Source organism: Anomaloglossus baeobatrachus, chromosome 6 (genome assembly GCF_048569485.1).
Source record: "Anomaloglossus baeobatrachus isolate aAnoBae1 chromosome 6, aAnoBae1.hap1, whole genome shotgun sequence".
Taxonomy (NCBI): Eukaryota; Metazoa; Chordata; class Amphibia; order Anura; family Aromobatidae; genus Anomaloglossus; species Anomaloglossus baeobatrachus.
In genome coordinates this window covers 258,860,297-259,004,475 of record NC_134358.1, presented here as the reverse complement: position 1 = coordinate 259,004,475, position 144,179 = coordinate 258,860,297, and the positions used below count along the sequence as shown (strand labels likewise).

General features: G+C 47.2%; 1 protein-coding gene across 1 annotated transcript; it reads left to right on the top strand.

Moving 5' to 3' along the window:
* The first annotated feature begins 25,666 nt into the window (after positions 1-25,666).
* Positions 25,667-140,942, top strand: SERPINB5 (serpin family B member 5). Its single transcript, XM_075316496.1, has 7 exons — positions 25,667-25,774; positions 32,903-33,073; positions 70,813-70,950; positions 95,476-95,593; positions 114,247-114,389; positions 126,177-126,344; positions 140,387-140,942. Exons 2-7 carry the CDS (start codon positions 32,906-32,908, stop codon positions 140,789-140,791), a joined length of 1,140 nt encoding a protein of 379 aa, XP_075172611.1. The 5' UTR covers positions 25,667-25,774; positions 32,903-32,905; the 3' UTR covers positions 140,792-140,942.
* The last annotated feature ends 3,237 nt before the right edge of the window (positions 140,943-144,179 follow it).

The window sequence follows — 144,179 nt, the reverse complement described above, 5'->3', positions numbered from 1 at the left end:
TTCCATTAACTGCGTTGTTGAGGGCACTGGTAATGTTATGAGAAATGTACTGGTGTAGGGCGAATACCGTGGCAGCTGGGCAGCAAATACCAAACAACGACCACCGCCAGGAGGCTGTGGCAAGCCTCTGTGTCCACAAACATAAAAGCACACTTTCTCGAGAAAGCAGTCTGAAAATATGCCTGTTTAGTGTTTGGGCCTTTGGGAGGGTGGGTGGCTGCGTACTTCAAGGCTTGGGCCTAGTGACAGCTGAATGCTGGGTTGAGACAAAAGATTGGAGAACGTTGCTGATGGTGCTGGCAAATGTGCAGTGACAGGTGCAGGGCAGGAGGCATCTGTGCCTGCATCATGTGCACAGGATTGGCAAGCATAGAGTACCCTATGTACTTTCTTCCTCCATCTCCATCTGGTCCACATGCAAAGCTTCCTTTTTAATTGTTAGCAGGGAGGGTTTGAGTAGGCACAGAAGCAGTATGGTTATACTGATTAAGACATTATCAGCCTCTTCATTGATTCCTCAAACTTTTGTAGAACCTCACAGACGTAAGACATCCATGCTCACTTGTCAGAGGCTTACCAGAATACTGATGGGCATGTTGTAGCTGGAATTGTAAAGTGCTATGGAATATGTTTGGTGCTATATAAATAAGAAATAAATTATGAGGGAGGGAATGGCCCTCCCAAATTTCTGGTAGAGGGCCACCTGAGGGCCCTCCAAAATGTAGGAGAGAGGGCCCTCCCAAATGTATGAGAGAGGGCCCTGCCAAATGTAAACCCACGCAAACACGGTGAGAATATTTACGGTAAACTCCTTGCAGATCTTGATCTTAATGGGATTTAAAGCCAAACCCCAGCACTGCAAGCCAGCACTGTTAATCACTGTGCTTTCCTACCAAGTCTATGAGAGAGAGCCATCCTAAATGTATAAGCGAGGGCCGCCTGATGGCCCTCCAAAAATTATGGTTGAGAGCTGTGTCGCGGGCGGAGGAGGGGACACTGCGCTCATCCACTGCTCGGGCCCGGCTGCTGCTGCTCGGTGGTGGCTCGAGCGGTGGGCCGGATCCCGGGGACTCGAGCGGCGTTCCTCGACCGTGAGTGAAAGGGGGGTTGGTGTGTGGTTTGGGGAGATATTGTCCGTGACGCCACCCACGGTTGTGGTGAAGTTGTGACACCACCGCTGCTCTGGACGGGGATCCCGGGAGCGATGACAGGGAGCAGCTTGGATGTTGGTTCTCCCCTCCGTGGGTAGGGGGTTGATTGTCCCGGGGCCCCGATGAGGGTTTTAGGGATGGCAGGCGGGTTACGGGGCCTGGTGAGGTGCACGGTCGCGGGGGCAGCGCTGTGCCGCACGGCACGGTGGTACTCACTCAGCCATTAATTCACACAGAGTCTCTGGTCAAACAAACGGCTGGATGGACGGGTCCCACAGGCGGCTGTGGTTGTTCTCCTCCCGGCAGGTTGATGGTGACTGCCTTTCCCTGCACCTGTGTTGTGTTTACGGTTCCAATGGCTTCCCACCGGTAACCCGCTGCCCAGCTTGGATGGCTGCTGAGGGAGCCCCTTTTGCCCGCAGGCTCTGGCCCTGGGAACTGTAGCCTTGGCGGTGACTGTGTTTCCCTCTACGGTGTGAGCTGTTGCCTTCAATCGGGTCTTGGCTGCTGGGAAACCCTGGAGGTTCCCTTCGCTAATGGATTTGACCGGTTTTACGGCGACTCCTAGCCTGGTCGGGGTCCGTAGGCCCTGCCGAATGGTGCTGGCTTCTCTTCGCTCCCCGATCCGGTACCATCGGGCCACCGCCCGTCTCTGGTCCTTACGGTTCGCTCCAATCAGCCTCTCCTGCAGACGGTCACCACCGTCTGCCAACCTTGCTGGGTGCCCGGGCCACACACCCGGACACGGTCAGTCTCCTCTCCTACCACTTCACTCTCCAAACTTCATCTGAAACTAACTGCTTCCTTTTCCCACCTCCAGGACTGTGAACTCCTCGGTGGGCGGGACCAACCATCTGGCCCACCCCCTGGTGTGGACATCAGCCCCTGGAGGAAGGCAACAAGGATTTGTGTTTGACTTCGGTGTGCCTAGCTGGGGTGTGGGGTGTGTTGGTGTAGTACCTGTGATGACCTGGCATGTCCAGGGCGCCACATTCCCCCTTAGTAAAATGCAGACCATCTGCGGGCTGCCCGTCCATCACCGGTTTTATTTTCACAACTGAAAAAGAGTAAAAACGGTAAAACATGTAAAAACATTATAAACAGTTTCAACAGTATGGCTTCCGCTCTTCTTCCACCCAAACAACCTGGCCCTGATGCTGCCCCTAAGAAGCGGGCAGCACCCCTTGACCCCAGTCCAGCACCAAGTTGCCAGAGCGGGTTCTGTCTCTTTCAGGGGACCCGCGTCCAAGGGGACCCCTGAACCCTTGGAGGATTGCCACCGGTTATGGTAGTGGCGGGCCTGGGCCATCCCTTTCCTCCAGGCCCATCCTCCGAAATCAGCCTCTCCGGAGGCGGTAACGGTGTCAAGCCAAAACACATTTTTATTTACAGTCCACTAAGTTTGTGGTTGCCCTGCAAGTTCTCGGGCTTGTCCGTAAGCAGTTCCTTACGCGACGGGTTGCAGACAGTCCCTACGGGGACAACAGTTGCCGGCTACGGCCGGTTTAATCACGGTTCAATCAGGTAAACTTCTTCGGTTGATTAATCTTCACTTATCATTTAAAACTTTCAACTTGTTAACAACAACGGTGCTGATGGTCCCAACGGGGACAACTTTTTGGCGGGGGAACTGCCGACTTCACTTCAGATCCAGCTCACCGACCGGGGTAGAGGGCTGAGCGGGCGCTTGAAGCTCCTGGCCTACTCTCAGCCGGACACCCAGGGCGTACCATCCTCTCTCCCCACAATGTCGGGTGTAATTGACGAGGTCACCGGGGAGCAGATTGCGGCTGGGATGGTCTTCCGGTAGGTGATCATTCACATCTCTCCGGGCCACGAAAACTTCGGCCTCCAGGCCCGGTTCATAAATGAAGCCATACCCCCTTTGGGTATCAAATCGCCGGACCTGTCCCTCGTATCTCGGGCCCCGCACCCGGAAGGTGGCTCTTCGGAGGCGCTCCTTTTCTTCAATGGTGTGGACCACTAGCTCCACCTTCCTTCTTTCCCTCTCGGCAATCTCCAGGCCCAGTGGTGTCGGCTCCCTGTCCCAATACGGGGCTGCTGCGAGCCCCTGCGCACGGTCGGTCCCCGCGAGACCTCCTGGACGCTGCCCACCACTGGCAATCTGGGTGGAAGGTCCCGCGGTGACTTGGCCTGAGGTGCTGCCTTGCAGCGGCGACCCGGCGCAACCTCAGCCGAGGTGTGGGGAACGGGCACAGGGATCCTCTCCCGCTGAACCTCCACCTCTTCCTGTACAAGACGGGTTGCCGGTGCCGATGCGGGGTCAGGCACGTTCAGCAGTGCCTCCGGTACAACTTCACCAACGGGCTCGGCCTTCGGCGTCTTCCACGGGAGAGGTGCTGCATGGTCACGGGCCTCGGCTGCAGATCGGTCCACTTGGGCAGACAGGCGGGGTACCGCTACCTGTTGGGCGGGTAGCGGGCCTAGTGGTGGGGGCGGGTAACGACTAACGCGGATAGCGGGGGAGGCGGCAGGGTGAGCGGGCGCGGGCCAGACCCCTCAACCGCAGTGGCTGATCCTTACGGAATACAGGGACGTGGGTCTCTTACCCGCTCCTCCAAATCCTCCTCCTCGCTTCTCCTTACAGCCGCCACCACCTCCGCCATGTCGGCCTCCCACTCCTCCAGGAGGAGCTGCATGCGGATCTGCAGCCTTTGTTGTAGTTGGGCGGTCCAGACCTCCACCCATGCCATGGTCCCGGGCGCGGGGGCTACGGTGCTGCGGGACGGTTGATGCATCGCTGCAGCGGCCTTTTCCAGGAACAAAAAGATGGCCGCAGGGTGCTGGCGTCCCTGCTTTTATAGCCTCGGACTACATGCGGCCAGACGCCATCCATCCCCCCTAGTCTTTTTCCGGCTCCTCCTCTACAGGGGCGGGGTTTTGGTTTTCGCGCCTCCACTACTCGGGAAGACGCTCGAGCGGGGACTTTTCGCTCCCAAAATGGCGGCTCCTCCAAATTTTCAGCCGGACACCTCCGGCGGTCACAAGGCACACCTCTACCAGATGGCAGAGCGGTAAGATCCTGTTCAAGATGCCAAGTTGTCGCAGGCGGAGGAGGGGACGCTGCACTCACCCACTGCTCGGGTCCGGCTGCTGCTGCTGCTCGGTGGTGGCTCGAGCGGTGGGCCGGATCCCGGGGACTCGAGCGGCGTTCCTTGACCGTGAGTGAAAGGGGGGTTGGTGTGTGGTTTGGGGAGATATTGTCCGTGACGCCACCCACGGTTGTGGTGAAGTTGTGACACCACCGCTGCTCTGGACGGGGATCCCGGGAGCGATGACAGGGAGCAGCTTGGATGTTGGTTCTCCCCTCCATGGGTAGGGGGTTGGTTTTCCCGGGGCCCCGGTGAGGGTTTTAGGGATGGCAGGTGAAGTGCAGGGTCGCGGGGGCAGCACTGTGCCGCACGGCACGGTGGTACTCACTCAGCCAGTAATTCACACAGAGTCTCTGGTCAAACAAACGGCTGGAACGACGGGTCCCACAGGCGGCTGCGGTTGTTCTCCTCCTGGCAGGTTGATGGTGACTGCCTTTCCCTGCACCTGTGTTGTGTTTACGGTTCTAATGGCTTCCCACCGGTAACCCGCTCCCCAGCTTGGATGTATGCTGAGGGAGCCCCTTTTGTCCGCAGGCTCTGGTCCTGGGAACTGTAGCCTTGGCGGTGACTGTGTTTCCCTCTACGGTGTGAGCTGTTGCCTTCAATCGGGTCTTGGCTGCTGGGAAACCCCGGAGGTTCCCTTCACTAACGGATTTGACCGGTTTTACGGCGACTCCTAGCCTGGTCGGGGTCCTAGGGCCCTGCCGAATGGTGCTGGCTTCTCTTCGCTCTTTGATCCGGTACCGTCGGGCCACCACCCATCCCCGATCCTTACGGTTCGCTCCAATCAGCCTCTCCTGCAGACGGTCACCACCGTCTGCCAACCTTGCTGGGTGCCCGGGCCACACACCCGGACACGGTCAGTCTCCTCTCCTACCACTTCACTCTCCAAACTTCATCTGAAACTAACTGCTTCCTTTTCCCGCCTCCAGGACTGTGAACTCCTCGGTGGGCGGGACCAACCGCCTAGCCCACCCCCTGGTGTGGACATCAGCCCCTGGAGGAAGGCAACAAGGATTTGTGTTCGACTTCGATGTGCCTAGCCGGGGTGTGGGGTGTGTTGGTGTAGTACCTGTGACGACCTGGCTTGTCCTGGGCGCCACAGCTGCATGATGAGTCTGTGGATATAGTGGAGAAGGAGGAGGAGGAGGCACCCCCCAAAAAAATAAGATCCATAGATGCCATCTTGTGCATTGTGTGGCAGGGACCGCAGTGTTAACAATTGAACCACTGTGCGGCCTTACCAAATGTATTAGAGAGCCCTCCCAAATGTATGAGTGAGGGCGGCCTGATGGCCCTCCAAAAATTATGGTTGAGGGCTGTGTGACGCCCCTGGACTATCAGGTCGTCACAGGGTACTGCACAAGCTGCCCTTCCGTGCAGTATTCCACCTTCCTCTTTGTTCTGGGTCCCTATCTAAATGGTGTTGCCTCCAACAGCAAATGAAATCCTAGATACACTCTGCACCACTCCCACCAGACACACCAGTGGACGGCTTGAGTGGAATAGTCGCCCACCTGGGGGTCAGGGAGGGAAGGTGAGGAGTGTAGTGAGTGGTGAGTTGGGAAGTAGCCCTGGAGCTGTTAGGAGCGCAGAGGAAGTCGGGAGCAGTGGCTCCTGAAGGAACTGTCTAGGTTGCAGACGGTGGTCTGGGCCTAGAGGAGTCAGACCCCCGTTCGCAGGGGATTATGGCGAGGTGTCTGAACCTGTCGAGGAGGACAGCCGGCAGCCTAGCACTGTCACCGGTCCGGGACCGAAGGCACGACGGGGTACACGGACCTTAGGACGGGGAGTAGCTTCAGGCAATCCGATAATTCACCTGAGGAGAACGGAGCTTTTATGATCTGTTCCCACCCGCTCCAGAATCGGGGCATTAGCGCAACGAGGGAGATAGGACTTTCCAATCCAAAATGGTCCAGAAAATCCCAAGCGTGAGCCCTGAGAGCAAGCTCCCATACTTAGCCATAGTAGGGAGCGGGGCCCGGCTAGTTCCAAGCTACCGGGCTACCAAGTTGAAGTTAAACTAAGTGCCAGGAGGCAGGTCACGGATCACCAGGCAGCACTATTGGGGACGGGACCCGGACGAGCTCCCCTCAGCGGCAGTGGTACCCAGAGAATTGGTTTAACCGGTTGTCAGTGTCTGCTTACGAACTGAGTTAGTATGAGAGTGACCCCTGCACCCCACGGCACCCCACACCGAGTCCTGGGGCATCCCCCTACCCGTGGAGGGCTACGACACCTTGCTGCCCCACTTCATCACCCCGGGTACTCCCACCGGCAGCGGCGGTACTCCCCAAATTACCGTACACCACGGGTGGTGTCACAAACTACATATCAACTCCCCTGTAAATATCACCTTTCATTTGAGTGACCGCACGACCCCCGGGTCCGGAGACCCTCGAGCCACAGCGAACCCCTGATCCGAGCAGCTCGGCTGCTTCCACGGGGGCGGCACAGCTGCATGATTGGATTTGGTGGAGGAGGAAGCAAAACTAAAAGATCCACAGACACCATTTTGTGTGCAGTGTGTTCAGAGTTAGGGGTACTTTGCACGTTGCGACAACCCTACTGCGATATCGTCAGGGTCAAATCGAAAGTGACGCACATCCGGTGCCGGTAACAACATCGCAACGTGTAAAGCCTAGATGCGCCGATAAACGATCGCAAAAGCGTCGAAAATCGGTGATCTGTGTAGCGTCGGTCATTTTCATAATGTCGCACCAATAGGAGATACGATGTTGTTCCTCGTTCCTGTGACAGCACAAATCGCTGTGTGTGAAGCCGCAGGAGCGAGGAACATCTTACCTGCCTCCACCGGCTATGTGTAAGGAAGGAGGTGGGCGGGATGTTTACGTCCCGATCATCTCCCCCCCCGCTTCTATGTGACGTCGCTGTGACGCTGCATGATCCACCCCCTTAGGAAGGAGGCGGGTCGCCGGCCAGAGCGACGTCGCAGGGCAGGAAAGTGCGTGTGAAGCTGCCGTAGCGATAATGTTCGCTACGGCAGCTATCATAAGATATCTCATGTGTGATGGGGGCGGGTACTATCGTGCTCGGCATCGCTAGCATTGGCTAGCGATGTCGCAGCGTGCAAAGTACCCCTTAGTGTAGGGGGAGCATGTCTCATTGAAGGGAGAGATTTTTGGGCTGTATTTTTAGACCTGCTGGTACAATAATCAACCAAACAGTACTAATTACAATCTAGTCTAGCATGAATTAATACAGCTATTCATAAATTAAACAGGAGATGAGGAACCATGTCACACACACCACATGCCCAGATAAAATTGTAAAATATTACTATTCCATTTTGAGGTGAACTTTTTTAGGAATAAAAACAATGAGAAAAACAAAAGCAAAAACACTATGTGTTAACATATGCTAAAGGGAAGGATTTTTTTCTTTATATTTTGCCATGTATACAGGACATTATACATAAAAGAATGTTTCGAATTTTTTTAATGTAAAATACAATTTATATTTGGTTTTGCAGCTTTTATTGTCACGCTGTAAGAGTGGCATAATAGTGACAACATTATTACAAGAAACCAACTGTGAGTCAGGAATGCATTCAGGAATCTTCCTCATGCTGTTTTGTGAGAGGGTGAGAGTGTATTAATTACTTTTATCCACTGTGAAATGCTGCAAAATGCTTATTTACTGTTCATTGTTCGCATTGCTATTGACAAGCCACAAGAGGCCGCTGTTTTACATCTGCATTTCACTGTTTGGTTACTATAGCAGCAACTTAACGGATGACTGCACAAGACTTGGAGACCTGAGGAGGCGGTGTGTGTGAGCTGAAGGGAAAGCAAGAGGTGTGCGTAATGAAAAGGAGCCACTGCAAAAACACTTAAGTGAATTGGAAGAAGACTCGTGTAAAGGCCACTTTACACACAGCGACATCGCTAACGAGATGTCGTTGGGGTCACGGAATTCGTGACGCACATCCGGCCTCGTTAGCGATGTCGTTGCGTGTGAAACGTACGAACGACCGCTAACGATCAAAAATACTCACCTTATCGTTGATCATTGTCTGGTTGTTCTAATCCCGATTATCGTTGCTGCTTTTGCAAGCAGGTTGTTCATCGTTCCTCAGGCAGCACACATCGCTATGTGTGACACCCCGGGAACGACGAACAACAGCTTACCTGCGTCCTCCAGCAATGAGGTAGGCGTGTCTTTCCTTCGGCTGCTCTCCGCCCCTCCGCTTCTAATGGCCGCCTGCCATGTGACGTCCCTGTGACATTGCACGAACCGCCCCTTTAGAAAGGAGGCGGTTCGCTGGCCAGAGCGACATTGCATGGAACGTAAGTATGTATGATGGGGCCTAACGATATTATGCGCCACGGGCAGCGATTTGCCCGTGACACACAAACGACGGGCGGGTATGCTCGCTTGCGATCTCACTAGCGAGATCGTGGCATGTAAAGTGGCCTTTAGAGTTTAGCGAGGAGGACCGTGACACATGTGAGCAGCATACTGTGCCGGAGATCACTATTCTGCAGTTGCTGGCTATACTGGTTTACCGTGAGAGGATTTCCATGTCTCTTATTAGGGAAGCTGGACACCATATTACCCGGGTACGGTAGGCTGGGCCCAGGAACGCGTGCACGCTCCACTTTATGTTTTGGTACCAAAACACCTATCTGTTCTAGTTAGGTCGACTATATATACACAGTTAGATTTGCCGGCTCTGCTGTGTCAGTTTACAGTTACATTTAAAATTTTAAAGGGACAGCGCCACATGTTTGCAAAGACTGTTGTTCTAGAAGATTTCCAGGATTGTTTTATATGATCTGTGTGGTTTGCCTTCCGACTTTTACCATCTGCCTTCTCTATGAGGCTTCAGCAATTAAGGGTATTCAGGGGGTTTATGGGATTTATTTTTGTTTAGGTGGATAAATTGTAAACTCATGTGCTATACCACTTGTAGGGCGTGTTCGCACACACGCAATTACTCCTGCTTCCCAGAGGGATTACCAGGTTTAGACAGTCCCTTAGTTAGGCAAAGCTTGGTGAGAAGGTGGCATAAATCACCATTATGGATGGCGCAGCACAGGGGTGTCAACCTTTGGCCTTGTAATTATATTGTTCAATTCTTTCTGGGGTTTATTTGTAAAGTAAATCAAATCATAAAACCAATTATTTATCAATTCATCTTTCTAGAGTCCCTTTTCTGGTGCGTGGTTTTGGTGTATACTGGGGAGCCCACCCTGCACGCGACTTACAGTTCCCATTCAGTTTCAACACTTTTCTATCCATTGCAGCATTTTTATAGCCCTCCCAGACCTACTTCCAAGGTCCTCTGGAAAAACATTTGAGTATCCCACTTAATGCATTAGGTTCATTATTCGGTACAAATACACAAATATTACAAATCATAATAATGTGAACCTGAATATTTTATTTTTCACTCATGACTATTAATTATATCAAAGTTCAGTCATAGGGTACATTTAGATAGTCAAACAATGGCCATGCAATGAATGCAGATTGACTACATATAGGCCGATTGGTGTCCATTTAAAGGAGTTTTACTTTTTTGATTAACCTTTGCATCCTGCTGCAGTTTAAACCCTCCTTAGGTCCAGTGCCAAGTCTCTGCTGCTGCCTCCAGGGTCTTGTATTGTCTGCAGAGCTGACATCACGTTGTCAACGCTGCAGCCAAACAATTAGCTCAATGTCTCTGAGCTGCTCATGCTGTTAAATCAGGCAGAGCCACCAAGCACAATGCTATTAGCGTGATGTCAACCCTGTAGACGACAATAGACAGAGAGCACCAGCAGAGATTAAAGGGGGCTTTACACGGTAGCGATATCGCTAGCAATTTGTAGCGATAGCGAGCGTGTAAGTACCCGCCCCCGTTGCGCATGCGATTGTTTGTGATCGCTGCCGTAGCGAACATTATCGCTACGGCAGCGTCACACATACTTACCTCGTTGTCGTCATCGCTGTGACTGCCGAACAATCCCTCCTTCAAGGGTGAGGGACGTTCGGCATCACAACAACGTCACCGCAACGTCACTAAGCGGCCAGCCAATCAAAGCGGAGGGGCAGAGATGAGCAGGACGTAACATCCCGCCCACCTCCTTCCTTCCGCATTGTGGCCGGCGGCAGGTAAGGGGACGTTCCTCGCTCCTGCGGTGTCACACATAGCGATGTGTGCTGCCGCATGAGCGATGAACCACAACGCTAAACAACCCTTACCGATTTTTGAGTTTGGGACGACCTCTCCATGGTGAACGATTTTCACCATTTTTGAGGTCGCTTAAGGTCGCTGGTCAGTGTCACACGCTGCGATATCGTTAATGACGCCGGATGTGCGTCACTAACAACTTGACCCCGACAACAAAACATTAACAATATCGTAGCGTGTAAAGCCCCCTTTAGAATTGGACCTGGAGGGGGCGAGGATAGAACAATTTTGTTTATTTTTAAAACAAACTGCAGTTGGGAGAGAGGGGTTTCCAAATAAGAAAATCCCTTTAAGGGGGTGTTTAGACAGGCTGACTATACTTCTATCCTCAAAGAACAATTGTTAATCCTATCGTTGTTTGCAAATTATAAGCAGGATGATTTTGTACTAAGACTGATGATTTTTAGGGAGTCTGTCACTCCCAACCCTAGTTTAATCTAATTAGACATAATATATACCTCTTAGCCCATATAAAAATCATGTTTCGTTTTCTCGGCTATGATTATCCCGAAAATGAACTTTAATTATGCAAATGCAAGGTCAATCTCTCAGTGCCCCATTTCACCCCTTCCCCCTTGTTGATTGACACTTATGTTGATAAGTGCAAAGAGCGGCCACAGCATAGACAAGAGGGGAGGGGTGCAAACTGTGGCCTGCGCTCTACTTGTGTCCCTTCAATCAAAAGAGGAGGGGTTGGAATGGTGAACTGAGAGCTTGGCTACGTATAGTGTGCACCAAGAAACCTAAATTCTAAAACGAATAGACAGCTAAGAAATCATGCATAATTTTTGTATAGGGGCCAAGTAGTCTATTTGAATATCTGATCAGTTTAAATTGAGTTTGGGAGGGTGACAGACTCCCATTAAGCTGACTAAGAAATGTTTAGCTTGTTCGCCTAGTGATTGCCAGCGTGTTTTGACAGGCCGATCGGGAATTAGCACTCCTATAAAAGTTGAATCCTGATGATCTGCCTGTCTTAATATGCCATATTTTTGCGCATATTTAATGATACACAGTAGAGATGAGTGAATTTTCCGAAATTCCATTTCACCAGCCTGAATTAATTTAACCCCTTCGCCCCAAAGCTTGTTTTCCCTTCCCTGGCCAGGTCAATTTTTTAAATTCTGATGAGTATCAACTTATGAAGTTATAACTCTGAAACTTTTGAACAGCTTTATGTGGACTTTTGATCATCACATCTATATAAGAACTATAGGTATAAAAATGAAGTTGGACCATACTTTTGTGGCTATAGTAGCCTCTGCTCTTTTGAGTATATTGAAATGTGTATAGAAATTTCTGCACCATTTCTGCATCTCTTGGTTGGAAAAACGCAGCAGCAAAAATGCATGTTTTGCTGCATTTTTGACATGTGTCTGGTACAAATTTTTCTCGCACATTAGTATTGGTTAAATCTGCAGCAAAAATGCTGAAATAATTGACCTGCTGTAGATTTAAATGCGTACCAAATCCGCAAGGAGAAAATACTCAATATGTACATTAGACTTCAGGATTCTTATTCAATTTGCAGGTATTACTTACAGCAAGATGGAATTGCAGCTGTATATTGCTCAGGCCAAAAGACTACTACTACTCCAGCAGGATACAGCTAAACCCCCACTAGGTGGAGGCAACACAGGTGCAGGTGGAGCCATTCACACTCACTTCCAAATATGGAGGAGGTGATGGCTGGATGGTAAAACTGCACACTGGTGACTTGCATAGAGCACTGTTCACACTAGCAGACGCACAGTCACAAACCCGCAGCCTATTAGGTGACGCCCATACTATTAGATCAGGCGGGCTGCCAAGCCGTACCCCCACTGCGCGCTACGTAGGGACAGAAACTCTGATAGCAAGGCCTAACAACAAGGGGCCTGGCTGTATCCTGTACAAATGTTTTTGAGGTTTTTGTTAGCGTTATGGCCATAAGACGTAAGCCTACAACCCTCGTCACGGGAACCTCATGCTTGTAGGTCCCTACACTATATATAATATAAAAAAGCAAAAAGGAAAATATCATTACTTACAGCCAGGCCCCTTGTTGTTAGGCCTTGCTATCAGAGTTTCTGTCCCTACGTAGCGCGCAGTGGGGGTACGGCTTGGCAGCCCGCCTGATCTAATAGTATGGGCGTCACCTAATAGGCTGCGGGTTTGTGACTGTGCGTCTGCTAGTGTGAACAGTGCTCTATGCAAGTCACCAGTGTGCAGTTTTACCATCCAGCCATCACCTCCTCCATATTTGGAAGTGAGTGTGAATGGCTCCACCTGCACCTGTGTTGCCTCCACCTAGTGGGGGTTTAGCTGTATCCTGCTGGAGTAGTAGTAGTCTTTTGGCCTGAGCAATATACAGCTGCAATTCCATCTTGCTGTAAGTAATGATTTTTTCCTTTTTGCTTTTTTAAATTTGCAGGTATCATTAAACCCTTCAGGCCAGGTTTTGTGACAAACGTGCACTGAAAAACACATAAAAAATGCGACAAATATCCAATGTGTGTACACAACCTTATACACTTTTCTGAGTTAACATCTTGCAGTTTTTCAAAGTGCAATGTTCATAGGATTTCACAAGAACGTATTCAGATGTATGGCACACTGAGAAAAAGCATAAAGTACGGTAATCGTATAGGTCCCTGGAGTTCTTTGAATCCAACAATATCACAGTTATTACCTGCCATCTATTCAGAACTTTGCTAATATAGTACATAATTAATCAAAGGATGACACTAGTGATGAGCGAGCATGCTTGTCACTACTCGGTACTCGCACGAGTATCACTGTACTCGGGCTGCTCGGCGGGGACCGAGTAATCTCGCGATACTCGTGCTTTACTCGTGGTCTTCATTTCTGCATGTTGGCGCTCTTTTGAGAGCCAGCCCTCATGCAGGGATTGGCTGGCAGACCACTGCAATGCCACAGCCCTGTTAGTTGTGGAATTGCAGTGATTGGCCGGCCTGCACAGCGTCACCGAGCCTTTATATCGGCCGGCGCGCTGTGCTCTGCTCACAGCTATTCTGACAGTGAGTGTAGGGAGAGTGTCGCTGATTCAGGGAAAGCTTTGCGGCCCTTTATAGCTTTTTCAGTTGCAGGGCTGCAAACAGTGTGACCAAAAGTCCTTCTCAGGACTATTCTAGTTGTATACAGGCAGGCAGGGTATAGCCAGGTCGGAGTACAGTAGCAGAGTCCTTCTCAGGACTATTGTTGCTATATACAGGCAGGGTATAGCCAGGTCTGAATACAGGCTAGTGACCAAAAGAGTCCTTGTCAGGACTATTGTAGCAGTATACAGGCAGGCAGGCAGGCAGGGTAGTGGTGACCGTATACCAGCCTTCATATCTGGGGCTGGTGTACACAGTGTAAAACAGTCCAGATAGTGTCTGACTTGTCTGTACTGTAATTGTCGCTCCCCAAAAAAACCTGTTAGTAGGTTATTATTGCGTCCGTGCTTGGTTTTTAAAACCGCACGTGTGTGCCTGTTGGTGGCAGCGTACAGGTGCACTGGTGTGCGTTTACCAAACTATTATATAACGCACAAGTGTAGTGTATAATACACGTCAGTCAGCAGTGGCTGATAGTGTCAGAGTTCTTAATTTTTGCTCCTAAAACCTGTGTTAGGTTATTATTGCGTCCGTGCTTGGTTTTTAAAACCGCACGTGTGTGCCTGTTGGTGGCAGCGTACAGGTGCACTGGTGTGCGTTTACCAAACTATTATATAACGCACAAGTGTAGTGTATAATACACGTCAGTCAGCAGTGGCTGATAGTGTCAGAGTTCTTAATTTTTGCTCCTAAAACCTGTGTTAGGTTATTATTGCGTCCGTGCTTGGTTTTTAAAACCGCACGTGTGTGCCTGTTGGTGGCAGCGTACAGGTGCACTGGTGTGCGTTTACCAAACTATTATATAACGCACAAGTGTAGTGTATAATACACGTCAGTCAGCAGTGGCTGATAGTGTCAGAGTTCTTAATTTTTGCTCCTAAAACCTGTGTTAGGTTATTATTGCGTCCGTGCTTGGTTTTTAAAACCGCACGTGTGTGCCTGTTGGTGGCAGCGTACAGGTGCACTGGTGTGCGTTTACCAAACTATTATATAACGCACAAGTGTAGTGTATAATACACGTCAGTCAGCAGTGGCTGATAGTGTCAGAGTTCTTAATTTTTGCTCCTAAAACCTGTGTTAGGTTATTATTGCGTCCGTGCTTGGTTTTTAAAACCGCACGTGTGTGCCTGTTGGTGGCAGCGTACAGGTGCACTGGTGTGCGTTTACCAAACTATTATATAACGCACAAGTGTAGTGTATAATACACGTCAGTCAGCAGTGGCTGATAGTGTCAGAGTTCTTAATTTTTGCTCCTAAAACCTGTGTTAGGTTATTATTGCGTCCGTGCTTGGTTTTTAAAACCGCACGTGTGTGCCTGTTGGTGGCAGCGTACAGGTGCACTGGTGTGCGTTTACCAAACTATTATATAACGCACAAGTGTAGTGTATAATACACGTCAGTCAGCAGTGGCTGATAGTGTCAGAGTTCTTAATTTTTGCTCCTAAAACCTGTGTTAGGTTATTATTGCGTCCGTGCTTGGTTTTTAAAACCGCACGTGTGTGCCTGTTGGTGGCAGCGTACAGGTGCACTGGTGTGCGTTTACCAAACTATTATATAACGCACAAGTGTAGTGTATAATACACGTCAGTCAGCAGTGGCTGATAGTGTCAGAGTTCTTAATTTTTGCTCCTAAAACCTGTGTTAGGTTATTATTGCGTCCGTGCTTGGTTTTTAAAACCGCACGTGTGTGCCTGTTGGTGGCAGCGTACAGGTGCACTGGTGTGCAATTTCCAGAAACTTTGATATAACGCACAAGTAGTGAATATACACGTCAGCAGTGCACAGCATTGCAAAATGCGCAAGGGCATTGGCAAGGAACAAGGAAGTGGACGTGATGGTGGTGCAGGCAGAGGCCGAGGTCGTGGGCAAGCTCTAATTTCGCCACAACAAAGGGCCACATCTAGTCGCTCGCACGTCCTGTCCCAAATTCTTGGGGACCGCAGCAGTACACCGCTCTTGAACCAAGACCAGTGTCAACAGGTTGTTAGTTGGATAGCGGATAATGCTTCCAGTCAGATTGGCACCACCACAAACACTCTGTCTTCCACACGGTCAAGTGTCAGTAGCCGTGATACTGCACCGCACATTTCTGAACCTGATCCTCCTTCCTACCACCAGGCTGAGTACACGTCCTCCTCGGACATTAATGATCCCACACTTGGACACTCGGAAGAGCTGTTCACGTTTCCATTCACACATTCTGGCCTCTCGCCAGCTCATATTGAAGTGGGTCATGAGGAGATCGTCTGTACAGATAGCCAAATATTTGAGCAGCCACGTTCTCACGAAGTTGGCAACGTGTCTCAACAAGTGGTGGACGATGATGAGACACAATTGTCAGCAAGTCAGGAGGAGGAGCAGGGTGCGGAAGAGGAAGACGACGTGGTGGATGATCCAGTAACTGACCCAACCTGGCAGGAGGATATGCAGAGCGAGGACAGCAGTGCACAGGGGGAGGGAGGCGTAGCATCACAACAGGCAGTAAGAAGCAGGGTGGTGGTCCCAGGCAGAAGTCAGGCAACCGTTCCCCGTAACAACACGACGACACAAGGTGCCTGTACAAATGTTAGGTCTTCACGAGTCTGGCAGTTTTTTAAGTTGGATCCAGATGATTCAAAAAAGGCCATTTGCAACACCTGCCGTGCCAGCATCAGCAGGGGTACCAAAACTAGCAGCCTGACCACCACCAGCATGATCAGGCACATGTCAGCCAAGCACCCGACTTTGTGGGAAGTACAACAGAGTCGAGGAGCAGTGCTTGCTGATGTCACTGCTACGTCTTCGCTGGTTGTGCATGCGAGCCAATCCTCTGTCCATGCTGCCTGCGAACAAGCCTCCTCCACTCCTGCACCTGCAGTTGCCTACGCAGAAAGAACACCATCATCAAGCACGTCCTTGTCCCAGCGCAGCGTTCAGTTATCCATTCAGCAAACCTTTGAACGCAGGCGCAAATACACTGCCAACACCCCACATGCCACAGTTCTAAATGCTAACATTTCGCGACTGCTTGCGCTGGAAATGTTGCCTTTTAGGCTGGTGGAGACAGAAGCATTCCGTGACCTGATGGCGGCAGCTGTCCCACGTTACTCGGTCCCCAGCCGCCACTATTTCTCCCGGTGTGCCGTCCCCGCGTTGCATAACCACGTGTCACAAAACATCACACGTGCCCTGAACAACGCTGTTTCACCCAAAGTCCACCTAACCACAGACACGTGGACAAGTGCTTGTGGGCAAGGCCGCTACATCTCGTTGACGGCACACTGGGTTAATATTGTGGAAGCTGGGACCCAGTCTGAGCGAGGGACGGAACACGTCCTTCCCACACCAAGGTTTGCAGGCCCTACCTCAGTCAGTGTTTCACCCACACTCTACAGCTCCGGAATGTCATGCTCTTCAGCCTCCTCCTCCTCCTGCGCATCCTCATCCACTGTGCCCTCCACACCAGTCACAAGCTGGAAGCACTGCAGCACTGCCTCGGCGAAGCGGCAACAGGCTGTGCTGAAGCTAATCTGCATAGGTGACAAACCCCACAATGCAGAAGAGCTGTGGACAGCTCTGAAACAGCAGGCAGATCACTGGCTCACACCTCTGAACCTAAAGCCAGGAAAGGTCGTTTGTGACAATGGCCGGAACCTGGTGGCGGCTTTGAGGCGAGGCCAGCTGACACATGTTCCATGCGTGGCCCATGTGCTCAACCTCGTGGTTCAGCGGTTTATAAAGTCATACCCAGAGCTGTCTGATCTGCTGGTAAAAGTTCGCCGCCTGTCTGCACATTTTCGAAAGTCACCTACTGCTTCAGCCGGCCTTGCCGGCTTTCAGCGCCGTTTGCATCTTCCGGCTCACAGACTGGTGTGTGATGTCCCCACGCGTTGGAATTCAACTCTGCACATGTTGGTCAGGATATGTGAGCAGAAGAGGGCAGTTGTTGAGTACCTGCATCACCTAAGCCGTCGGGAAATGGGTCAAACTCCACACATAACACCTGAGGAGTGGAGATGGATGTCAGACCTATGTACCATCCTCCAAAACTTTGAGGACTCCACCAAGATGGTGAGTGGTGATGACGCCATTATTAGCGTCACCATACCGCTACTCTGCCTTCTAAAACGGTCCCTTTTGAAAAACAAACATGATGCATTGCAGGCGGAGCGCGATGAGTTGCAGCAAGAAACAGTAGTGGGTGTGGGTGATAACACACAGCCCAGCCTCGTCTCATCACAACGTGCAGTGGAGGACTATGACGAGGAGGAGGATGAAGACATGGAGCAACTCTCCGGCCAAATTGAGGATATGACATGCACACCAGTCATATCCTCGATTCAGCGTGGCTGGCCAGAGGACAGGGTAGATGAGGAGGAGGAGGAGGAGGAGGAGGAGGAGGACAGCATGTTCAGTCATCTTGTTGGTCAGGCTACTGAAGTCCTGGCTGTTAAGAGTCTGGCGCACATGGCTGACTTTATGGTAAGCTGCCTGTCTCGTGACCCTCGCGTTAAGAACATCTTGGCCGACAATCATTACTGGTTGGTAACACTGTTAGACCCACGCTACAAGGAGAACTTTTTGTCTCTTATTCCCGTGGATGAGAGGTCAACCAAAATGCAGCAGTTTCGGAAGGCCATACTCACGGAAGTAGGCAAAGCATTCCCCTCACAAAACGCTAGCGGCATAGGTCAGGAATCAGTGGACAACCGAGGCGTACAGCCGAGAGAGGCACAAGTCCAATCCGCCAGAGGTAGGGGAACAGTCTTTAAGATGTGGGACAGTTTTCTCAGCCCCTCACGTACCACAGCCCCTGAGGTGCGGGGTAGTGCCACAAGAAATCCTAAGTTTGCCCAGATGCTGAAGGAGTACCTTGCAGATCGAACAACTGTACTCCGACATTCCTCTGTGCCTTACAATTATTGGGTATCCAAGCTGGACACGTGGCATGAATTGGCTCTCTACGCCTTGGAAGTCCTGGCCTGCCCTGCTGCTAGCGTTTTGTCAGAGCGTGTTTTTAGTGCCGCAGGTGGAATCATTACAGATAAACGCACCCGCCTGTCAACTGAAAATGCTGACAGGCTGACTCTGATAAAGATGAACAAGGGTTGGATTGGGCCAGACTTCACCACACCACCAGCAAATGAGAGCGGAATTTAAAGTTTGCCATGTACCTCCACTCACCCATGGGTACACTTCTCGACTTTGGATAATCGCTGGACTGCTCCTCCTTCTCCTCATGCGCCATCATGATGACCGTTACAATAGTTAGGTCTTTGTTTCAGGTATACCCCCAGTGGTAAATTTTTTCGCCCATTCTTTGCAGAATGGACATTACAACGACAGGAGACCCGCTCCTTTGCAATGGGAACAATGTTTTGAGGCCCTCATGCACGTCTCTACCCAGGGACAACGTGGAGCCTCCCAATTTTTGGCTGCCCTGCCTAAGGGCTATACTGAAATACACCCACTTCCTTAAAATGGACACTTAATGTTTTGAGGCCCTCATGCACGTCTCTACCCAGGGACAATGTGGAGCCTCCCAATTTTTGGCTGCCCTGCCTAAGGGCTATACTATAATACACCCACTTCCTGACAATGGACACTTAATGTTTTGAGGCCCTCATGCACGTCTCTACCCAGGGACAATGTGGAGCCTCCCAATTTTTGGCTGCCCTGGCAAAGGGCTATACTGAAATAGACCCACTTCCTTACAATGGGCACTTCAGGTTTAAAGGCCATCATGCACGTCTCTACCCAGGGACAATGTGGAGCCTCCCAATTTTTGGCTGCCCTGCCTAAGGGCTATACTATAATACACCCACTTCCTGACAATGGACACTTAATGTTTTGAGGCCCTCATGCACGTCTCTACCCAGGGACAATGTGGAGCCTCCCAATTTTTGGCTGCCCTGGCAAAGGGCTATACTGAAATAGACCCACTTCCTTACAATGGGCACTTCAGGTTTAAAGGCCATCATGCACGTCTCTACCCAGGGACAATGTGGAGCCTCCCAATTTTTGGCTGCCCTGCCTAAGGGCTATACTATAATACACCCACTTCCTGACAATGGACACTTAATGTTTTGAGGCCCTCATGCACGTCTCTACCCAGGGACAATGTGGAGCCTCCCAATTTTTGGCTGCCCTGGCAAAGGGCTATACTGAAATAGACCCACTTCCTTACAATGGGCACTTCAGGTTTAAAGGCCATCATGCACGTCTCTACCCAGGGACAATGTGGAGCCTCCCAATTTTTGGCTGCCCTGCCTAAGGGCTATACTATAATACACCCACTTCCTGACAATGGACACTTAATGTTTTGAGGCCCTCATGCACGTCTCTACCCAGGGACAATGTGGAGCCTCCCAATTTTTGGCTGCCCTGGCAAAGGGCTATACTGAAATAGACCCACTTCCTTACAATGGGCACTTCAGGTTTAAAGGCCATCATGCACGTCTCTACCCAGGGACAATGTGGAGCCTCCCAATTTTTGGCTGCCCTGCCTAAGGGCTATACTATAATACACCCACTTCCTGACAATGGACACTTAATGTTTTGAGGCCCTCATGCACGTCTCTACCCAGGGACAATGTGGAGCCTCCCAATTTTTGGCTGCCCTGGCAAAGGGCTATACTGAAATAGACCCACTTCCTTACAATGGGCACTTCAGGTTTAAAGGCCATCATGCACGTCTCTACCCAGGGACAATGTGGAGCCTCCCAATTTTTGGCTGCCCTGCCTAAGGGCTATACTATAATACACCCACTTCCTGACAATGGACACTTAATGTTTTGAGGCCCTCATGCACGTCTCTACCCAGGGACAATGTGGAGCCTCCCAATTTTTGGCTGCCCTGGCAAAGGGCTATACTGAAATAGACCCACTTCCTTACAATGGGCACTTCAGGTTTAAAGGCCATCATGCACGTCTCTACCCAGGGACAATGTGGAGCCTCCCAATTTTTGGCTGCCCTGCCTAAGGGCTATACTATAATACACCCACTTCCTGACAATGGACACTTAATGTTTTGAGGCCCTCATGCACGTCTCTACCCAGGGACAATGTGGAGCCTCCCAATTTTTGGCTGCCCTGGCAAAGGGCTATACTGAAATAGACCCACTTCCTTACAATGGGCACTTCAGGTTTAAAGGCCATCATGCACGTCTCTACCCAGGGACAATGTGGAGCCTCCCAATTTTTGGCTGCCCTGCCTAAGGGCTATACTATAATACACCCACTTCCTGACAATGGACACTTAATGTTTTGAGGCCCTCATGCACGTCTGTATGCAGGGGCATTGGTGAACCTCACAATTTAGGACTGCCCTGGCAAAGGAAAATACTACAAAGACTCACTTCCTCAAAATGGGCACATTAGACTCAAGAGGCCTTCATGTACGTCTCTTCTCAGGGACATCGGAGTGCCACACAATGTTTTCACGTAAAATCTTTCATGTATTGATCTCAAAAAGTAACATACACCAGATCTATCTCACTATTGGGTATGTGCCCTTAACATTTCCGCCATGAAAAATCATTTTGGGGTCATTTTGGAAGGTTTTCTGGTGAGTCCGTAAAAATGGCGTAAAACGCGGACAAAATTGTTCACAGCTGTGACTTTTGAGTGATAAATGCTTCAAGGGGTCTTCCCCATGCTGTTGCCATGTCATTTGAGCACTCTTCTGAGACTTTTGTGACATTTTTAGGGTTTCTCCATGCTGCCGGGAGGTCATTTCACAAAAATACTCGGGTCTCCCATAGGATAACATTGGGCTCGTTGCTCGGGCCGAGTACACGAGTATCTTGGGAGGCTCGGCCCGAGCTTCGAGCACCCGAGCTTTTTAGTACTCGCTCATCACTAGTTGACACCCAATTTATGTAGACATGGGAAGTAGATAACACAATTTTCTTAATGTTTTTACTGTAATTCCCAACCTTATTACAGCGGTTAACCCCTGAGCAATATTTGTAAACCGAGAGCCCCTCACGTCAAAGCAGCCCATGTAATGTAAGTTAAGAATTCCCCACAAAAATAACAAAGCCTATACTTACCTTTGGTGCCTATGCGGTTCCAGTGATTTCTGAAGCCGCGGTCGCTGGACACATGTGACATTCATTCTTATGACATGCGAGCCCCAGAACCAATCAGCGCCGACTTCCTTCTTCACACCTTCATATGATTAAGTAATTAACAGGAAGTGAGTAGCAGCTGCAGTTCTCATATCCTGTTAATTAATGAAATGTCTGAAGGCGGGAAGAAGGAAGCCGGGCGCTGATTGGCCGTGGGGCTCTGGCATATCATAACAATGTCACATGGGCCCCAAAAATGTGAGTTCTGACATTGCTGGAACCGCGCTGTCACTGGAGGTGAGTATAGGTTTTATTATTTTTATGAGGGCAAACATGAAGAATTAGAAGGAGCTGTCCAAGTAGTGGACAACTGCTTTAATCCCTCTCTACTTTTCTATCCCTAACTGGATAATTATTTTATCAAAGAATTTGAAACAGGGATCATAATTTTGTAGTAATTGTACACGATTATATTTTTCTAACCTAATAGTTGAGATTGTTACATTATATTGAACCATATATGTGCATTAGACAGAATAGACAAAGCTATCTAAGGTTATATAATAGCATGACTGCCATTCACCAAGACCATCAGACGTAATTAATCTGGCGGATGTGAATTCATCCTTACAGTGCCAGTCTCAGAGTTAGTCATTTCATAGGCACTCCCGCTTTCTACATCAGCTCATGACCAGTCATGATTGAATTGTTCACTTCTTTGTCGAGATAGTGTCTTTCTCTAGTAAGTAAATTGCACTGCATCTTGTTCTTGAGATGCTGACAGAGACCTGATGAATAAATCCCAGTGCCATTGTTGAGTTGAGTTTACCAATATACTGCTGCAACAGCATTTACAGTATTTGAAGGACTGATTCATTTATTTCCTAAGGGTATTTTCCCACCTGGCATATAAACAGAAAAGACTGGGATTATTAAACATTTAAAGGGAATTTGAAAGCTGACATTCATGTTGTCTGATGCATATTTCAGACACTGTCTGTAAATTTTCAGCCGTATATATTTAAACTCTGAAATGCTGAGGCATTTCAGAGGAATATGTAGTTTAATAGCCCTCAGACCAAGCTGCACTGGAGAATAGTTGGTCCGGCATGTCCGTAGTGATTTATACCTGCCCCCTCCACTTGAGTGACCGGTATCTCTCTATACACGCACACAGGGAGAGAGACCTGTCACTCCAAGTCAGTAGGCGGGTTGTTCATGTTGACCTTCATGAGGACCGGGGCTGGATTCAGAGGCGGCTGGTTCATTAAGAGGTGCATGTCTTTTAATGAATCAAGCTGGTCTGTTAGGTACATGCACCTCCGTATGACGCTCCACAAATCTTACTCTAGTCTAGAATAAGATTTCTGGAGTGAAGTTCACAACACAACTCATCATGAATTAGGCGAACCTTGGCGTCTTGTCCCCTCTCCGCCCCACCTATTTTGACAGAGCTAGGCAAAACTGGTGATTTCTGTCAGAATTCTTTTGTAATTGTTTGAATCCGGACATTCAGGATTCTTTCTGATATTCCACAGCATTTTAGAGTTAAACTTGTATGGCTGAAATCATGCAGCCAGCATATCATACATCTGCTTGTCTCTTAATAAATCATGTGCGTCTGAAAGGGGCATACACCTCCGCGTGCCTTGCCACAAATGTTACTCCAGACTGGAGTTAGGTTTCTGGTATAAATTACACCACAGCTTGTCATGAATTAGATGACCTGGGGCGTCATGACCCTTGCTCCACTTCTGAACATTTTAAGGGAGCTAGGCAATACTGGCTTGAAAGCACCAAAAGTCACAACATTTTTGTGCCACTCCAATTAACACAAACATTTTTTGACTTTTTAAAGCGATTTATGCCAGAATTCTGGCATTATAATTGTGATGATTCGGGCCTATGTTTTTCTTTGAAGCAATCCAGGATTCCTGAGTCACACATATATGGCTGAAATCATCCAGCCAGTGTCTCATAAATGCTGCTCCTAGATTGTGCCTGTATCAGCTGTCAGATTTACTCTAAACTTTCCTTTATATGAGAAGCTTTGATTGTAATAATCAGGACAATGTTGTCCCTGAGAGAATGTCATAAAGACAGTCCATAATGCCACCATTTCTCCAGTGAGACATCAGGGACAAAATTGTAGACCTGCACAAGGCTGGTGACAATAGGCAAGCAGCTTGGTAAGAAGGCAACAACTGTTGGCATGATTATTAAAAAATGGAAGAAACACAAGATGACGACTCAATCTTACTCAGTCTATGGCACCATTCAAGATGTCGCCTCAAGGGGAAAAGATAATGCTGAGAAAGGTAATAAATCAGCCCAGAACTATAAGGGAGGACCTGGTCAATGACCTGAAGAAAGCTAGGACCACAGTCTCAAAGATTACTGTTATTAACACACTACACAGTCATGAATAAAGATGCTGCAGGGCACACAAGGTCCCCCAGCTCATTCCAGCACATGTCCAGGCCCATTTAAAGTTTTCCAATGATAATCTGAATGATCCAGAGGAGGCATGGGAAGAGGTCATGTGGAAGGTGAAACTAAAATAGGTAAAATTTTGGTATCAACTGCACTTGATGTATTTGGAGGAAGACGAAGGATAAGTAAAACTCCAAGAACACCCTCCCAACCATGAAGTATGGTGGTGGAAACATCATATGTTGAGGGTGCTTTTCTGAAAAGGGCACAGGATGACTGCACCATATTGAAGGGAGGATGGTTGGGGTCATGTACCATGAGATTTTGTCCAACAATCTCCTTCTCTCAGTAAGAGCATTGAAGATGGGTCATAATTGGGTCTTCCAGCATGGCAATGACCCAAAAAACATAGCATGGGCCACTAAGGATAGGCTTCGTAAGAAGCATTTCAAGGTCCTGGAGTGATCTAGCCAGGTTCCAGAGGTGAATCAATTGAAAATCTTTGGAGGGAGCTGAAACTCAATGTTGCCAGTGATGGCTTTAAACTTGTAAGATTTGGAGAATATCTGTATGGAGGAATGGGCCAAAATCCCTGCTGTAGTGTGTGCAAACTTGGTCAAGAACTTCAAGAAATGTCTGAGCTCTAAAATTGTAAACAAAGGTTTCTGTATCAAATATTAAGTTCTGTTTTCTATTGTATCAAATATTTATTTCATGCAATAAAATGCAAATTAATTACCATATTTTCCGGTTTATAAGACACACTTTTTTCCCCCTAAACTGATGGTAAAATGGGGATGTGTCTTATAATCCAGATATGGCTTACCGGGGCGGTCGTGCGGTTGGCGATACTGAGGGCTTAGATGAGGGGTGTCATTGCAATGGAGCAGCTCAAGAGGGTCACAGGACAGAGTGACGGTGATACTATGGGCTTGGAGGTGTCTCAGGGGTGTGGCGACGGTGGCAGGCATCAATGATCTGCCAGTGGGCTGCGGGCTCCTTTGAATTGCCAGCGGTTGACGTGATGGACTTCAAAAAAATACTCGCAGAAGCCAATTTGCGCATTTTCTCGAAGTCCATCATGTCAACTGTCGGTGATTCAATAGAGCCTGCTGCCCATCGGCAGATCAAAGGTGCCTCCGTCGTGACAACCTTGAGCCCGCAGTATCGCTAACCCTCTTGAGCCACCAATACCCACTCTCTGAGCCCGCAGCATCGACGACCTTCTTGAGCCACAATACCCCCTCCTCTGAGCCTGCATATTTTTAAATTTATTATGGTTTTACAAAGTTACTTAAATTTTCTTTTACTATATAGCCTTCCCAGTGCAAGCCCTCTTCTACACCTAGTGTTATTTTGGTGCCCCTCCAAGAAACCTTACATGATTGGCCTGTTTATTATGTAATGATGACATTTTTCTACTAATTGAACGAATGCTTGCAGAATGTTGGATTTCACAAGAGAACTGACAGCAATATTCTTGCAGAAGCATGTTTCTCATTGTAGCACTGTAGCCTCAATGAGTAACTGCTGGAGTTCATTTAGTTAATGCTGCCAATACTTATCATTTTTTCTGTGAAGGAAGAGAACTGACTCATACATGCCTTCTTATGTTAGTGGGTGTGTTCCCTGTGTTCAGGTACAAGTGCAGATTATCCAGCTCTCCAGGGCAGCCGCAGCTCAACTACAAAGCTCTTTTTGGGAAACATTCTCAAGTGGATAAAATCAGGTAGGCTATCTCCAATATACATATATGTCTATTCATATCTACTATATATATGTATATATAGAGATGTATAGATAGATATACATATATAGTATAAATGCTACACTAAAAGCAAATACGGTGACAAACTCTCAAGTTGATGAAGGTGCATAAAAGTTCATTTCATAAGTCCCTCATATTAGAGATGTATATGATTTTACTACTTAACACATCCAATTAAGCACTAACCCTAATGATGTGATAATGTAGCAATAGACTTATATTTCATCCATCTTTACACAATTTGTAAATATGGATTATACAGACTGCAGACAACTAACATGAATTAATCATTAACTAAACTCTACAGGGAGGATCCCTGATGTATCCTGCTACCGTACTAAGTTTTACAGATGTTCATAAAGCATACTGAGCCCTAAGTGTAATAAAATCATGATTACTTGATATGGTAAACATGGAATATATGCCAGTGTCACGTAGATGTGTTGCTTACAAACCAGAATATTTTTGCTAAAACGTTTTCAACAATATGCTGCAATCTAAATACAAATACAAAAGGCTTTGACTGTATTGTTCTTGTGTCAATGAAAATGAAATAGAGATGAGTGAACCCAAACTATAAAGTTTGGTGTTTGCACCGATCACACACTTTACAGAAAAATCAGTGTAAATTCAGATGCTGTTCATATGCAACCACTCGAGCGAGCATTGCTGTGATTGGGTATGCTTGGTGCTCAGCCCAGTGTGAGCTGCTTACAGTGTTTAAATAGCTCACACTGGGGATAAAAACAGTGTTATCGGTTGTAGCGTGCACAAAAAATGTATGAATGAATGAATGAATGAATGAATAAGCACTATGACACCCCCCCGATTGGCACCTCACCTCACTATCAACATACAATATATATAGAGGGCCTGATGTGGGCGAGACAAGTCTGTGGACTACATGACTAAAGCTAAAAATGCAGATTGTGTCAGGTCAGCGATACATCATTGGATTCAGAATCTCTTTGCCTACATCAAGCTGCTCTCAGATGAGATAGCAAAAACCTGCTGACAGATTCCCTTTAAATGTTATAGTCCACTCATATAAAATTGCAACAATATATACTCACCTCCCAGACCAGCACCATTTTAGCAATTCCAGCACCGTGTCTCTCAGCACTTTAGTCAAGTCATGTAAGTGCTGCAGCATATCAGCAGAGGCTAAAAGGTAGCAGCTTTCCGTCAGATGGACCTCTGAAGGCCACAGAACATCAGCAGCTGCTAAAGGCTGCAATGTTCACATGACATAACAATGACACATGAGAGCACAGAGACAGAGCACTGGAAAGGCCACTAGTAATGTATATTTTATTTATATTGCAAACTATAGCATTTAAATCGAGAGGATGCCCACAATGAAGTGCCCAAAGCTGAAAAGGGTGTTGGTCATTGGATTTGCTGGGGTTGTGTTTTTAAACTGCTGTAAATTTTTGCTCTGTAAGAAATGACCTCTTGTAAAGACCAAGAAAATTCGGACTAAAGAAGAGAAACTGATGGCGGATTAAAAAAATACCCCAAAAAATACAATACTCAGGGAAGCATTTGGTTAAGATAAGATCAATAACTGGACACTTTTGAAATGGTAAGAGATCTACTTCCTGTACTGGATCTCCAGTAGAGGATAACCTTTTTACAGTTTTCTAACTATATGAGACATGACCTCAAAACTGTTACCAAGGGGGCAAAATACTGGTTTGGCTTTAGGAACCCACAGCGAACAGGTGATATTGTCAGGGAAAGCTGTGAGAAGCCATACATTGCTTTTGCAATGATTACTGTATGGAAAATGTTATTTTATATGACAGCAACACAAATAGATGGTCCACTAATACGTAGATAGGTCTGATCCCTAAGCTTTAAAGGTGCTTTTTTTTTTTTGGCGCCCTTCCTTTACTAATTGAGGAGGGTACCAAGCAGGGTACCTTCCTCTATATATTGATATGACAACACTTTAAGAAGGCAAGTGCCAAAACAGCCATATACTAATAGCAAATGCATCATAAGGTTGATGGGAATCAACATGCGAGCCGACCAGTTAACAGTTACTTAATCATTTTATTGCACACTTAAACAAAATGAAAAACTAAAACTTGGCTGACATTTTTGAACAACAGGTTAGTGAGGAAAAATTGGGTCAATAACTGTAGAGTCAGCAGTATAATGTGAGAATCATTACTGGTAGCTAAACTACCATATTAACAAATGAAGAGATGATTATTGGAGAACAGGCCAATCAGAAAAAGAGACTCAAGTTGAGACGGTTTCTCTAAAGTTTGCTGCTTCAGTGTTTTTAGCTCTTTTAGTCAAATGTTTATTATATTCAATTATTGTTTATTTATAAACAATTATAAACATTTCATAACTTTTCTCAAACACATCAAGTTTATGCAGCCTCAATATTTAAAATGTTGATGTTGACCCTTCTTTTTCAAGACTTCTGCAATTTCCGTTGGCATGCCATGACTGATGGCCACCCATTCTTGTCTAATCAGTGCTTGGAGCTTATCAATATTTCTGTGTTTTGTTTGTCCACCTACATTTTGAGGATTTACCACAGGTTCTCAAAACAATGGCTCTCAAATAAAGGTCCAGTCACACTAAGCAACTTACCAGCGATCCCAACAACGATAGGGATCGCTGGTAAGTTGCTAGGAGGTTGCTAGTGAGATGTCACACTGCGACACTCCAGCGATCCCACCAGCAACCTGACCTGGCAGGGATCGCTGGAGCGTCGCTACACGAGTTGTTGGTGAGCTCACCAGCAACCAGTGACCAGCCCCCAGCGCCGCATGGAAGATGCTGCGCTTGGTAACTAAGGTAAATATCGGGTAACCAACCCAATATTTACCTTGGTTACCAGTGCACGGAGCTACACGTGCAGAGAGCAGGGAGCAGCGCACACTGAGCGCTGGCTCCCTGCTCTCCTAGTTACAGCACACATCGGGTTAATTACCCGATGTGTGCTGCAGCTAAATGTGCACAGAGCAGGGAGCAGCGCACAATGCTTAGCGCTGGCTCCCTGCTCTCCTAGCTACAGCACACATCGGGTTAATTAACCCGATGTGTCCTGCAGCTACATGTGCACAGAGCAGGAGCCGGCACTGACAGTGAGAGCGGCGGAGGCTGGTAACAAAGGTAAATATCGGGTAACCAAGGACAGGGCTTCTTGGTTACCCGATGTTTACATTGGTTACCAGCCTCCGCAGAAGCCGGCTCCTGCTGCCTGCACATTTAGTTGTTGCTGTCTCGCTGTCACACACAGCGATCTGTGCTTCACAGCGGGACAGCAACAACTAAAAAATGGCCCAGGACATTCAGCAACAACCAACGACCTCACAGCAGGGGCCAGGTTGTTGCTGGATGTCACACACAGCAACATCGCTAGCAACGTCACAAAAGTTGTTCGTTAGCAGTGATGTTGCTAGCGATGTTGCTTAGTGTGACGGGGCCTTTACTCCTGGATTGTTGGTAGAGGTTGCTCTTGGAAAAAGTGTAGATACCATTCTTTATTCATGGCAGTGTTATAAGGAAAAATTATGAGTGAGCCCAATGCCTTGGATGAAAAACAACCCCACACATGAATGTTCCAAGTTGCTTTATTGTTGACATGACACAGAACTCATGGTAGCACTCACCTTTTCTTCTCCAGTCCAGACAATATTCTTCCAGATGTTCCAAAAAGACATGAAGAATAGGGATAAGCGAACCCATGGTTGTTCGGGTTCACCTAAACTTTAGTTAAAAGTTTGGTTCGATTACCAGACTTGACCCTGGACCCCAAACCCCATAGACGTCAATGGGGACCCAAACTTAAGTGCTGTAAAATGGGCTATGGGGCTGCAAAAGGAAGCAAAATGGTGGTAAGTGCAGGACAATTGTCCTGTATACAAATGTGGATAGGGAATAAATAATTTAAAAAAATGGCCTGGGTTCCCCCCTATTTTTGATCTCCAGCCAAGGTAATGCAGACAGTTGTGGACTGCAGCCCTCAGCTGTGTGCTTTACCTTGTCTAATTATCAAAAATAGACATGACCCCACGCTGTTATTTTATTATTTTTTTATGAAAATAAGAAATCCTTTTAAAAAAACACCATGAGGTCCCCCCTATTTTTGATAACCAGCCAACCTAAACCACACAGCTGGGGGCTGGTATTATGAGTCTGGGAAGGCCCATGGTTATTTGGCTCTTCCCAGCCTAAAAATAGTAGCCCACAGCTACCCGACAAAAGGTGCATCCATTAGATGCTTTTATTCTGGTGCTTCGCTGTTCCCGATTGCCCTGGTGCAGTGGCAATCGGGGTAATGGTTTATAGGGTTGATGTCAGGTGCCATCAATCTCAGGGGTTAGTAATGGAGAGGCTTCTATCAGACACACCCATTATAAACCTGGTAAGTGTAAAGTAAAAAAAAACCCATACACACAGAGGAAAAAATAGTTTATTTGAATAAAGACTCCCCCACAGTTCCTCATTCCCCAATTTATTCATTTAAAAAAATCCTCAACATTCTGATGTAATCCAATGGTGTAATGTCACTTGACGTCCATCAAGCCTGAGAAATTCAGAAATTCCGTGCCTGCCGCTGACAGCGAGCAAACTATGGAGTGTCACTCTAAGCACAATGCTTTATACTGTAGGTTGAAGTAACTCTCAGTTAGCGTCAGGCAAGGAATTTTCCACAAGTGTGGGAAACTCCATGCCTGACGCTGACAGAGAGTAACCTATGAAGCCTCATTCTGAGAATGAGGTTCCAAAGGTTGGAGTAACTCCAACTCTCTGTCAGTGCCAAGCACAGAAGTGCTCACAAGCATGAGAAATTCCATGCCTGCAGCTGACCATAAGTGACCCATGGAGCCTTGTTCTGAGCATGCATGAGGCTCCATAAGATTCGATGGACATTGTGGGACATTACATTGGATTACATCGGAACTTTGAGGATTTTATTTAATTAATAATTTGTTGAACGATGGAGTGTGGGGAGTCTTTATTCAATTAAACTATTTTTCCCTGTGTGTGTTTTTTTTTTTTTTTTTTTTACCAAATAACCATGGGCCTTCCCAGCTTGATAATACTAGCCTGCAGCTGTCTGCTTTACCTTGGCTAGTAAACAAAAATGGGGAGACTCCAAGTTTTTAAAATTTATTTATATAAGGCTAAAACATCCGTTAGTGTCCCATAAAAGGCACTAAAGGGTGCAAGTGTACAATATGTAGGGGGGACTTACTTTGCTTTTGTCAATTTCCAGAGGACAGAGTGTGCCGAGCATCACATCACCAGGTGATATAGACCCGATGATTAGATGCGGCCGGCCAATCACAGCCATGCCAGTACCTCGCATGGCTATGGAAGTGCCCAAAGCTGGAAAACTTGTTGAATGGCCTTGCTGCAGGATTTTTAACAAACTTTATTTAGCATACGAACAGCATCGGAATTTGACCACTTCCGTGAGAAGTCCGTGCTCAAGTTTGAGTACCAGACACTAGGTGTTTGGTGCAGTCCCCGAACTTTACAGTTCGGAATTGCTCATCTCTAGTAAAGACGACTTCATCAGAGGAAATAAGCTTAATCTTTGCCCTTTCACAAAGAAAGCTCTGATGCATAGATCTGAATAATAAAACAACTATTGCAAATAATTTTGATTTCTATACAGCATTGGTTGTAGCTAAACAGAACATCTATTTGCAATTTTGGATGTTCTCCCTTTGTTTGTCTAGGTTTTTTATAATTTTAAGTTCCTTCCACAATAATCACACTTCATGACTACGTTTACACAAATTTTGACCACATAATGGTATAAGACCTTTTCATTTTTTTATGTTGACCTGGACACAAGATGTAATAGGGACTGCAGAGCAAAATAAAACATTTTTTATTATTGCCTCTCCATTGCTGGGATATTAGCAATCAAATTATTTGCCTTACAATGAATTCACTTTTGTAAGTGCAATTGAGTGTTATCAGATAGATTAGTTTTCAATGGGGGCATGAACTTCTCCCTGTATACCAATAACCAACAATGACAAAACAATCACTGATCTTAGGGAGACCAGCTAGAGAAAACACTGCCGGCAGCCAGTGAAGGCGCTCAACACAGTGAAATCCTAGGTGCATTGCCCCCTGGGAAGTATGCAAATTAAAAAGATCCGTGTCGAGACTTCTAAAAGGCTCCACTGACCTTTTTGATTTGTATAAGATTTTGAATCATGTAAGAGCCCTGATATCGTGGTCTAACCTCCTGTATGATTAGAAAGTGCTGTTAGTACACACTCCAAGTGAAATTCCTCTGATAACATACACTTGGAGTTAACAAAAGTCAACTCATTAGGTACCAAATAGTTTGATTGCCAATATCTTCGCATTGGAGAAGCAAAATAACAAAAAATAAAAATGTTTTATTCCACTCTGTAGCCACTATTACATAGTGTGTCTAATTCAACTTGAAAATTTGGGGAAAGGTCCTCTTTAAGCAGCACGAAAACAGTAGTGCCGAGAGACACGTTACTTGAATTATGTTCAATATCTTCAGGGAAGCTTAGATTACTCATATGGGTGTGCCACATTTTTGAGAAAGGAAACCTAAACAATCTGTCCTAGATTTTTGTACTTTATCAAAAGATAGTGACTATGGCTTGCAGACACGACAAAAGCAGATATAACAAAATGCTGTTTTATATCAGTTTGGAAATATTGTAAATGTTAAGGCATTCATTAAAACTTCTGTGTTGCAATAGATCCCAGTTTTTCAGTACACCACTATTATACTGTATATTAAAGGGGAATATCATCAGAGATAGTTAATTCCAGATCTACAGGATATCAATGCTTCGGGGTGACTACTTTTTCATCACGCAAGGGGATTATAATCGGTTACATCTAGATTTGACCATGCTTTTGTCATTTAAGCCTATTGTAGTTACAGAAAGCAAATTGCCCTTCTTGCTCGCGCACTGCCCTCTCACCTTTGCATTCTGTTAAACCAGACCATTTTGTTTTGATCTGTTTGGTAATGGTCCCAAAGATATTCCATATAATGCTCTACTGTATATGTTATGATGCACTATTTTCATGGACTATTTTACTTTTCAGATAATGGATAATTTTCGTCTAGCAAATGCAGCCTTGGCCATAGACATTTACCAAAAGTTAAATGAAAAGAGTAAGACTGAAAATTTTATCTTCTCGCCATTGTGTATTTCATCTACTTTGGCTTTAGCTTTTAAAGGAGCAAAAGGAAATACTGCAACAGAAATAGAAAAGGTAGGTAAAACGAATTATTGTACATATTTCATTGGTATGGAGTCTTTCTAATGAGCTTTATAATTCAGGATATTGGTGAGCTTTTGAAACTGACAAAAGCTCAAAACCAGTGTTCTTTCCTATAATATACATGTATCACCGTTAAACCTGAAGATATGCAGTACTCAGCATAAATCAGTAAGATTTTAATCAATAGCACACTGAACACAAGAACAATTCCCAAACTTTTGACAAGACTTAGCTTCATAGCATAAAATGAAAGTAAATGATATACAGAAGGTGAAATAAGTATGGCACATGTCATCAATTTTCCAAGTATTGTATTTTCGTTTTATAAGACGCACCATATTATAAGGAAAAAAGGTAAAAAAAAATATGGGACCCGTTTTATAATCCAGTGGTGTGTTACCGGGGAGGGAAGGCGGCAGCACTGGTGGAGTGGGGGTCACAGGTGGCAGGGGCAGTGCTGGAGTTCGGCAATGCTGCAAGCGGTGCAGAAGGGGGCCCAGATGCTTACTGCGGGTGGCATGGCTGTGCTGGTACTGCGGGTGCTGCTGTGTGATGGGACTGTGGGCACTGCTCTGTACTGGGGCTGCGGGTGCTGCTCTGTGCTGGAGCTGTGGGCGTTGGTCTGTGTTTGGGCTGTAGGCGCTGCTCTGACCTGGGGCTGTGGGCACTGCTCTGTGCTGGTGCTTGCTGTAGGCGATGAGGCACGGGCCATTCCGAAGATGTTGGAGGTGCCCGGAGTCATCAGTTAAATGACAAGTCGAGGTCTCATCTGCACACGCACCACCTCCGGATGCCATTTTCCTTAAGCCCGCTGCTGGGAGATGAATGGACCGGAGGCGGCATGTGCGCAGATGAGATCTTGAGCCGAGAGCTCAATCTGTGCACACTCCGACTCTGGGCACCATTATTTGAAGCCCTCACTGCTGACATCTTCAGAATGGACATGCCTAACTGCCCGCAACCCCGGCATAGAGCAGTGCTGCACAGAGCAGCGCCGCCCACCGCACAGAGCAGCGCCAGACAGAACAGCATTGCACAGAGCAGTGCCTGCAGCCCCGAAACAAAGCAGCGCTCACAGCACAGTGCACAGCATTGCCCCTGCCTCCTGTGACCCCTCTCCACCACCTCAGATAAGCTACATTCCGATTTTAAGATGCACCCCTCATTTTCCTCCCAATATTTTGGGAGGAAAAGTGTGTCTTATAACCTAAAAAATACAGTAAATATATTTCTAATAATGTTATTTAGATGAATTTATCACCAGATGTCAGTAACAACCCATCCAATCCACACAGGCAACGAAATCAAACCATATATGTCCATAAATTTAGTGATGTAGAATAATGAGAAATTACATTGTAAAAAGTATTGAACACACTTATTGGAATGTAATAATTACTTAATTCAAAAGCCTTTGTTGGTGGTAACAGCTTCTAGATGCCTTTTATATGAAGAAAATAGTTGCATGCATTGCTGAGGTGTGATTTTGGGCCATTCTTCCACACTAACACTCTTTAAATCCTGAATTGTTTCATGGGCTCCTTCTATCAACCATGAGCTAATAGTTCCTTCTACACATTTCTTATTGGATTCAGGTCAGGTGATTGGCTGGGCCATTCGAGCAGCTTTATTTTCTGTCTCTGAAACCAATTGAGAGTTTTCTTGGCTGTGTGTTTGAGATCATTGTTGTGCTCAAATGTCCACCCTCAATTTATCTTCATCATCCTGGTAGATGGCAACAGATTTTTAGCAAAAATGTCTCATTGATATCAAGTTTGTCAGTGCCATATGCTGAAAAACAGCCCCACACCATGATGTTCCCACCCCCAAAGTTCACTGTTGGTTTGGTGGTTTTGGAATGATATGCAGTGCCTTTTCACCTCCAAAAATGGTGTATATTATGGCATACAAATAGTTCAGTTTTGGTTTTATCTTACCAGACTATTGTCGCGGGCGGGGAGGAGGGTGTCGGCACACCACGCTCACCCCTTCTGCTCGGGTCCGGCGGCTGCTGCTCAGTGGTGGCTCGAGCTGTGGGCCGGATCCCGGGGGTTTCTCGAGCGGCACTCCTCGCCCGTGAGTGAAAAGGGGAATTTGGTTGGGGAGATTGTTTATTGTCCGTGACGCCACCCACGGTTGTGGTGATTGAGTGTACACCACCGCTGCTCTATATGGGGATCCCGGGGATGGTGAGGCGGAGCAGCCAGTTGTTGTGTTGTCCCTCCGTGGGTAGGGGTTGGTGATCCCGGGGCCCAGTGGGGTGCAGGGGCAGCGCTGTGCCTTGCGGCACTGAGGTACTCACTCAGCCAGTAAACACGACACAGTTCTCGGTAAACAAACGGCTGGTTGGACGGGTCCCTCGGACGGTTCACGATGCTGCGGTTCCCTGCAGTTAGCGGTGACGGTCTCTTCCCTGCACCTTTGAAATGTCTGTTTGGTAGCGATGGCTTCCCACCGGTTACCCGCTCCCCGACTGCAATCTGAGCCGGAGGAGCTCCACACTTTGCCCGCAGGCGCCGGCCCTGGGAAACTGGTGCCTTGGCGGTGGCGGTGTTTCCCCGTTGTGGTTGGACCTTTGCCATCAATCAGGACTTGCTTGCTGGGGGATCTACGTCCCCTTCACTAACGGATTTGGCAATTTACGGCGACTCCAAGCCTTGCCGGGATCCGAAAGGCCCCTGCCTTGGTGCTGACTGCCCTTTGTATACTGCTCCAGACCCCCGGGCACACAGCCTCCGTGGTCCTTCCAGCAACTTCCAGACAGTCCCACTGCAGACCTTCACCACCGTCTGCTGACCTTGCTGACTCCGTCTGGGCACACAGCCACAGACCACCTTCAGGCTTTTCTGTCACTTCCACTGTTGTTTCACTTCACTCTAGCTCCCTCCTGAGCTACACTCTGTTCCACAAGCTCGTCTTTCTGCTCACAAGCCCTGCCTGGGCTAAACTCGCTGTTTACTCCTTCATGTCCCTCACTGGACTCTCTGGTTTCTCCCGCATCCAGAGCTGTGACCTCCTCGGTGGGCGGAGCCAACCGCCTGGCCCACCCCCTGGTGTGAATCATCAGCCTCTGGAGGAAGGCAACAAGGATTTTTGGTTAGCTGGTGTACCTGCAGGGAATGTGGGGTGTGTGTGTGTTGTTACCTGTGTCCCCTGGCTTGCCCAGGGCGACACACTATATTCTCCCAGTATTTCGCAGGCTTGTTTAAATGTTATTGAGCAAACTTTAAACGTGCTTGAACATGCATTTTTTTCCCAGCAATTGAGTCTTGCAAGGTGAGTGTGCATACAGGCCATGGAGGTTGAGTGCATTACTTCTTATTTTCTTTGAAACAATTGTACTTGCTGATTCTACAGTTTGCCATGGCCCACTGCCACTCTACATGCACCACCATCAGTGGGACATACACTTCCAAATCCCTTACCACAAGCCTTGCACATTTTAAATTAGGTATGCAGCTAAGAGTGGAATTAATAGGCACTAGGGTTCACCGGCGGTCACAGTTGGTGCTGTAGGAACCCGGCTATGAACTCTGGTGACTTGACTGATGTCACCTATTCTCACAGCCGATTCCCCTACTGCCCTCAGTGTGTTTCAGAAGCTGCAGTGATCGATTGTGTGCCGCCCTCGCGTCAGAAGCCGGGCTGCTTGGATCCAGATCCGCGGTGGCTTGAGGGGCGTCCGGACCCAGTGGTTGTGCGGCTACTCGAATTAAGGGAATATTTACAGGGGATGGTGTATTTACAGTTTGTGATGCCACCCGTGGTGTGTGGTAAGGTGGAGTACCACCACTGCAGCTGGGGAGTACCTGGTGGAAATGGAGTGGGCAGCCAGGTGTTTAACCCCTCCATGGGTAGGGACTGAGTGATGGGAACAGGGATGTGCAGTTGGGGAGGTAAGGGTCACTTGCATACTCACTCAGTCCAATAATGCTGACACCGACAACTTAGTAAACCAAAGTTATGGACACCGCTGCCGCTGAGGGGGAGCATGTTTGGGTCCCGTTTCTGCTGGTGTTGCCTGATGATCTGTGACCTTTCCCTTGGCACCTTGTTCTCTTCTTAGTTGGCCCCTATAGCTTGAAACTAGTCGGGTCCCGCTTCCCAGTGAGGCTAACTGAGGGAGCTTGCTCTCAGGGTTCACGCTTGGGATTTCCTAGACCGTTTTAGTGGAAAGTCCTATCCCCCTCGTTGCGCTAGTACCCCGATTTTGGAGCGGGTGGTGAGCGGATCTTGAAGGCTCCGTTCTCGTCGGGTTGAATTGTCAGGTTGCCTGAAACTACTCCCCGATCTGGGGTCCACGTACCCGTCGTGCACTGGTCCCAGCCCGGTGATGGTACAAGCCACCGGCTGACCTCCATGACAATACCGTGCCCCTTGTCATGATCCCTTGCGACTGGGGGTCCAGCTCCTACTAGGCCCAGACCGTCTGCTACCTAGTACTTCCAAGGAGCCCAGCTCGTGACCTCCTCTATCCTTCACTTCCAACACTGCACTGGCCTACTCCTGACACTCCTGACCTCCCCTTAACCAACCCCCCAAGTGGGCGACCTTATTCCACTCAGGCCATCCACTGGTGTGTCTGGTGGGTGTGGTGCAGAGTGTTCCTAGGATTTTGATTAGCTGGTTTTGGCAACACCATTGGTTAGGGACTCGTAACCAAGAAGGAGGTGGATATTGCACAGAAGGGAAGATTGCACAATACCCTGTGACGACCTGATAGGCCAGTGCGTCACAATCCCCCTTGTTTAAAGGACATCAGAGGTTTATTTATTTATTTTTTTCAAACTGTGAAATAGAAAAAGAAACCTTTTTATTCACACAATACGTCCCTCATCAGGGAGGCTGCTAACTTAAACGTTACTAACACTTTATGAGTCAATCGTTCCAACGGTGTAACGCTGCCGTTTCAGTAGTAGCGGAGACTCAACCTGCTCCATTGCAGCCTCTTCCTACAACAGTCCAGTCCCATGCCCGAGATCCCATTAACCCGCCACCCAAACAACCTGACCCCCTGCAAATCTGTTGTGGGTCCGTGACCGGGTTAAGGTCCCGGGTATTCTATTAGACGACTCTGGTGGGCATGTTTTTCATCACTGCAGCTTCTGGATGTAGCAGAGCCGGGATTGTCATGGGACATCATGTGGATTACGTCTGACCTTTTTTTATTGTTTAAAATAAAGAATTTTTGTGTTTGTTTTTTTTATTACAGGGTTAGTAATGGGGGACCTCATAGATACCTCTCCATTACCAACCCAGGGCCTGAAGGCAGGTGTGATTTTTGACAAATCACAGCTGACATCAATCCCATATATTACCCTGATTGCCGCCACTCCAGGACGATCGGTATGAGCTGCGTAAAGTGTCATAATTGGCGCATTTAATGGATGAGCTAATTGTGAAGCGGCTGAGAACTGCTATTTTTAGACTGGGGAGAGCCTAACAACCATGGACCTTCATAGCCTGAGAATACCAGTCCCCAGCTGTCTGCTTTATCTGCGCTGGTTATCAAAAATGGGACAAGCCCACGTTGTTTTTTTTAAATTAATTATATAATTAAATAATTTAAAAAAAAAATCAGAGTTGGGGAGCCTCTATTTCTGATAACCAGTCAAGATAAATCAAAGCAATCTATTTTATCTGCGCTGGTTATCACAAATAGGTGGGGGACCACATGTCAAAGTGGCGTATTACTTTGACAACATTGTACCCAGATGCAACCTGCATTTCACAGATGCATCCAGGCATCTTTTCCATGCTGCTCCATTCAACTTCAGCACTTTTCCATCCATTTCAGCATTTTTACAGCCCTGCCAGACATCTTGGGAGGGTCCGCCAGAAAATTATTTCCCACTGACTAGCATTAGATTTGTTATTCGTGACGAATACACAAGTAGCACAAAATATTCGAGATGAATAATCTGAACCCTTATATTTTAGTTTCAATAATAAATATAAATATATATATATATATATATATATATATATATTTTAGTGTCAATAATAAAACACAGAAGAATTACTCAGTGTACTGTGCACTGTGCAATATAATTAATATAATTTGACATCTATTGCATTGTAAATTTATTCTGAGGATTTTCATAGTTTATTTCATCCTTTACAATTCAAAGTAAAGTAGGGGAGCAGTGTTTACCCTGTGTGGCTTCCAAACCTTTCCACTCCAAAGCCTGATCCCCTTTATCCACACAGTGCAGTCTAAGCAGCTTTCACTTAATCCACACGACCCAAACACTGCTTCTCTATGTGCACAACAAAGAAGAAGCTCTGTACTATAAACACCTACTACTTCATCTGCCCATTGATCCACACTCAGGGGTGGAATTCTGTGGGTTCTCTCTGGCAAGGGGAAACTGACTGTTAAAACTGCAGCTGGTACCTTGAACCAGCATGAAGCAGCGACCCGACCCAGTTGTTAGGGGCCTGCTGGTTTCAACTGAGTGTGCGTCTTCAGACTCACATTCATTTGAAACATATTGCCGTACAGGAAAACTTTCTTGCACCGCAATAATTAAAATATCCAGCAGCCTATCAGAGGCTGGTAGATGATGTTAGCATGCTCATCTCCAGCGTCAGCCACCGGCCTATCAGAGACCAACATCTGACATCAAGGCACACATTGCCAGCGTATGATATCACTGCTGTGCGATGGCTCTTCCACACCCAGAATGAAGCAAAAAGAGGACACTGCTGGACCGCGAACAGTTAAGAAGAATCTTTTATTATTTTATTTCATTTCAATATTTTATTTTATTTCATTATTTTAGTCATATGAGGATTATATGGGGACCTGCATGGTTAACATATGGGAACCAAAAAGGGGGACTATATGGGGAACAGGATGGATGACATATGGGGACAAGGATGGGAGATTATAATGGGGACCAAGATGTATCACATATGGGGACCAAGAGGGAAGATTATATCGGTACCAGGATGAATGACATATGCTGACTAGGATGAGAGATTATATGGGGACAAGGATGGAGGACATTTGTGGACCAGGATGGGAGATTATATGGAGACCAAATGGGGGACATAGGAGGACCACATATATGGAGAACATATTGGGCCCAGCATGGGGGATTATAAACAAAGTAAAAAAATGCTGTTGCATTTTTAAACTCAGAATTAAAGCTTTTTTTGTAATATTTAAAAATCATTTAAAACTTGGATTCACATCTGCAACAAAAACACATCAAATGAGGAGGGAATATGCATAAAAGAAATGCAACAAACAGGCAATAGTGAGAGATAATGGTTGTGTTGTGTGTTACAGACACTTTCAGAAAAACGCAGTAGAAAAAAAATGGAGAATTTATGCTTTGTTTTTCATTATTTTTAGCCCTTTTATAAGAACGAAAAAACTGACTTTTTCTTCATCTCTACATTAAAGGTACATAGAGATACACTGTTATGTAAAGATGTAACTCTATGTACCTGAATAATATGTTTCTGGGTTCACAGCATGCAATAGACTCTGACACAGGAGTAAACCAAGTCTCTGGGTGCCGCTGCCACTCTGGGGAGCTTGTCCGGGAATCCGTCGCCGTTGGTATTGCTGACGATCTGGAGCCTGCCTCCATGCACTAGTGTTTAGACGTTTCTGAGTGACTTCTCAGCCTGAAGCTGTCAGGGTCCTGCTCCCTATAATTAAATAGAGTAGCTGTGCTCTCGATGGCTGACACTTGGGATCTCAGTGGGCCGCATAAGCTGGAAAGCCCTATCCCACTCGTTGTGTTGGTGCCTTCAATCTCTGAGTTCTTGGGGAAAGTTCATAAAGAGACTATCTTCCACAGGTTAATTATCAGGTTGCGTGAAGCTACTCCCTGATCTAGGGTCCAGTACCCTGCCGTTCTCGGTACGGGTCCATTTGCTAGATTTTCCGGTGCCGACCGTTCTCCAAAACTAAGTCTGGGCACCCTTCTCCAATACCCTGCGACCGGGTTTCCGACTCCTCCGGTCCCAGACCACCATCTGCAATCTAACCAAAGTCTCCCAGAGAGCTACAACTCCCTTAGCTCCTCACTCTCTGAGGGCTACTCTGTTCTGACTATGTGCCTCCCACCAGTCTGCCTGACCCTAGGCGGGTGGCCCTTTTCCAGCTAGACCACCCACTGGTGTGCATGACAGTGTGTGGTGTGAGGTGTGGCTAGGATTTGAATGCTGATGGAAGCAATACCAATAGTTAGAATCCCAGAACCATGGAGGGTGAGTTCTATACTATCAGAGAATGGAGTGCAGTTCCCTGTGACACCCTGATAAGGTCAGGGGCATCACACATCGTTTTCTCACTACTGATGACATGCCACGTGTACATTGTATATACAGTTAGGTCCAGAAATATTTGGACAGTTACACAAGTTTTGTTATTTTAGCTGTTTACAAAAACATGTTCAGAAATGCAATTATATATATAATATGGGCTGAAAGTGCACACTCCCAGCTGCAATATGAGAGTTTTCACATCCAAATCGGAGAAAGGGTTTAGGAATCATAGCTCTGTAATGCATAGCCTCCTCTTTTTCAAGGGACCAAAAGTAATTGGACAAGGGACTCTAAGGGCTGCAATTAACTCTGAAGGCGTCTCCCTCGTTAACCTGTAATCAATGAAGTAGTTAAAAGGTCTGGGGTTTATTACAGGTGTGTGGTTTTGCATTTGGAAGCTGTTGCTGTGACCAGACAACATGCGGTCTAAGGAACTCTCAATTGAGGTGAAACAGAACATCCTGAGGCTGAAAAAAAAGAAAAAATCCATTAGAGAGATAGCAGACATGCTTGGAGTAGCAAAATCAACAGTCGGGTACATTCTGAGAAAAAAGGAATTGACTGGTGAGCTTGGGAACTCAAAAAGGCCTGGGCGTCCACGGATGACAACAGTGGTGGATGATCGCCGCATACTTTCTTTGGTGAAGAAGAACCCGTTCACAACATCAGCTGAAGTCCAGAACACTCTCAGTGAAGTAGGTGTATCTGTCTCTAAGTCAACAGTAAAGAGAAGACTCCATGAAAGTAAATACAAAGGGTTCACATCTAGATGCAAACCATTCATCAATTCCAAAAATAGACAGGCCAGAGTTAAATTTGCTGAAAAACACCTCATGAAGCCAGCTCAGTTCTGGAAAAGTATTCTATGGACAGATGAGACAAAGATCAACCTGTACCAGAATGATGGGAAGAAAAAAGTTTGGAGAAGAAAGGGAACGGCACATGATCCAAGGCACACCACATCCTCTGTAAAACATGGTGGAGGCAACGTGATGGCATGGGCATGCATGGCTTTCAATGGCACTGGGTCACTTGTGTTTATTGATGACATAACAGCAGACAAGAGTAGCCGGATGAATTCTGAAGTGTACCGGGATATACTTTCAGCCCAGATTCAGCCAATTGCCGCAAAGTTGATCGGACGGCGCTTCATAGTACAGATGGACAATGACCCCAAGCATACAGCCAAAGCTACCCAGGAGTTCATGAGTGCAAAAAAGTGGAACATTCTGCAATGGCCAAGTCAATCACCAGATCTTAACCCAATTGAGCATGCATTTCACTTGCTCAAATCCAGACTTAAGACGGAAAGACCCACAAACAAGCAAGACCTGAAGGCTGCGGCTGTAAAGGCCTGGCAAAGCATTAAGAAGGAGGAAACCCAGCGTTTGGTGATGTCCATGGGTTCCAGACTTAAGGCAGTGATTGCCTCCAAAGGATTCGCAACAAAATATTGAAAGTAAAAATATTTTGTTTGGGTTTGGTTTATTTGTCCAATTACTTTTGACCTCCTAAAATGTGGAGTGTTTGTAAAGAAATGTGTACAATTCCTACAATTTCTATCAGATATTTTTGTTCAAACCTTCAAATTAAACGTTACAATCTGCACTTGAATTCTGTTGTAGAGGTTTCATTTCAAATCCAATGTGGTGGCATGCAGAGCCCAACTCGCGAAAATTGTGTCACTGTCCAAATATTTCTGGACCTAACTGTATGAGGAAATACCGGTACTCAGGTGTCCTCATCAATTATCAGAATAATGTACGATTTTTCAACAATTTCCTCACCATACACGTAATAGCTGACACACAACTGCCATATGACTCTAACATCTGACTTTTATAAATATTAGTATGAAGTCACAGTGTCATATTAGGAGTCGGACATCCCTAAAATGTCAATTAGGTATTACACGTCAGTCATGTGTCAGAGTGAAGAATTTATATCAAATTTATTTGATGTTGACATTTCAATGTTAGAATTTTCTCAAATGTCAAATATCAGAATAATATAAATTTACTACAAGTTTATACCTGATGCTGACACCTGGTATTTGATACATTGAGTATTCAGCAACATTTCCTTGAGTTTTAGGATGGTTTCTCATTATGTTTTACCACTCGTCAGTGCATTGGAGGCCTATGTCCGAAGCCCTGAAAAAAAGGATTTGGGCATATGCACTTGTACCGCCCCGCGCTCGGCCGCAGCCGAGCCGCTCAGATCCGGGCTCGTTGGTAGGTGGCTCGAGTGCCTCCGGACCCTGGGTCACTTTGCTCTGAAAGGGGATGCTGGCGCTTTCGGTGGGGGTTAGGTAGGTGCATGGCCGGAGCCGCGCTTGAGTTCGTAACGCCACCCACGGGATGTGGTGAAGGTAGACATCACCACTGCAGTTACGGGGCACCCAAGGGAGATGGTAGTGCAGCCAGATGTTAACCCCTCCGTGGGCAGGGATGATGGCACATTGGGGATAGCTGGGCAATGCAGGGCGATATGCGCGGCCAGAGGGCACTGTTGTACTCACTGTTATTGACACACACAAGTCTCTGGTATACCAAGTTGATGGTGGTCGGTGCCCGAAGCCGACTGCGGTCGGGTGGTGGTGGTGATGGTGGTCTCTGCCTTTCTCCTGCACCGTGTTGTGTAGCTGTAGACTGCCTGCGCTTCAGCGATGGGAGTCCGCTCTTCGGCTTTGTGTATGTCGGGAGAGCCCTTTTGCCCACAGACGCTGGCCCGTGGGATCTCTCTGCCTGTGCGGTGGCTTTCTACCCCCCTCGGTGGGCTGTTGTCTTCACTCGGGACTTGGGTGGGAAATGACCTATAGTCCAGACCGCAATCAGTTAATGATCGTTTCAGGGTCTGAGTACCCCCCTGTGTGCTTCGGCTTCCGAGTCGGTTCCCCGGGTCGGTACCGGCGGGCCACTACCCTGTTTCGGTCCACCACGGTTCCACCGAGCCGTCTTCCCGGCTCCTGCAGGCTGAGGCCACCGCTTGCCTCCTAGCCAAGGTGTTCAGGCTACGACCCTCACAGCTGTCAGACTGTCACTGGCCTGTCTCACAGGCCTCACCTCCTACATTCCTCACTCTGACTAGACTCAGACTAGACTGTTTACTTTTTTCTGCCTCAGGCCCTCTGAACTCCTCGGTGGGCGTGCCAACCGCATGGCTCTGCCCCCTGGTGTGTTCATTAAGCACTGAGGGAGGTGACTAGGGTTTTTATGGTTGGCTGATGACTCCTTTTTAGGGGACCGGTGTTGTGTGGGGCACTAACTGTGACTACCTGGCTAGTCCAGGGCGTCACACACTGACAGGGCAATTGATTTTAATGATACAAATTGAGTCACTATATGCTCCGTTGGCCATTATTTTTTGCAGGATCTGCCTATTTCAGGCGGGCTCCAAGATGTGATAAACTGCTTTTTTGGTGCCCACTTGAAATAGTCGGACACACTTATAGGGTGCCATGCGGAGGTACTCGTGGACAAGGGATTGACTCCAGGTGCCCTGTCACGCTACTTGAATGACATGGTCTTGGCTTGGTGTGTGGATTTGTGTCTTGTGGGCTCTGAACCCATGCAAACTGCATACTATCGTTGACGTCGGCTGGCCAGGACAGAAAGATGACTCGTACTCACAAGGAGACCAAAAAGTTTTTATTAAACAACACTTTTCTCAACGACTCATTATTGGCAGCAATATTACACTCCATATAGTGGGCACATATCTTCCAGGGCATTAGGCTATGTTCACACTAGAAAAATGATTTTTCTTAAGAAATTTCTTAAGAAATTTCTTAAGAGTGCACCTGTGTTAAAAAACGCACCAAAAACGCACCTGCGTTTTTGCCGCGTTTTCGGTGCGTTTTTGGTGCGTTTTCGGTCTGTTTTTGGTGCGTTTTTACCGCTGGTTGCTCCCTGCGTTATTGTGCCAATTATCTATGGCAAAAAACGCAGTTAGCTGCAGAAAAGAAGTGACATGCTCATTCTTTTTCTTAAGAAAATCTACTGAAAGAATTTTCTTAAGAAAAAAACGCAGTGTGTGCACAGCTAATTTTTTTTGCCATAGGTTTTGCTGGGGAATGTCTGCAGAAAGGTCACAAGAATTTCTCAAGAAATTTCTGCAGCAAAAACGGACCCAAAACGCAGGTAAAAAACGCAGTGTGTGAACATAGCCTTACAGTTTTGTACAGCATTATCAGACATAGTTCACGTTTTCACTGAGTTGCTTTAGATCTAACTGGTTCTGTGACTTCCAGCGCAACCCAGTCCAGTGTTGCAGCCCACACTATGACAGGTTAACCCGGTACTTGATGGTAAAAGAGCCTGGCCATTAAAGTCCTGTACTCTGGCTCCTATTGGCGGGGGCCACTCTGTTCAAGGATCAATCTCTCGTTTCAAAGCTGTTCACACTCCAATACCTGTTAACTGTTTTAGCTATATTCACAATTTCTATATTCCCTATATAATATAATACCAAATATCTTTTGCTATGTCAGCTTTCCTAAATGAGAACATATGGATTAAGAGAGGGTGGCAATCACAATCAAAAATAATTGGGTTTGGCATTCTATATAAACATATACATCTAGAGTCATTAAAAGGGTTGCGCAGGATTTGAGTGTTTGATAAGCGTCCTGGGAATATAGCCATAAAAAATCCCTTTCTCATGTGCTTATTGTTCCAATTCTTTCTTTGTTCTTCAGCGCAAGAGCCCCATGGCTAAAAGGCTGTGACTAGACTACAAAGAAGGCTAATAAATAGTTAAGCAAAGTCACATGACTACAATTTCCAATATTTCCCATGGCTCTTTGGTTGATGCAGTCAATGTTATACATAAACTTTGTGCCCATGTAATCCAAATTGCAATATTTTGTACAACATGCATGAAAAGATGGGGAAGACAGTTTAATTACAAGACCACCATGAAAAGGAACTTTTTTCAGTCGTAAGGCCCTGTGCGCACTTACCGTTTTTTCCCGCGGATTTCCTACGGTTTTGCTGCATGTTTCGCTACAGAAAATGTTCATAACATCTCTGCAGTGAATCACCAGCAAAACCTATGGAAAAAAAAAATGCTGTGCGCACTATTTGGATTTTGACAGCTGCATGTTTTGCTGCGGGATTCCCGCAGCAAAAACAATTGCATGTCACTTCTTTTCCGCACGTCGCTGCGGGATTTCACTCCATTGACTGCATTGTAATCGTGAAATCCCGCAGGGAATAACGCAGGCAGCAAATTCTGTGCGGTTCATTGCGTTTTCCTGCGTTATCCCCTGCGGTATTTTGCGGTTTACCTGCGGTAATGTACATCGCTGCCTGCGGTTTGCAGGGAAGTGATGTCATTATGACAGGAAGAGGAAGCGGAGCAGAGAGTAAACACACACATCACAGACACACACACAGACATCACAGACACAGACATAGAACACAGACACAGACATATAGAATACACTTAGAAAGCAAACGGAAATATAGAAAAAAAAACACGTGGGCTCCGCTGTATTTTTACCTTCCAGCCGAGGTAAACACACAGCGGCGGCCCGGTATTCTCAGGCTGGGGAGGGCAAGGGGCAAGGTTAATGTCCCCCGCCTCCCTCCCACCTCCCGCAGCTGAGAATATCAGCTGCAGCTGCCACATGGAGTGTCCCCAGCTCTTCTAGATGCCGTGATGCGGTGGCGATCAAGGTAATAAGGAGTTAATGGCGGCGGATCGCCGCCACTAAGTCCAGGCTTGATCATGGCAGCATCAATGAGACAGCTGACATGATCAACCCATAAGTAAAGTGAAAAAACACACACACCGAAAAATCCTTTATTTTAAATAAAACACAAAAAAGCTCCTGGTTCACCCGTTTATTAACCCCCACGAAACACACCGCTCCGGCGTAATCCACGTCCTGCGATGCTTGCATCCAGCCGCGACTGACACAGACACAGCGCTGAATGCAGCCTCGCAGCGAGACAGCAGAGGTAACCACAGGGTATTTCCCACGGCCGGTAATTTGAACTCACATTACCGCTCGGGAGAAATGCAGCGTGTGCTCACAGGGACTCTATCTATCTATCTATCTATCTATCTATCTACCGTATTTTTCGGACTATAAGACGCACCTGACCATAAGACGTACCCTGGTTTTAGAGGAGGAAAATATGAAAATAAAATTTTAACCAAAAAATATGGTCATGACACACTGTTATGGGGCGAGGATCTGCTGCTGACACTGTTATGGGGGTAATGTCCCCAAATTCTCTACTAAGGTACCCCATTCTGATAAGGATCCTCCTGCCTTGTATATGATCCTGCTCATATACCCCCCATCCTGCTAATAATATACCTCCCATCCATCCTGCTAATAATATACCTTCCATCCATCCTGCTCATGATATACCCCCATCCATCCTGCTCATGATATGCCCCCATCCATCCTGCTCATGATATGCCCCCATCCATCCTGCTCATGATATGCCCCCATCCATCCTGCTCATGAAATGCCCCCATCCATCCTGCTCATGAAATGCCCCCATCCATCCTGCTCATGATATGCCCCCATCCATCCTGCTCATGAAATGCCCCCATCCATCCTGCTCATGAAATGCCCCCATCCATCCTGCTCATGAAATGCCCCATCCATCCTGCTCATGATATGCCCCCATCCATCCTGCTCATGAAATGCCCCCATCCATCCTGCTCATGATATACCCCATCCATCCTGCTCATGAAATGCCCCCATCCATCCTGCTCATGATATGCCCCCATCCATCCTGCTCATGAAATGCCCCCATCCATCCTGCTCATGATATGCCCCCATCCATCCTGCTCATGATATGCCCCCATCCATCCTGCTCATGAAATGCCCCCATCCATCCTGCTCATGAAATGCCCCATCCATCCTGCTCATGATATGCCCCCATCCATCCTGCTCATGATATGCCCCCATCCATCCTGCTCATGAAATGCCCCCATCCATCCTGCTCATGAAATGCCCCATCCATCCTGCTCATGATATGCCCCCATCCATCCTGCTCATGAAATGGCCCCATCCATCCTGCTCATGAAATGCCCCCATCCATCCTGCTCATGAAATGCCCCCATCCATCCTGCTCATGATATGCCCCCATCCATCCTGCTCATGATATGCCCCCATCCATCCTGCTCATGATATGCCCCCATCCATCCTGCTCATGAAATGCCCCCATCCATCCTGCTCATGAAATGCCCCCATCCATCCTGCTCATGATATGCCCCCATCCTGGTATATGGCGTGTATCCTGTGGCACAGGAAAAAAAAAAATAAACGTTTATGACTCGCCCACCCCAGGGCTATGGGACACCCGGTGCCGGGCCGGACTAGTCCGGTGGTAGTCAGTGGTGGCTGGGCCCGGCTCCGTGGCCCTGGTGGGTGTCAGTAGAATATGTGGCTGATGACTTTAAGTTTGTGTTCGTGACGCCACCTGTGGTATGCGGCTATTAAGCCGCCGCTGCTGTGTGAGGCCTCCGGGGTGATGAAGTGGCAGCGATGGTGGTACTGCTCCCCACAGGTGGAGCGGTGCCCCGGGACACAGTTGGTGCTTGTGGAAGTCTATGGTGTTGTGTGACTAGCACGGTGCAGGGCCGACAAGCAATGAAAGAAACAGGCACAAACAGTAGTCTCTTTACCTTCTCCTCTTTTACTCGGCAGAAGTTTAGTCCAGGGAGACCGTCACAGATGGTAAAGATGACCAGGCCGGCCTGGAAGTGCCTGGGGTGATCTTTGGCCAGTTGAGTATGAGGCCTACTCCTTAATCTTTCTTTGCTGTTTAGGACACTGCACTTTGGGTTAGCAATTGCCCTCTTGCTGCTGGGACCGGTGGTTCGCCCCTTTTTCTGTGGGGTAGACTGCGCAGGCCCTCTCTGGGGCTTCTCTGCTGGAGTCCACACCGGGCCCTTGGATTGCAGCTGTTCCTTCAGGTTGCTTCTGGGCCAGGTGCTTGCAGCTCTCCTGCCCTCCGGATTCGGCTACCAGGGACGGATTTTATACCCTGGCAACCACAGACTCCGATGTCCGAGTCTCTCTGCTGCCTCTCAGCTACTCCTGCTTCCCTGGGCCAAGCTACTCTAGCTCTAGGCCCCAGTTCTGCAGGACAGCTCACTCTGCGTCTGCTTCCTTCCACTTATCCCTACAGACTGCCTACACTTCCTCCCTCCAGCTAGACTTAAGGAATGCTCCCTGAAGTTCCAGGTTCAGAGCTCCCCCTGCTGGCCGGAGGGAGAACTGCGTTGGGTGTTAAACGTACTGGCCAATAGATCTCCCAATTACCTCCAGGCTCAGCATTAACCCTTTGGGAGGGCAATGCTGTTGTGGCGACCAGGTCCTGGGGCGCCACACTCCCCCTTAGTTAAATTCAGTACTCCCGGACTGTAGAAACAAACATGACATGTTAGAACATTTCATCCCATTATGGGAGGCGCAAATACTTTAACGTTACAAACTTAAACATTACTATGAGAGTCCAGTGTGGCTCCCTGCCAGGTGTCCATTACACTGCTCCATGGGGGACCCGCCGCGATCAAACCCCCAACGTAGGCTCTGGGCGTGCGTCAGAGCATTGATGACCCCATTCTATGCACGCCGGACGGGTTTTTCTTCAGGGGTGTTGAGCACACTGGTGCTAACTATGAACAATTTAGGTGTTGGCCACCCATAGTCCAGTGGCCCAATTGTCCATTTTCGCAATCAAAGAAAAAGAAAAACATTTTGTACACAACCTTACAGACATTTTGCATAACTATGTACATTCTAATAAATACTCCTTCTTTTTCCCTTATACAGTTGACTCTCTATACCTTGGAGGGGGTTGTCCCCGAGTGCTGCGTTGGGACCTGCGTAGCTCTGGTGTTTGCCCCTGACTACGTGGTGCGTCTTCTACCTCAGCACTACAGGTGGGCCTAACCCCGATAGGTAAGCGTGATGGTTGCCTATGTGGTCTAAGAGTCGCCAAGGGTATGACAGGTTCACCACTGACAGGGGGTTGATCCTCCTGTTCCACTGCTGGCGTGTCATCTCGTGTTGGAGCGGACGGTTCTTTAGGTGGATCCAGAACCTTTTCTGTTTCTGGCTCGACCAACTGCGGAAACGTCAAAACTGGTACCACTATGGCATTGTTTATTCGGGTCCAAGTTTTGGGGAATTTTCCAAGGATGGTTTGAATCATCTCCCCTTCTTTCTCTTGACTTTGGGGACTTCCTTGTACTCCTTCCATTTCTCTTTGGATTCTGCACCGTTCAGGGCACGCTTTCAGGCGGTCTCGAGAAATTGCTTGATAGGTCTTGCCTTCATCCTTGCTTATGAGGCATACCTTACTATTGTCAAAGTTGGAGGGGATAATGGTGTAGGGCTCGTTTTCCCACTGATCATCCAATTTATGCGTCCTCCGCTTCTTCTTGAGGACTTGTTCTCCAGGTGCTAAGGGAGTTGCTGGGGCTGTTTGATTGTAATGCTGCTCTTGTCTCGTTCTTGCTTGAGACAGGCTCCTCTCTACGCACTCCTGGACCTTACGGTACCGCTGCTGCCGTTCTGTATCCCAATCCTCTATTTCTTGAACCGCCTCAGGCGACACAGTCCCCATCTCAAAGTCTACAGGCAACTTGCCAGGTCTGGCTCGCATCAGGTAAGCGGGGCTGCAGTTGGTCGAATTTACTGGGATATGGTTGTACAGGTCTACCAGATCTGGCAACTTCTCTGGCCATTGGTTCCTTTCTTCCAGCGGTAGGGTCTTCAGCATATCAATAACCACATGGTTCATTTTCTCGCACAGTCCATTGGTTTGGGGGTGGTACGGTGTGGTTCGGATTTTCTTACAGCCGTACATGTTACAGAACTCTTGGAACACTTCGGCCTCGAATGCAGGACCTTGATCAGTCAGTACCCTTTCCGGATAACCGTGAGGTCGACAAAAGGATGCCTGGAACGCTCTAGCTGCTGTTCTGGCTGTCTGGTCCTTCACAGGCACTACTACCAGGAAACGAGAGTAATGGTCCACAATGGTGAGGGCGTACACATAGCCTGACCGGCTTGGTGTTAACTTCACGTGGTCCAGGGCCACCAACTCCAGGGGCTGCTTCGTGACAATTGGCTGTAGGGGAGACCTTTGGCTGGCATCATCCTTCCGCCTCAGGTTACACGGGCCACAGTCTCGGCACCACTTCTCGATCATCTTTCTCATGTGCACCCAATAGAACCGATCACGGAGTAGGGCCTCCAACTTCTTCCACCCGAAGTGTCCTGCGTTATCATGATATGCTGCTAGGACCATTGGAGCATCCCTCTGCGGAACCACTATCTGCCAGACAAGTTCATTTGTTCGCCAGTTGACATATCTCTTGCAGAGCTTGCCTTGGTAGGTGAACAGTCGTCCCCTCTCCTTCCACAGCTGCTGGGCTTCCTCTGGAGCGTCTGGGCCAAGATGGGTCTCAGCTTGCGCTAGCTTCTCTTTGACCAATCGCACGGCCGGGTCACCGTTCTGTGTCTCTTCCCAATTATGGTGGAGTAATGGGTTGACCGAGACCTCGTGCTGGCTTGAGCGCTTCACTCCCACAGCATGCTCACACTGGGAAACACCTTGGTGATGGAAAGCCGGTAACTCTATCTCTTCGAGTTCATCCAGGTCTTCTCCAGACTCGGGTAAGTGAGGCATTCTGGACAGCGCATCAGCATTGTTATTCTTCTTGCCAGCCCGATACTTGATGGTAAAGTCAAAGTTAGACAGCCGGGCCACCCATCGCTGTTCCATCGCACCTAACTTGGCTGTTGCCAGGTGTGTCAACGGATTGTTGTCCGTGAAGATGGTGAACTTGGCCGATGCCAGATAGTGCTTGAAGCGTTCAGTCACTGCCCAAACAATAGCGAGGAACTCCAGCTTGAAGGAACTGTAGTTTTCTGGATTCCTTTCTGTGGGCCGAAGCTTCCTACTGGCGTACGCTATCACCCTCTCTCTGCCTCCCTGTACCTGGGACAGAACTGCTCCCAGTCCCACGTTGCTGGCGTCTGTATACAGTACAAACGGTTGGCTGTAGTCAGGGTAGGCCAGAATTTCTTCTCCCGTGAGAGCCCCTTTCAGCCGGACAAAGGATGTTTCTAGTTGGCTGCTCCATTCAAATGGAGGGCTCTGCTTCTTAGCCTGCTTTGGCTGGCCCACCAGGAGATCTTGAAGGGGCGCTGCTATCTTGGTGAAACCATCAATGAACCTTCGGTAGTAGCCCACCAGTCCAAGGAACTGCCGCACCTCCTTCACTGTGGTGGGTCTTGGCCAGTCCTTGATTACAGTGACTTTCTCCGGATCAGGTGCCACACCTTCTGCGCTGACCACATGACCCAGGTACTGTACCTTTGGCTTCAAGAGGTGACATTTGGACGGCTTGATCTTCAGGCCATATTTCGACAAGGACTCAAACACTTCTGCTAAGTGCTTCAGGTGGTCCTCATAAGTCTTGGAGTAGACTATGACGTCATCCAGGTACAACAGCACGGTTTCAAAGTTGTGGTGGCCCAAGCAGCACTCCATCAACCTTTGGAATGTCCCTGGGGCGTTGCAGAGCCCGAATGGCATACAGTTGAACTCACAGAGGCCCATTGGTGTCGTGAATGCAGTCTTCTCCTTGTCCGCCTCTGCCACGGGAACCTGCCAATACCCACTGGTGAGATCCAAGGTGGAGAAATAGTTAGCTGACTTTAAGGCTGTTAGTGACTCCTCTATTCTGGGCAGTGGATAAGCATCTTTATGTGTAATGCGGTTAATTTGCCTGTAATCTACACACATTCTCATTGTACCATCTTTTTTCTTTACGAGCACTAGTGGAGCTGCCCAGGGGCTACAACTATCTCTGATAACCCCAGCCTCCTTCATTTCTCGTAACATTTCCTTGGCACACTGATACTGTGCGGGGGGTACAGGGCGGTATCTCTCTTTAATGGGATGATGATCACCCGTGGGGATTTGATGTTTAACCCCTTTCACCTGCCCAAAATCTAGGGGGTGTTTGCTGAAGACCCGCTCGTACTCCTGTACCACCCGGTAAACCCCATGCTTTTGGTGCGAGGGGGTGGAGTCGGTGCCTACATGTAATTTTTGGCACCAGTCTTCCAGCTGCCCCTTGGAGCCATTGTCTTCCGCCTGGTCGGACGGGATCAAGGGTTCCACTGCTTTAATGGTGTTGTTGCTGACAGTGTACAGTTTTGCTACAGTGGCGTACCGGGGCAATTTGGCCTCCTCCTCCCCACAATTCAAGACACGGACGGGCACTCTCCCCTTGCGGACGTCCGCTACCCCTCTGGCTACCAGGACTCCAGGCCTACTGTCTGAATACACCGGTTCTACCAAGGCATGGTAATCCTGACCCTTGAGGCCTATTGCTGCCCGACACCATATCAACATTTCACTTCTTGGGGGTATTGCAATGGGGAGGGGGTCACTTACCCTCACACTGCCAATTTCTCCTCCGGCCAGCTCTACCTGCTGCCTCCTCATCAGGGCTCTGATCTCCCTCTGTAGGGCACGCTGCTGCCCGGAGCTGGCAGTTTCAGACGCCTGTTGAAACAAAATTATCACTTCGGCAATACAATTTTCTATCACATTTGTACCAATGGTTAGCAGTGGGTCAGATTCTTTGCGATCAATATTTACAATTATCATCCCCTGACATGGCAATTCCACCCGCCCCACTTTAATGGTTACTTCTTTGTACCCAATTTGAGGTAAGGGCTGACCATTACTGGCCACAATTGTTAAATCATCATCTGGGCCATGGTCAATGTCTGAATCAGCCCAATATCTTTTGTACAGTTTGTGGGGGATGGTTGTTACCTGGGACCCCGTATCCAGGAGGGCATTCAAAGGGATCCCATCCAGCACAATGGGAAGGACCGGTCGTCCTCCCACATACTTGCTGCGGCTGGGGTTTGAGCCGGGCTTCCTTACACCTGGGGGTTGGCTCCTGGCCCCAGGCTCAGCCCATTTAAAGGACAGCGTCGTGCAATGTGGCCCGCCTGGCTGCAGCGGCGGCAGATCGGTTGTCCTGTTGAATCATACCGGTCTGTGTCTCTGCCTCGGGTCGGCGGAATCCTCCTCTGTCGCATCCATGGGACGTCATCTGGGCTGGAGGCCAACTCGATTTTTGCAGGCGAGGGGGTCATTTGTAGAGACTGCACGGTCTTGGCAAGGGCAGCCACAGTCTTGGTCAGCTCCTGGAACTGCTGTCTGAGCTCTGCAGTGGGATCCTTATCCAGGGACTGCGCCTCAGCCCCTGCAGTGGCTCGTGTTGCAGGCACCACCCCGGGGTACGTGATAGCAAGAGGCCGGAGGGGTACTGGGTCATTCGGTGTAGATTCTCTCAGTACCCTGATGGCCTGGTCCTTAAACTTTGCAAAGTCCAGAGCAGGGTTCTGCAGGACCAGGATACGCAGCTGGGTCCTGTGGGCATCTGACAGGAGCCCCTCTATGAACTGCTCAGTTAGGAGTTTGTCTTCTTCACGTACACTCTCTGGGTCCACCTGTTTAACTGCTTTCAGGGCCTCCTGCAAGTTTAAGGCATAGTCCCTTATGCTGTCTGTGGCCCGCTGCTTGCACCCAAAGAATCTCATCTTTATCTCTGCTGCGGTGCGGGTGTCAAAAGTACTCTTTAGCTTGGCCAGTATCTGGGCTGCTGTCCCTTTATCTGTATCAGGCCAGGACTTCGCTTCACGCTGGGCTGCGCCGGCTAGCTGTCCCTTTACTATGCCCACCTTCTGGCTCTCAGTCAGCGGATACACCCGGAATAAGCTGTGCAGGCTTTCTCTGAAGTCACTCAAGGTATGGGACTCCCCGGAGTACTGCGGCAGCCATTCTGCTCCCGGTATGTATGGCATGGTGATCGGCATTACCGGCGCTACAGTGGGGGCTGGGGCGACGGTGACTGGGACTGCTTCGGCCGGTGCTGCGGCGCCTTGGGCGATGGCAGCCACCTGCTCTCCCTCTGAGTCGGACATCTTCTTCCCCCTTAGTGAACCTTACCAGGCTCTGTTCACTTTTCAAATTTTCTTCTGGGTCGCACGGGGTTAACAGCGCTCTGCTCTGATGGCGCGCTCCCTTCGCGCTCTTTGTCAGGCACGCCCCCCTTCTTCCTGCGCTCGGCGCGGCTAATGGCGGCGGCAATTTACAACCAGTACACAGTCTTTTAAGCACAATTCCTGCAGGCGCACAGTACCCGGTGGGACCGGGCACGAAATCCTGTTCGTGACGCCAAAATTTGACTCGCCCACCCCAGGGCTATGGGACACCCGGTGCCGGGCCGGACTAGTCCGGTGGTAGTCAGTGGTGGCTGGGCCCGGCTCCGTGGCCCTGGTGGGTGTCAGTAGAATATGTGGCTGATGACTTTAAGTTTGTGTTCGTGACGCCACCTGTGGTATGCGGCTATTAAGCCGCCGCTGCTGTGTGAGGCCTCCGGGGTGATGAAGTGGCAGCGATGGTGGTACTGCTCCCCACAGGTGGAGCGGTGCCCCGGGACACAGTTGGTGCTTGTGGAAGTCTATGGTGTTGTGTGACTAGCACGGTGCAGGGCCGACAAGCAATGAAAGAAACAGGCACAAACAGTAGTCTCTTTACCTTCTCCTCTTTTACTCGGCAGAAGTTTAGTCCAGGGAGACCGTCACAGATGGTAAAGATGACCAGGCCGGCCTGGAAGTGCCTGGGGTGATCTTTGGCCAGTTGAGTATGAGGCCTACTCCTTAATCTTTCTTTGCTGTTTAGGACACTGCACTTTGGGTTAGCAATTGCCCTCTTGCTGCTGGTACCGGTGGTTCGCCCCTTTTTCTGTGGGGTAGACTGCGCAGGCCCTCTCTGGGGCTTCTCTGCTGGAGTCCACACCGGGCCCTTGGATTGCAGCTGTTCCTTCAGGTTGCTTCTGGGCCAGGTGCTTGCAGCTCTCCTGCCCTCCGGATTCGGCTACCAGGGACGGATTTTATACCCTGGCAACCACAGACTCCGATGTCCGAGTCTCTCTGCTGCCTCTCAGCTACTCCTGCTTCCCTGGGCCAAGCTACTCTAGCTCTAGGCCCCAGTTCTGCAGGACAGCTCACTCTGCGTCTGCTTCCTTCCACTTATCCCTACAGACTGCCTACACTTCCTCCCTCCAGCTAGACTTAAGGAATGCTCCCTGAAGTTCCAGGTTCAGAGCTCCCCCTGCTGGCCGGAGGGAGAACTGCGTTGGGTGTTAAACGTACTGGCCAATAGATCTCCCAATTACCTCCAGGCTCAGCATTAACCCTTTGGGAGGGCAATGCTGTTGTGGCGACCAGGTCCTGGGGCGCCACATTTATACTTACCCTTCCTCACTCTCTGAAGCACCGATCTCTGTCTCAGCTGCAGCGCCGCTGTATGGAGCCGTCACCATTGTCTGCAGCATCGCGTCTTCTTGTCTGTGCCGGCGGTAAGCTGATCGATTCTGGTGGATACTAGCGGCGCGCACAGCGATGACGTCATCGCGGTGCGCGCCGCTAGTGTCCAGATCAGCTGACCGCCGGCACAGACAGGAAGACGCGATGCTGCAGGGGGGCGGCTCCACACATGGTGACGGGTGAGTACACTGATTCACTGCACCCCGCGCTGGTAATGACGCGCGGAGAGCAGTGAATACAGCCGCACATGATCACTCCAGGCTGTAGTTGCCAGGGGTGATCACGGCCGGCTGCTAATTATGCACGCACACCCGCCCACCTGTCAGCGCCGGTTTCGCTGAGAGATGATGGGCAGGAGGATGGGCGTGCATATGTAATGAGCGGGCCCACATGGTCACGGCAGGCTTTTACAGCCTGCTCGTGCCGCCGATGACCCGCTGCACCGCGGCACCCTCATTCCCCGCACCCGCAACCTTATAGTCAGACCATAAGACGCACTCCCCACTTTCCCCCAACATTTGGGGGGAAAAAAGTGCGTCTTATGGTCCGAAAAATACGGTATCTATCTATCTGTCTATCTATCTATCTATCTATCCCTCTATCTAACTATCTAGCTATCTCTCTATCTATTCTTCTATCTATTTATCTATTTATCTGTCTGCTATCTAATGATTTTTTTTTTTTTCTTCAATGTGCTTTATTGCATTGAATGTATTAAAGCACATGTACCAACTCGCACGCGGCAAAACCGCGGCAATACCGCGAACAATACCGCGGTAAAGCCACAGCAAACCGCGGCAAACCGCATGCGGTTTACAGGGGGCTGTTTGCCGCGTTTTTTTACCGCGGGTGCGGTAATCTTTCAGTGCTTGCGGAATTTTCTTGAGAAAATTCCATTTTTCAGTGCGCACAAAGCCTTAGACATACTTTTTAGATAAAACCTTGTAAACAGCAATATTTTCTTTATTTTATGCCTATTTTTCTCTCTTTAACGTACATAATGCCTACTAAATGTCAGGTTGAACACAGATGAGGGTTAGGGCTACACAGCAACATGTCAATCCGAAGATCACTGGGTCGCATTGTAATAAAGCAAGTCATAGTATTTAATGGGGTCATACTATGACTTGTGATCAAATGTGATCTGTTGGATTTTTGGAAAAAGATTATGAAGTCCAGCGCAATCCTGTGATAATCCTTTAAAAATTCATTTTTAAACATAGTTTCGACAGTGTGTCTTAGTCATTGTCCATGGTCCGTATTTTTACAGCAAACTGTCAAGTATGTTAGTCAAGCATGTCAGAGACAAATGGTTTTTAGTTGTGAAACTTGTATCAAATGTTGATGTTTTCATAGTGGATTCTTCTTTGGAAAAGGTATGGATTTATCAGAGTTCACTTTTCTGTTGCATATTACCATAGTGTCGGTCATTTTACGCTGTGGATTTTCTGTATTGTGAAACGAAGAGAAATTCTCACCCACAATGCTGCTACCGAAATGAACAGCAGATTTTGCATTTGGACTAGAGATGGGTGAGCACAAATGTGCTCTGGTGCTCGGTCCTTGAATTGAACAGGTCAGACGCCCTGAAAGTGCTCAACTTGAGTAACGAGTGTAATGGAAGTCAATGAATGGGCAGTTTGGCTCTCCGCCAACAAACAGCCAGCCATAAAAAGGGCATTTCTGGGGGAGGAGGGCAATTTATTTCTTTCATTTTATACACTATATCCGAAAATGTTGATTTAAATCCAGTGAGAGACATTCAGAGACTGAGAATGGCTCTCTTGGGGTGCCTGCACACAACATGCAGTGAAGCAAGCCTGTGCTAAATTACTGAAACCTACAAAAAGTATAAATTACCCATGATGAGGCTGAGTTCACATGTTCAGTAATCATCCGTTAGAACAGATCCTGCAGAGATCTATGATCTATGGAAAATGGATCTGTTAACAGGCTGGTATTTAGCCATCCTTTTTTGATGCATCTGTAAGAAATCCATTTTTTTTCTTACAGGATCAGTTTCAAATGGAAAATAAATAGCAATCCGTTAATGGATCCATTGTCCATAGACTCCAATGTTAAAAAAAACCTAATCAGGCAGAAATCAGTTAATTATAGCAGTACACGAGTACTCAGTTCCCAATGCGCAGTTCACATATATTTTGTTTCTTTAGGGTGCGTGGCTAAGTATATCAAATGAATATCTTGTTGATCCGATCATGTGATTGGATGCCTGGCAATCACAGTGCTCCATCGCACGCATGCGCATCCAAGTCTCAGAGCCAAGCCCTTCCCATTTGTTCATCACATCACATCGTGCAAGTCCGGAGCGGCAGGCGCTTATTGCATACCGAACATACACGATCAACAGTGAGACAATGAACAAGGGAATACAGGAAGTCGGGTGTGCACACCCATGGGTCACTAAAGGCATATTGATTGCCGAAGAGGATGGGAGGACATTCTAAAACTATTGTGAAATAGTGCTAACTAAGTATATTGTATATAAGACTTGATGGTGAATCACCCATGATAAATCATTACATACATACAGTTATAATTTTAAGTCTATTACATAATGACTTTTTTTTAATATATAATACATAATTTATTGATATGGTGAAACAGTGACAATGAAATTAATTCATAATAAGTTACAATTGGTGATGGGTGAATAACGAAATATTTGGGACCGGACTATTTGTCTCAAATATTTTGTACTATTTGTGTATTCGTTCGTCATGAATAACGAATCTAATGTAAGTCATGGGAAACAAGAACTATTTTGTGGCGGACCATCCCAGGATGTCAGGGCGATAAAAATGCTGAAATGGATGGAAAAGTGCTAAAATTGAGTCGGATCAGCATGGGAAATATGCCTGTTTTCATCTCGGAAACACAGGTCGCTTTTAGGAACATTGTTATCAAGAGTATTATGTGACTTTCATATGTCCACCCCTAGCCTATTTGGGATTTATGTTGGCTGGTTAGCAAAAATAGAGGCTCCCAAATGCCATTTTTTTTAATTTATTTAAATAAACAATAAAAATGACATGGGTTCCTGCTCATTTTTGATGTCGCGCGCAAATATAGCACACAGCTGGCGGACTGGTATTCTCAGGCTGGGAAGGTCCCTGGTTATTGAGCCCTCCCCAGCCTAAAAATAGCAGCCAGCAGCCGCCCCAGAATTGGTGCATTCATTAGATGCACCAGTTGTGGCACTTGACATGCTCATCCCGATTGCCCTGGTGCAGTGGCAATCAGGTTAATATATGGGGTTGATTTCAGCTGTGATTTGTCAAAAGGAGATATAAAATTCTGGCACACGTATGCCAGAATTTTATATCTCCTATTAAATTATTTTGCTGAGCACCGATCTGCCTATGGTTGAAGCAGAGCTCTATTCATTTACTATTGTGATTTGTCAAAAGTCACAGCTGCCATCAATCCCTGGGTTGGTAATGGAGAAGTGTTTATGAGCCACCCCCATTACCAACCCTGTAAGTAAAAAGAAAAAAAAACAAACAAACACCTAAGGTGGTGCACAAAACATAATAATCTGACCATGGGCCCCTCTGGAATTGTGGGCCCTGGGCGGTAACCCAAATTGCCCTCATTATAATCCACCTATGATAATAGGAAAGTAAGTAATACAATGCTAATCATAAAACAAAGGAAATATTAGGAAGATAAAAAAAAGAAGCAAAAACTCTTACTATAAACTTACAATCGTTGGCTATCTCTTTCTTCATTATGTGGTCAGGATCTCCGTAAAAGGTTTCTCCAGTTAAAGAGGTGACTGCACTGGCATTTAGGGGTCATTTTTCTTAAGCAAACTCACACCTTAAGTTTCATTTTTACTCATTCCCTCTATAACAATCTAATCCCCCATTCTTCAGTGTGCATAAAGACACACATGCATTTATATGATTGATTAACTGTAGAACTCCAAAAGACTATGTTCACACACAGCATTTCTGCAGCATTTTTTCTGCAGCATTTTTTCTGCAGCTAAAATCTTCTCTTCTGTCAGTAAAAATGATGTGTTGAAAATGCCTGTTTTTCCTGCATTTTGACAGTGCTTTTTTGCAGGCTTTTTCGGGGCGGATTATGGTACATGTGTGTTTTGTCTACAGTACATGTGTAAAACTAGTTGTATTCGCCAAAAATGCTTCATAAACATTATTGCAGTGTTTTTACACTTTCTCATTGCTTTCTTTGGATGAAAAAGGCTAAAAAAAATTGACATGCTGCAGATTTAAAAAACACATCAGGGAAAATGGAAAAAAAAAACAAGCGAGAGCATGAGATTTTTGAAATGTCATAGCTTTTTCTCGTACTGAAAAGAGCAGCTTTTAATTTGAAAAAAAAAAATAGCAGGAAAAAAAACTTCAACAACGCTGCATGTGAACATAGGCTAACATGCAGTGTTTATGCATTAATTACAAGGAGTTGCCATAAAATGTATCTTTAAGAGAAATAATAAATAAAATAAATAATAACTATATAATATAATAATAAAATAAATGACTCTCAGGTAGCCTCATATATTCGTTACCTACCGGCTAGCCTTAAGCGCAATGCCAAACTACAATTTATATTGCCTTCCACCATTTCATTTCAAGGAATAGGGTTACAATGAGAGCAAAGACATAAGTCACATTGATAGTTACATTGGGGTGCAGCTATACCAATAGGACATGGTTTGAGAAAAATATTTGCACAGAATAAGTTAACTAATATTAAGGAAGGAAGTTAGAGTAGAAAGTTTAACACAAAATGTATCAAACCGCATAAACCACTATGATAAATTTGACACATTTTAAGACTGCCTTGCCTAAAGGCCCCTGTACACCTTAGACTAATGTTGGCCGACCATCCAATGTCTGTGGTAGGCAATGGACAACTGATGTTGGGAAAGACATTGATTGTGAATGTCAGAGTCACGATTCCGATGTGTAGAACATTCTGTAACGCTCTGGTATGCTCTCCTGCAGAGTCGTTATATGTTGCTTGTGGTACAGAGCGTTTTGCAGGATGAATGCTCTGCTGGTTGTTTCATAAGCACTGGATTTCATGGTGGTCCTGGGAGGTGCTCTCACAGATGCTTCTCATTCCTGGTGATTGCTCTACTTCAGGATGCCACCAGTTGTACTTCCTGTTTACAATTGCGCTGTTGTCTCCCGTGGTGCTCAGTGTTCAAATCTTGGTCTCTCAACTCCAGACTGTTGGGTACCCATCTCTGCCTGTTCTCTCGTTTCTGTTGTGACATCCCGTTTTTTGACCTTGGACTTCCTCCTGACCACTTCCCCACCTGCTCCCTGTATTCTGTACGTACTCTTCTGGAACGCTGACATTCGACTTGTATCTTAACCTCGTCTCTGTCTGCTCCCCATGTAGTGACGTGCAGACCTGGTTTATGATCTCGTCCTGTCTGACTACGTCTACATTTACTGCATACAAGTAGTGTCTAGCACCACCTTGTAACAGATATCTCAGTCAGGTTTTGGGCTGCCAAATGTCTTGTTCTCCTAGATATAAGTTAACACCAGACATGTCGCGGGCGGGGAGGACGCCACTGCGCTGCGCTCGCTAACGCTCGGGTCCGGCGCTGCTGTGATGGCTGCTCGGTGGCTCGAGTGGTGGGCCGGATCCGGGGACTCGAGCAGCGCCCGTGAATGAAAGAGGTGGTTGGTTTGGGGGATTTTCATCCATGACGCCACCCACGGGTTGTGGTGAGGTTGGGCACCACCGCTGCTGGTGACGGGGATCCCGGGAGGGATGGTAGGGAGCAGCTGGGATGTTGTTTTCCCCCTCCGTGGGTAGGGGTTGGTGGTCCCGGGGCCCGGTGAGGTGACGGGGAGGCAGGGCTGGCAAGGTACAGGGTCGCCTGGACTGCGCAGCGCGGTGCCGGATGGCACGATTGTACTCACTCAGCCACAAATGTACGCAAAGTCTCTGGTAAACCAAACGGCTGGATGGACGGGTCCCGCAGCCGGCTGCTGTGGTTTCTCCTGGACGGTTGGTGGTGGCTGCCTTAACCCGCTCCCCAGCGTGTATATGTGCCGGAGGAGCCCTTTTGCCCGCAGGCTTTGGCCCTTGGAACTCTAGCTGTGGCGGTAGCTGTATTTCCTTCTACTGGTCGGACGGTTGCCTTCTATCAGGTCTTGGATGTTAGGAAACCCCTGGGGTTCCGGTCACTAACGAATTTGACCTCTTAACGGCGACTCCAAGCCTAGTCGGGGTCTGCAGGCCCTGCTAGTGTGTGCTGGCTTCACTTCGCTCCCCGGTTCGGTACCGGTGGGCCACCACCCGACCCCGGTCCTACGGTTCCGCGTTGATCTGCCTCTCCTGCAGACGGCCACCACCGTCTGCCAACCTTGCGCTTATTGCCCGGGCCACACACCCGGACACAGTCAGTTTACTCCTACACTCTTCTTCACTCCTCACACTTGCACTTCCCTAACTGAACTCTTTTCCTTTTCCCGCCTCCAGGACTGTGAACTCCTCAGTGGGTGGGGCCAACTGCCTGGCTCCACCCCACCTGGTGTGGACATCAGCCCCTGGAGGGAGGCAACAAGGATTTTGTGTCTGGCTGATGTACCTGTCTCGGGGTGGGGGTGTGTGTTGTAGTACCTGTGACGACCTGGCTAGTCCAAGACGCCACATTCCCCCTTGGTTAAATGCAGACCGTCCGCGGGCTGCCCGTCCATAACCAGTTTTATTTTTCTTTTCAACTGTAAAAATATAAAAACAACACAGTATGGATTTCAAATCTTCCCTTACGGGAGGCATGTCACTTAAACGTTGCAAAATACATATATATATACATTTTTAATAATAATGGACGGACGGCTTCTGCTCTCCCACCCAAGCAACCTAGCCCTGATGCTGCCCCTAAGAAGTCGTCAGCATGCCTTGACCCCAGTCCAAATCCAGGCTGCCCGAGCGGGAACGGGTACGGTGCCTCGCACCCGGCTGTCACTTCAGGGGACCCCACGTCCATGGGGGACCCCTGACCCCCGGAGGATCGCCACCGGTTGCGGTAGTGGCGGGCCTGGGCCATCAGTTCCCTCCAGGCCCATCCTCCAAATCTGCCTCTCCTGAGGCGGCAACGGAAAACATGCCCCCAACTTATTTACAATCCCACCAGTTTGTGGGTGCCCTGCAAGTTCTCAGGCATGTCCATGAAGAGTTCCTCATGCCAACGGTAACAAAGGGTCCCTGCGGGGACAACTTGCCGGGTCAATCACGGTGTCAATCAGGTTATTTAATCGGTCTGATTCATTCATTCATTTACTTATTTAACGGTGCTGGGGGTCCCAACGGGGGACAACTGGGTGCAACGGTGGACCGCTGCCTTACTCAACAGTCCATTCCCAACCGTGGGGCTCCAGTGCCACCTTCACATAGTGCAAAGCTCTGGACCCCGATGGTAGCTCGCTGCAGGTGATCTTTCTCCACATACATGCGGGCATGCACATCCGCTTTACACCTTTTTCGGGCAGCGATCTCCTGGCCCAGCTGGCGCTGCTGCCGCTCCCAGTATGGAGCGTCTGCCCGCTCCGTCTCGCTCTGTGCGAGGGTAGGGCCCAGCTGGAGCTCCCCCGTGCCGGCTACGACCGGCACCTTCTGCACTGGGGAACCCCGCTGTGTCGGGGCCTGCTCGGCTGCCTTTCAGCGGCAACCCCGCGACGCCTCAGCCGAGGCCTGGATTCTGGGAGCGGCCAGCTTTACCTGCTGGGCTGGCTTCCGGTCGACGGTCACCTCCATCTTGGCCGGGCGGACTGCCGGAGCCGTTGTCATCTGGAGCGCGGCTTCCTCGAGGATCGCTGGTGCGTCCAAGTCGAGATGAGGTACTTTCTGGACGCAGGCGTGACGTGGGGCTGGTACGGGTGTCGGTGCGATGACGGGCTGACTGCTCGCGCTTTTGCAGGCGGGTCTTTGCAGGCTGGTAGAACAGACTCCGCTGCCGGTGTTGGTGGCAGCGGACCGAGCAGGGGAGCAGCGGCAACCGGTACGGGCGGCGGGGGAGGTGATATAGAGGGCAGGGGCAGACCGGGTCCCTCAGCCGCAGCGGCCGGTCCCTGGGGGACATAGGGGCATGGGTCGCTTACCCGCTCTTCCACGGTTGCTTCCACTTCGCGTGCTCGCACAGCCGCAGCCGGTTCCTCCACTTCGACTATCCACCGCTACATCAGGAAATCAGCCTGGGCCTGGATCTTCCGACATATCCTTCCACGTTGACGTCCAGGAACGTGTTTCGGCAGAGTCCTGGCGTCCCTGCACTCCGCGGCGCTAGTTACATGCCGCTGCGGCTGCGACCGCCACTCCTCCAGCGACTCTGTCGGGCGTAGACATCTTGTTGCCACCCCCCTTGGTCTTTTCTCAGCACCTCCTCTTCAGGGGCGGGGCTTCGGCTTTCGCGCCTCCACTGCTCGAGAAGACGCTCAAGCGGGAAAAGCCTCGCGCCCAAGATGGCGGATTTTGAAATTTTTCGGCCGGACACCGCCAGCGGGGCACAAGGCGCACTTCTATCAGCCGGCAGAACAGTAAGATTCTGTTCGTGACGCCAAGTTGTCACGGGCAGGGAGGACACCACTGCGCTGCGCTCGCTAACGCTCGGGTCCTGCGCTGCTGCGATGGCTACTCGGTGGCTCGAGCGGTGGGCCGGATCCGGGGACTCGAGCGGCGCTCCTCGCCCGTGAGTGAAAGGGGTGGTTGGTTTGGGGGATTTTAGTCCATGATTCCACCCACGGGTTGTGGTGAGGTTGGGTGTGACGCCCTGGGCAAGCCAGGGGTCACAGGTCATGACACCACCACACCCTACACCCCAGATAGGTACACCAAAGCTACACAAAAATCCTTGTTGCCTTCCTCCAGGGGCTGATGTCCACACCAGGGGGTGGGCCAGACGGTTGGCTCTGCCCACCGAGGAGTTCACAGCCCTGAAGCCGGGAAAACCAGGCAGTTAGCTCAGGCAGAGCTTGAGTGAGGAGTAAACAGTGAAGTGGTAGAGGAGGAAGAGAGAGGAGGTCTGCAGAGTGGCAGACGCAGACTGGGGCCTAGGTTGGAGCCTAGGGCCCTCGTGCAGTAGAGAGTGAGGCAGACGGTAGTGGCCGTCTGCAGGGAGCCGGGCAGACAGTTGGTGGAACCGCAGGTAGCCGGGGCTGGGCGGTGGCCCACCGGTACTGAATCGGGGAGCCAGCTGGAAACCGGAGCGCAGGAGGAGCGTACGGAAGGTGCAGAAAAGGACTTACCAACCTGGGGTCAGGGGAAAACACCGCAGCCGCCTGTGGGACCCGTCCATCCAGCCGTTTGTTTCAGCAGAGACTCTGTGTGCATCATTGGGCTGAGTGAGTACCACCGTGCCGTGTGGCACAGCGCTGCCCCTGCGACCCTGCAACTCGCCAGGCCCTGTAGCCCGCCTGCCATCCATCCCTACCCCATCACCAGGCCCCCGGGACAACCAACCCCCTACCCACGGAGGGGAGAACTAACAACTCAGCTGCTCCCTGTCACTGCTCCCGGGATCCCCATCCAGAGCAGCGGTGGTGTCACCAAAATCACCACAACCGTGGGTGGTGTCACTGACAATCTCCCTTACCCAATCCCCTTTTTACTGTGGAGCCTGGGATCACAGACCGGGTCACGCCACCGTGATACCCACAGAAGTGACCTCGTGGCCCGGATCTGAGTACCCCTTATCCACGGGCGACACATTTGGCGTCACGAACAGGATCTTACCGCTCTGCCGTTTGGTAGAGGTGCGCCTTGTTACCGCCGGAGGTGTCCGGCCAGAAAATTTCAGAAGCCGCCATCTTTGGCGCAAAAAGTCCCCGCTCGAGCGTCTTCTCGAGTAGTGGAAGCGCGAAGGCCAAAACCCCGCCCCGATAGAGGAGGAGCCGGAAAAAGGCTAAGGGGGACGAAATGGCGACTGGTCGCATGTAGCCGCGGCTATAAAAGCAGGGACGCCAGGACCCTGCAACCATCTTGTTCCTGGGAGAGACCGCCAGCGACATGTGGATGCCGTCCAGAAGCACCGTAGCCCCCGCGCCAGGGATCACGGCGTGGGTGGAGATCCGGACCGCGCAGCTCTACCAGAGGCTGCAGGTCAAGATGCAGCTCCTCATGGAGGAGTGGGAGACCGACATGGCGGATGTCATAGCGGCTGTGTGGAGACGTGATGAGGAAGCTGAGGAAGGGAGGGTGAGTGACGAACGCCCCGATGCCCTTGAAGGGCCGGTCATCGCGGCTGCGGGACCCGGTCCAGACCCTCTCCCCCTGTTGCCTCCCTTGCCACCCGTCCCGGAAGCTGTGACCCCGCCACTAGGCCCACTGCCACCGCAATCGGTAGCGATACCCAGCATGCCCGCCCCAGCGGGCCGACCTGCAGCCGGAGCCGGTAGCCGCCCGGAGGTGTTGCAGTGGAAGGTCCCGAAGCCCGAACTGGAGGCATCCCCCGAGAAGTCCCCCGAGCCGGAGCCGATAGCCCGCTCCGTGCCGAAGGCCCAGCAGCGGAAAGCCCCTGTGCCCATCCCCCACACCTCGGCTGAGGTTGCGCCGGGTTGCCGCTGCAAGGCGGCGTCCAAGGCCAAGACGCCGCGGGACCTGCCGCCCAGATCCCTAACAGTGGGCAGCGTCCAAAGTGTCCCGCGGGGCCCGACCCGTGCGCCGGAGCTCGCAGCAGCGCCGTACTGGGACAGGGAGCCGATACCGTTGGGCCTGGAGATCGAGGAGAGGGAAAGAAAGAAGGCGGAGTTGGTGGCCCGTGCAATCCGGGAAAAAGAGAACCTCCGTCAGGCGACTTTCCGTGTCCGGGGCCCGCTGTATGAGGGGCAGGTGAGGCGGTTTGATGTCCGCCGGGGCTATGGATTCATATATGAACCGGGCCTGGAGGCCGAAGTGTTTATAGCCCGGCGGGATGTGAATGCTCACCTGCCAGAGGAGCATCCCGGTCGGAACCTGATGCCGGGCGACTTGGTCCAGTATACCCGGCACTGTGGAGAGAGGGGGTGGTTTGCCCTAGATGCGAAATTGAGGGGCAGCCAGGAGGCCCGTGTGAGCGCTGCACCCCCTCCCTCAGGGGAAGCCGAGGACTCTGAGTAGGGCAGCGGAACCCCGTTGTCCAGTCCCCGTTGGGACCACCAGTCTGTGTTTGTGTTTGAAAGTTTTGAAAAGTTTGAATGATGAAAATGAACAATTGTTGGAAAGTAACCTGATTGTCTACCGTGATTTGGAAAACCGGCCGTTGCCGGCACCGTTGTCCCCGTGGGGACCGTTTAAAATGGCATAGGAACTCCTATGGACAAGCCCGTGAACTTGCAGGGCAACCACAAACGTTAAGTGGCTTGTAAATAAAAATGTTTTGTTGCAGCACCGTTACTGCCTCCGGAGAGGCAGGTTGGAGGGAGGGCCCGCAGTAGAGCAGGCTGGGGCCCAGCCACCACCGGAACCGGTGGCTACCCTCTGGAGGGGAAGGACAGATCCCTCTCGGGTAACTTGGTTCAGGACTGGGGTCAAGGGGTGCTGCCTGTTTCTTAGAGGCAGCATCAGGGCCAGGTTACTTGGGTGGGAGAGAGCGGCAGCAACAACCGTTAAAACCGTTAGTAACGTTTAAGCAAAGTGCCTCCCGATGTGGGATGATGTTTTTCTGTTTGTATGTGTTACCGTTTCTTATCTTTTTCAGAAAATAAAACCGGTGTTGGACGGGCAGCCCGCGGACGGTCTGCATTTTGCTAAGGGGGAATGTGACGCCCTGGGCAAGCCAGGGATCACAGGTCATGACACCACCACACCCTACACCCCAGATAGGTACACCAAAGCTACACAAAAATCCTTGTTGCCTTCCTCCAGGGGCTGATGTCCACACCAGGGGGTGGGCCAGGCGGTTGGCTCCGCCCACCGAGGAGTTCACAGCCCTGGAGGCGGGAAAACCAGGCAGTTAGCTCAGGCAGAGCTTGAGTGAGGAGTAAACAGTGAAGTGGTAGAGGAGGAAGAGAGAGGAGATCTGCAAAGAGGCAGATGCAGACTGGGGCCTAGGTTGGAGCCTAGGGCCCTCGTGCAGTAGAGAGTGAGGCAGACAGTAGTGGCCGTCTGCAGGGAGCCGGGCAGACAGTTGGTGGAACCGCAGGTAGCCGGGGCTGGGCGGTGGCCCACCGGTACTGAATCGGGGAGCGAGCTGGAAACCGGAGCGCAGGAGGAGCGTACGGAAGGTGCAGAAAAGGACTTACATTACCAACCTGGGGTCAGGGGAAAACACTGCAGCCGCTTGTGGGACCCGTCCATCCAGCCGTTTGTTTCAGCAGAGACTCTGTGTGCATCATTGGGCTGAGTGAGTACCACCGTGCCGTGCGGCACAGCGCTTGCTCTGCGACCCTGCACCTCGCCAGGCCCTGTAGCCCGCCTGCCATCCATCCCTACCCCATCACCGGGCCCCGGGACAACCAACCCCCTACCCACGGAGGGGAGAACTAACAACTCAGCTGCTCCCTGTCACCGCTCCCGGGATCCCCGTCCAGAGCAGCGGTGGTGTCACCAAAATCACCACAACCATGGGTGGCGTCACTGACAATCTCCCTTACCCAATCCCCTTTTTACTGTGGAGCCTGGGATCACAGACCGGGTCACGCCACCGTGATACCCACAGAAGTGACCTCGTGGCCCGGATCTGAGTACCCCTTATCCACGGGCGACACATTGGGCACCACCGCTGCTGGTGACTGGGATCCCGGGAGCGATGGTAGGGAGCAGCTGGGATGTTGTTTTCCCCCTCCGTGGGTAGGGGTTGGTGGTCCCGGGGCCTGGTGAGGTGACGGAGAGGCAGGGCTGGCAAGGTGCAGGGTCGCCTGGACTGTGCAGCGCGGTGCCGGATGGCATGATTGTACTCACTCAGCCACAAATGTACGCAAAGTCTCTGGTAAACCAAACGGCTGGATAGACGGGTCCCGCAGCTGGCTGCTGTGGTTTCTCCCGGATGGTTGGTGGTGGCTGCCTTTCTCTGCACCTTTGTGTATGTTCGGTCCCGATGGCTTCCCAACGGTAACCCGCTCCCCAGCGTGTATATGTGCTGGAGGAGCCCTTTTGCCCGCAGGCTCTGGCCCTTGGAACTCTAGCTGTGGCGGTAGCTGTATTTCCTTCTACTGGTTGGATGTTTGCCTTCTATCGGGTCTTGAATGTTAGGAAACCCCTGGGATTCCGGTCACTAAAGGATTTCACCTCTTAACGGTGACTCCAAGCCTAGTCGGGGTCCGCAGGCCCTGCCGGTGTGTGCTGGCTTCACTTCGCTCCCCGGTTCGGTACCGGCGGGCCACCACCCGACCCCGGTCCTGCAGTTCCGTGTTGATCTGCCTCTCCTGCAGACGGCCACCACCGTCTGCCAACCTTGCTCTTATTGCCCGGGCCACACACCCGGACACAGTCAGTTTACTCCTACACTCCTCTTCACTCCTCACACATGCACTTCCCTAACTGACCTCTTTCCCTTTTCCCGCCTCCAGGACTGTGAACTCCTCAGTGGGTGGAGCCAACCGCCTGGCTCCATCCCACCTGGTGTGTACATCAGCCCCTGGAGGGAGGCAACAAGGATTTTGTGTCTGGCTGATGTACCTGTCTCGGGGTGGGGGTGTGTGTTGTAGTACCTGTGACGACCTGGCTAGTCCAGGGCGCCACAGACACATATGGGAAAGTTGGCTGAGATGGCTGCATGGCAGAATGATCAGCCATCCAATGTTATGGTGGCTTTAAAAATGACGCAGTATTGACAGATATGTTTGTAATGCTGGCCACTTTGAAAAGTTTATGACAGAATCTGCTTGATGCCAGAACTTATACCATAGTTTCGGCGTGCAGCTTTGCTTAACAGGATACAGGACCATGACCATTGCTTGTGTCTAAAAAGCAGTTAGAAATAAAAATAAACAATATTAATTTAAAGTTAAATTCTTGAGCATAAGAATCAATTATGCGGATCCCTTTAGAAACATATTAATGTGTGTACCAATTAATTTCAAAAGCTTATTTTATTTTTTTTTCTTTCCAGGTTCTTCACTTTGAATGCGTCAAAGATTATGACTTTGGATTTCAAACGCTGACATCAGACATTAATAGAATTAGCACTTCGCATTCCTTAAAAATAGTCAAACGTCTTTATGTTGACAGTTCCTACAACACCACTAAAGTGAGTACACGGGTTTACATGAATGTTTATTTTCCTAATGTAAAGGGTAGTGTCTTCTTCTGATAGCCACTAACCATTCATCTTTAGAAGGTTCTCCACGCTATTAGCCGAAACCCCGACTTGTTATGTAAGATGGACGATGTGAGATACCTGATTCCAGTGGATGTTGTGTAAATAATTTCAGCAGTTGGATGCCCTTGGTGTAACTACAGTCCGATAAGCCCCGGTGAAACATTTTCATTGGGCATCCACCTGTATGTTCACTAGATGTATGAATCATTGTAGTATTTCAGATCCTGTGAAGACATAAGTGTTTGTCCTCTAATGTAACAATGAATCCCAGGCTAAAATAATGTCCCTGATCCTGTGCCCATTTCTTATAATAATGTCCTCCATCCTGGCCCCTTCCAGTAATAATGTCTCCCATCCTGGTATAATGTTTACATCCTGGAACCTACATGGTATAATGTTACCCTTTCCTGTTATTATGTCCTCAATGCTAGGCACCTTCCAAAAATACAGTATTTGTCCCCTCTCCTTGTATAATGTCACCTATCCTGGACCCTTCTAGTAATATATGCTTAGCATCCTGGTATATTGTCCTCCATCCTGGGCCCCTTACAGGTATATATGTCCCCTACCTTGGATCCCTTACAGTAATATATGTGCCACAGTAATGAACAATGTTTTGAACGTTTGACTTTCAGGCATTATACTTCATCATCCCCTAGCTTTGAATGTTACAATACCTTCATTTTATAGACAATCATCTTGGCTATCTTATGCATAAATGTAACTTGGAACTATTTAGCACATGATTAGTTATGCAGATTCTTGTCATGTCCCTCATTGTTACTGTTTTGCTCCTGTGGTGGAATTTGTTTTTCTTCCTGTATACTACAAATTACAACCTGTTCTCACATTTACTAATAGCTCAGTGTGTTATTAGGTTGATTCCCATGAAAATGGTCACTCAAATCAAAGAGCAGGCAGGAAGATTTCCCAAGAAAAAGAAACCCCATCTTCCAGCTCATCAATAGTGGTCTCTCGGTCAAGAAAATTGCCAAACTGCATCATGTGAGTGCCATGATAGTTGGAAGAATACTAAATTAAGTCCATCCATTCAAAGCAAAAAGATATCCAGGCAAAATATTAGAGACAAAAAGTCAGCTTATCACAAGGTCTATCAGTTCTGGCGTGACAAACATGGCAGCGGAGGTGGCTTATATGCTTCATAATAGTGAGATGTCTCAGATGTCCATGCAAGCACCTTATGATTAATGTTACACAAGTCTAGAATGGTGGTGGCCTTTAAAAAAAAGGTGAAGAAATCTCGACTTCAATATTATCATAAGAAGGGGAAATTGGGTGCAAATGGGTCAGGAAGAAACAATGGAAAAAAGGCCAACAGATCGAGAAATTGAAGGAACTGTTAAGTTTGGTGGAGGAAGCCTGATATTAAGATGTTGTTTCACAGCCAAAGGTGTTGGATACTTGACCAGGAGCGACGGTGGTCTCATTGCAGAGCTATGACAGTATCCTACAATACGAGTTACTTTGTATACTCGAATGCTATGGGTATGAAAAGGATGACATAGTGTTCCAGCAGGACAACAACCCAAAACATTCGTCGAGATTGGTGAAGAAATGGTTCAATGACAATGAAGTAGAGATGCTGGATTGGCCCCCACAGTCCCCAGACCTCAATCCAATCGAACACTTGTGGATAGAGTTGAAGAAAAAGCTGTATACATACCCAAGTGAGTGTACCACTATGCACCAACATTGTGAACATGTAGAAGAAACCTGGGATCAGATTTCAGTCAAGACATGCTTGAATCTAATCGAGACCATGCCTCAGACGAATTCAGGCAGTGTTGAAAGCCAAAGGAGATTTACAAAATACTATTAATGTGTCGCCCTGGGCAAGCCAGGGGACACAGGTCACACACCACCACACCCTACATCCCAGGTAGGAACATCTAAGCTAACCAAAAATCCTTGTTGCCTTCCTCCAGAGGCTGATGATTCACACCAGGGGGTGGGCCAGGCGGTAGGCTCCGCCCACCGAGGAGGACACAGCTCTGGAGGCGGGAGAAACCAGTGAGTCAGCTCAGGGACGAGCTTGAGTAAACAGCTAAGTGGAGGAGTAAACAAGTAGTGAAAGTAGAAAAGTGGTAAAGGAGGAAAGCAAGTGAGGTGACAGGAAAGAAAGAAAGAAAGCCTGAAGGGTCCAGCTGTGTGTAGGACCAGGTCAGCAAGGTCAGCAATGGCGGTGACTGTCTGGAGGGGGACCGTTTGGAAGTTCCTGGAAGGACCCCGTAGGCTGTGTGCCCGGCGGTCTGGAGCAGTGTTCCGAAGGACAGTCAGCACCAGGGCAGGGGCCTCTCGGACCCCGGCAAGGCTTGGAGTCGCCATAATTTGCCGAATCCGTCAGTGAAGGGGACGTAGATCCCCCAACAACCAAGTCCCGATTGAAGGCAACAGCCCAGCCAGTGTAGAAGAGACACTGCCACCGCCAAGGCACCAGTTTTCTTAGGGCCAGCGCCTGCGGGCAAAGAGTAGAGCTCCCCCGGTCCAGCTTGAAGCCGGGGAGCGGGTTACCGGTGGGGACCCATCGCAACCAACAAGTACACCAAGGTGCAAGGAAAAGGGACATCACGGTCACCTACTGGGAGAGCAAGTGCAGCCGTCCGTGGGACCGTCTATCCAGCCGTTTGGTTTACCGTAAAAACTGTGTTAACGTCTCAGGCTGAGTGAGTACCACAGTGCCGCAAGGCACAGCGCTGCCCCCCGCGTCCCTGCGCCCACCAGGCCCTGCACCTCCCTCACCATCACCGGGCCCTGGGATCACCAACCCCTACCCACGGAGGGGCAACACATCACCTGGCTGCTCCGCATCACCATCCCCGGGATCCCGGTATAGAGCAGCGGTGGTGAAATCACCACAACCGTGGGTGGCGTCACGGACAATAATCATCCCCACACCCAACAAATCCCCTTTCACTCACGGGTGAGGAGTGCCGCTCGAGAAACCCCCGGGATCCGGCCCACCGCTCGAGCCACCACTGAGCAGCAGCCGCCGGACCCGAGCAGAAGGGGTGAGCGTAGTGTGCTGACACCCTCCTCCCCGCCCGCGACAACTTGGCGTCATGAACAGGATCTTACCGCTCTGCCGTTTGGTAGAGGTGCGCCTTGTTACCGCCGGAGGTATCCGGCAGAAAAATTTCAGAAGCCGCCATCTTTGGCGCGAAAAGTTCCCGCTCGAGCGTCTTCTCGAGTAGTGGAGGCGCGAAGGCCAAAACCCCGCCCTGAGAGAGGAGGGGCCGGAAAGAGCTAAGGGGGACGCGATGGCGGCTGGACGCATGTAGCTGCAGCTATGAAAGCAGGGACGCCAGGACTCTGCAAATATACCGTTCCTGGAAGTAAAGAAGAAGCCATCATGTGGATGCCGTCCCGCGACACCGTAGCCCCCGCGCCTGGAACCGCGGCGTGGGTGGAAATCCGAACCGCGCAGCTCTACCAAAGGCTGCAGGTCAGGATGCAGCTCCTCATGGAGGAGTGGGAGGCCGACATGGCGGACGTTATAGCCACCGTGCGGAGACGCGAGGAGGAAGCGGAGAAAGGGAGGGTGAGTGACCCACGTCCCGATGCCCTTGAAGGGCCGGTCATCGTGGCTGTGGGGCCCGGTCCAAGCCCTCTCCCCCCGCTGCCTCCCTTGCCACCCGTCCCGGAGGCCGTGACCCCGCCACTAGGCCTGCTACCACCGCAACCGGTAGCAGTACCCAGCGTCCCCGCCCAGGCGGGCCGACCTGTAGCCGGAGCCCGCGGCACACCGGAGGTGTTACCGTGGAAGACTCCGAAAGTGGAAACAGAGGCATCCCCCGAAAAATCCCCCGAGCCGGAGCCGATGACCCGCTCCGAGCCGAAGGCCCAGCAGCGGAAAGCCCCTATGCCCATCCCCCACACCTCGGCTGAGGTAGCGCCGGGTTGTTGCTGCAAGGCAGCGCCCAAGGCCAAGACACCGCGGGACATGCTGCCCAGAGTCCTGACAGTGGGCAACGTCCAGGATGTCCCGCGGGGCCCGACCCGTGCGCCGGCGCTGGCGGCAGCGCCGTATTGGGATAGGGAGCCGGTACCGCTGGGCCTGGAGATCGTCGAGAGGGAGCGGAAGAAAGCTGAGCTGGTGGCCCGAGCTATCCGGGAAAAGGAAAATCTCCGTCAGGCCACGTTCCGTGTCCGGGGCCCGTTGTACGTGGGGCAGGTGAGGCGGTTTGATGTCCGCCGGGGCTATGGGTTCATCTACGAACCGGGCCTGGAGGCCGAAGTGTTTATAGCCCGGCGGGATGTGAATGCCCACCTGCCTGAAGAGCATCCCGGCCGCAATCTGATGCCGGGTGACATCGTGCAATACACCCGGTTCTTTGGGGAGCGGGGGTGGTTCGCGCTGGACGCTAAACTAAAGGGCAGCCCAGAGGCCCGAGCGAGCGCCGCGCCCCCTCCCTTGGAAGGAGCACTAGAGCCTGAAGGCCTGGAGTAGGGCAGCGGATGCCCGTTGCACCGTCCCTGTTGGGACCACCATTATGTTGTGTTTGTTTAAAAGTTTTTGAAAGAATTATAAGAAAATGATACCGAAGTTTCACCTGATTACCTTGATTTGCAACCGGCTGGAGCCGGCACCGTTGTCCCCGTAGGGACCGTTTAAAAGTTCTGCATGGAGGACTATCCATGGACAAGCCCGTGAACTTGCAGGGCAACCACAAACGTTAAGTGGCTTGTAAATATGTTGTTTACCGTTACCGTTTTCCGCAATGCCGCCTCCGGAGAGGCAGGTTGGAGGGAGGGCCCTGAGCAGAGCAGGCTAGGGCCCAGCCACCAAAGGAACCGGTGGCTACCATCTGGAGGGGAAGGACAGATCCCGCTCGGGTACCGTGTGCTGGACTGTGGGTCAAGGGGTGCTGCCTGGGCTTTAGGGGCAGCATCAGGGCCAGGTTGCTTGGGTGGGAGAGAGCGGAAACCGTAACCGTAAACCGTTATGCAATGTTAAAAGAAATGTGCCTCCCGTCTTGGGAAGAGTTATTATTAAAAATGTAAATATGTTATATTACTATGTTATCTTTTTCAGAAAAATAAAACCGGTGTTGGACGGCAGCCCGCGGACGGTCTGCATTTTGCTAAGGGGGAATGTGTCGCCCTGGGCAAGCCAGGGGACACAGGTCACACACCACCACACCCTACATCCCAGGTAGGAACATCTAAGCTAACCAAAAATCCTTGTTACCTTCCTCCAGAGGCTGATGATTCACACCAGGGGGTGGGCCAGGCAGTTGGCTCCGCCCACCGAGGAGGACACAGCTCTGGAGGCGGGAGAAACCAGTGAGTCAGCTCAGGGATGAGCTTGAGTAAACAGCTAAGTGGAGGAGTAAACAAGTAGTGAAAGTAGAAAAGTGGTAAAGGAGGAAAGCAAGTGAGGTGACAGGAAAGAAAGAAAGAAAGCCTGAAGGGTCCAGCTGTGTGTAGGACCAGGTCAGCAAGGTCAGCAACGGCGGTGACTGTCTGGAGGGGGACCGTTTGGAAGTTCCTGGAAGGACCCCGTAGGCTGTGTGCCCGGCGGTCTGGAGCAGTGTTCCGAAGGACAGTCAGCACCAGGGCAGGGGCCTCTCGGACCCCGGCAAGGCTTGGAGTCGCCATAATTTGCCGAATCCGTCAGTGAAGGGGACGTAGATCCCCCAACAACCAAGTCCCGATTGAAGGCAACAGCCCAGCCAGTGTAGAAGAGACACCACCACCGCCAAGGCACCAGTTTTCTTAGGGCCAGCGCCTGCGGGCAAAGAGTAAAGCTCCCCCGGTCCAGCTTGAAGCCGGGGAGCGGGTTACCGGTGGGGACCCATCGCAACCAACAAGTACACCAAGGTGCAAGGAAAAGGGACATCACGGTCACCTACTGGGAGAGCAAGTGCAGCCGTCCGTGGGACCGTCTATCCAGCCGTTTGGTTTACCGTAAAAACTGTGTCAACGTCTCAGGCTGAGTGAGTACCACAGTGCCGCAAGGCACAGCGCTGCCCCCCGCGTCCCTGTGCCCACCAGGCCCTGCACCTCCCTCACCATCACCGGGCCCCGGGATCACCAACCCCTACCCACGGAGGGGCAACACAACACCTGGCTGCTCCGCATCACCATCCCCGGGATCCCCGTATAGAGCAGCGGTGGTGAAATCACCACAACCGTGGGTGGCGTCACGGACAATAATCATCCCCACACCCAACAAATCCCCTTTCACTCACGGGCGATGAGTGCCGCTCGAGAAACCCCCGGGATCCGGCCCACCGCTCGAGCCACCACTGAGCAGCAGCCGCCGGACCCGAGCAAAAGGGGTGAGCGTAGTGTGCTGACACCCTCCTCCCCGCCCGCGACATTAACATAATTAAAACATTAAAATTTGGATTTTTAGGAGCAAAACAGTAAGAATGAAGTGACATGAAAATAATCTGCATAACTATTCCTATGCCAAATAGTTTAAATAAATTATGTATGAGATAATCAAGATGATTGTCTATAAAATGATGATGAAGAAGCCTGAAGGTCAAACATTCAAAGCATCGTTATCTTTATCCTTGTCAGTGTATATGTGCCCAATGTGCCTGTTCTGTGGTTCTTCTTCAATAAATATAAAAAAATAAGCAATTTTGCTCACCTTCCTCGATTCACAAAATCTGCAGCTTCATCTTCCATAGCCAGTGCAGAAGCTGGCAGTTAACTTCAGCGTGGAAGCAAAGGGCAGCACATGGCACCACTACCATGTGCCACTAGTTACTTGCATGCCGGTGTCAGCTGCCGGTCTCTGATTGACCGGCAGTGTGTGTTGCTGTGCAGGTCTCTACGTCGCAATGCATTGCAGCTGTGCGTCCTCGGATGTACATCCATATGAAATAGTTGCTGGCATCAGTGGACTTCCTCCCATATAAGCCATGTTGCGGTCACAATCATTCCTACCATGATCGTTACGCCCCTGCCCTTCAATCAGAAAATCCTTTCAGGCCCTTTTACAAAAAAAGAGTTATACAAAATGAAGAGGTTCTTTATATATAAATTAAAGTGTTCTCAAAAGCTTCTCTTAAAAGGGTTATTCGAGGGCTGAAAACTGGCTGTCTATGCCTTGAATCAGCCAATGATTTCGAAGCCATGTGGTCCAAATCTAGGTACAGTGCTGGTCAGCTATACAAGTTTAATTTCCCCTTCATTGTTTACAGCTGAGTGTATCTGGCAGTGCATATACCTGGTAGTTCAACTCAATCCATGCCCCCAGCTAGTGATCTGAGTGACAGTCAGATTAAAGCTGGGGTCACACTAAACGACAGCGACAACGACGTCGCTGTTACTTCACTATTTTCTGTGACATAGCAGTGACCTTGTAAGTCACTGTTATGATTGCTGCTTAGCTGTGAAACACAGCAGCCGAAGCAGCGATCATAACGACACGCGTCGCTGTGCTGCAACATGTGCAGAGAGCAGGGAGCCGCACACACTGAGCGCTGGCTCCCTGCTCTGCTAGCTACAGTACACATCGGGTTAATTACACGATGTGTACTGCAGCTACATGTGCAGAGAGCAGGAGCTGGCGCTGGCAGCGTGAGAGTGGCGGAGGCTGGTAACGAAGGTAAATATCGGGTAACCACCTTTGTTACCCGATGTTTACCTTGGTTACAGCTTACCGCAGCTGCCAGATGCCGGCTCCTGCTCTCTGCTCGGTTCATTTCGTCGCTCTCTTGCTGTCACACACAGCGATCTGTGCGTCACAGCGGGAGAGCGACGACCAAAAAATGAAGCTGGACATTCAGCAACGAGCGGAGACCTCACAGCAGGGGCCAGCTCGTTGCTGGATGTCACACACAGCGACGGGACGTCGCTGCAACGTCACAGAAAATGGTGACGCAGCAGCGACGTCGTTGTCGTTGTCGCTGTGTGTGACACCACCTTAAGAGACTAGTCTGGAGGTACTTATCAGATCAGAAGTGCTTTTTCCTATTCACATGTGCTTCTTGCCAGTTGTTTACTTTCTTTGTTGAGTAACTTGCTCTTTCTATGACTTTTGATTGCCATCTGCTGCAATATCCATGTGCTGTAGCTTTACATCTGTGGCGCTCCTGAGGCTTTCCAGAGGGTTCCAGAGTGTCATGGATGTGCGAGAGGCCTCCGTGGACTTGTTCCACCAAGAACACCGGGGTGGAGGAATTTGGTCGCAACAACGAGGACGGTCCCCAGGCTAAAGAAAGATGGACATTTCCTTTAGCAATCCGATGGGTCGGGTGATTGCTGTAGGCACCCGAGGCCACAACCTGCCACCCATCACCTGCAAGGGGGGGCAATAAAAGGACTGAGGTTAGCCACCCTTTGGACAGGACTAGGTAGCGGAGGCGCAGGACAGTCCAGTGAAGGTTAGCGCTAGTGAGACGGCCAGGGAAGGCACATTGAGGGGTGCACCGGTACTGACCTTTGACCTGCTCGGGATCGGCGGACGCCCGGAACAGTGAATCCCGGCATACCATGGGTAACCGGTCATCGCAACTGTGAGACTAACAGTAAGTAAAATATCTTGACTGCAAGCCCCGTGTCGTCTGCTTTGTCCTGCACCCTATCAACATCCAACATAGACTTTACAAAAGGTTGCCCCGGGGTACCTGCTCTACCTGTGGGGAGCAGAAACACCTAAGCCGCCACAACACCAGCCCCGGAGGTCCCGTCCAGCAGCCGCGGCTGCAAAGCTGCAATCCACAGGTGGCGTCACGAATCTTATACAAACTTTATTACCATCTCCCCCATAGCGCCATATTAGTTGACTCCACCAGGGTCACGGAGTCGGGCCCTGCCACCGCTGACTACCCCGGACTAGTCTTGCCCGACACCGAGTCACCTAAGGCCCTGGGGCGGCTGAGTCACATCCAATCTTATACCATCACATTTGCCTGTAATATTAGTATTTGACCACTAGATGTCAGCCTATATCTCTTGCTGGACAGCATTGACACCTTATAGGATTTTAGCCATGGCTACACAATGACTTTTTCTAACGGTACTGATTAATTTTTACTATTAAACCGAATCTTTCAGTACGTTTTTGCTATCTAATCTGAAGACATCAGAAGATAGAGGCTGACATGCAGAGTTCAAAAATGTGTCATTTATTAACCTGTATCCTGTTGTTTACTTATAGTGAATGTTTTAACCCCTGGGGTTATCATTGCCAGTACCAGGGCTGCCACCAGGCATTTCAGGGGCCCTTACAGGCAAAAGTTTTGGGACCCTCTCATTCCTCCTCAGCACTCATCCTCCCTCAGCTTTCATACTGTATCCGCACCCTTCGTACCCTCATGCTCCCTATACTGTCTTTAAATTTAACCCATAGCTTCCCATACTCCCCTCCATTCAGTCCCCATACCATACTGTGTGTGCACTTATCACCCCCTTGCTCCACATTCTGGGTTCTCAAATAACCCCCATTTGCTCCACATACACACCCCCTCCCCCGTCCCCTAATTACAATCAATCTTCGGTGTCTTCTGCTCCATTGGAGCACTTTACTCCAGCTCTGTTCACGCCTTTGCGGCACCAAGGAGTGACATCAGCAGCGTGATCAGCTGACCGGATCACACTGCTGACATCGCCAGGTCATGCCTTGTACTGGCGTCTAATAGACGCTAATACTGATAACTGGGAGCCGCTGCTGCAGATTCTGTGGGCCACAGTCAGCTTGACAGTGGCTCAGATAATGTCCAACTCCCAGGTAGCCGCTGAGGAGACACTGCAGACCAACAGCGCCCCACTGCCTGATGCACCCACCTGCCTCCTCTACATACTGCTTTGGTCCCCGCTGCCTGCCCCTGGGGCCTGGTAAGTAGAAGGATGAAAGAGGAGGGACCTGGGCTGCCAACCTGTCCGTGCCCTTCTGTGTGCTTCTGCTTTCAGGGTGCGCCCTCTAACGCTCATCCAGCTAAAGGAAGGCAGGAGCTGAGGTTGGCAACCCCCCACCCTGCTCTGCCCCACTGACCTGGTGTCCAGTCCAGCATGTGGCTAATTTGCATATTCCACTCTTCGCATGCAAATTAGCCATATATAGTAGCTGAAGTAACACTGCCGGTCCCCTCTGCTGCGGGTCTGACTCAATGCGTGGTGAAGAGGGGTGCCCGGCCGCCCTGGAGCTTAATGAAGCTAAGTAATTACCCCAGCCTGGCCGGACCCCACGGGGCCCTATACCCAAGTCATGGTTGTAATGCCCTGACGGCGGCCCTTGCCAGGATTACACTAGTCTGACCACTCTGATTAGTACCTCACTATTTATAGATTTTAAAGGAACTATAGAGAAAATTCTGTACCACAGCAAAGATTTACAAAAAAATAAAATAGCATTATATTCATACATTTTAAAGAACACATAATCTAAAATTCATGGATGGCCAGAAGGTGGCGCCAGAACTCCAAAGAATGAGTAGCAGGTTCCAACAGGTTGGCAAGTGGATTGATACTCTGACGTGGCAAATCTATGCCTAAGGGTTGACCTTGCTGGGATGTGCTCTGTAGCTTTAGGGTCTTTAGAGTTATACCTACTATACCTGGCAGAATGCTGATTGTTACTCGCCATTGTCCAGTCCTGTCTAGATTCTGTATATAGAAACCCTGAAGAAGGCAGGAATTTATAATGTGAGCCCTCATTGGCAGGGTTCACTCTCCTTCTGTACCTGTCTGTGCCTTGTTTTGTCTATGATTATTGTACTTGTCCCTATTATGTACACCCCTTTTCACATGTAAAGCACCACGGAATAAATGGTGCTATAATAATAAATAATAAAATAATTTACCCTTATATTTCTTATATTATTGGCTCTTTGTGATAAGGGCTCTGGAAAGACTGTCTGGCAAGGTAGTCAATCCTAGCTCCTCTTGTACCCTATTCCTCCTCTTCAGTCGGGGCTGCCTCTAACCCCCAACTGCTAACCGAGGCCGCCATCCTGAGCATGACATCTTGATTATGTTGCACACTGTGGATAAAGGAACATCAAGATCTGTGGAGCTGGACTTGTAATCTTGAGATTGTTGATATTTTTCAACAATTTAGGTTTTCAAGTCCTCAGACAGTTCTTTTCTTCTTCTCTTCTCCTTTTTCTGTTCTCTATGCACACACAAACACACAATGCAAAGATTGAGTCAACAGCTCCCCTTTTTTATCTGGTTTCAGGTGTGATTTTCATATTGCCCACAACTGTTACTTGCCACAAGTAAGATGGAATGAGCAGCACATGTTTGGAACAATGTTGTTTTCCATTAATTTTGGAAAGGTGCAAACAGATTTTGACCAGCCCATTTTTGAGGTTTTGTTTGAAATTAGGTCCAATTTGCTTTTTTTTCCATTTTTTTTGTATTGTTCCAATACACACAAAAGAAATAAACATGTGTATAACAAAACATGTGTAATTGCAATAATTTTCTGGGAGAAATACTTCATTTTCTGTAACAATTTCAATGGTAAGCACCTATAAATAACTACCAACGGAAAATAAAAATATTGGGTAACAACCAAGTGTACAATAAATATAATTTTATTAATGAATTTATTTATACAGTACTGAAGAACTGTGAAAACAATTAACGAAGCAATATGTTCAATTGGCAAATAACATGATACTGAAAAAAGTAAACAGGAAAAACACCATGCAACAATGAACACCGATAGTTGTAATATACAGTTAGGTCCAGAAATATTTGGACAGTGACACAAGTTTTGTATTTTAGCTGTTTACAAAAACATGTTCAGAAATACAATTATATATATAATATGGGCTGAAAGTGCACACTCCCAGCTGCAATATGAGAGTTTTCACATCCAAATCGGAGAAAGGGTTTAGGAATCATAGCTCTGTAATGCATAGCCTCCTCTTTTTCAAGGGACCAAAAGTAATTGGACAAGGGACTCTAAGGGCTACAATTAACTCTGAAGGTGTCTCCCTCGTTAACCTGTAATCAATGAAGTAGTTAAAAGGTCTGGGGTTGATTACAGGTGTGTGGTGTTGCATTTGGAAGCTGTTGCTGTGACCAGACAACATGCGGTCTAAGGAACTCTCAATTGAGGTGAAGCAGAACATCCTGAGGCTGAAAAAAAAGAAAAAATCCATCAGAGAGATAGCAGACATGCTTGGAGTAGCAAAATCAACAGTCGGGTACATTTTGAGAAAAAAGGAATTGACTGGTGAGCTTGGGAACTCAAAAAGGCCTGGGCGTCCACGGATGACAACAGTGGTGGATGATCGCCGCATACCTTCTTTGGTGAAGAAGAACCCGTTCACAACATCAACTGAAGTCCAGAACACTCTCAGTGAAGTAGGTGTATCTGTCTCTAAGTCAACAGTAAAGAGAAGACTCCATGAAAGTAAATACAAAGGGTTCACATCTAGATGCAAACCATTCATCAATTCCAAACATAGACAGGCCAGAGTTAAATTTGCTGAAAAACACCTCATGAAGCCAGCTCAGTTCTGGAAAAGTATTCTATGGACAGATGAGACAAAGATCAACCTGTACCAGAATGATGGGAAGAAAAAAGTTTGGAGAAGAAAGGGAACGGCACATGATCCAAGGCACACCACATCCTCTGTAAAACATGGTGGAGGCAACGTGATAGCATGGGCATGCATGGCTTTCAATGGCACTGGGTCACTTGTGTTTATTGATGACATAACAGCAGACAAGAGTAGCCGGATGAATTCTGAAGTGTACCGGGATATACTTTCAGCCCAGATTCAGCCAAATGCCGCAAAGTTGATCGGACGGCGCTTCATAGTACAGATGGACAATGACACCAAGCATACAGCCAAAGCTACCCAGGAGTTCATGAGTGCAAAAAAGTGGAACATTCTTCAATGGCCAAGTCAATCACCAGATCTTAACCCAATTGAGCATGCATTTAACTTGCTCAAATCCAGACTTAAGACGGAAAGACCCACAAACAAGCAAGACCTGAAGGCTGCGGCTGTAAAGGCCTGGCAAAGCATTAAGAAGGAGGAAACCCAGCGTTTGGTGATGTCCATGGGTTCCAGACTTAAGGCAGTGATTGCCTCCAAAGGATTCGCAACAAAATATTGAAAATAAAAATATTTTGTTTGGGTTTGGTTTATTTGTCCAATTACTTTTGACCTCCTAAAATGTGGAGTGTTTGTAAAGAAATGTGTACAATTCCTACAATTTCTATCAGATATTTTTGTTCAAACCTTCAAATTAAATGTTACAATCTGCACTTGAATTCTGTTGTAGAGGTTTTATTTCAAATCCAATGTGGTGGCATGCAGAGGCCAACTCGCGAAAATTGTGTCACTGTCCAAATATTTCTGGACCTAACTGTATACAACAATAGGGATTTGCCCATACACAAAACAGGATCTGAAACCTAATGTTAACCACATAAAATCAATTACATAATATTAAATCCAGTAAAGCAGTATAAATACAGACCCTCTTAAGCCTGCTTTACACGTTGCAATTTCGCATACGATTTCGTATGCGATTTGCAACGCCCCCATCGTATGTGTGGCACGTTCAATTTGTTGAATGTGCCGCACAAACGATTAACCCCCGTCACACGTACTTACCCGCCCATACGACCTCGCTGTGGGCGGCGAACGTCCACTTCCTGGAGTGGGAGGGGCGTTCGGCGTCACAGCGACGTCACACGGCAGCTGGCCAATAGAAGAGGAGGGGCGGAGCTAAGAGGGACGTAAACATCCCGCCCACCTCCTTCCTTCTGCATTGTGGGCGGGAGCCGCAGGACGCTGGTAAGATCTGTTCATCGTTCCCGGGGTGTCACACACTGCAATGTGTGCTACCCTGGGTACGATGAACAATCTAACGTGCAATTCTAGAGACAGGTACGAAGTGTATGCGATGAACGTTTTACCGTTCAATCGCAATCGCACTTACGACGTGACCCTGCCGACACATTGTAAGATACATTGCAGCATGTAAAGCGGGCTTTAGACTCCTAATGGCAGATTAAACATATAAATTGCCATACTGCGAATATAACAAGTATCCCCAAAATACGCTGTGGTACATGTGACAATTATGAAGACCACCCTGCCCATTTCAAGGGTGCCAACACTTTTAGCCATGACTGTATTACATATTATGTATTGATCTGCCTCCTGAAAGTCATTTATATTGTGTCCTTCTGTATGTTGTTATTCTGTAAAATAAATACTTGTTGTGAGTCATCACTGAGTCGCATTTACTACTCCGTTGCATTCTCAGATCCTGTTTTACACGATAATTTCTCCTTTGCATTGGATATGTTATAATAGTTGATTTTAATGATTTAAGGATCTAATATAGGTATTTTTGATTATGGTTGGCCCTCTGTGGACATTGTATGCACATTCTTTCAATGTGAGTGTTGTTATATTTTTGTTCAGAGCACTGCTCCTCTGTTTCAACACATATTCTAAAATATTACCTGTTACTGCTATGTAGTTCGTCTTTAATCAGCTGTTATGGCTCCTATTTGTAATGGGGACACCACTTAGTGGCTTAAAAAAGATAGCCAAAGATTTACATTGCTTAAAACTCTGCTTTGGAACATGAACTTGTTTAAATAACATAGAATATGCCTTCAGTCTTATGAAGTGCATAGCGATAATGCAAACATAGGGACCAATTCAACCTTATGTTTGCATTTTTTTTGAGTAAAAAATATTCTAAATACTTGCCCACATCAGGGTATAACTTGGATGAGGGCTATCCAATGTTTTATCAGATAGCACTCGGTCCAATGTTCTATTATGAGCCAGTGCCGATTAGCGCCTTTTTCATCATGCCGATTTGGCATGAGCAAAAAGCACCACATGCTGTGTTTTGCAGTGCAAATCGCATGGCACGCACCCATTCAAGTCTATGGGTGCATGGAAATCATTGGGCTCCACTCGGATGACATCCAATTTCCGCTGACTCACAGAATGGAGAAGATGGAGAAATGTTGTTCTTCTCCTCACCTGTGCTACAATTCCCTCATGCGAGAGAATCGGATCACACTAAGCTGACACTCTGATCAGAGATTGATTGGGGTGTCATTAACATAATCGATCTGATTATCTCGGAAGGTCTAACACTCACACTAGTATATAATACGGCCGAGTGCTATTTAATGTTTTATTGGATATCACTTGGCCCCAGTGTTATATTATGGGGCAGATCTGCGACTTTTTTCTAATTTTGATTGGGTATGAGAATACAATAGCAGAATGATGCGAGTGGCTCTGATATTTGTATCATACACAGCCATACAAGTCTATGGGTTCGTGTTAAATTTCGGACTGCACTTGGATGTCATCCGACTGCAGTCCGATTACAAAGGACATAAGCAATGGAGAAGATGAAGAAATTAAGCTCTCCATCTGCTCACCATTTGAGCCGAATGTCATCCGCTGTGCTACTCATGTCAGAGAATAGGAGTACAGTGAATGACATTAGACTCACACTCGGAGATGAGTGTCATTTGCATAATGTATCAGATTCTCTTGCATGAGGGAATCATTGCTAGTGTGAGTGCACCGTAATAGTGACTTTGGTACTTGCATCTTATTCAATATTTATTTTGCAGCTTTTTATAGTTAAAGGGGATATTCCCATCTCCAAGGACCTATCCAAATATGTAGTAGGTGGGATAATATTAGCAAATACCTCCAATTAGAAATATAGTATAGTTTTCCTGATATAGTCATTTCTCTTACCTCATGTGCAGGGAATTGCAGCTTAGGTATCCATGGTTACGACCACTTATATAGTGACAATTAGTTTCTTATGGTCGTAACCATAGATACCTAAGCTGCAATGCCATGTACATGAGGTAAGCGATATACCGTGGCTAATCAGGAGAACTATACTACATTTCTAATTGGATATATTTGCTAATATTATTATTATTATTACACCTTCTACATAATGGGATAGGATCTTGGAGATGGGAATATCCCTTTAAGTTTCCTTGTTTTTGCCATTATCAACATGGTTTATACTCATTACGACGACGTTTAGTTTTGCCGGCACGATTAGACTAATTGCAAGGTACACGCCCCACTTCACTTGGTAGTATTTACCTATCCGTACTCATGTGGTTAGGCTAATTAGAAGTCATACGCCCCACTCCATTGGTTCACATTGATTATCCAGGGTATATAAGATCCATATCCTCACTCAGTTGTTCATATGTGTCGCCCTGGGCAAGCCAGGGGACACAGGTCACAACACCACCACACCCCACACTCCAGGTAGGCACATCTGCTAACCAGAAATCCTTGTTGCCTTCCTCCAGAGGTTGATGATGCACACCAGGGGGTGGGCCAGGCGGTTGGCTCCGCCCATCGAGGAGCTCACAACACTGGAGGCAGGAAGAAACCAGGCAGATAGAGTCCAGCTAGGGACATGAAAGAGTGAACAGCAGAGTAGCCCAGGCAGGGCAAGTGCGAGGAGCAAAAGGAGAGAAAGTAAACAGCTAAGTGAAAGTGGTGAAAGTAGAGAAGTGTAAAGGAGAGGAGCTAGTAAAGTGACAGAAGAGAAAGAAAGCCTGAGAGCCCAGCTTGGTGTAGGGCCAGAACAGCAAGGTCAGCGACGGCGGTGACTGTTTGGAGGGGGACCGTTTGGAAGTTCCTGGAAGGACCCCGTTGGCTGTGTGCCCGGTGGTCTGGAGCAGTGTTCCGAAGGACAGTCAGCACCAGGGCAGGGGCCTCTCGGACCCCGGCAAGGCTAGGAGTCGCCAAATTTGCCAAATCCGTCAGTGACGGGGACGCAGATCCCCCAACAACCAAGTCCCGATTGACGGCAACAGCCCGACCATTACCGGGGAGACACCGCCACCGCCAAGGCACCCGTTTCCCCAGGGCCAGCGCCTGCGGGCAAAGTGTAGAGCTCCTCCGGCCCAGATTGCAGTCGGGGAGCGGGTAACCGGAGGGAATCCACCGCTACCATCAGACAACATAGGTGCAAGGAAGAGAAACGTCACCGTTACCTACCGGGAGTGCAGGTGCAGCCGTCTGTGGGACCGTCCTACCAGCCGTTGGTTTACCGTACAAACTGTGTCCGTGTGTCAGGCTGAGTGAGTACCAGAGTGCCGCAAGGCACAGCGCTGCCCCCGCGTCCCTGCGCCCTCCAGGCCCTACACTTCACATCTCATCACCGGGCCCCGGGATCACCAACCCCTACCCACGGAGGGGCAACACAACACCTGGCTGCTCCGCATCACCATCCCCGGGACCCCCACACTGAGCAGCGGTGGTGCAATCACCACAACCGTGGGTGGCGTCACGAACTATAACAATCCCCTCACCCAACAAACATCATCACCCCCTTTCACTCACGGGCGAGGAGTGTCGCTCGAGAAACCCCGGGATCCGGCCCACAGCTCGAGCCACCAGGAGCAGCTGCCGGACCCGAGCAGAAGGGGTGAGCGCGGTGTGCTGACACCCTCCTCCCCGCCCGCGACAACTTGGCATCACGAACAGGATCTTACCGCTCTGCCGTCAGGTAGAGGTGCGCCTTGTTACCGCCGGAGGCATCCGGCAGAAAAATTTCAGAAGCCGCCATCTTTGGCGCGAAAAGTTCCCGCTCGAGCGTCTTCTCGAGCAGTAGAAGCGCGAAGGCCAAAACCCCGCCCCGAGAGAGGAGGGGCCGGAAAGAGCTAAGGGGGACGCGATGGCGGCTGGACGCATGTAGCTGCGGCTATAAAGGCAGGGACGCCAGGACCTTGCGAGAATACCGTTCCTGGAAGCAACCAGTGAAGACACCATGTGGATGCCGTCCCGAAACACCGTGGCCCCCGCACCGGGAACCGCAGCGTGGGTGGAGATCCGGACCGCGCAGCTCCACCTAAGGCTGCAGGTCAAGATGCAGCTCCTCTTGGAGGAGTGGGAGACCGACATGGCGGACGTTATAGCCACCGTGCGGAGACGCGAGGAGGAAGCGGAGGAAGGGAGGGTGAGTGACCCACGCCCCTATGTCCCGGAGGGACCGGTCGCTGCGGCTGAGGGACCCGGTCCAAGCCCTCTCCCCCCGTGACCCCGCCACTAGGCCCGCTACCACCGCAACCGGTAGCGATACCCAGCCCGTCCGCCCCAGCGGACCGACCTGTAGCCAGAGCCCGTAGCAAACCGGAGGCATTGCCTTGGAAGGCCCCGAAGATTGTGCCAGAGACAGTCCCCGAGCAGCTTCCCGAGCCGGAGCCGATGACCCGCTCCGAGCCGAGGGCCCAACTGCGGAAAGCCCCTGTGCCCATCCCCCACACCTCGGCTGAGGTGGCGCCGGGTTGTCGCTGCAAGGCAGCGCCCAAGGCCATGACACCGCGGGATACGCTGCCCACCTTCCTGACAGTGGGTAACGTGCTGGATGTCCCGCGGGGCTCAACCCGTGCGCCGGAGCCATACTGGGACAGGGAGCCGACCAAGCTGGGCCTGGAGATCGCGGAGAGGGAGCGAAGGAAAGCCGAGCTGGTGGCCCGAGCCATAAGGGAGAAGGAGAACCTGCGGCAAGCGACCTTCCGTGTCCGGGGCCCGTTCTACGAGGGACAGGTGAGGCGATTCGATATCCGCCGGGGCTACGGATTCATATACGAACCGGGCCTGGAGGCCGAGGTGTTTGTGGCCCGGCGGGACGTGCATGCCCATCTGCCCGAGGAGCATCCTGGCCGCAATCTAATACCAGGGGACATGGTGCGTTACACCCGGCACTGCGGAGAGATGGGGTGGTTTGCCCTGGATGTGAAGCTGAGGGGCAGCCCTGGGAGCCAGGTGGGCTCTGCACCCCCTCCCTCGGATGAAGCCGCAGAAGGACCGGAGTAGGGCAGCGGATACCCGTTGCACCGTCCCCCGTTGGGACCATCACTGAAGTTTATTGTTTGTTTGAAAAAGATGAAAGTTTTGAAAAATGGAAATACACTGATTGAACCGAGTTTTCACCTGATTCACCGTGTGATTTGCAACCGGCTGGAGCTGGCACCGTTGTCCCCGTGGGGACCGTTTAAAGTTTTGCATGGGAACTATCCATGGACAAGCCCGTGAACTCTGCAGGGCACCACAAACGTTAAGTGGCTTGTAAATATGTTGGGTACCGTTACCGTTTCCGCAATACCGCCTCCGGAGAGGCAGGTTGGAGGGAGGGCCCTGAGCAGAGCAGGCCAGGGCCCAGCCACCAAAGGAACCGGTGGCCACCCTCTGGAGGGGAAGGACAGATCCCGCTCGGGTAACTTGTGCTGGACTGTGGGTCAAGGGGTGCTGCCTGGGTTTTAGGGGCAGCATCAGGGCCAGGTTGCTTGGGTGGGAGAGAGCGGAAACCGTGACCGTATACCGTTGCAACGTTTAAGAAAATGTGCCTCCCGTCTTGGGAAGAGTTTTGATTAAAAATGTATTTATGTTTTGTTTAACCCTTGTTACCCCCTTTTTACAGAAAAATAAAACCGGTGTAGGACGGCAGCCCGCGGACGGTCTGCATTTTGCTAAGGGGGAATGTGTCGCCCTGGGCAAGCCAGGGGACACAGGTCACAACACCACCACACCCCACACTCCAGGTAGGCACATCTGCTAACCAGAAATCCTTGTTGCCTTCCTCCAGAGGTTGATGATGCACACCAGGGGGTGGGCCAGGCGGTTGGCTCCGCCCATCGAGGAGCTCACAACACTGGAGGCAGGAAGAAACCAGGCAGATAGAGTCCAGCTAGGGACATGAAAGAGTGAACAGCAGAGTAGCCCAGGCAGGGCAAGTGCGAGGAGCAAAAGGAGAGAAAGTAAACAGCTAAGTGAAAGTGGTGAAAGTAGAGAAGTGTAAAGGAGAGGAGCTAGTAAAGTGACAGAAGAGAAAGAAAGCCTGAGAGCCCAGCTTGGTGTAGGGCCAGAACAGCAAGGTCAGCGACGGCGGTGACTGTTTGGAGGGGGACCGTTTGGAAGTTCCTGGAAGGACCCCGTTGGCTGTGTGCCCGGTGGTCTGGAGCAGTGTTCCGAAGGACAGTCAGCACCAGGGCAGGGGCCTCTCGGACCCCGGCAAGGCTAGGAGTCGCCAAATTTGCCAAATCCGTCAGTGACGGGGACGCAGATCCCCCAACAACCAAGTCCCGATTGACGGCAACAGCCCGACCATTACCGGGGAGACACCGCCACCGCCAAGGCACCCGTTTCCCCAGGGCCAGCGCCTGCGGGCAAAGTGTAGAGCTCCTCCGGCCCAGATTGCAGTCGGGGAGCGGGTAACCGGAGGGAATCCACCGCTACCATCAGACAACATAGGTGCAAGGAAGAGAAACGTCACCGTTACCTACCGGGAGTGCAGGTGCAGCCGTCTGTGGGACCGTCCTACCAGCCGTTGGTTTACCGTACAAACTGTGTCCATGTGTCAGGCTGAGTGAGTACCAGAGTGCCGCAAGGCACAGCGCTGCCCCCGCGTCCCTGCGCCCTCCAGGCCCTACACTTCACATCTCATCACCGGGCCCCGGGATCACCAACCCCTACCCACGGAGGGGCAACACAACACCTGGCTGCTCCGCATCACCATCCCCGGGACCCCCACACTGAGCAGCGGTGGTGCAATCACCACAACCGTGGGTGGCGTCACGAACTATAACAATCCCCTCACCCAACAAACATCATCACCCCCTTTCACTCACGGGCGAGGAGTGTCGCTCGAGAAACCCCGGGATCCGGCCCACAGCTCGAGCCACCAGGAGCAGCTGCCGGATCCGAGCAGAAGGGGTGAGCGCGGTGTGCTGACACCCTCCTCCCCGCCCGCGACACATACGTCCCCTGATAAAGAGGTGAAACGCGCGTAGGGACAAGTCGCTGTGGTACCGTCACTTTTTACTGGTTAGTATGATTTACTCTATTGGACCCAATCTGATGTAGTACTATCTAAGGGGTTGTTGGAAGGTTGCTAGATTACGTTGGCCTGTGCTGATGCAACTAACCATATACTTGGCACCTTGACACCTGTACAATCGGTCTCATTGGGTTTAACTTTGTTATAACTGTATATATTGTAATTGCTGGGCTACATGGCCGGTTAAACTGCACAGTTTCTGCAATGGGCTTTACACTGTTCATACCATGCAGTTGCAATATTAGTTCTGTGAGCAATGCCTGATGTAGGGGGTCAATTGACCGCATTTATTAATGCCTTAGAACTAATCATATTGATCTAACCTGTTGTACGGTACTCACTTTTCATAAAACTGAGGATCCTTGTTGTAAACTGTTTTAATTGTTTCAATAAAATGGTTTTTAATGAGTTTTGTGTTTTGCCACTTTTTCTCAGAGTGTCTAATAATTAGCATAGTGGCGATCAGCTATCATTGTTTAGGTCGGTGTTGTGATCTATTTCTAATGGTTTATACTCAGCCTAATTCATCTATTGTAACTTTTCAATATATAACAACTTTATTTTGTACAATTATACCCCAGGGCCCTAGTGGAAGATAAAAATCTGTGTAATTTATTTATGTATTTTGAACTGGTATAGATGGACTTGGGACATTTTAAAACTTATTGGAAGAATACTGTGATTTTTTACTCTTAGGGTGGCTTTACATGCTGTGACATCGCTAAAGCTATCTCATTGGGGGTCATAGAATTTGTGACGCACATCCGGCCGTGTTAGCGATGTCGTTTGCGTGTGACACCTATTAGCGATTTTGAATCGTTGCAAAAACGTTCAAAATCGCTAATCGGTGACATGCCCCCCCCCCTCTTCCCAATTATCATTGCTTCTGCAGTAACGATGTTGTTCCTCGTTCCTGCGACAGCACACATCGCTGTGTGTGACACCGCAGGAACAAGGAACCTCTCCTTACCTGCGTCCCGCCAGCAATGAGGAAGGAAGTAGGTGGGCGGGATGTTTGTCCCGCTCATCTCCGCCCCTCCACTTTGATTGGGTGCCCGCTTAGTGACGTCGCTGTGATGCCGAACGAACCGCCCCCTTAGACGTCGCTAGGCAGGTAAGTGTGTGTGACTGTTCCTAGCAATGTTGTGTGCCACAGGCAGCGATTTGCCCGTGTCGCGCAACCAATGGGGTTCGGTAACGATATCGCAGCGTGTAAAGCGGGCCTAAAAAAAGGCACACTGAAGCCAAAGGGCCCCAAAAAATAAGCATCTTTGAATTGGAAGCCCTCTTCCACCAAATCCAGCTTTTCCACCATGACAGAAAACAATCTTTCCACTCTACTCTCAAGATCACATCTAACCACTTGTGCACTGGACCCGCTCCCATCGCACCTCATCCCCAACATCACCATAGTCCTCATCCCAGCCCTAACTCATCTCTTCAACCTATCAGTAACAACTGGTGTATTCCCTTCATACTTTAAACATGCCTCTATTACACCCATCCTCAAAAAGCCCTCCCTTGACCCATCCTCTGTGTCAAACTATCGCCCCATATCCCTTCTTCCCTATGCCTCAAAACTACTGGAACAGCATGTCCGTCTTGAACTGTCCTCATACCTCTCATCCTGCTCCCTCTTTGACCAGCTACAATCTGGCTTCCGACCACATCACTCTACTGAAACTGCCCTAACCAAAGTCACCAATGATCTACTAACCGCCAAAGCCAAGCGACAGTACTCTATCCTCCTCCTCCTGGACCTGTCCTCTGCCTTCGACACAGTAGACCATTCCCTCCTACTACAGATTCTCTCATCTCTGGGCATCACAGAATTGGCCCTATCTTGGATCTCCTCATACCTAACCGACCGAACTTTCAGCGTCACACATTCTCACACTACTTCCTCATCTCGCCCCCTATCTGTCGGTGTCCCCCAAGGCTCAGTTCTTGGACCCCTGCTGTTCTCCATCTGCACCTTCGGCCTGGGACAGCTCATAGAGTCCCACGGCTTACAGTATCATCTTTATGATGATGACACACAGATCTACTTCTCTGGACCTGACATTACCTCTCTGCTAACCAAAATACCACAATGTCTGTCTGCTATTTCATCCTTCTTCTCTGCGCGATTCCTAAAACTTAACATGGACAAAACAGAGTTCATTGTCTTTCCTCCTCCTCACTCATCTCCTCCAACAAGCCTTTCCATCAAACTTGATGGTTGCTCACTCTCCCCAGTCTCACAAGCTCGTTGCCTTGGAGTAACCCTCGACTCTGCTCTATCCTTCAAGCCACACATCCAAGCCCTCTTCACCTCATGCCGACTACAACTCAAAAATATCTCCCGGATCCGTGCTTTCCTTAACCAAGAATCAGCAAAAACACTAGTGCATGCCATCATCATCTCCCGCCTCGACTACTGCAACCTCCTGCTCTCTGGCCTCCCTTCCAACACTCGTGCACCCCTCCAATCTATCCTAAACTCTGCGGCCCGCTTAATCTACCTCTCCCCTCGCTACTCCCCAGCCTCACCACTCTGCCAATCCCTTCACTGGCTTCCCATCACCCAACGACTCCAGTTCAAAACATTAACCATGACATACAAAGCCATCCACAACCTGTCTCCCCCCTACATCTGTGACCTAGTCTCCCGGGACCTACCTGCACGCAACCTCAGATCCTCACAAGGTCTCCTTCTCTACTCCTCTCTTATCTCCTCTTCCCACAATCGCGTACAAGATTTCTCCCGTGCCTCCCCCATACTCTGGAACGCTTTACCTCAGCATATCAGGCTCTCCCCTACCGTGGAAAGCTTCAAGAGGAACCTCAAGACCCACCTCTTCCAACAAGCCTACAACCTACAATAGCCCTCAGTCCAGTAGACCACTGCGCAACCAGCTCTGTCCTCACCTATTGTACCATCACCCATTCCCTGTAGACTGTGAGCCCTCGCGGGCAGGGTCCTCTCTCCTCCTATACCAGTCTGTTTTGTACTGTTAATGATTGTTGTACATATACCCTCTTTCACTTGTAAAGCGCCATGGAATAAATGGCGCTATAATAATAAATAATAATAATAATAATTTCAACCAATTCAGCAAATATTGTCTGCCTGTGATAATGAATTTTACCCCAAATCTGCCAGCGCACAAAGACATACAAGATAAAAAGTGTCTTAAAAACCTGCAAATAATGAATTGGGGTCATAATCTGCAGCCATTCTGACATGTCTGAACGGGGCCTAAAGCTGGTTAACGATATGTTTGAATTTAAGAAATATCTGCTGTGGTTAAAATAATACAGATATTGTGTATAGATTTGGCTTTCTCTTGGTTTATCCATGTACATTGTCATACGGAAATCCCTTTTACCACTTCATGCAAAATTTACAGAGTTGTACCATGTAAACAATAAAAGGGACACATCTATTGGTAGCGGTCCATTTAGTCAGCTGATGGCTGTGAGTGACCAGATCTTCTACCAATCTGATACTCATGACCCAACCTCTTTATTGTGATCTCTAAGATAATGAAGTACTGACACATTGTTTAGTCATCAATAAGCCCTTTAAGATGTGTGGAGTCATTTTAACAATATCATAAAAAGATTAAGTATTTCAGAAATCTTTTTTTTCTGTAGGAATTTATAAATTCAACGAAGAAACCATATCCATCCGAACTGGAAAAAATGGACATCAAAAGCCGAGCAGAAGAAGCCAGAAACCAGATAAATACCTCTGTAAAAGACCTCACTGCTGGTACGGTTTTATTACTTTTCATACTGACATTATTATTTTTTGTCTTAAAGGGAACCTGTCACCAGATTTGGGGCCTGTAAGCTGCGGCCACCACCACTGGGCTCTTATATGCAGCATTCTAACATTATACATCACTTTATAATACTTACCTAAATGGTCGTTGTGGTGGGGTTGGGTCATATGGGCGTCTCCGTTCTCCGGTGCCGACGCTTCCTCTTTTGGCCATCTTTGTCATCCTTCTTCTGAAGTCGTTTGTGCATGACACGTCCTACGTCATCCATACTCGCCGACATTGAGGTCCTGCTCAGCGCACTTTCATCTGCTCTGAGTAGGGCAGATCAAAATATTATAGTGCGCCTGCGCGGGAGCGGCAAGTGTGTATGACATAGGACGCGTCATGCACACTGGCTTCAGGAGGAGGACAAAGATGGCCGAAAGAGGAGGTGCCGGCCCCGGAAAACGTAGATGCCCATAAGGCCCACAGCGCGTCCATTAGGTAAGTATTATAAAGTCATTTTTACGTTCTACACAGCGGCCTGGGCTCTTATATACAGCATGTCAGAATACTGCTGACAGGTTCCCTTTAATGTTTCTTTGCAGCACTTTTTTGTCCAGACTCTCCATTCAAAAACACTAATTTACAGATCGGTGTTGCCAGTTATTATACAAAAGGAAAATTTGTGGCATTGTAATTGGGCTAAGTGGTTTGAGGCCAAATTGATACTGACACATCCTAGTCCTATGTAAAAGAGCAGTTCTGGAAAGACACTTATTCTAAGAATATAGACAGAAAGGAAATTCGATTTGTCAGGTTTTTATTTTAAAGGGAAAACTATTAGCATTTTTTGCTACATAATATGAGAGCACCATAATATAGAAGCAGAGACCATGATTACAGCAATGTGTCACTTACTGGACTAGGTTTTACTGTTTCAATACAATCAGTGTTTCATGATCAGGAGATTATCACTACAAGAAAACTTGGCTCCTGCATTCTAGTCCAACCACACCCCCAGCACTGATTAGCAGCTCTCTGTCACTAAACAAAGATGTGGTGTGAATAGAGTAATACACACCTTAGCATCTCAGCTCTGCTACAACTGTAGTTTCTCTTCCTGAAGGCTATTAGCATTTGGATACATTTCTGACCAATAACTGCCATTCATTGCAGCTATTATAAAGAACACATATCCTTCTGCATTGTATTTAAAAAGGACCTGTTAATACGTCAAAAGTCTTACTATTTTTATTCCTCTCAGTATTCCTCTGAGTGAACATATTTTACTTTTTTAAAAAAAAAATAAATAAAAAAAATCTGCCATACTTTTCCAAATATATGGACATGGCTCACAGTATTCCCTGGTGGTATGTTTTTATTCAGCTTTGCATTATGTAATCACAGCCCCTTTGGTAGAGACCATCAAAATTTGCACTAGTCCGTATGGCAATTTTAAGAAAAAAACAAAAAAAAACAAAATGGAATGCTCAGAAGAAAAGATGGAATAACATAAGAGCAAAAACTGCCCACTGTTGACCTAGTGACAGCTCTGTGAAATCAGACAGAACCGGAGCGTTTATAAGCAAATTACAAAAGTTTATTAAAGTTAATTCCATAGCATTATTAAAAACATGAAACAGACAATTTTAAAGGTTTGTGCTGAAAGGGGGAAAGAACACCCATGAAAAGTGGGACTGCAAGGCGAGCTCATAAGTCTATCACAGGTATAGGGTATTTCGTGGCCAAACACGCTCAATTATAAGCTGGAAGTAAAAGGAAAATGTCCCAGAACCTTAGGCCATACACTCACCCATCGTACTTGAGCCTCGCACCTGCGTCTCACTATTCAGAAGGACCCAACCGACGCACGTTTCGCATTGTATATCACAGCTTCCTCAGGGCGGGTTAGAAATCTCAAATCCGAAACCGGAACTTATATATATTTAAAACCGCTCCCATTGGTCATCCCACATGTCCGTCAAAAGGGATCGCAATAGCGGCGCATGCGCATCACAGGCAAGACGTCCACTTCCGCCCTGCCCGGCAATATGAGAAGGCGAGACACCCTGAAATCCAGGTTGTCATGGACGCCATACGTCATTATTACCCTCGTCATAGATGCGCCGGGCAAGGCGGAGGGACGAATTGTACCCGCGACGGGCATGCGCACCACGATCCCCCAGGACATGACAACCAAGTACTGCAGATCCATATATAATTCTACCGTTAGCTCTGCATATACCAATGAGAACTTAATAGATATAATCAAGGACATATTCGTAACCACAGCATGGGACAGTGGAGATATTCAATTCATATAGAGTGTGAATATATATATAAAGGTGGGAGAAAAGGGAACATTTATAATAGGAAAAAATACATCAATTTCTTGATCTCCTCAGTGGATCGTAGTCAGATTTTTTATCTCTCCCATTCTTCCCTTTATTATTCATATTGTTTTCTCCACATTACACACTCAAAACCATTCCATGTCTGAGCCACATCATAGATCCTATAAGTCGGAATTGAAAAAGATGGTTTTAGAAAACACATATAGCACAATAATTAAAAAAGACAAACATTTAAAAAAATTTTTTTAAAAAATCTTTTGATTTTAACACGGGAAAATATACCAAGTATAAATCATAGGAATTCAAGGGAGGGTGATTATTTAACTAGTATTTTCATAGAAAAGATGCAAAATTAACTGCTTCATTCAGCCCTATGGGGGCGACAGTATCTAGCATAATGATCCATCTCATTTCTTTTTGTGCCAGCAATTTTTTAACATTCCCACCCCTTATTCCTAGATGGATCACATCAATCCCTCTTGCCATAAATGTCTTGGGATCACATGAATGAAATTGCCTAAAGTGGCGAGGGATGGTTTTCAATGTTGTAATATCGGTCGCTGTCTTTGCCGCCATAATGTCCCTCACATGCTCTCTGATCCTAATTCTCAGTTCTCTCGATGTAAGACCAATATAGATCTTATTGCAGCCACAAGTGGCATAATATATCACATTGACGGTATCACATGAAATATGTTCCCTAATAGAATAGGTTTTCATACCATCACTGGTCATAAACTCCGAGCAGCGAGACACATTAGGGCAGGAAAGGCAACGGCCACACGGAAAACAGCCATGAACCGGACCAGGCAATCCAAAGATATATTCCTTCTGTGGGGCAACATAATGGCTTTTCACCAACATGTCTCTCAGATTTCTGCAACGTCTTGCAGTCATCATGGGCACCTCTGGTAGAAATGATTTGATGGAGGGATCTGATTGAAGCACATGCCAATATTTTTTAAAAATTTGTTTCATGTCATTCCACTTTTCATTAAATGTTGAAATGAATCTAATGTTTTGAGATTCATTCTGTAATGCCCTTTTAGTACGTCCACCTCCTTCACGCAATAACTCATCACGGGGGGCCATATTTGCTCGCTGGTATGCCCTCTTAACACACCGATCACTATAACCCCTTGCCTTAAATCTCATCCTTAAATCATCTGCTTGATCATGAAAGGAGTTCTCTTGAGAGCAGATCCGCTTGATCCTGAGGTACTGCCCAACCGGGATAGCCGAAATAGTTGAGTTGGTATGTGCGGAAGTGGCATGGAGCAATGAGTTCACAGACGTCGGCTTCCTAAAAACATCCGTCTGCAAAGCCATCGCCCCATCCACTGAGATTCTAATATCTAAAAAGTCAATTTCCCTTGCACTATGACAAAAAGTCAATTTGATATTATATGTATTGTCATTAAGCCAGTCCCCGAACTCCCCAAGCTGGGATGGTGTACCATGCCATATTATGAAAAGGTCATCAATGTATCTGACCCACAGCTGTGTCATGGGGGCGGCCCATGCGCCTCCGCCTTCAAACAGGCCCCTCTCCCAGTACCCGAGAAAGAGGCCTGCATACGAAGGCGCACAGGCCGCGCCCATGGCAGTCCCCCGCCTCTGCAGATAATACCTGTCTTTAAAGACAAATAGGTTGTGGGTCAGTACATATTCGAGGAGTTCGAGGACCAATTCGCAGACCCGACTATCCCAGTTGCTGACACCCAGAAAGAATCGAACCGCCCTCAAGCCATCATCATGCCGAATACACGTATATAGTGATTCAACATCGGCTACCACCAAGAGGGTCTCAGAGTCCACATGGATCCCGTCAATTCTCTTCAATACCTCAGTAGTATCGCGTACGTAGGATGGAAGGGTCTCGACTAATGGTCTTAAATAGTACTCAATAAACTGGCAGATTGGGCTGCATAACCCCTCCATCCCCGACACGATAGGTCTTCCAGGTGGATTGACGGGGTCCTTGTGGACCTTAGGCAACAAATATAATGTTGGAATCTTGGGATATTTGACGATCAATCCATCAAAGACCCTCTTGGTTATAACCCCTTGTTCATAGGCATCATTAAGGATGAGATATAGTTCTGCCGAAAATGAGACCAACGGAGAGGAGTCCAGTTTCGTATAAGTTGCTTTATCCCGTAACTGCCTGTGGGCCTCCCTCTCATACATCTCAATAGGCCACACCACAACATTCCCGCCCTTATCGGCGGCCTTGAAGACAACATCCTTCATGCTTTGTAATTCAACAAGAGCCTTTCTTTGGACCACCGTAAGATTGTCATGTGTCCGGCACGTGGAGATCCCACGCAGCTCGTCAGTGACAAGCTTCGTGAATACCTCCACCGCCGGGCACAAAGATAAGGGGGGGAAAGTCATGGATTTAGGCATTATCTTAGGAGGGAACCCACCTGGCAGATCGGTAGATTGTTCATCTAATAGATCTTCAAGATCCTGGAGTGCCTGCCGCTCCGTCTCATCTCCGGCCGAAGAGGCAGAGGTTCTGGTATGTAATTTCTTGAGAATGAGCTTGCGTGAAAAAAGGTGGACATCTTTTAACGCTGAAAAAAAGTTAAATGCATTACTGGGAGAAAATGTTAAGCCCTTATTCAAAACCTGAATCTGGGCAGCAGACAATTGATGTTTAGAAAGGTTGATTACCTGCAGCTCCCCACCAGTTTTATTCTTGGTTGGAGCCTGGTTCTTATTTTTAGGAGGCCGTAATCGATTATTCCAATTGGTTCTCCCTGTTTCATGATTACCCCTCATAGGCATAGATCCATTTCCACTAGTTAAGGTTTCCTCCCCCGAGGTACACGAAGTCATTGATCCGGATCTGGATCGATTAAATCCGGGTCTATTGTAGGGGTGTGGTCTCTCCTTCTTATTACGCCACCTATACATTTTGTTACCCTGTTTATCTTCCAGGTCTCTTTGTAATTTTTGTATCTTCCTCCCCTGTATTTCTTTGCCCCATGTATCAACCTCAATATCCAGATCCTCATTGCACTTTTTCAAAGCAGCTGGTGTCAGATTTTTTTCCATATCACTATAGAGTTCAGTAATTTCCACCTCCAAGATTTTAAGAGATTCCTTATCAAGGTCTATCAGGAGCTCAAGAAATTGTCTCGAGCACGTGGTAGCAGCATTCTCCCACCTATTTTTAAATGTTTCATTGTCTACCACAAAGGAAGGGAATACTTGAACTCTAAGTCCTCTGGGGATTAACCCCATTTCCACATAACGCTGAAGAAAAGTGCAATTCCACCATGTCTTCGTCTTTTTTCTCAGTAATTCCTTCATTTTATTAAAATATTCCTTAGTCCCCGTGCCAGAAGTATCTAAAACCAAAGTGGAATCCCCCTTCAGCATATCATTAATTTGACATAGCCACGCCTCCTCGCGGGCTTTGAAATTCATAGTATTATGAGAATGTGCTGTGGATAACACAAAAAACAACAGATATGTTAGGTATTTGAACAAAATGCACATCTCCATTTTTATAATCTCATCATATAAAGTTGCCACTCCCAATAGCATTTATGAAATCAGACAGAACCGGAGCGTTTATAAGCAAATTACAAAAGTTTATTAAAGTTAATTCCATAGCATTATTAAAAACATGAAACAGACAATTTTAAAGGTTTGTGCTGAAAGGGGGAAAGAACACCCATGAAAAGTGGGACTGCAAGGCGAGCTCATAAGTCTATCACAGGTATAGGGTATTTCGTGGCCAAACACGCTCAATTATAAGCTGGAAGTAAAAGGAAAATGTCCCAGAACCTTAGGCCATACACTCACCCATCGTACTTGAGCCTCGCACCTGCGTCTCACTATTCAGAAGGACCCAACCGACGCACGTTTCGCATTGTATATCACAGCTTCCTCAGGGCGGGTTAGAAATCTCAAATCCGAAACCGGAACTTATATATATTTAAAAACCGCTCCCATTGGTCATCCCGCATGTCCGTCAAAAGGGATCTTTAAAGCCACTGCACAAACTTCTTCTTGCCTATATGTAATTGATAATCCCAAATAAAGTTCATTATACTGAAGATCCCCTTTAAGAATGATTACAATGTAGTTTAAAAGTTTAAAAGACTATACTTGGGATTATGTAATCTCCATTATAAAGCAGTCAGGAGCTCATGGAGAGATAATACTGTTATGTAGTAAAATACAAATTTGGCCTATTTTCTTCAAAATACATCAAAAAAGAGCTACACATCCAGCAATGAAACCTGCAACAATTATGGGATTATCTGATTTATGTGAATAGAAAAAAAGGTTTCTTAATATATTCCAATTATATATTGTAATGTTTTATAATAATAAACACAAGCACCCACATCCTAATATTTCATGGTAAATTTTCTGTGACAAATAAATCACCCTAACTTAAAGGGTTCTGTAGAATCTGCTGAATTTTGAGGTGTCAGTTAATGATCATTGATAAGAATAGATATTGAACATGTGCATAACAATCAAGGTCGCAGGAGGGTGTTGGATGGTGGCCTACTCTTTGAGGATGCACATTCAGCTGAAATGTATTGCAGCACAGAGACCCGACGGGTCCCTGCACCACAATACACGCTACCAGCCAGAGGCCCGTAGTTGACGGTGTGCCAGGCATTAGGGTTGCATTGCGCATCGGCTACAGAAGAGGATGACACGCATCATGGGAACAAGAGAAGGTGAGAATTGCTTTTTTTTATGCATTGAAGAACAGTAGCAAAATGGGGGATATCAAGAAGCGGCTCAAGATGACGGACATGTATAGCAGGATGGGGGTAGTATATGCGTGAAAGGGGCCCAGGGTAGCAGACATATGTACCTGGAAGGGGCCCACTATGGGAGACATATATACCTGTTAGGGTCCGAGGATGGGGGACATTTATAACAGGAATGGGGACATATTTTTCAGGAAGGGTCCCAAGATGGAGGATATATGTAATGCTCACGGGTGCGAGCAGGGAGTGTACCCACTGGGCAACAGCACACAGAAAACTTAGAGGGGCTTGACTATGGTTTCTTACCAGGTTTTCACCAGAACCTCAAAAGATGAGGGTGTTGTGCTGCAGGTGGTAACCAGGTGCTGTCACTCATGAAAACTAGTGCTGCAACAGCTGGCCCCAGGGGTATGGACACAGACAGTCACTGATATGGTAGGTGTGTGACGCCCTGGGCAAGCCAGGGGTCACAGGTCACAACATCACATGCACCCCACATTCCCTGCAGGTACACCAAGCTAACCCAAAATCCTTGTTGCCTTCCTCCAGGGGCTGATGTCCACACCAGGGGGTGGGCCAGGCGGTTGGCTCCGCCCACCGAGGAGTTCACAGCCCTGGAGGCGGGAAAACCAGGCAGATCAGAGAGAGTTTGAAGTGTGAGGAGTAAACAGTGAAGTGGTAAAGGAGGACAGTAAGAGTGGCGACAGCAAAGAAACAGTTGAGAAAGCCTGAAGTTGGTCCGGGTGTGTGCCCCGGACTGTGACAGCAAGGTCAGCAGACGGCAGTGATAGTCTGCAGGGGGACTGTTCGGAGGTTGCTGGAAGGACCGCGGACGGGTGGTGACCCGGCGGTACCGGAGCAGTATACGAAGAACAGTCAGCACCAGGGCAGGGGCCTTTTGGATCCTGGCAAGGCTAGGAGTCGCCATAATTTGCCAAATCCGTCAGTGAAGGGGACCTCTGTCTCCTAACAACCAAGTCCCGATTGAAGGCAACAGCCCGACCGTGAAGGGGAGACACCGCCACCGCCAGGGCACCAGTTTCCCAGGGCCAGCGCCTGCGGGCAAAGTAGGGCTCCTTCGGCCCAGATTGAAGCCGAGGAGTGGGTAACCGGTGGGGACCCATCGCTACCAAGAGACTTTACATAGGTGCAGGGAAGAGACCATCACCGCTAACTGCAGGGAACCGCAGCACCGTAACCGTCTGAGGGACCCGTCCAACCAGCCGTTTGTTTACCGAGAACTGTGTTGTGTTTACTGGCTGAGTGAGTACCTCCGTGCCGTGCGGCACAGCGCTGTCCCTGCGCCCCTGCACCTCCACAGGCCCCATACCCGCCTGTCCACCATACCAACACCATCACTGGGCCCCGGGACCACCAAACCCCCTACCCACGGAGGGGCAAATCAACAACTGGCTGCTCCGTACCATCACTCCCGGGCTCCCCAGACAGAGCAGCGGTGGTGTCCACTTAATCACCACAACCGTGGGTGGCGTCACGGACAATAAACTATCCCAAAACCCAATCCCCTTTCACTCACGGGCGAGGAGCGCCGCTCGAGTCCCCGGGATCCGGCCCATCGCTCGAGCCACCGAGCAGCAGCAGCAGGCCGCAGTGCCAGCCGGACCCGAGCAGTGGGAGAGCGCGGCGTCCCCTCCTCCGCCCGCGACAGGTGCAGCCGGGATGGCTAATCTGGCAGGCTTAGCCAATATGGAATGATGCATAAGCATCTGGTACAGCAGGTTCGGCTGATAGGGTATGATGCAGCAGCGGACGGCACAGCAGACAATGCTGACAGGGCACGATGCAGAAGCAGCCAAATTAGCAGACTTATCTGACAGTGTATGATGCAGTATCGGCCGGTGTAGCAGACTTGGCCAATAGGGTGTGATGCCGCAGTGGCCGGCATAGCAGACTCGGCCGAAAGAGTACCTTAACCGATAGGGTACTTGGCCGAATGTGCCCAACTAGCTCTGTGTGCTACCTTTATATCAACCACACACTCAAGCTTAGCCCATACATTACCCATCTTGTCCATCTTGTAACACCCCCACATAATTCTACCATCCACTAAAGTGACTGTCTTTGAATCTCCAGGAACGTGCACATGGCTGCTGATATCAACACTCTGAAGGTGACGCTCATATATTCAAAATGGATTAGAGTAAAGGGTCAAAAGATGGTCACAGATTTTATTGTCTGAAGTCATCTGCTTGTGAATGGAGTCCTTGCACTTAGGGAAGGTATTCATGACAAAGGGCCTGAGTTCAGCTGTCCATTCCAAACACCAGCGTGCTCTTTAATGAACCATTTCAAATCAAATGTCCAATAATAAATAAATGAGGAATCATTAAAATTTTACTACAAACACAAGAAGCAACCAATCACAGTCAAGGTATAAATAGATACATGGAGAATAATACAGTAAAATACTACCAATACCCAATCAATAAATATAATTTAATAAATATATATAATATAATAAATAGTACAAAAATATATACATATATACAGTGCCTACAAGTAGTATTCAACCCCCTGCAGATTTAGCAGGTTTGATAAGATGCAAATAAGTTAGAGCCTGCAAACTTCAAACAAGAGCAGGATTTATTAACAGATGCATAAATCTTACAAACCAACAAGTTATGTTGCTCAGTTAAATTTTAATAAATTTTCAACATAAAAGTGTGGGTCAATTATTATTCAACCCCTAGGTTTAATATTTTGTGGAATAACCCTTGTTTGCAATTACAGCTAATAATCGTCTTTTATAAGACCTGATCAGGCCGCCACAGGTCTCTGGAGTTATCTTGGCCCACTCCTCCATGCAGATCTTCTCCAAGTTATCTAGGTTCTTTGGGTGTCTCATGTGGACTTTAATCTTGAGCTCCTTCCACAAGTTTTCAATTGGGTTAAGGTCAGGAGACTGACTAGGCCACTGCAACACCTTGATTTTTTCCCTCTTGAACCAGGCCTTGGTTTTCTTGGCTGTGTGCTTTGGGTCGTTGTCTTGTTGGAAGATGAAATGACGACCCATCTTAAGATCCTTGATGGAGGAGCGGAGGTTCTTGGCCAAAATCTCCAGGTAGGCCGTGCTATCCATATTCCCATGGATGCGGACCAGATGGCCAGGCCCCTTGGCTGAGAAACAGCCCCACAGCATGATGCTGCCACCACTATGCTTGACTGTAGGGATGGTATTCTTGGGGTCGTATGCAGTGCCATCCAGTCTCCAAACGTCACGTGTGTGGTTGGCACCAAAGATCTCGATCTTGGTCTCATCAGACCAGAGAACCTTGAACCAGTCTGTCTCAGAGTCCTCCAAGTGATCATGAGGAAACTGTAGACGAGCCTTGACATGACGCTTTGAAAGTAAAGGTACCTTACGGGCTCGTCTGGAACGGAGACCATTGTGGTGGAGTACGTTACTTATGGTATTGACTGAAACCAATGTCCCCACTGCCATGAGATCTTCCGGAGCTCCTTCCTTGTTGTCCTTGGGTTAGCCTTGACTCTTCGGACAAGCCTGGCCTCGGCATGGGTGGAAACTTTCAAAGGCTGTCCAGGCCGTGGAAGGCTAACAGTAGTTCCATAAGCCTTCCACTTCCAGATGATGCTCCCAACAGTGGAGACAGGTAGGCCCAACTCCTTGGAAAGGGTTTTGTACCCCTTGCCAGCCTTGTGACCCTCCACGATCTTGTCTCTGATGGCCTTGGAATGCTCCTTTGTCTTTCCCATGTTGACCAAGTATGAGTGCTGTTCACAAGTTTGGGGAGGGTCTTAATTCGTCAGAAAAGGCTGGAAAAAGAGATAATTAATCCAAACATGTGAAGCTCATTGTTCTTTGTGCCTGAAATACTTCTTAATACTTTAGGGGAACCAAACAGAATTCTGGTGGTTTGAGGGGTTGAATAATAAATGACCCTCAGAATAAACTTTTCACAATTTAAAAAAAAAAATAAAAAAAGAAATAACATTCTTTTTTGCTGCAGTGCATTTCACACTTCCAGGCTGATCTACAGTCCAAATGTCACAATGCCAAGTTAATTCCGAATGTGTAAACCTGCTAAATCTGCAGGGGGTTGAATACTACTTGTAGGCACTGTATATAGCAATATGAAAGGAGGCAGTATACTGTAATAAATATGAGGTAATGTAATGGATAATAGCAAAATGCAAGGGATATTACAGTATCTAGTCAGAAAGGACGTAATTAAATAATACTAAAGTTGTCCACCTGCATTTACAAAACCTATTGGTGATTTTTGTTAATGCAGGTGGACAACTTTTATATTATTTAATTACGTCCTTTCTGACTAGATACTGTAATATCCCTTGCATTTTGTTATTATGCATTATCATTACCTCATATTTATTACAGTATACTGCCTCCTTTCATATTTATATATATATATATATATAAATGTATATATTTTTGTACTATTTATTATATTATATATATTTATTGATTGGGTATTGGTAGTATTTTACTGTATTATTCTCCATGTATCTATTTATACCTTGACTGTGATTGGTTCCTTCTTGTGTTTGTAGTAAAATTTTAATGATTTTTAAATTTTCAATAAAAATTGATTTTATATTACTGCATCTTATGCTTTATTTATGAGAATCCATCGAGATTTCTCATCTGTGTTTTGATCTTTAATGAACCACCAGGGTTGACAAACACTGTAACTAAACTATGGATACATAGGCTAACACCACAAGGGCTGTTTATATGCTAATAATGAACAAAATGTTAATAAACATTGCTCATGTCATCACCCCTATGCAGACCTTCTCTGTGATGTTTTAGTAAATTGTAGATCAATGATCAAATTGTAGGTCAAGTGCTCGAAAATACTAATATAACACATGTTGGCTTTCAACAAGGTATCCTCAAGTTTGGAAGTTATCCCATAGTCAATGAATAAGGGCTAAATTCCTGATTGCTTGGGTTCTGACCACTCGGAGCACCACCAATCTCAGAAAGCGGAGGTTGAACATGCACACTGCCGCTTCATTCATTTTTATGGGAGTGTCAATGATCAGCTGATCGCAGCAAATCACAATTAAATAGAGTCCTATGGGCCTGTGGGGAACATTCAGACCTGGGCCCCAACATTACCAGCATATTGCTTAGATGTGAATGTCATACACTATGTTTTGAGGGGAACATTTAACCCAGCGCTTTACAGTTATTCGCAAAAAAACTGTCACATTAAAGTCAATTGAAGTGGGAACTACAGGTCATTAATAGAAGTTCTGACTGGTTGCTTTAGGAACAATGGGCATTCATAGTATAAGAAGCTTATGTGTGAGGTAATATGATGTCAGTGGAGAGATGGATAAAGAGAATGAGACAGACAGACAAAAAGGCACAGGCAGACATAAGCACAGACAGACAGACAAAGACAGACACACAGAGAAAGAGACAGACATGGAAAGAGACAAGAAGAGAGACAGACAGACAGGGAAAGAGACAGACAGAGACTGACAGGGAAAGAGACAGACAGAAAGAAGCAGACAGGGAAAGAGACAGACAGAGAAAAAGGCAGACAGGGAAAGGGACAGAGAGAGAAAGAGACAGACAGGGAAAGAGATAGACAGGTACAGAGACAGACAAGGAAAGAGACAGGGAAAGATACACACAGACAGGGAAAGAGACAGACAGGGAAAGATAGAGACAGACAAAGAGACAGTCAGAGAGAGGCAGACAGTAAAAGAGACAGACAGGGAAAGAGATAGTCAGAGACAGAAAGACACAGAGAAACAAAGAGTCAGACAGAAACAAACAGAGACAGACAGAGACAGACAGGGAAAGAGACAGCCATACAGACACACACAGACATCCAGACAGAGACAGACAGACAGGGAAAGAGATAGACAGGGAAAGATACAGACAGACAGGGAAAGAGACAGACAGGGAAAGAGACAGACAGGGAAAGAGACAGACGAGAGATAGAGACAGATGAGAGATAGACAGACAGACAGACAGACAGGGAAAAAGACAGTGAGAGACAGACAGACAAAGAGACATGCAGACAGAGACAGACAGACAGGGAAAGAGACAGAGACAGACAGACACACAGAGACAGATACACAGAAACAGACAGAGAGACACAGAGACAGACACACACAGACATACACAGAGACACATACAGACACACAAACACACACAGACACTCAGAGACAGAGACACAGAGAGACAGACACAGAGACACACAGATAGAGACACACCGCGCAGAAACACAGACAGACAGAGAGAGAAAGGCTGACAGAGATGGTGACAGAGATACAGACAGATAGAGAAGGAGAGTGGGAGAGAAAGAGAGACAAAGATACACTTAGTTACTATCCTGGGCAACAGCGGGTACTATAGCTAGTCTAATATATAAAGCTGTGTGTATGTGTGTGTCCACTAAAGGAATCCGCACCATCGCATTTACAATCACAGAATTTTGTACAGCCACATCATTTGACTCAGGGAACATCAAAGACTAGGTTGTGAGGGGAAATTTAACCCTGCGCTTTAGTTATTTGCCCAAAAACCTGCTTACATTAAAGTCAATGGAGCTGTGAGCTACAGGTTGCTATTGTCAACAATGGACATTCTTAGTATAAGAGCTTATGTGTGAGGTAATATGATATCGTTAGAGACAGACACATAGAGACAGACAGGACACATGCAGAGACACACACAGGGACAGAGTCACATTCAGACAGACACACACAGAGAAAGAGACACACACAGAGAGAGCGACATACACAGAGACAAACACAGAGAGACACAGAGATACACAGACAAACACACAGAGATACACACAGACATGGGCACAGAGAGTGACACATAAAGATAGAGACACACAGACACACACAGAGAGACACACACATAGAAACAGACAGAGACACACTTTGACAGAGACACACACACAGACATACAGAGACACACACAGACAGAGACACACAGAGACAGAAACACACAAAGACATAGACATACAGAGACAGACACGTAGTGACACATAGAGACACACACAGAGGCACAGACACACAGAGACAGAGACACACAGGCAGCCACAGAGACAAACAAAGACAGAGATACACAGAGACAGATACACAGAGATACACAGAGACACACAAAGACAGAGACACAGAGACAGAGATACACAGAGACAGAGATACACAGATACAGAGACTCACAGAGACACTCAAAGACTCACATAAAGACAGAGACACAAGCACAGACACATAAAAAACAACAAGAAATAGCCAACTTACCACAGAGATGTCTGTTAAATATACTGCTGTTTCCATGAAAGAGGCTCTGCGTTGGATAAGATAGCAAGAGCTCATACCACCCTTGCATATAAGAAAGGGAAAAAAATCCAGCAAGCTCAAAAACTGGTGCTAAAAATAAAGGAAACATTTTTATTTTGTAATGTTTAAAATCTTAAAGCACAGCATATAACAATATGCTAAGGCAGAGATGAAAAATTATTCCTGCAGAAACGCATGACAAGACGCATTTCAGCTATGCCTTTATCACTGTCATGAAAACACAGACACACAGAGACATAGACACACAGAGACAGAAAGACACAGAGACAGACACACAGACACAGAGACACAGAGACAGACACAGACAGACACAGAGACAGACACAGACACAGAGACAAAAAAAAAGTAAATCCACAGCACCGTGGTCATTCACTATGTTGCCTGTACAAAAAACACAATGAGCAACTCAGGAACGCACGTCCATAACCAAGGGATCACTTGGTGTAACATACCAAAAGAGAAAGATGACAGCGTTCCTCCGGGTGAAAAAAATAAGTTGTTTTTTATTCTATCAGATGAAAGACAGCAACGTTTCGACCTATGGTCTTTGTCAAGCAGACACAGAGACAGAGACACACAGAGACAGGGACACAGAGACAGACAGAGACAAAGATACACAGAGACAGATACACAGAAAGAGACACACAGACAGAGACAAAGACACACAGAGACAGACACAGAGACAGAGATACACAGATACAGAGACACACAGAGACACAAACACAGACACAGAGACAGACACACAGAGACAGAGACACACAGAAACAGAGACACACAAGGACAGAGACAGACAGACACAGAGACAGACACAGAGATACACAGACACACAGACAGAGACACAAACACAGAGACAAGACATAAACACAGACACACAAACACAGACACAGAGACAGACAGAGACACAGAGACAGAGATACACAGAGAGACAGAGAGAGCGGGAGCGATAGAGACACACAGAGAGGAAGACAGACAGGCAGAGAGGGAGAGTGGGAGAGAGTGAGAGAGACAGTTATTATCCCGGGCAATGCCAGGTACTATAGTTAATCTAATATATAAAGTGTATGTGTGTGTATGTATGTATGTGTGTGTGTCTGCTAAAGGAATCTGCACCGTCGCATTTACAATCACAAAATCTTTCACATCCATCTCATTTGACTCCAGGAACATCATAGACTATGTTTTGAGGGGAAAATTCAATTGCCAAAAAACCTACTTACATTAAAGTCAATGGAGCTGGGAACTACAGGTCATTAATAGGAGAGCTGATTGGTTGTTATAGGCAACAAAGGACATTGTTAGTATAAAACTGTTTATGTGTCAGTTAATATTTCAGTAGAGCCAGACAGACAAAGAGACACAGAGACACACAGAGGCAGAGACACAGAGAGACAGACACAGAGAGACAGAGTCACAGAGAGACAGAGTCACAGAGAGACAGAGACACAGAGAGACAAAGATGCACAGGGACATGCAGAAACATACACACAGAGACAGACACAACAGAGACACAGAATATGGAGAGAAGATATGCAGACCAGTGACTATGTCCCCCTATTTGGCCCAAATACCCTAATAATGTCCCCCTATTAGGCTGTGGCCTCATGATGTCATAACCATCCCTTACAGGTGCATCTCAGTAAATTAGAATATCATTAAAAGGTTAATTCATTTTAGTAATTCAATACAAAAAGGGAAACACATATATTATTAGAGTCATTACAAACTGAGTTATCTATTTCCAGTGTTTATTTCTGTTAATGTTGATTATTATGGCTTAAAACCAATGAAAACCCAAAAGTCATTATCTCATAAAATTAGAATAATTACCACAAAATACCTGCAAAGGCTTCCTAAGTGTTTAAACTGGTCTCTTAGTCTGGTTCAGTAGGCTTCACAACCATGGGGTAGACTGCTTGACAGATGTCCAGAAGGCATCATTGACACATTCCACAAGGGGTAAGCCACAAAAGGTCATTTGTAAAGGAGATAGCTGTTCGCAGAGTGCTGTATCCAAGTATATTAAGGGAAAGGTGAGTGGAAGAAAACAATGCGGTGGAAAAAGGTGCAGAAGCAACCAGGATAACCACAGCCTTGATAAGATTGTTAAGAAAAGGCCATTCAAAAATTTGGGGGACATTCACAAGGAGTGGACAGCTGCTGGAGTGGTTCAAGAGCCACCACACACAGATGTATCAAGGACATGGGCTACAAGTGTCACATTCCTTGTGTCAAGCCACTGATGACCAATAGACAACATCAGAAGCGTCTTACCTGGGCCAAGGAGAAAAAAAAATTGGACTGTTGCTCAGTGTTCCAAGGTGTTGTTTTCAAATGAAAGTAAATTTAGCATTTCATTTGAAAATCAAGGTCCCAGAGTCTGGAGGAAGAGTGGAGAGGCCACAATCCAAGCTGCTTGAGGTCTAGTGTGAAGTTTCCACAATCAGTGATGGTTTGGGGAGCATGTCATCTGCTGGTGTAGGTCCACTGTGTTTTATCAAGACCAAAGTGAGCGCAGCCGTCTTCCAGGAAATTCCTTGAACACTTCATGCTTCCCTCTGCTGACAAGCTTTTTGGAGATGGAAATGTCATTTTCCAAAAGGACTTGGCACCTGTCCACTTTGCTAAAAGTACCAATACCTGGTTTAATAACCACAATATCACTGGGCTTGATTGGCCAGCAAACTCGCCTGACCTAAATCACATAGAGAATCTATGGGGTATTGTCAAGAGGAAGATGAGAGACACCAGACCCAACAATGCAGATGAGCTGAATGCTGCTACCAAAGCAACCTGTGCTTTTACAACACCTTAGCAGTGCCACAGGCTGAGCACCTCCATGCCATGCCGTATTGATGCAGCAATTCATGCAAAAGGAGCCCCGACCAAGTATTGAGTGTATTTACTGTGCAGACTTTTCAGTAGGCGCCAACATTTCTGAGTTTAAAAATCATTTTTTCAGTTGGTCTTATATAATATTCTAACTTTCTGAAATAATGACTTTTGGGTTTTCATTGACTGTAAGCCCTAATCATCAACATAAGCCCTAATCATCAACATCAACAGAAATAAACACTTGAAATAGATCCCTCTGTGTTTAATGACTCTATATAATATATGTGTCTCACTTTTTATTTGAATTACTGAAATAAATTAACTTTTTGATGGTATTCTAATTTATTGAGATGCACCTGTATGTGAAGGGCAGCATAGGCGGAATATAATAAGATAAATCTTTCCTGGGGGAAGGCCCATGGCCAGATTGCCCTCGTTATAGAACACTTCCATTTGTGGCCAGAGAGCTTTTCTGAAGTTTCACTGCTGGCAATACAGAAAGGCATCGCAGCTAGAGGGGAGCTGCCATTGTCATTTTTGTTTTACGTTCCAGTGCCGGCGCCATCATGCACTTGCCGGACACAAATAGAAGTGAAGCCCCAAGGACCGGAGAAGATCGCCAGGCGAGTGGAAGCGAGGTGAGTATGTGTTGATTGGAGTTAGCGAGTACCTAATTATTCGTACTCGCTATACTCATAACGAATACTGTCTAATACTTGTGCATTCATTCCGAATAGCATTTGCATTGCAAGTCAATGGGGAATACTCACAATGTAACGAGTAACCCGAATTCTGCACTATTTGCTACTCGCACCAAAAGTACGGCATTCAGGTTACTCATTACTTTGAGAGGTTTTCCCCCTTGACACACTATTCGGAATGAATATGTGAGTATTAGACAATACTCATTATGAGTATAGTGAGTATGAATAAGTAGGTTCTCGCTCAACTCTAGTGTTGATGTAGTTTTTTTTATATGTGTGCAGAATGTGTGCTTGTATATAGGACTTTGTGAGAGCTCATCCTGTACAGTATGTAGGAAGGCTATATAAGGGTCATACTCTATATAGAGAGGCTATGTGAGGGCTCACACTGTATATAGGTAGGTTATTTGAAGCCTCATACTGTATATAGGGAAGTTATGTGAAGGTTCATACTCTATATAGGGAGGTTATATGGAGGCTCACACTGTACTGTATATGTGCTTCTAGTTGAAAATAGCACTAGCCCCAGTAGTTTCTCCTCCTAATCAGGCATGGTCGTAGTCGCAGCCCTTATCACACTATCATTAGACACCTGCCCCTATCCCATGGTCAAGGGATATCTTTCAAACTTGAGAACATAGTACCCATTTAATTTTTTCATTGCTTTTATACTCTATTTATGCAGGAAATGTGGAAAATGTATTGACCGACGGACTGTTGAATGAAAATACTAGTATGCTATTGTTGGGTGCTGCATGCTACAAAGGATGCTGGTTATATAAATTCAAAGAATCTGAAACAAAAGAATGCGAGTTTCATATAACCAAGGTATGAACATCTTTGTTTTTCTATAGCTGTAATACTTTTTCATTTTTTTATATTGAAAAGTGCACTTATTGTATGATTGTTGTAGTGGAAGGAAGAAAGGGTTAACCGCGCTGCCGTGGAAAGATTCGGTAGATGAGTCCAGGGATTGATCTTTGTGATTTTTATTTTCAACGGGTTTTAGAGTCTGTATTGACTCCTTCATCGCGAAAAAAACCCACTGATGTACATCAAGAGACACTTCATTGAAGATCCATATATACAGAACACAGGATTTGAAAAAGAGTTCGCAGGCAACTGACAGTCACCTGACGTATTAAAAAAATAAACGACTAAAAACAAAAAAAAATATATAAAATCTTTCAGAAACCAGTGAAAAAAATAGAAAATAATAGAAAAAAACTTATAAAGAACAAAATTCTTGAAAAATATTGTCTAGAAAAGAATTGTGTACTAATGAAAAAAAAATATTTTTTTTATCAGTAAAAGGTAAAAATTATGCTTGAACCCGTGATGGTCTGATGCTGTGACAAGTATAAGAGGCATATGTTTATTTTGGTGATCTACCGTGTCAATGGTACAAGGGATTCAGAATACAAAATCATGACTGGGAATATGTGTTTTTAAAACAGCAAAAAACCTTAGAGCTGTTTAATTGGTTTGATTGCAGGTATGTTAAATGTACCTGTAGGTGGTACTAAATGTATGTAATGTATGGAGTTGCCAACTGATGGCTATTACAGGAAAGTGTAGAATAAAATAATGAGTTCAGAGTGAATTGCGCCTCCAGGGGTGATCTGAGGACAAGATTTTTCTTCACCGGTAAATTAGAGTGGAGGATTAAAGTACTGTGTGCTGGTACAACAACAGACGAGGTGGAGGAAAGCTTGACACGCCCAATGGAATAGGTCACCACACATCTATGGAGTGCAACGATATGAAGTCCGCCAGGTGGACTATAACTTGAATAGAAGGAAAAGATATCGGCACATCCAACGTAAAATAATTTCTTTCTTTATTGTCACATAGTATTAAAAAAGTCCATCCATATTTAGAAGACGCTGACGCGTTTAGGCCTATGATTAAGGACGTTCTTTTGCATCGGAAAGGCGTTAGGGTCTTCTAATTATGGATGGACTTTTTTAATACTATGTGACAATAAAGAAATAAATTATTATACGTTGTATGTGCCGATATCTTTTCCTTCTATTCATGTACTGTGTGGTGGGTACCACTTCAGTATACGTATAAAGAGGAGTTCTAGGAGGTAAAAGTACTAACTGGAGCTGAAGATTGGAAAAGATAAAAAATAAAAAGAAAGAAGAAAAGAAGCGGATTACAACAGTGTGTATCGCGCCGTGTATGTCGGCTTTGAACATGGATTACATAAAAAATAAAAATACTTTTTATATAACTGTAGCTGTAAGGTCAGAGGAGTTCAGATTGAGCAGCGCATGTCCACTAGAGGTAATCCGAGGACAAGTGCTTTATTAGCCGACAAAATAGTGCAGGGGATAAAGACGTTGTATGTAGGGTATTATACTGTGTGAGTATGGGGAAAAAATCTCGAGGAGGTGGACAAAACCATCAAAAAACAATTGTTTTAAATTTAGAAATAAAGGAAAAAGGAAAAAGCGCATTTCCATAAAATGTATACTGGGTATTATATGTCTGTTATTATGACTTAATGAACATTGCTAGAAAAAGGAAGTGTACACTTCTCCAGAAATATAATTTAGGATATGAATATTTAGTTCTTTTAAAATAGAGTGATCACTGGTTTCTCGAAAAAATGATATATTAATATGCAAAGGAGAACATTACATTAAAATCTAATAGATACAGTCATATGAAAAAGTTTGGGCACCCCTATTAATGTTAACCTTTTTTCTTTATAACAATTTGGGTTTTTGCAACAGCTATTTCAGTTTCATCTATCTAATAACTGATGGACTGAGTAATATTTCTGGATTGAAATGAGGTTTATTGTACTAACAGAAAATGTGCAATCCGCATTTAAACTAAATTTGATAGGTGCAAAAGTATGGGCACCTCAACATAAAAGTGACATTAATATTTTGTAGATCCTCCTTTTGCAAAAATCACAGCCTCCAGTCGCTTCCTGTAGCTTTTAATGAGTTCCTGGATCCTGGATGAAGGTATATTTGACCATAAGTTTGATGGTCACCGAGCATGGACAGCCTGCTTCACATCACCCCTCAGATTTTCAATGATATTCAGGTCTGGGGACTGGGATGGCCATTCCAGAACATTGTAATTGTTCCTCTGCATGAATGCCTGAGTAGATTTGGAGCGGTGTTTTGGATTATTGTCTTGCTGAAATATCCATCCCCTGCGTAACTTCAACTTTGTCACTGATTCTTGCAAATTATTGTTAAGAATCTGCTGATACTGAGTTGAATCCATGCGACCCTCAACTTTAACAAGATTCCCGCTGCTGGCATTGGCCACACAGCCCCAAAGCATGATGGAACCTCCACCAAATTTTACTGTGGGTAGCAAGTGCTTTTCTTGGAATGCCGTGTTTTTTTGCCTCCATGCATAATGCCTTTTTGTATGACCAAACAACTCAATCTTTGTTTCATCAGTCCACAGGACCTTCTTCCAAAATGTAACTGGCTTGTCCAAATGTGCTTTTGCATACCTCAGGCGACTCGGTTTGTGGTGTGCTTGCAGAAACGGCTTCTTTCGCATCACTCTCCCATACAGCTTCTCCTTGTGCAACGTGCGCTATATTGTTGACCGATGCACATTGACTCCATCTGCAGCAAGATGAAGCTGCAGGTCTTTGGAGGTGGTCTGGGGATTGTCCTTGACTGTTCTCACCATTCTTCTTCTCTGCCTTTCTGATATTTTTCTTGGCCTGCCACTTCTGGGCTTAACAAGAACTGTACCTGTGTTCTTCCATTTCCTTACTATGTTCCTAACAGTGGAAATTGACAGTTTAAATCTCTGAGACAACTTTTTGTATCCTTCCCCTGAACAACTATGTTGAATAATCTTTGTTTTCAGATCATTTGAGAGTTGTTTTGAGGAGCCCATGATGCCACTCCTCATAGGAGATTCCAATAGGAGAACAACTTGCAAGTGGCCACCTTAAATACCTTTTCTCATGATTGGATACACCTGCCTATGAAGTTCAATGCTCAATGAGGTTACAAAACCAATTTAGTGCTTTAGTAAGTCAGTAAAAAGTAGTTAGGAGCGTTCAAATCAAGAAATTGATAAGGGTGCCCATACTTTTGCACCGGTCAAATTTTGTTTAAATGTGGATTGCACATTTTCTGTTAGTACAATAAACCTCATTTCAATCCAGAAATATTACTCAGTCCATCAGTTATTAGATATATGAAACTGAAATAGCTGTTGCAAAAACCCAAATTGTTATAAAGAAAAAAGGTTAACATTAATAGGGGTGCCCAAACTTTTTCATATGACTGTACTAGAGAAAATATATTTAGTAGCATAGTTAAAATAATAAGTTATAATATACAATAATAATAAGTTACAAGAGTATCAATAAAACTTGCAAACAATATAATATGTGGATGAAAACCGAAGAAAAATTAATTATTAAAATAATATAAAATCATGCTAGAAAAATGTATAAAATCCATTAATAAAATAAATCCGCAATTTAATTGAGAGTGACCCTGTGGTTTGAGCGTATTTAATTTATAAATCCAATAGGTTTCTTTTCTGATGAGTAATTCGAGTTTGTTAGGATTATTATTAGGGATTTGGTCAATAGGGGTAATACTGAGATCCCATGGATTTTTATTGTAGTATATGGTCATATGTTTGGAAAGGCCTTGAAGTAAATATCCTTTCAATATATTGTAACGATGAAAGTTAATTCTTTTGTGGAGGGCTTGTATTGTTCTCCCTATGTATTGTTTTTTGCAGGGGCATTCAATTACATACACCACAAAATTGGATTGACAAGTTAGATGATCTTTAATAGGAAATATAGTCTTGTCATCTGTAGAGGATTGAAAATGGGATCTGTTATGACAAATAGATTTACAGTAGAGGCATTTGGTGGTGAAACATTTGAAAGACCCCGGGATGTTTGATTGGGATTTGTCCTTTTTTAGCTGGTTGGGATCTCCTATTCTGCTAGGAGCCACCAGATTTCTCCAAGTTGGTGCTCTCCTGAAGGTAATGCCGGGTTTGTGTGAAAGATCTTTTTTTAAAAATGGATCACATAAAAGAATGTGCCAATGTTTATCCAATATATGTCTATTTCTATCAATATTTGCTGAAAATCTTGTAATAAAATTGGATTCAAAATGATTGTTAACTTTATTTATTTTCTTGGAAGGCTGTAATAGAACATTTTGTAGTGGTCTTGGTAGTGAATAGTGCTCTTTTTAGAAGTTTGTTAGGATAGTTTTTTTTCAACAAACTTGTTTTTTATTTGTGTGATTTGTTCATTGAAATTACACCATCTGCGCCTTTTGTCTTCTCCAGCATCTTTCTTATTGTATGATTGAAAGTTACACAAATTTCAAATTGACTTGTGTTTAAGTCCCTCACACCATTGTTTGTTTACAGCAAATGAAAACACTTTTTTTACATTCAGGAATAAGTTACCATATCCAGTTCTGCTCTCAGCTGAAATGTGGATATAAACATATCAACGGTAGCAGCTCCTCTTTGCACTCTTTCTAGTGGTTTACTTCATTGTCTGATGTCTAGGCTGACCAACCAACAGTGGTAGATATACCCCCCAAAAGGTCAATGTTTCAATAACTTGTCATGTGGCCTTGAGCATCAATTACAGCTTGACAATGTCTTATGCTGTTCAAAAGTTGAGTTATTGCCTTCTGAGGCATGGCATCCCACTCTTGAGGTTCATTCAGGTTATGGAGTACAGAAATATGAGCCTCCACATAGTGAGTCAAGTGATCCTGCATCTATGGGAATCAGATCTGAAGAAAGTGCGGGCCACTCCATTTGACGTACCCTTATCTCTAGCATCCATTCCCTTATGATGAGACCTTAATGAGCTGAAGAATTGTCATCCAAGAAGATTTAATTAGGCCTGACTTGTTCATACAGAGGCACAATGACTGGATTAATGATGTTATTCAGGAAGTAGAGACTTGTCACTGTACCATTCACAAAGTGTAGGCAGTCTGGTATTGACTAGACACACCTGCTCACTCTAAAACACAACCACCAAAGGCTCATCTGTGGCTGATGCATAGCGGTCTCCATAACGTCTCCAACATCGTTCTCTCATCCAACGTAAATTATGTCTGTGCCTATTGGTGTGGCCAGGTACCCTTGCATGTCTAGCACACAGACCACGATGATGTAAGCAGTTTTGAATGGTTTGACTTCAAAGGACTTCAAGTTCAATGCATTTCTTTGACTCTTTAAGTTTCTCTGTATCTCTGTTGCAACCTACTGATGATACTGTATGACACTCAGTGACCACTTCCATCTGAGAACATCCTGTTTGATATCTCACAATAGTTAGGTGCTGTTGATCAATTGTTAGGTGTTGTTTTGGTCTCATTATATCAATATGGGAACAGCAAGATGAGGAGGACTGTTTAAATACCAATTCTAATTGAACCGTGAAATTTATTGTGTGATTCATAGATCAAACACCAATTGCACATTTTGCAATTAAGCTCCTTGTTAGAGAACAGCAAGTTGTGCAAAAAGGACTGAAACATTGAACAGTTGGACATGTTCACTCAAACATTTACAGAAGGTCACACTATGTTCACCTGAAAAGGTCAAAGTGCATTTTAGGATCATCCTAATTTTTTACCCAAAATCAAGTGTCCCTAACCTTTTGTAAATCGTGTATATTGTCAATACTTTCATATTGTGACTTCTGACCCACCATGATAGATAGAATTATGACCATTGTGTTAGGCTATGAATTATTGGTCACAGGTCACAACCACAGACTTTAATGAAAGTTGGATGCAACCTACCTCATATTATGGTCACCAACTTGTTCTTTTGTTTTTTCTTTTTCATTTTTATGGACAGAAACCACTGACAGACAACATTTTTTACTGTCACACTTGGAAAAGCATAATAAACCATTTTAGCACCACTCCAGCATTTTGTTTATTTTATCTTACTGCTGAAGTGGTGCTTTTAATCTAAGTTCCATTCTTAAACTCACCCTCCGGCGTCTTCATCTACTATCACCCCCACTCCCTTCGATCTCCTCTAGTTTGGCCAGATCTCTGTAGTGTTTCATGGAGCGGGCCAGAGGTCACTCTTCTATCCAAGTCTATAAGTGCCTCGTTCTGGCCTCGTTCTTGCTCCATTGAGAGCTTGTGATGTAACTTCTGACTTCCAACCAGTCAAAAGTTGCTGTCAAAAGATGGTGCCGTGGGACCGAAGTAGCACCAATAAAAACGCCGGACGGTGAGTGTAAAAGTAGGGACAGGGACCTTAGATTAAAAAAACAATGCTGCAGTGGTGCTTTACGATTTAAGTAATCTATGTGTACTGCCCACTATTCGGATATAAAAATATATCTGCATTTTCTGCAAACTGTGAAAAAATTATAATAACTACATTCATAATAATTTGTACAAGTTTCCCCAGCTTTAAAAAATTACAAACACATCAATTTACAGACAAATGTCCTGTTTTAAAGAACTGTAAGTCACCATTGTTTCTTGAATTGAGTCCAAGGTTTTGATTAGGAAGACTATACAAAGTTGTGTAATGGGTGCATTCATATTTTCAGAATTTGACTGGAGCTATACTTCAGTGAGCCAACAATATTGACATGTTCATATGACATAATAGTAAAGGTAAAATGGAGAAATGCTTCTAAAGGCAGGTTGCTAATTTTTATTCTCCCTAAGAGCTCATTCACTAATATGGACCAATAAAGATAGTGTGCTAGAAGTCACAAAGTCTCTATTGGCATAGACTTAAGACTAACAATTGGCCGCAGCAGATTCATGGCACCTGTTTCAGTGTTACTGCTGAGTTCAGTGATTTTCAGGACCCCTGCAGTGAAGTAAGGCTAAGAGGTACTTCTCACATAGCGAGATCGCTGCTCACGGTTTTTGTGATGCACCAGTGACCTCATTAGCGATCTCGCTGTGTGTGACACTGAGCAGCGATCTGGCCCCTGCTGTGAAATCGCTGCTCGTTACACACAGTGCTGGTTCATTTTTTGGACGTTGCTCTCCCGCTGTGAAACACACATCGCTGTGTTTGACAGTGAGAGAGCAACGATTTGAATGTGCAGAGAGCAGGGAGCCGGCTTCTGGCAGCCTGCGGTAAGCTGTAACCAAGGTAAATATCGGGTAACCAAGTGAAGTGCTTTGCTTGGTTACCCGATATTTAACTTGATTACTAGCTTCCGGCGCTCTCAGGCTGCCAGTGCCGGCTCCCTGCTCCCTGCACACGTAGCCGGAGTACACATCGGGTTAATAAGCAAAGTGGTTTGCTTATTAACCCGATGTGTACTCTGGCTAGGCATGTAGGGAGCCAGCGCTAAGCGGTGTGCGCTGGTAACCAAGATAAATATCGGGTAACCAAGCAAAGTGCTTTGCTTGGTTACCCAATATTTACCTGAGTTACCAAGCACAGCATCGCTTCCACGCATCACTGGTGGCTGGGGGCTGGTCACTGGTCGCTGGTGAGATCTGCCTGATTGACAGCTCACCAGCGACCATGTAGCGACGCACCAGCGATCCTGACCAGGTCAGTTTGCTGATGGGATCACTGGAGCGTCACTAAAGTCTGAGTTCACATGTCCAGTAATAATCTGATAGAATGGATGCAGCAGCAATCCTATAGCAAAAAAATTGTGCAGACACAACTTTGTCCATGTTGAAAAAATTAATTTTGCAGGATCCGTTTTTTTAACATGAGAGTCTACGGAAAACAGATGTGCTAACTGATTGCTAATAATTACACATCCGTTTTTCTTTCATTTAGGCCTTTTTCACACATCAATTAAAAACACACACATTTTTCACTGACGTGATAAAGGTGCATATGTCCCTCCATGTGCTGTGATTTTGGCACACGTGCGATCTCCGTGTGCTATCCGTGATAATACATGGCGATCAGGCACTTATACTCACCTGTCCATGCTCCTGCTGTCCATGGTGCTAAAGTCTCCCACGATGTTGTGTTCAGCTGCTGCTGTCTCCCCTCTGCAGCTACTTTCAGGTCGGCTGTGCAGTGACTATGCATGAGTATAATTAGCTGGCCTGGAAGCAGAAAATAGCAGCAGCTAAAGACAGCATCACTGGAGATGGTGAGTTTAAAAAGCTTTTTATTTTAAAATGTACATGATTTTTCTACTACATGTATCACTGATCACACCATAGCGTGGCTCGTGGGACATCAGTGATGCCAGAAAAAAATCAGACTTGTTTTCGTGCAGAACACTCGGACACGTGTGCATCGCACGGAAACACGGTCAGTGAGAAATCACTGATGTGTGCGCAGACCTTTGATTTTAATGGGTCTGTGTATGTCCGTGATTCTGGTACTTATAAAAACTGCAACATACGTACCCGAATCACTGACGTGTGAAGGGGGATTATAAAGCATCCATTTTATGCTTACTGGATCAGTATCAAATGGAATATAAATAGCAATCAGTTAACGGCCCTGTTTTCCATAGAGTCCAATCCTGCAAAAATCAATTATTTAAAAACTGCTGCATCCGTTCTAATGGACATATGAACATAGCCTTATAGAGACAAGCTGAGAGCTCTAAATAGATGGCAACAAAGAGACAGAACATTTGTTAGGCAAGAAATCGCTGTCTTAGGCCCCTTTCACACGTCAGTGATTCTGGTACGTTTGTGCTTTTTTTTAAACGTACCAGAATCACTGACATACGCAGACCCATTATAATGAATGGGTCTGCTCACACATCAGTGATTTTTCACTGCACGTGTCTCCGTGCGGCATACCCGCATGTCCGTGATTGCCGCTCGGAGACATGTCCATTTTTTTCTGGCATCACTGATGTCCCACGGACCATGCAGTGGTGTGATTCGTGAGACACATGCCAGAAAAAAACGTGCTTCTAAAATGAAAAGCATTTTAACTCACCCGGTTCCAGCAACGCTCTCTGCAGCCTGTTCTCCCTGCTGCTTCTGAGCCGGCTCATTACTGTCGCGCATATTCATGATGCACGACACAGCCGACCCGGAAGCAGCTGCTGCGGGGGTCAGCGCCGGACGGATGCTGCACCACGGGAGCGATCAGCACCATAGAGAGCGGGAGCGGGCACAGGTGAGTTAATCTCTAAGTGCAATCACGGGCCACGGAGAACGGAGCCCGGATTGCACTTAGACAACCCACGTGTGCCGTGATTCACGGCACACGGAGAGACATGTGCGTGTTTTACACGCCAGTGAAAAACGTCAGTGTTTTTCACTGACGTGTGAAACGGGCCTTAGGCCTGTTTCACATGTCAGTGATTCTGTTACATATGTACTAGTTTTTATACGTGCCAGAATCACTAACATATGTAGACCCATTAATATCAATGGATCTGCGCACACATCAGTGATTTTTCACTGACCGTGTCTCCATGCGGCGTACATGCGTGTCCGTGTGCTACATGTCCATTTTTTTCAGGCATCACTGATGTCCTACGGACCACATTATGGTGTGGTCCGTGAAACACGTACCAGAAACCACGGACACTGAAAATAAAAAGCATGTTATACTAACCTTCTCCGGCGTTACTTGTCTTTGGCCTCTGCTGGCTGCTGCTTCAGAGCTGGCTAATTACTGGCATGCATATTAATGTATGCAGGCACAGCCGACCAGGAAGTAGCTGCAGCGGAGGCGGAAACACAGCAGAGCAGAAGAGTTCAGCACCACGGACAGCAGTTGCGGGGACAAGTGAGTTTATCTCTATGTGCAATCACAGATGACGGAGTTATGGGGGCTTTACATGCTGTGACATCGCTAATGCGGAGTCGTTGGGGTTACGGAATTTGTGACGCACATCCGGCCGCATTAGCGATGCCGTTGCGTGTGACACCGATAAGCGATTTTGCATCGTTGCAAAAACGTGCAAAATCGCTAATCGGTGACATGGGGGTCCATTCTTAAAAATCGTTACTGCAGCAGTAACGAAGTTGTTCCTCGTTCCTGCGGCAGCACACATCGCTGCGTGTGACACCGCAGGAACGAGGAAGCTCCCCTTACCTGCCTCCCGGCCGCAATGCGGAAGGAAGGAGGTGGGCGGGATGTTACGTCCCGCTCATCTCCGCCCCTCCGCTGCTATTGGGCGGCGGTTCAGTGACGTTTCAGTGACGTCGCTGTGACGCCGCACGGACCGTCCCCCTAGAAAGGAGGCGATTCGCCGGTCACAGCGACGTCGCCGGACAGGTAAGTATGTGTGATGGCTCTGGGCGATGTTGTGCGGCACGGGCAGCGATTTGCCCGTGTCGCGCAACAGATGGGGGCGGGTACGCATGCTGGCTATATCGGGACCGATATCGCAGTGTGTAAAGTAGCCTATAGATCACAAATTGCACATGGACAACCCACATGTGCCATGAATAACAGCACACGGAAGGACATATGCGTTTTTAACACTTCAGTGAAAAACATCTGTTTTTCACTGACGTGTGAAACAGGCCTTATAGTGTTATGTTGTTTATGCTTGTTATGCTGTTTACTGAATTTGTCATATTTTTCTATTAATCTCAGAAAATCCATTTGAGTATGATACCAGTAGGCGTCACTGTATTCCAGTTGTTTTTTTACTTTGCCATCTTCTAAAAGTCTTCTTTATGACATCTGTCCCGGCCAAGCTGAGTGGTCATATGTATGGGGGAATCGTCAGGGACTGCCTGAATGTATATGCGTCTGATAGCAATGTCATGTCTATGACCAGCTTTAGGTGGGCTTTGCACGTTGCGTCATCGCAAGCCGATGCTGCGATGTCGCACGCGATAGTCCCCGCCCCCGTCGCAGGTACGATATCTTGTGATAGCTGGCGTAGCGAAAATTATCGCTACGCCAGCTTCACATTCACTTACCTGCCCTGCGACCGTCGCTCTGGCCGGCGACCCGCCTCCTTCATAAGGGGGCGGGTCGTGCGGCGTCATAGCCACGTCACACGGCAGGTGGCCAATAGCGGCGGAGGGGCGGAGATGAGCAGGATGTAAACATCCCGCCCACCTCCTTCCTTCCGTATAGCCGCCGGCGGCAGGTAAGGAGATGTTCCTTGCTCCTGCGGCTTTACACTCAGCAATGTGTGCTGCCACAGGAACGAGGAACAGCATCGTACCTGTCGCGGCAGCGTAATTATGAAAAAGTCAGAGCCTGCACCGATGATACGATAACGACGCTTTTGCGCTCGTTAATCGTATCATCTAGGATTTACACACAACAATGTCGAAAGTGACGCCGGATGTGCGTCACTTTCGATTTGACCCCACCGACATCGCACATGCGATGTTGCAACATGCAAAGCCGCCCTTAGTCTAGTGGGAGATGGCATGAAGGAGGAGCCCTTCCATATCATAGCTAGCCATCCACAGCAGTTTAGATTGGTTCAGAAGGTCAGAATACTGAAAACACTATTGTAATCTAAGGATTACAATATTACAATACAATACAATATTACAATACAATACAATACAATATTACAATATTATTACAATACAATTAAATACAATATTACAATAATATTACAATATGTACAATATTACAAAATTACAATAATGATTGTATTATTAATAAGAATAATAATACAAAAACAAACATGTCACTTCTTTGATTTAGACTGAAACGAAACCAGTTCAAATGATGCAGCTAGACGCACCACTTGGCATTAGGACCGTGAAAGAACAGAATCTGATGATCCTGGATATCCCATTTACAGGCAAGCAAATGAGTATGCTCATTATAATGCCAAAATGCTTTGAAGATGACTCTACTGGACTAAAAAAGGTAATGGCATGATATAGGTATTATTATTATATAGTATTAAGATGGGAAATATAGTAAAGTCCAAAAATTGACTTATTATAAACTGCATTTATAGTGATTGTTCGCTTTACTCCTTATTATTTTGAAAGTAAAATATATTTAGTAGTTATCTGATGATTTCATGTATAATAGAAATAGATGATGTATCTGATTTCAGAAATTACACTTCATCTTTCATATCTTCACATAACCTTAACCTACATTAATTATGCAATGGTTCCTATTTATTGTTCTGACCTTCCCTGGTATATGGAAATCTAAAGGGTAGTATTTTGATATAATGCAATTTTTCTTTCCTACTTTTCCAAGCTCAGTTTTACCCGCTGCTAAGAACCACTGCCATTTTTTCTACAACTGCTCCTTCCACCAGATTGTCTGTCACACACTGAATTTCTCTTATATCTAGTGTACTTACTTCCAAGTAGATCAGCCTCCTGATTTCTTTCCTTAAGACCTGATTTTGATTCCTAACCTATCCTGCATTTTATTCCTCTATGCTCTGCTGTAAATCACATAATGCAACAGCATAGCATTATAAGACCAGATAGAACATGTACCCTCTGCTGGGATGACACCGTGATTATCCTTCCTTCTAAAAGCAAACCTATTATGAGTATAATGTCAGGAGGACTGTACTGTGATCACCAATCTAATTGTGTGACAGAAGCTGCACAGTCATCATCATTATCAGTGATAGGAGTTTCTGTTTTCCCCCTATGGAGAAATGTGGTGGTACAGTCAATGCGATTTCACTACAGAGGATCTTCTTTTGTCGGAGGAGACAACCTAAGTGAAGACAAGTATACCAGAATTTTCAGATAGAAAGCAGTCACTAAAGAAGGGTAATTCTAGCTGAAATGTTTCCATGCATTTTTCATTGTTTTCAATGGTGAAAAACACTTAAAAAATCCTGAAAAATTGACATGCTGCAGGTTTATTCTGCTCAAAATCTGCATGGAAAAAAACTGAACATGTGCACTACACTTCAGGTTTCTCATTGACTTTGCTAGCATAAGGCTATGTGTCCACGGGAGAATGTAGCTGCGGATTTTTATGCATCAAAATCCGCAGCTTTCCCGCAAAATCTGCACCTTTTCAAAGGTGCGGATTTGCCGCGGATTTACCGCGGAATTGCTGCGGATTTGATGCGGATTTTGGTGCAGATTTTTTTTTTTCCCAATTTTAAAAGGCTATGTGTCGACGGTAGAATGTACCTGCGGATTTTTGTTCATGAAAATCCGCGACTTTCGCGGCAAATCCGCACCTTATTTTTGCCGCGGATTTGCTGCGGATTTACCGCGGATTTACCGCGAATTTGCCGCGGATTTTGATGCGGATTTTTTTTTTTTCCCCCATTCTATACCCAAAATCCGCACCAAAATCCACAACAATAATTGACATGCTGCAGATTTTTCCGGATCAAAATTCGCGGCAAATCCGCCGCGGAAAAATCCGCAGCATGGACACAGCATTTCCAAAATGCCATTGAAATGGCTTGGAAGTGCCGCTGCTGCAGATTTTCGGAAAATCCGCGGTAAATCCGCGGCAAATCCGCGGCAAAATCCGCGCAAAATCCGCAGCGTGGGCACATAGCCTAAAGCCAAAATCCGGATGAAAATCCGCAACAATAATTGACATGTTGCAGTTTTTTCCGGATCAAAATCCGCACGAAATCCGCTGCGGAAAAATCCGCAGCGTGGGCACAGCATTTCCAAAATGCCATAGAAATGGCTGGGAAGTGCCTGAGCTGCAGATTTTCGGGAAATCTGCGGCTTTTCCGCGAGAAATCCGCGTCAAAATCCGCGCATTTTCCGCAGCGTGGGCACATAGCCTAAGGATAAGCTTTCAGTTTTGTGAAAAAACTGCACTAAAAAATACATTAAAAAAACAATTAAAACACTCTGTGTGTGACTCGCCCACCCCAGGGCTATGGGACACCCGGTGCCGGGCTGGACTAGTCCGGTGGTAGTCAGTGGTGGCTGGGCCCGGCTCCGTTGCCCTGGTGGGTGTCAGTAGAATATGTGGCTTCATGAATAAAGTTTGTGTTCGTGACGCCACCTGTGGTCTGCGGCTATTAAGCCGCCGCTGCTGTGTGAGGCCTCCGGGGTGATGTTATAGCAGCAATGGTGGTACTGCTCCCCACAGGTGGAGCGGAGCCCCGGGGACACTGTTAGTGCTCGTGAAAGTCTATGGGGTTGTGTGGCTAACACGGTGCAGGGCCGACAGGCAATGAAAGAACCAGGCACAAACAACAGTCTCTTTACCTTTTCCTCTTTTACTTTGGAAACAGTCCAGTCCTGGGAGACCGTTACAGGTGGTGATGGGGATCCGGTCGGCCTGGAAGTACTTGGGGTGATCTTTCTGGCCAGCTGAGTATGAGGCCTACTCCTGTACTTTTCTTTGTTATGATAGGACCCTGCTTCTCTGAATCCAGCAATGTCCCTCTTTGCTGCTGGGACTGATGGTACGTCCCTTTCCCTCTGTAGCAGGCTGCGCAGGCCCTCTCTCTGGTGCTTCTCTGCTGGAGTCCACACCGGGCCTTGATGCTGCAGCTGTACCTTTGGGATGTTTTTGGGCCAGGTGCTTGCAGCTCTCCTGCCCTTCGGATTCGGCTACCAGGGAGTATGCTTAAGCCCTCGTGGCCACAGACTCCGATGTCCGAGTCTCTCTGCTGCCTCTCAGCTACTCCTGCTTCCCTGGGCCAAGCTACTCTAGCTCTAGGCCCCAGTTCTGCAGGACAGCTCACTCTGCGTCTGCTTCCTTCCACTTCTCCCTACAGACTGACCACTACTTCCTCCCCCAGGCCAGACTTGAGGAAGGCTCCCTGGAATTCCAGGTTCAGAGCTCCCCCTGCTGGCCGGAGGGAGAACTGCGTTGGGTGTTAAACTTGCTGGCCAATGGACCTCCCAATTACCTCCAGGCTCAGCATTAACCCTTTGGAAGGGCAATGCTGTTGTGGCGACCAGATCCTGGGGCGCCACACTCCCCCTTAGTTAAATTCAGTACTCCCGGACTGTGAAAACAAACACAACATGTTACAACATCTCATCCCATTATGGGAGGCGCATTACTTAAACGTTACAAACTTAAACAGTACTATAAGAGTCCAGTGTGGCTCCCTGCCGGGTGTCCATTACACTGCTCCATGGGGGACCCGCCGCGATCAAACCCCCAACGTAGGCTCTGGGCGTGCGTCAGAGCATTGATGACCCCACTCTATGCACGCCGGACGGGTTTTTCTTCAGGGGTGTTGAGCACACGGGTGCTAACTATGAACAATTTAGGTGGCCCAATTGTCCATTTACTTAATCGCCTAAGACAAAAAAGCATTTTATACACAACATTACAGACATTTAACATAACTATTTACATTCTGTTAGGTATTTTACTTTCTATGTTCTATACCTTGGAGGGGGCTGTCCTCGAGTGCTACGTTGGGACCGGCGTAGCTCTGGGGTTTGTCCCTGACTACTTAGAGTGTCTGCCCCCCCCCTGTGATTGGTAGGCCTAACCCTGACAGGGATACATGTCGGTTGCCTACGGGATCTCAGATTCGCCAAGGGTACGGCAGGTTCACCACTGGCAGGGGGTTGAACCTCCTGTTCCACTGCTGGCGTGTCACCTCATGTTGGAGCGGCCGGTTCTTTAGGTGGATCTGGAACCTCTTCTGTTTCTGGCTCGACCAACTGCGGGAACGTCAAGACTGGTACCACTATGGCATTGTTTATTCGGGTCCAAGTTTTGGGGAATTTTCCAAGGATTGTTTGGATCATCTCTTCCTCTTTTTCTTGACTTTGGGGACTTTCTTGTACTTCTTCTACTTCTTTTTGGGTTCTGCACCATTCAGGGCACGCTTTCAGGCGGTCCCGAGAAACTGCTTGATAGGTCTTGCCTTCATCCCTGCTTATGAGGCATACCTTACTATTGTCAAAGTTGGAGGGGATAATGGTGTAGGGCTCGTTTTCCCACTGATCATCCAATTTATGCGTCCTCCGCTTCTTCTTGAGGACTTGTTCTCCAGGTGCTAAGGGAGTTGCTGGGGCTGTTTGATTGTAATGCTGCTCTTGTCTCGTTCTTGCTTGAGACAGGCTCCTCTCTACGCATTCCTGGACCTTACAGTACCGCTGCTGCCGCTCTGTATCCCAATCCTCTATTTCCTGAACCGCCTCAGGTGACACAGTCCCCATCTCAAAGTCTACAGGTAACTTGCCAGGTCTGGCTCGCATCAGGTAAGCAGGGCTGCAGTTGGTCGAATTTACCGGGATATGGTTGTACAAGTCTACCAGATCTGGTAATTTTTCTGGCCATTGGTTTCTTGCTTCCAAAGGTAGAGTCTTGAGCATGTCAATAACCACATGGTTCATCTTTTCGCACAATCCATTGGTTTGGGGGTGGTACGGTGTGGTTCTGATTTTCTTACAACCGTACATGTTACAGAACTCTTGGAACACTTCTGCCTCGAATGCAGGACCCTGATCAGTCAGTACCCTTTCAGGGTAACCATGAGGTCGACAAAAGTAGGCCTGAAATGCTCTCGCTGCTGTTCTGGCTGTCTGGTCCTTCACTGGCACTACTACCAGGAAACGAGAGTAATGGTCCACAATGGTGAGGGCGTACACATAGCCTGACCGGCTTGGTGTTAACTTCACGTGGTCCAGGACCACCAACTCCAGGGGCTGCTTCGTGACAATTGGCTGTAGGGGAGACCTCTGGCTGGCATCATCTTTCCACCTCAGGTTACACGGACCACAGTCTCGGCACCACTTCTCGACTGTCTTCCTCATGTGCACCCAGTAGAACCGATCACGGAGTAGGGTCTCCAACTTCTTCCACCCGAAGTGTCCTGCATTATCATGATAAGCTGCTAGGTCCATTGGAGCATCCCTCTGCGGAACCACTATCTGCCAGACGAGTTCATTCGTTCGCCAGTTGACATATCTCTTACAGAGCTTGCCTTGATAGGTGAACAGTCGTCCCCTCTCCTTCCACAACTGCTGGGCTTCTTCTGGAGCATCTGGGCCAAGATGAGTCTCAGCTTGTGCTAGCTTTTCTTTGACCAATCGCATGGCCGGGTCACCGTTCTGTGTCTCTTCCCAATTATGGTGGAGTAATGGGTTGACCGAGACCTCGTGCTGGCTCGAGCGCTTCACTCCTACAGCATGCTCACACTGGGAAACACCTTGGTGATGGAAAGCCGGTAACTCTATCTCTTCGAGTTCATCCAGGTCTTCTCCAGACTCGGGTAAGTGAGGCATTCTGGACAGCGCATCAGCATTGTTATTCTTCTTGCCAGCCCGATACTTGATGGTAAAGTCAAAGTTAGACAGCTGGGCCATCCATCGCTGTTCCAACGCACCTAACTTGGCTGTTGCCAGGTGTGTCAACGGATTGTTGTCCGTGAAGATGGTGAACTTGGCCGATGCCAGATAGTGCTTGAAGCGTTCAGTCACTGCCCAAACAATAGCGAGGAACTCCAGCTTGAAGGAACTGTAGTTTTCTGGATTCCTTTCTGTGGGCCGAAGCTTCCTACTGGCGTACGCTATCACCCTCTCTCTGCCTCCCTGCACCTGGGACAGAACTGCTCCCAGTCCCACGTTGCTGGCGTCTGTATACAGTACAAACGGCTGGCTGTAGTCAGGGTAGGCCAGAATTTCTTCTCCCGTGAGAGCCCCTTTCAGCCGGACAAAGGATATTTCTAGTTGGCTGCTCCATTCAAATGGAGGGCTCTGCTTCTTAGCCTGCTTTGGCTGGCCCACCAGGAGATCTTGAAGGGGCGCTGCTATCTTGGTGAAACCATCAATGAACCTTCGGTAGTAGCCCACCAGCCCAAGGAACTGCCGCACCTCCTTTACCGTGGTGGGTCTTGGCCAGTCCTTGATTACGGTGACTTTCTCCGGATCAGGTGCCACACCCTCTGCGCTGACCACATGACCCAGGTACTGTACCTTTGGCTTCAAGAGGTGACATTTGGACGGCTTTATCTTCAGGCCATATTTCGACAAGGACTCAAACACTTCTGCTAAGTGCCTCAGGTGGTCTTCATAAGTCTTGGAGTAAACTATGACGTCATCCAGGTACAACAGCACGGTTTCAAAGTTGTGGTGGCCCAAGCAGCACTCCATCAACCTTTGGAATGTCCCTGGGGCGTTACAGAGCCCGAATGGCATACAGTTGAACTCACAGAGGCCCATTGGTGTCGTGAATGCAGTCTTCTCCTTGTCCGTCTCTGCCACGGGAACCTGCCAATACCCACTGGTGAGATCCAAGGTGGAGAAATAGTTAGCTGACTTTAAGGCTGTTAGTGACTCCTCTATTCTGGGCAGTGGATAAGCATCTTTATGTGTAATGCGGTTAATTTGCCTGTAATCTACACACATTCTCATTGTACCATCTTTTTTCTTTACGAGCACTAGTGGAGCTGCCCAGGGGCTACAACTATCTCTGATAACCCCAGCCTCCTTCATTTCCCGTAACATTTCTTTGGCACGCTGATACTGTGCGGGGGGTACAGGGCGGTATCTCTCTTTAATGGGATGATGATCACCCGTGGGGATTTGATGTTTAACCCCTTTCACCTGCCCAAAATCTAGGGGGTGTTTGCTGAAGACCCGCTCGTACTCCTGTACCACCCGGTAAACCCCATGCTTTTGGTGTGAGGGGGTGGAGTCGGTGCCCACATGTAATTTTTGGCACCAGTCTTCTAGCTGCCCCTTGGAGCCATTGTCTTCCGCCTGGTCGGACGGGATCAAGGGTTCCACTGCTTTGATGGTATTGTTGCTGACAGTGTACAGTTTTGCTACCGTGGCGTACCGGGGCAATTTGGCTTCCTCCTCCCCACAATTCAGGACACGGACGGGCACTCTCCCCTTGCGGACGTCTGCTACCCCTCTGGCTATCAGGACTCCAGGCCTACTGTCTGAATACACCGGTTCTACCAAGGCATGGTAGTCCTGACCCTTGAGGCCTATTGCTGCCCGACACCATATCAACATTTCACTTCTTGGGGGTATTGCAATGGGGAGGGGGTCACTTACCCTCACACTGCCAATTTCTCCTCCGGCCAGCTCTACCTGCTGCCTCCTCATCAGGGCTCGGATCTCCCTCTGTAGGGCACGCTGCTGCCCGGAGCTGGCAGTTTCAGACGCCTGTTGCAACAAAATTATCACTTCGGCAATACAATTTTCTATCACATTTGTACCAATGGTTAGCAGTGGGTCAGATTCTTTGCGATCAATATCTACAATTATCATCCCCTGACATGGCAATTCTACCCGCCCCACTTTAATGGTTACTTCTTTGTACCCAATTTGAGGCAAGGGCTGACCATTACTGGCCACAATTGTTAAATCATCATCTGGGCCATGGTCAATGTCTGAATCAGCCCAATATCTTTTGTACAGTTTATAGGGGATGGTTGTTACCTGGGACCCCGTATCCAGGAGAGCATTCAAAGGGATCCCATCCAGCACAATAGGAAGGACCGGTCGTCCTCCCACATACTTGCTGCGGCTGGGGGTTGAGCCGGGCTTCCTTACACCTGGGGGTCGGCTCCTGGCCCCAGGCTCGGCCCATTGAAAGGACAGTGTCGTGCAATGTGGCCCGCCTGGCTGCAGCGGTGGCAGATCGGTTGTCCCGTTGAATCATACCGGTCTGTGTCTTTTCCTCGGGTCGGCGGAATCCTCCTCTGTCGCATCCATGGGACGTCATCTGGGCTAGAGGCCAACTCGATTCTTGCAGGCGATGGGGTCACTTGTAGAGACTGCACGGTCTTGGCAAGGGCAGCTACAGTCTTGGTCAGCTCCCGGACCTGCTGTCTGAGCTCTGCAGTGGGATCCTTTTCCAGGGACTGCGCCTCGGCCCCTGCAGCAGCTTGTGTTGCAGGCACCACCCCGGGGTACGTGATAGCAAGAGGCCGGAGGGATACTGGGTCATTCGGTGTAGATTCTCTCAGTACCCGGATGGCCTGGTCCTTAAACTTTGCAAAGTCCAGAGCAGGGTTCTGCAGGACCATGATACGCAGCTGGGTCCTGTGGGCATCTGACCGGAGCCCCTCTATGAACTGCTCAGTTAGGAGTTTGTCTTCTTCACGTACACTCTCTGGGTCCACCTGTTTAACTGCTTTCAGGGCCTCCTGCAAGTTTAAGGCATAGTCCCTTATTCTGTCTGTGGCCCGTTGTTTGCACCCAAAGAATCTCATCTTTATTTCTGCTGCAGTGCGGGTGTCAAAAGTACTCTTTAGCTTGGCCAGTATCTGGGTTACTGTCCCTTTATCTGTATCAGGCCAGGACTTCACTTCACGCTGGGCCGCGCCGGCTAGCTGCCCCATTAATATGCCCACCTTCTGGCTCTCAGTCAGCGGATACACCCGGAACAAGCTGTGCAGGCTTTCTCTGAAGTCGCTCAAGGTATGGGACTCTCCGGAGTACTGCGGCAGCCATTCTGCTCCCGGGATGTACGGCATTGTGATCGGCATTACCGGCGCTACAGTGGGGGCTGGGGCGACGGCGACTGGGATTGCGTCGGCTGGTGCTGCGGCGTCTCGGGCTATGGCAGCCACCTGCCCTCCCTCTGAGTCGGACATCTTCCTCCCCCTTAGTGAACCTTACCAGGCTCCGTTCACTTTTCAAATTCCCTTCTGGGTCGCGCGGGGTTAACAGCGCTCTGCTCTGATGGCGCGCTCCCTTCGCGCTCTTTGTCAGGCACGCCCCCCTTCTTCCTGCGCTCAGCGGGGCTAATGGCGGCGGCAGTTTTCAAACAGTGAAACACACAGTAACACAGTCTTTTAAGCGCAATTCTTCAGGCGCACAGTACCCGGTGGGCGCCGGGCACGAGATCCTGTTCGTGACGCCAAAGTTGACTCGCCCACCCCAGGGCTATGGGACACCCGGTGCCGGGCTGGACTAGTCCGGTGGTAGTCAGTGGTGGCTGGGCCCGGCTCCGTGGCCCTGGTGGGTGTCAGTAGAATATGTGGCTTGATGAATAAAGTTTGTGTTCGTGACGCCACCTGTGGTCTGCGGCTATTAAGCCGCCGCTGCTGTGTGAGGCCTCCGGGGTGATGTTATAGCAGCAATGGTGGTACTGCTCCCCACAGGTGGAGCGGAGCCCCGGGGACACTGTTAGTGCTCATGAAAGTCTATGGGGTTGTGTGGCTAACACGGTGCAGGGCTGACAGGCAATGAAAGAACCAGGCACAAACAACAGTCTCTTTACCTTTTCCTCTTTTACTTTGGAAACAGTCCAGTCCTGGGAGATCGTTACAGGTGGTGATGGGGATCCGGTCGGCCTGGAAGTACTTGGGGTGATCTTTCTGGCCAGCTGAGTATGAGGCCTACTCCTGTACTTTTCTTTGTTATGATAGGACCCTGCTTCTCTGAATCCAGCAATGTCCCTCTTTGCTGCTGGGACTGATGGTACGTCCCTTTCCCTCTGTAGCAGGCTGCGCAGGCCCTCTCTCTGGTGCTTCTCTGCTGGAGTGCACACCGGGCCTTGATGCTGCAGCTGTACCTTTGGGATGTTTTTGGGCCAGGTGCTTGCAGCTCTCCTGCCCTTCGGATTCGGCTACCAGGGAGTATGCTTAAGCCCTGATGGCCACAGACTCCGATGTCCGAGTCTCTCCGCTGCCTCTCAGCTACTCCTGCTTCCCTGGGCCAAGCTACTCTAGCTCTAGGCCCCAGTTCTGCAGGACAGCTCACTCTGCGTCTGCTTCCTTCCACTTCTCCCTACAGACTGACCACTACTTCCTCCCCCAGGCCAGACTTGAGGAAGGCTCCCTGGAATTCCAGGTTCAGAGCTCCCCCTGCTGGCCGGAGGGAGAACTGCGTTGGGTGTTAAACTTGCTGGCCAATGGACCTCCCAATTACCTCCAGGCTCAGCATTAACCCTTTGGAAGGGCAATGCTGTTGTGGCGACCAGGTCCTGGGGCGCCACATGTGCACTGCCTAATAGTGAAAATTTTTACCTCCTGATTTTGAGCGTCAATTGACACATTCAGAATAAGAATTTTGCACATTTATATATGTACAGAGATAATCAAATCCTTTAAAATTAGAATTCACCATCTTTCAGACTGTTTTTTTAAAAATTGAATTCCTTTTTTATCGATTCACTGAAAATCTCAAACGATGCAAAACCTATAATTGCCCCCAAAAGCTACGTAACAGTCTGAGTAGAGATGACTAGATGTTTAGAAATGTTTGTTTGGCGGCTTTGCTGAATTGTCCGCAAAAAATTGTTTTGAGTATAATAAATTCAAGTGAACTGCAAAATTCGAAACCTGTACATGCCTGGCAAATATATATATACACAATGAGTTCTGTTTGAAGTCAATTGAACATGTTTTGAGGTCTGTAATGCATACACAGCCTTTTTAAAGGGAATCTGTCAGCAGGTCTTTGCTAAGTAATCTGAAAGCAACATTATGCAGGGGCTCAGACCATGATTCCAGCGACTTGTCAACTTACTAGGCTGTGTTCTGTTGTTTCAATAAAAGCAGAGTTTTATCAGCATGGGCTGCTTCGTTCCTCCTAATCAACTGCTCTGTCTAATGATACTGCCACCACTGATTAGCAGCTTTCTGTTAATATACAGTGTACATAGAAAGCTGTCAATCAGTCGGGGTTATACATAGCTCTGAATGCAGAGCAGTGCTACATCTGCAGCAGAGAACTGTAATTTTATCACAACTCCTCCACCCAGTAAGCTAAGTGATACATTGCTGGAATGAGAGTTTCTGCCCCTTATTAATGCTGCTCTCAAATGAAGTAGCAAAAACTCCTGGTGACAGATTCTCTTTAATATCCAAATGGGCAGAAGAAAACAGATGGTAATCAGAGGTAACCCACAGCATAATTAATAAAACTCTGCAGTATCAGACTTTTAAGACTACTTAAATTGTATAACGCAAAGAAGAGGGGAGCCAGCACTGCTCATGAATGGCATGCAACAATGAAACAATAAAAAGTGTAAAATTCACAAATTCATTCCTACTGTAACAATTCAATGAGATTTTTTGCAAATTATTGATCAATGATTTGAGCCCCCCTGCCCCGTCATGGCAAATCTCTATAGGGGGGTCCCTACACTATGTTATAAATTAATATCGTACCATAAGGTCTGATATAATGACTTGAACAGGACCATATAAGAACACCACTTACCTGAGAAGTGTCAGAACCGCTCCCATGCTGCAAGGACTGACAACTGCGAATAAAGGCAGCCCAGGTGCCAGTGCGTGTTGCAGAACCACACACACCAGCACAATGTCAGAACTGGCCCTCACAGTGCCAGACCAGCAAGCATGGATGAAGGGCGGAACAGCCTCAGGCAGGTGGTGCTTAAATAATGATGCCTATGGACCAGGGGGCGGTGGCTGTGTGTGAACAGGCACCAACATGAATTTTGATGGCAACAGAAGGAATTTGCAAACCACACTGGGCGTGCACGGCAAGGTGGCGGTCAACCACCGACCAGTAAACGCAAAGAAGAGGGGAGCCAGCACTGCTCATGAATGGCATGCAACAATGAAACAATAAAAAGTGTAAAATTCACAAATTCATTCCTACTGTAACAATTCAATGAGATTTTTTGCAAATTATTGATCAATGAGATTTGCCGTGACGGGGCAGGGGGGCTCAAATCATTGATCAATAATTTGCAAAAAATCTCATTGAATTGTTACAGTAGGAATGAATTTGTGAATTTTACACTTTTTATTGTTTCATTGTTGCATGCCATTCATGAGCAGTGCTGGCTCCCCTCTTCTTTAAATTGTATAAGTATTATTCAAAATTATAAAGTCTAAAAATTATCCCTTTTTGGTAGACATTGGGTTGTTTATAGATAGGCCATGCAAATGTAAAAAGCCATGGCATTTTCACATGGTTGGGTGAAACAATTATCCCCATTTTGGGAATATAAAGAGTTTTGTATTTTGCTAAATGAAGAAGTGATAGACTTTTAAAACACTCAAAAATTATCCCTTTAATTAAGGGGACAAATCAGGTGTACTGAATGTGAAAAACTCTCAGCTATTGTAGAAGTGGAAAAAAAAATCTAAATTTATTTATTTGCTAATCTTACAAAATGATTAAACACAAATGCTTTTCATCAAGCCTTCAAAAATGCTAAAATAGTGCAAAAATTATATCACTTATAGGTTGTCTGTTTCAAAAGCATAGTTTCTAAGATAGATATGCCTTGGTTTTAATTTTCTTTTCAGTATGAAAATTAGCACTGTTGGGACTTAAACTGCCTTTTTTCTTTGAACTGTATCAAGAATGATTAAAAAAATGGTGATATTAAAGGGATAGTCTATAGAGATGAGCGAACCTTAGGCCTTTGAAGCTCGATTTCTGATCCCCAAGCCTAAGGTTCAAACAAGTGTTGAGTTAAAAGCTCTCAAGTGAGCAGCGCTGTGCTTGGGTATGAGTGATGCACAGCCCTGTGTGAGCTGCTTGCAATGTTTAATTGGCTAATACTTGTGGTTAAATCAGTGTGATCAGAGGTAGTGTACACACAAAAAACCTCCAAAATAAAAAATATATATATAAACCCTGCCCACCCTGCCCCGGAAGTGTTTTGCTAATGGCCCGTAAGCAAAACAGTTCCTGGGCAGGGTGGGCAGTGTTTTTTTTTTATTTATGTGTGTGCACTACACCTGATCACGCTGATTTAAAAACAAATATGAGCCTTTCAAACACGCAGCTCACACAGGGCTGTGCATCACTCATAGCCAAGCACAGTGCTGCTCACTTGAGAACTTTTTACTCATCACGTGCTTGAACCTCAAACCCAAACCTTGTTTTAAAAGCTCGGTTTCTGAACCTTGAACCTCGAGCCTAAGGGTTCACTCATCTCAAATTGTCTAATACTTTAATATTGATTGACTATCCTTAGGATAGTTCATCAGTACCAGAATAATGAGGGTGACACACCCCAGCTAATTGTAGTGCAATGACAGCGTCCTCCAACATGCAAACTGCCTATAGAGAAATTAGCTAACGGATGAGAGATCAAACAAGAGTCATCCAACCATGTATTAAAAATGGCATAAGATGAGTCAACAAAGATTTTACTCCATGTATAGACAGACCCCTGCATAAATGATAAGTGGAGCAGGCATTAGGAAAATGTTATGGGATGTACTGTATCTCCCCTGTGCAGAGATCGATTACTATTTTTGACTAGAACAGGTGGAAAGGAGACCAGATTCCATAAATGTATTATGGTCTCATACTTCCATCTGAGGTAATAGCGGGGTTATTAGCATTTCTACTGTTAACCCTCTGTCACATACAATATCGGTTCTAACGAGTTCACATACAATTTGACTGTCAGGCGCAGGCTAGAAAAATACCTATAATATCTAATGTTTGCAATTTCAGTGCTCTAAAAGTGATCAGTGACCTTCATAGGGATGTAATAAAAGAGACTACACATAATCAAGTGCAAAAAAACCCCATTTACTTAACATAAAACTAATAACTCTGAAATACAAACATTTCAAAACTCCCACCAAATAGTCCCCAGTTCGACTCTGTCAAAAAACTCTACAAAGAAAATTTTATGGAAACAAACTTAATTTTAAGGTACCTTAAGTACTATTAAACACATATTCAATCAGAATTAGATCCTGAAGTTTCCCCAGAAAAATTACACTTGCAGAGCATGTGATGAATAAAACCATAAAATACCAACCTTATTGAGTGTGACATGTTCACATACAATGAGCCTGAGAGATTAGCGCAGTTATATCTGTCCTCCTGAAGCTCTGCAATCCAACTGTGGTATGAGGTTTCACAAAGCTGCTAGAGACCGGAGACTAACTGGAGGGAGGGGATTTCCTCACAATCTGGTGAGGAAGGAGAAATGAAAGTAAAAGAGATGTGCCTGTCAGGCCTATTGTATGTGACGGAGGGTTAAGTAATATCGAAAACAGGTTAAATTTTATATAAATGGTTTAGTGTCTCTTATATTAATTGGGTTCTTCATTTTTATACTTTTAGCTTGAAAAGGAACTGACATGTGACAATTATGTCAACTGGACCAACCCAAGCCTGATGGCCAATAGCAAAGTAAAGTTGAGTTTGCCTAAATTTACAATATCAAGCAACAATAATGTAAAGGACATTCTGAAAACGCTTGGCATTAATGATGCATTCAACGAAGAGGTGGCTGATTTTTCAGGAATGTCGGAGGAGAAGGGTTTATCTATGTCAGAAGCAATTTACGAAGCTTACTTAGACATAGGAGAGGACGGCACTGAGGCGGCGGATGTGATACGAGAGAGAGTCCTGATGACCAAAACGGAATTCAATGTTGACCATCCTTTCCTGTTCGTTCTAAAACACAACAAAACACAGGGTATTCTTCTCTTTGGCCGGTATACAGGCCAGACAGATTTATCTTAAGCAACATGATTATACCAGATTGTGCCATTTAGTATTTTACTTTTCATTTACTAACCTGCAGGTCATATATTCATATATGTATGCATATAGATATTTTGCTCATGCAATCATTGGTGCTGTTCTTTAATAAACAACAACTATTAAGTTGAAAGTGTGTGCTTTTATTTGCATCCAGCATTAAAACGTTAGACCACAAGCAAAATACATTATTAAGACATTAATATTAACTTCTGATGAGGGTTCAATCCACAGGTTAAACCAGCATTATCTCGCCCACATATGTTGTAAATAAATGAATATAACATTTGTGTAAATTGAAGTTAAAATTACATAGTCACATGATGCCAAAAAAATCCTATTTATGAATGGCAATAAAATATTCTTTCAAACATTGATAATAAATGCATAATAAATTGAGGTAATTGTAAATATATAATATAGGGTAAAACCAAGAAGAATGTAAGAGTGAAATATAAATATTTTTATTTTATTGTGATGCAAAAAATTCATAAAAACATCAAAGGTTAAATACAAGGGGAATGGGGTTAATATTCAGAAGAGAAGTGCACAAAATAAGACAGAAAATGAGAAAGGGCCCCTCTCCCATGCAGTGCGACCCGCCGTGGTAGGTGATGTGAAGAACGAAAACCATAAACAAAAAGGCTGACAGGTAATCTTGATGAGGATTAAAAATTGTAATAAGAAGTCACATGAAAAGTGATATAAATTATTGCAAAATTACACGTCTGGCTAAGAGGAGATCCCTTGTCTGTACTAGTGCGCACGCGCTGACCTGCTGACGGCCGGGTGGCGTGGATGTCCTGTGTCACCGTGTGCGCATGCCCGGGAGCCATAGTGACGCGTCCCTATCTCCTAGGCGTGCGCCTGAGTGACGGCGCTTGTGACTTCCCACCCCTCCGAGATCTGCGTGTGCGCCGTATCTGTGCACAATTCCAGGATACAACACATATGTGCCAGCACTATTTAAAGAGACATTTTTGCCCCACATGTTTACACCTCCCCTGGAAAAAGTGCTCCTGCAGCGAAACGATCGTTTCCTGCTCTCTGCGACCCCCTACTATTAATAGGTAATTATCAGAATCTTTACTCATTTTCTGACCTTTTTCTTGTAATACAAATTTTAGCCTTTTTTTCAATACCTTTAGCCTTACTACATTCACCCAAAATGTATAGATCTGTGGTGGCTGCACATATCTAATACATCTCTTACTTTCTTATCTCATTTTCTCCATTCCCAATGACTACAATTTTTCATTCTGAATCTTCATACTTTCATACTTATGTCCTAGTGCATGGATTGGTCATTTAACCGCTAAATAAATAAATGTTTTAATTTTCTCCTGAATTACGGTACATTTAATCTTTGATCCATGCATTATGCCATAACATCCACCATTTTGCAATAATTTATATCACTTTTCATGTGACTTCTTATTACAATTTTTAATCCTCATCAAGATTTCCTGTCAGCCTCTTTGTTTCTGGTTTTCGTTCTTCACATCATCTACCACGGCGGGTCGCACTGCATGGGAGAGGGGCCCTTTCTTATTTTTTGTCTTATTTTGTGCAGTTCTCTTCTGAATATTAACCCCATTCCCCTTGTATTTGACCTTTGATGTTTTTATGAATTTTTTGCATCACAATAAAATAAAAATATTTATATTTCACTCTTACATTCTTCTTGGTTTTGTTCTTCTTCTTCTCCGGTTTTTCCATGTTATTTGAAGAATGTACCCACCGAGGGGTCACTAAATAGTGACTCCCCGGTGTAATACTCTACTCTGGTATGGCCAGTTTTTTCCTGTGTTTAATATAATATAGGGTATAGAAGCCATACAACTCTTCAATGTCTATATACAGTATACACACACACACACACACACACACATTCAGTATATGCAGAATATGTAAGCACACAAAAATTAAGTGTAAAAATATAGAAATTCCAACCACCTTCCCAGATCGCTTTTCTCTAGAGAACTTGCATCTACCATATATTTATAGTATATCCTAAGGACTATGCCATAATTTACAAGATGGGAAACCATTTTGAAGGTTGAAAAGTAACAATGAAGAGTGCACCACCCGTATATTGGAGTGTAAATCCAAAGTATAAGATAAATGAAATTCAAAAAAGAAGAGATACACATACAAAACATGCAAATCCTAAATTTAAACAATGTAAAGTTTTGCTCACTGCACCTCTAGATAAATTCATTCAAGCCTGCAGTTTGTACTATGGGGTCAAATATGGAAGATTTCTGCTGTTTTGGCATGTCAGGAGCTCTGCCAATGTGAAATGGCACCCCCAAACCATTCCAACTAAGTCTGAACTCAAATATGGCGCTCCTTCCCTTCTTCACTTTATACCATGTCTTATAATTAGCTTTCAAATACATATGAGGTATTGGCGAACTCAGAAGAAATTGCACATTAAATACATGGTCCTTTTTCTTCTGTTACTCTAGTACAAATGAAAAAATTGGGTTTAAAGCAACATTTTTGTGGAAAATATTTTTTTCATTTTCAAGGCTGACTGTTATAAACGTCTCTGAAGTACCTGAGAGTTCAAGGTGCTCACCAAACATCTACATAAATTTCTTGAGGAGTCCAGTTTCCAAAATGGGCTACTTGTTGGGGAGCTCCACGGTTTAGGCACATCAGGAGCTCTCCAAATGAAACATTCATACATTAATAATTCCTGGCAATTTTGCATTCAAAAAGCCAAATGGTGCTCCTTCCCTTCCAAGCCCTGTCATGGTATCAAACAGTAGTTTTCCATCACATATGGGGTATTAGTGTACGCAGGAGAAATTGCACAAGAACTGTGTACTGTGCATTTTGTCCTGTTACTCTTGGCAAAAATTAAAGACTTGGGGGTTAATGAAACATTTGTGTGGTAAAAATAGTTTTATTTTTATTTTCATGTCTCAACATTGAAAGATTCTGTGAAGCACCTGGGGGTTTCAAGGTTCTCACCACACATCTAGATAAATTCCTTGAGGGGTCTAGTTCCAAAATGGGGGTCACTTGTGGGGAGTTCCCCTGTTTAGACACCTCAGAAGCACTACAAATGTGACATGGCATCCGCTATCAATTCCGCACAAGTTTGCGTTGCAAAAGTTGAATGGTGCTCCTTTCCTTCTGAGCCCTATATATATATGTATATATATATATATATATATATATATATATATACACAGGGTGGTCCAAAACGTAGGTGGACAGAAAATATTAACATTTATTTTTATTTATATATAAAACTAGCTGTAGTACCCAGGCGTTGCCCGGGCTAGTAACTGTCTCTCTGTCTCTCTCCTAGTCTCTGTCTGTCTGTCTCTGATGTCTGTCTCTGTGTCTCTGTCTG

What these genes read in the sequence shown, in the direction of transcription:
- SERPINB5 (XM_075316496.1), top strand. Translation starts at nt 32,906, where the DNA reads ATGGATAATTTTCGTCTAGCAAATGCAGCCTTGGCCATAGACATTTAC. An exon ending in GTTCCTACAACACCACTAAA is followed by an intron (nt 70,951 to 95,475) that starts GTGAGTACACGG and finishes TTTTTTCTGTAG; the next exon opens with GAATTTATAAATTCAACGAA. An exon ending in ACTCTACTGGACTAAAAAAG is followed by an intron (nt 126,345 to 140,386) that starts GTAATGGCATGA and finishes TTATACTTTTAG; the next exon opens with CTTGAAAAGGAACTGACATG.